The sequence below is a fragment of the Zosterops lateralis genome (assembly GCF_965231275.1).
Source record: "Zosterops lateralis genome assembly, chromosome: 1".
NCBI classification, from domain to species: domain Eukaryota; kingdom Metazoa; phylum Chordata; class Aves; order Passeriformes; family Zosteropidae; genus Zosterops; species Zosterops lateralis.
The window spans coordinates 123,812,954-123,957,132 of NC_139762.1; the positions used below are offsets into that span (position 1 = coordinate 123,812,954).

At 40.1% G+C, this 144,179-nt stretch overlaps 2 protein-coding genes across 4 annotated transcripts in view; both read right to left on the bottom strand.

Moving 5' to 3' along the window:
• Positions 1 to 28,335: 28,335 nt before the first annotated feature.
• ZNF704 (zinc finger protein 704) lies at positions 28,336 to 113,648 on the bottom strand (the record flags this gene model as incomplete). The annotated part of the gene is made up of 9 exons (XM_083861211.1): positions 28,336 to 28,762; positions 30,379 to 30,473; positions 36,104 to 36,208; positions 40,222 to 40,483; positions 42,854 to 42,954; positions 46,519 to 46,751; positions 50,083 to 50,186; positions 94,343 to 94,590; positions 113,373 to 113,648. The coding sequence occupies 9 exons, from the start codon at positions 113,646 to 113,648 to the stop codon at positions 28,651 to 28,653; spliced, it is 1,536 nt and encodes a 511-aa protein (XP_083717337.1). The 3' UTR covers positions 28,336 to 28,650.
• Positions 113,649 to 143,161: 29,513 nt separating this feature from the next.
• The window catches only part of PAG1 (phosphoprotein membrane anchor with glycosphingolipid microdomains 1), a 15,581-nt gene continuing 14,563 nt past the window's right edge, over positions 143,162 to 144,179 (bottom strand). For all 3 annotated transcript variants that reach the window (XM_083864957.1, XM_083864956.1, XM_083864955.1), the window contains one exon: positions 143,162 to 144,179. This exon is cut by the window's right edge and continues 1,014 nt beyond it. The gene's annotated coding sequence lies outside the window, so the exon portion shown is untranslated.

Sequence of the window (144,179 nt, forward strand, 5' to 3'; positions counted from 1 at the left end):
GAGACAAGGAAAATGCTGCCACATGGATACAGGCTGAGCAGTGCCACTGGCCTTTAGAGTCAGAGGACAGGCACTAAACCTATTCAGTCTAATACAGATGTAACTGTGATCAGGTAATTAGTAGGAAAAGCTACCACAAGTTTCAGCTTCATTAAGTACTTAGCTGTCCTGTGTAATGATCCTGGTCCTCTGCAGAAACTACTAGGAGGGTCTCAAGCTGGTGGAACAGCATGGAGCTGCTTGCTTGGATTCTTTACAGAGTATATAGTGATTTAGTTTAAAAATGCAGATTTCAGCAGCACCAGATATATCTGAGTACTCCTTTTATCAAAAAATGTGTGCTTCTTCCAGGTGTGAAATATAAACTACAAGGTAAAGGGAGGAGATGGATATAATTTGTGTTTTCTTCTATTACAAGTCTGTAACCTCTGGCAGTGAGTGTTATGTCAGCTGGGTACTTTCATGCCTCAGATGTTACTGCTAAGCTTTCCAGCATTTCTCTGTGAGAGACCAATTGGAAGGAGAAAGGAGATGTCAGGAACCTGTCTCCTTCAGCATGTCACTTCAGCTATTCAGCCACTAAACTTGGGGATTTAGCTGTAAAACAACAAAATGAATTCCAGCTTCCCTTCCTCTCCCTCCCCAAGCCCCCTGGGTTCTCTCTAAATAATGTCTGTGGTCACCCATTTAGGTTGTTTGCAAAATTTCCACTTACCACAGTAATTTCATAGGAATGACTGTGTTCCTTCAGTGCTTTGTGATAATAAGACCAGAAATAGGGAATGAAAAAAAAAAAAAAAAAAAAAAAAAAAAAAGAAAAAAAAGACCAGAGGAGAGTAGAGGCTTCACCTAGAACTGCCCTTTTACTAAATAGCCTGAGCAGAGTGTCAGGGAAAAGCCAGGCACTACTTCATCCTGAGCTATCACATCACTTAAGACTGAAAGCAATTACTGACATTTTTGCAGGGCTAAGACCACATTTAGGGTTGAATATGTTTGTTCAGGCAAGAAGCCTGCCTATGCAGTTAACTTCAAGACATTTAGTTAGTCTGATTCATAGGTTGTCACATCTGAAAACAGGAAAGTCCAGTTGAATTTGGAAACAGAACATGAGGACCTATGTGCACCTTAAAACTTAAAGACAAGACAGTGAATGCAAGCTCTCACTTGTAAAAGTCATGCCTTAAAATCCCTGAGGTTTTGCTCCTCACTCCTCCTTTTAGGCTTTATGAATTCCTGGGGACTTTAAATCACAGGGTTTCCCTGGATAAGTGTCTTGATGACCTGAAGCTTCATCAGAGTATCAGTATCCTTATACCCTGCAACAGCTGTCTGTAAAAGACCAGGTGGGTTGTGCAGTTGACAAACCTTTAAAATCCAGTAACAAACCCACCTGCTACATACTTAAGATAGGTCTTTTTTTAAGGTAGGGAAAATACAAATGTTAAGGAAAAGGTAATGTGGATGAAGTATTGTGTGCAATTTGGGGCACCACAATATAAATAAGATAGAAAGCTATTCCAGAGTATCCAGAGAAGAGCTGTGATGATGGTGAAGTGACTTGAGGGGTAGCCATGAGTGGATGAGGACACTTGGTCTGTTCAGCCTGGAGAAGAGGAGACTGAGGGGAGACCCTCAGACCCTATATTGCAGTATAGAGCTTCCTTGTGAGGGGAAGAGGAGGGATGGGCAGTGATCTGTTCTTTGTGGTGACCGGTGACAGGAGCTGAGGGAATGGCCTGAACTTGTGTCAGGGGAGGTTTAGGTTGGGTGTTAGAAAAAGATTCTTAACCCAGGGGGTAGTTGGGCACGGGAACAGGCTCCCCAGGGAAGTGTCACAGCACCAGTCTGACAGAGTTCAAGAAGTGTTTGGATAATGCTCTCAGGCAACATGGTGTGGACTTTTGGGGATGGTACTGTGCAGGGCCAGGAATTAGACTTGATGATCCCTGTGAGTCCCTTCCAATTCAGGGTGCTCTATGACTCTATGCATACAATAGTGAAGGAGAGCTGTTTCCAGCACAAGGATGGATGTGTGTGCAGTCAGGATGTAGTAGTCCAGATTTGCACAGAAAACGTGCTGAATTCATATACAACTTTTTCTTGGGAGTTTCAAGTGACCGGAGGTGCTTCTTGGATTTAGGTATTCAATTTGCAGTAGTACCATTGTGCTTAAAAGCAGTAATTAGAAGTACAGATTTACTGTTAAGGCACAAAGAGAAGAGCGAAGAGACTCCGAGTAATAATTCTATGACTCAAAGCGATGCCAGTGTGTGGTCCCAGCTCTCATAGCTGTGCACCGTTTCAGCAAGAATGGTGTAATGCCACATCCTTGGGAGTGTTCAAGGCCAGTTTGGATGGGATGCTGAGCAACCTGCACTAGTGGAAGGTGTCCCCACACAGCAGTGGGATTGGAATTAAAGGGACATCTTTAGGGTCCCTTCCCACCCAAACCATTCTATGATTCTTGAACCAATTCCAACCACTGTGCATTTGTAAATTTGATTTAAAGGTACTAGGCTTTCCTTATCAGCATGGGGTAGGAAAAGCCCCCTGAAATATTTGTTGATATTACTCTTTATCTTACAAGGAGAACCATCCTTGTCTTGACCCAAAGAAACTTTCAGTGCTTCAGAAATGAGTTGGCACTGCTTTTGCATTGCTTTTACGTGGGATGCTTTCCGTGCCTGGCCTTTAAGTGTCAAAAGCCTCCAGACTACAGCCACATTACTCTCTGTTCCCCTTTTTATTTCAGTCTTTTCTCAGAACCTCAGAGTACAGAAATATGGTTAAATTTCCCCAAGCAGTTCTAGTAATCAAATATGAAAACAGTAGAAAAATCTGTCTATGAAGTTAAAGAATATCTTACAGAAAATTTGAATGGATTTTTGAATAACAGTTTTAAAGCTAATCAGTAGCTAGAAATGCACTTCATCTGTAACTTCACATGAAAACCACTTCTAAAAGAAAACACCCCTGTTTCTCCTTTTTCTTAGTTCCTGGGGTACTTGCAATGGCTTGTATTTTGTGTGGTGAAATTAGTGTATTAGGGATTGAATTGAAAGAAACTAAATTATACTTGTGCTTTGTTTATCTTATTTGCTGACTTTCAGAACTGAGTCAATTCCTTCTGTCAATTTCTTTACAGAAAGAACGCTCCTTTACGTTGTAGGGCCGAGCCACTAGCCCCTTGAAACATTTTAGACAGTAGCAACCTCTCCCACCCCTCTTTTAAAAGGCCAGTGGACTGAACTTTTTAAACTCCTTTTGTGGAGTCTCATGATGTTTGAAAGGGAGTGGCAAGGACAGACAGCCTGAACATGGTAAAGGGATAAACTACAGTGCACAGTGGTGTAGCCAACATGTCTAGAACATGGCTAAGGATGGTACAGAATGACTGAAGAAAGAAAAAAACCCAAACCAAACAGAAAACTATTTTAAGACCCTTTCAGCAAAGCACTTGTGTGCCTGTTTTACAGTGTTGGGTTTTGTTGCAGTGCTTTACAGAGTTTGTCAGCCAGACCCTTAAAAAAAATTCCACCCTACTCTCTGACATTACCATCTAAGCCAAAGATTTCACTGTCTTTCTCTCCTTCACCTGAACCCCCTTGGAAAGTTCTTTCTCTCTCTCCCCTTTACTCTACACAAGGTAGAGTAAAGGCTTGTTAGCTGTCCACTGCCTTCTAGCCCTTTACCCTTCTGGGTCTTATCATATCTCTCAGATAATTTTAAGGTATTTTAGAAATTACTACATTAGAATGCCTCCAGTTTTGAAGTCTCTCTTACATTTCCTTCAACAGTACATTGGCAGATCAAAGGAGCAGAAATTGTTACCAGCTTAAAACATCTCCACTGCATCTAAGCACAGCTTTTGATGAGCACAGACTGTACTACCATTTATCTGTTCCTTCTGTGGCTGCTGTCACTACAAGCCCATTTTTCAATTTTCTACCTCATCTTGTGCCAAAAGCAGGATCCAGCTATTAAGGTATGATGAAGTTTATTTAGAAGGACTCAGAAGTTTATCTTTACAGCAGGCCAACAAGCGCCAGCCTTTCAAAAAGCAGGGCCAACAAAAGGATGCCTCCTTCTCCTCCTAAGCAAACAGAGAATTTTAAATTGTACTAAGATGTGAATTACATTAATATGAATGACATGAGTAATGAAGAGAAGTGTTCTCAGAGTAATAATTGTGATTACCTGAACAAACATGATAGGCACCTTGGACATCTAACTGTAGTCCTCTTTATCTGTACCATCACTTTCTCCCTAACACCATACATCCTCTCCCATCTAGACTTAATTCAACACTTAGAATTGTGTTTGATCAGGGACAGATCAAAGAAGTTGCCACCAGACATCTTTGACAGATTTTAAAAAGACCTAGTTTTTGATTTAAAACAGAAACTTAAAATGTCTGGTGGTGGCGTGTCCTCAGAGGTAGACATTTGCTCAGTTTAAAACACAAAATTCTCTGCTTGCTGTAACCTGCTGGGCCAGGATTCTGATACCCTCAGAAATGGTTTACATGCATGCCGATCTTCACTGTGCTGAACAAGTAACCAGAACACTTTCAGTTCTAATATTACGACACAATGTTTTTGTCTCATTTTCAGGATGAAAACTGAAAAAAATGACCCCCACCTCCCAGTGAAATATGTTGAAATATTCTTATGTGGAAAGTTTAATTTGGAAATCTTCCAATTCAGACTAGTTCATTTTGGCTTTGTTTCACATGGACACGTATACTCACAGGTGGTTTTACTGCTTTTCAGTCCTTGGGATCTATATCCACTCAACATTGTCACAATTCTCCTCGTGCTCCATTCCAGCCAGAGAATAGAATGCAGTGAGGGGAAACAACCCCACCTTCATAAGAACCACCATCCCAAAGTTTTTTCTTGTTCCAACAAGACATGTTTGAATTAAGATGATAGAGTCATTGATTAAATAGTTTATTCTTCTAGGAAAAAAAAGTCAACTTCTTCACAGTTGCATTTTCCTATAAAATTTGTTTTGGTGCAAGTTTTAAAGCAGCTGTAAAGTGTGATATATTTTACAATTATCCTCTTATTTATGGACATTAATGCAAACTAAAGACACACAGATCCAACTCCTCAGAGTTTTAGTTAGGAAAGAATATATTCAAACATTTACTGAACAGTACTACTAGGAACTGAATTAATCTCTACCATAGTCTTCCTAGATGGAAATGTCACTTCCAACTTGATTCTCCCCCAGTGTTGATAATCCTCTCCAGTCACTGAGTACTGTCTGCAGTACAAGCAAAAGAGCTCTGTTGTGAAAGAACAAAATCAGCTCGACCACAAATTGTCAGCTCAGAATAAAAACAAAGTCTCAGAAGAAGGGCTGAGGTTGAAGGACACCGTTCAGAAGTTGCAAGAAGCCAAATTAATCAAAAATAGACCAAATGGCAGGGAAATGTTGGGTGAAATTGAACCAGAAGTCCTCAATACTGTGGCTTTCACCAATAAAACCTGTATTTTCATTTTCTGTCATAAGTCATTAGAAATGTCAGTTCCTGTTCAGAGAACCTCACTGCTGACTGTACCTCAGTTGGAAGTATTGCTTTTCTAGTTTGTCTTTGTCTGTGCCTTGAGACAGCTGCACTGAATTTCCCAGTGACACCTGCAGTTAAGATCCCTACAATGAGAATTCAATAATTCTTCCCATCTGTCTGTCTGAAGAGCTGTGGTAGCCAAGTGTTTCCTCTAAAGTCCATGTGCATCCTTCTCTCCCACAGCCTTTGCACCTGTGCTCTGACACAGTGTTTGAAGTCAGCAAGTGAACAATACACACTGCAGAGCCTCCCTTCTGAACTGAGAGATTGCTGTTGTCTGCACATCCTCCCCTTCCCCCCGATGAAACCTGGAGTAAGAAGGTGGAGTCATGGACTCAAGCTCTGTCCAGCTTCCATTTGGATAATTACACTGGATTTATCTGTATCCCCTCTGCAGATTTAACTAACAGTGCACAATTCTCTTCCCACTAGAGTTTGCCATGTAGTTTTTTGGTGATTAAGATACAGTTCAGCAAGAAGATAGCGGATAGCCTTTGCATATCTGATTAAACATAAACAGCATCTGAACAGACTGAGCACAGCCTTGAGTCTTTAGTCTATGGAAAAAGAAAAGCCCTTACATCTGCTTCTGAAACCTGATTCCTGATGAAACACGCACCACACACTCTGCATCACACCTTGAGATCAGAAGAGAAAAACATCAAAACCTGAGTCAGACCTCTGCAGCTAATGGTTCTCAACGGGGCTCCTGGTGGCAGGAGGCTGCCCCGGAAGTTCTGATACCCCAGGAAATGCAAGCTTCTAGAGAGCCCTAAGAGAGCCCTTCTGGTTTGTACTGGCAACATGGTGTAGGCTGAGCAGAGAACTCCAGAGCCCACATCTCATGGGAGCAACAGCACAAAGTACCCCTAACCTATCTGCCTCTCCTCTGTGGGTGTCAAGCACATAACCACATCAGACAAGGAGTACATTTGTGCACACATTTCCTCAGTGCTCTGCAAATTTTGGCTCCAGCTCCATCATCTGTCCACATCTTCTTGTTCATGTGAACCAGCAAACTGACCATCATCTCTCACCAGCCTACTGAGATAACTGTTACCACTGTTATTTCAATAGCCATGTACATAAAACACTATTTCTGAGTTAAAGCCTAGGAAATCAGAACACCACTACCTAGCAAAAAGAAACCAACCAAATCAGAGTCAGTCAGGCTCTTTCTCTTTCTCTCTGGTCAATCATAAGAAACTTGAATCACCAAGAAAAACAACATATTCCTCTCCTAAACTAGAAGCTTTTGAAGTCTTTGAGGCTGGGACATGCAGCCCTGTGAGTCAATTCATGTCAGCTGTGCCCATCCACACTCCCCAGGAGGGCAGCTGCCCTTTGGAGGTCCTAAAGAGCCTCCCCGGTCTGCGATATATCCCCAGCACATAACGCTCTCCAACACTTGGTAGCCATTTGTTGGCTTGCTGATGCTAATGCTCTGTGAACTCTTATCAGATGTATTTATTGCCACAGTTGTTAATGTTTTGGGAAGGCACAGGCTGGCTTGAGTTCAAAGGAGAACCACAAGAACAGAAAATAAGCCCTGAAAGCGCTTATTTCAGGAGTCTGACTAATGCAACTTACTAAAGAGAAAGTTGAAAATGCAACGTGGTGAGTGGGTGTTGATACTCACAGCTGCAAAAGGTGTTTTAGTGCAGGGCTTTTCGGTACTGCAGTGTAAGATCCAGTTTCTTGCTCTCAGTGTTAGAATCTTCAACAATATGTGAAGTGAAGTATGTACGTGAGAGGGAAATATAACTAATCACTGGGGCTGGAGGGTGGGACTTGTGTGACCAATTGTAATTGATCACCAGGGACCACAGAGGTCATCAACTCACTGTTGTTAAAGATTTTAAAAGAGAGAGTGAAGGCTAAGCTGCATTACCTGAGATGTGATGGTATGTTGAGAGTAGTGCAGGTGAAGGATGTGAGGTAGCAACATCCTGAGGTCTCTTTTCTAATGCAATAATATGCAAATCATTTGTTTGCATCACTGTTTGCAGTGTAGCCTGTGAGGGTGGCAGTGGAAAGATATTCAAGGTCGTGTTGTGATCTAAGAATACAGAAGAATGAGGTGCTGCATCTTGTGTAACTACTAATGGATTTATTTGAATGCAGAGCAGTATAAGAAACAACCAGAATCCCATTTAATTCCAGAGAGACAGTGCTGCGTGTGCAAGAGCTTAAAGCTAAAAAACTTAAATGCATTTTGTCACTCCCATCTCAGCAGATATTTTGTTCAGTGCTTATTAGCACAAAACTCACATGAAGAAAAACAAAATGAAATCACTTGTTGCTCTTCTAGAATCTCAAATGACTTCTTCACAAGGAAGGGGATAGTGAGGACAACGTGGGGCACGTCCTCCAGAGGACAACTCTGGAGGACATGAACAGCAGATGCTCTTTAAAGCCACGGAGAATACAAGCTTTTTCTAGAAGATGTGTTGCTTAACAGAAGATTAATGTAGGCCAGGATGAAAATTACAATTTAAGTGCTCTCCTAGTTCCTTTCTGTGGCTCTTTTCAGTGGCTCTTTTTTACCCCTGAGCTCTTGGGGTGCTTATTTGTAGGTGCTTGTCAGGATGCAGTGAACAAGACAAAGAAGAATTTTCCCATCATATTCTGTTTCTTTTAAAATCAAGCAGTTTAATTAACAACATGCATGCTAAAAGCTTCTTAAATATTTTGTAGAGTTTGGGGTTTTTTTTGACACTCCTTATCGTATTGATAGGTATAGAATAAATACATGCAATTGACTACTTCAGACTATCCAGGCCATTCCTTTAGTGTTTCCTTTAGAGAAGAAAAATGAAGACAAGATTTTCTTGCCATCCAGGGTCACTGTGTTTCATCCACTCAAAAGGATTTACTACAATTAAAATAATATTTCTTAAAACCAGGGAGAAGGAAAGGAAAGAAAAGAAAAGGTACATAGGACTTCAAGGCTTCTTTCCTGGTGTCAGCCCAGGAAAGAGAGAGAGACTGCTGTGGTGTGTGGGAGCTGCCCTCCCTCTGCAGAGGGATGGGGCCAGGCTGGGCTGGGCAGGTCTGCTTTGCCTCCTGCTTCCCACCAGAGAAGGCAGCCCTGGCTTGTCCTTGGGAGAAGGAGCATTTTCCCTATTGACTTTCCAGCTGACTCTGCTCTTTTCTGACATTTCCGACTATTCTGCTCAGCTCCCTGTCATCTCAGGGAATGCTTCAGCCCTTCCACCAAGCCTGGTCTGCAGGGACAGGGGAAGCAGGGGTCTCGGGAGAGGCTGGTAAAAGGGAGGCAAGGGGATGAACAGAAAAAAAGGTGTGGTTTTTTTTTCAGAAGTTAAAAAAATAAAGAATCAAGGGTCTGCCAGTCACAGGTTTGTCTCTTTATTGAACTCCGCTTAGCCTTGCCATGAAGAGCATATTTAGGCATTCCTCTCTGTAGACTGTATTCTTTTATTGTATAAAATTGTAACTATAACTTGTGCAAAAATAAAATGAAGACATTAAAAGGAGCTTTCCATTTGCAACTGGGAGCTGAATCAAGCCTAACTGAGGTAAGCAGAAAGGATTGTGAAAGGACACAACTTAACTGGAGACACAATGGGGAAATTAAGTTGAAATAAATATATGTTTTTACATATATATGCAGCAGTCACACAATCAGTCATATGGCAAGAAGGCATGGATCAAAGAGGAAGAGCCTAACATGAGATTAAAGGGGGGATAATTGCAAGCAACCAGAAAGTTTTATAATAGAGGTGATAATAATAATATACAGCAGAGGAAGGAAATGGCAAGGAACAGAAATGAGAATAAAATGCAAATAAAAGAGATCCTTTGATCCTTCTGGCTTGCTCCTATATAACAGAATTATTTTATCACCCACTTATTTCATTTCCCTTCCACTTTCATCTTGCTTTCCTCTGATAGCTTTCTAGTTCCCCTGCCCTGACACCGTACCCACTCTTGCCTCTCTCCACGTCCGGTAGCAGTGCAGTGCAGGATATGTCTTTATCAAGTGCAGGTTCTAAATACGAAACATCTTCAGTGAGGGATTGTACTTCTCATTTTGCTGCTGACTCCGGGAAGCAACAGAGCTGTCAGGGGAAGGAACGCAGAAAATCAGCCCATGTAGTGAGCCAAATGGTGTCAGTTCAGCCTGAAATGCCAAAACCCCTCACCACCATTCTGGGGAAAACACGAATATTTAAAGAAAAGCGAACCCAAGAAAGAAGCAGCCTGGGAGTGGGATTTTGCAAATATTTTTTGAAATTTCTGGCTTTTACCAAAGCTACGACAGTAAAAAAAAAAATTTCCCCCCTCCTTCCTTCCCTTTTTCTGTATCCTGTTTGGTTTCATAGGTCAAGAGGTCTGTGACCAGAAGGAAGGAACCAGCCCTTTTCTAAAGAGGATGTCATTTGAGTCTCCAAACAGAAATCTCTGCACTACAGCACTGTAGAAAGCCTGGTCAGCCCTGGCTAAAAGCTCAGGCTAAACTTGGTTACGTGAGTCACCACTTCACTGACTTCATACTGCAGGCACGACAGGAAGTAATGGTAGTGATGCTGATAGACACCAGAGCACAAAAGAGGGGAAAAATAATGAGAAGCAAAAATAAAGGGCCAGTTTCTCCTCTGTGATGGCTAGAAGGTGTGTTGATTACCTGAAAAAGATTTAAAAGCATATCTGGCAGTGATTTCTGGGGGTGGCTTGCTCTCTGCTCGCTGTGAGGGGGTGAGACTTTAAAGCACAGGATCTGCAGCATAGCAGGATTTTGTGTTTGTGTTTGAGTAGCAGTTCCAGCTGTGTGGGAAGATGAAGGCATGTGCTTTGGTTTCAGAGGGTGCACTGAGAAGACCTGCTGTATACACAGTGCTTCTTCTGCCAAAAGAGCAAGAATAAATTTGTGCCCTCTTCTGAGGTAGGACTCAGAGCCCCTTTTTTACTGAACACTTTTATGGGCACTGTTAGTGAGAGCCTTGTGTCTTTGAGGGCAGGGAATGCCCTGCATCAACTGGAGAGTAGCTGAGGTGTATCCCAGGGATGGGGAAGCAGGCTTAGTGGGACAGGTATAGCTGTACCAAAATAAAAGGGTACCTAGTGCAACTGGACTTCAGAGTGGGGTAAGAATATGATAATCCTGTTCTTGTCCCAGCCCTCAGGCTTTGACAGTTCACTCCTGGCAGAGCTAGAAGTGTCTGCTTGCTATGACCTTAAATGGGCTCACCACTGAGGGATGGTGTGAAACATATTTGGGTTCCCACTTACTGACTCATTTTCTGATCCTCCGGAGCCTAATTGGAATGAGTGATTTGAATGATATGAGCATGCACTTAGAGGAGTGAATATTGAGATGTAGAGCATCTGTATCACCTTCCTGTGACAGCTGTGCTGTGCTGTGCACCCTGCTGCTGGGGAATGGAACAGCAAAGGTATCAGAAGTGAGACAAAATACTTGGCCTTCCACAGATTAATTAGTCAAATGCTCTCAACCACAAGTAGTGAGAGAGCAATGCTCTGAGTCTTGTAGACAGTGAGATAACTCAGTATTGGTGATGACACAAACAGCTCTGATCTGCAAGGATGAAGGACAAGATTCTAAGCTAAAGATGCTCATATTTTTTTCAAGGAATCTAGATCAGTCCGTCTCAAATTTAGAAACTTTTACCTGATTAACTCATCGTGTTTAAGTATTGGGTGAGATGTAGGATTTTGTGCCCTTGAGAGTTAAACACCAAAGTTTATAGGGGTGTGGGATGTGTGTCCTCTGGGACGTGCTCATTTTGTTCCCTGCGTCCCCAGCCTAGGACTGCAGGACCACCCTATCCGTATTTCTCCCGCCTCGCCGTGCTGTTGACTTCTGGCTACTATTTTTGGCGACTGCAGATTCCCTACGTACCACAGGAGGTCAGCACGGGATAAGTTTTTACTTTCACTGAGTGCGTGGAAAAAATATGTGGGGATCTCGAGACAGCGCAGTTCCCTCTGCTTCAATAAACGTGGTGAGCACCGCGTTGCTTTTGGTATCAGTTATATGTAATACAGTTTTAGGTTGTGAATATTTTTATTCTCATAAATAAAGAGAAAGCCCTTTTCTTTCCAAAGAAGGGCTAGTTTATTGTTTTCCTCCCCTTTTCTGGATGTTGCCACTATGAAAATTATTTTGTGAAGAGCATGTCTGAAATATATATATACACACCACACACATATATTAACACATATATCTTTTATTTATATATATATATATATGCTGCTTATAGTATTTAGAAGGAAAGCTAAAAAAGCCTGCAAAACTAACAGCTTAAAAGCCTGGAAAAGATGGATAAGTTTGCTTTTAGCCAATAGCCAAAGGGGAATGTTCACATATTACTGAAAAATACTGAAATGAATGTTTGGTGGATTAGTGATTTTCAGAGTCAGACAAGACACTTGGAGCTATGACTTTTGCTTGGTTAAAAACATCCTTGGTGGTTTAATCCTGTCCATGGTAGTGGTTACTCCCTTTCTCACCACCCATAACTTTTGGGTTTTTACAACCTGGAAAAAAAAAATCAATAAAGTCTTGTCTCAGAGAAAGACTTTACAATAGGTATCACAAGGCAAAGCTGAGATAGAGTAATGAGAAATTTGCTTGTCATTTGCCTTGCATTGAAATAAATGTGTTTGAAAACTCTTCTTCTTCCCCAGAAATTGTAAAAAGAAAAAAAAAAAAAAGAGCTGTGTCTGTTCAAAGTGGTATCTTCTGGAGATAAACAGGCAAAATATAATTCAGGAAGGTGAAAATTCTTTTTCCTCTCCAAAGTTAAACTTGGAACATAAATCTTAGCATAATGTTTGCTTTTTATTTTGCAAGCCAAAAAGAGAAGTGTAGTCTTCAAATAATTTTTATAACAGAAATATTTTTCTTGGCATCATAGAAATGAGTGTGTGGGAGAGGGAGAAAAAAATTGGCAGTTTAAGCAAATAAACTAGAAAATAATATGTTCGGTTAAGGGCACCAAAATAATATTATTGTTCTCTAAGTGGCATTTGCATTGCTAAAAAGTTGCAGCAGATTTCTATTAGGATCTCACATCAGAAGTAATAATATAACCTAATGATTCTGTAAGGCCACATTTGGAAGAACAGGTCTCAAGTGCAGTAGCAAGATGACGGCAGCATGCAAAGTACAAAATCCACAAGTCATTTAAACAGAAATTGTTTTCTTGCAGCTAAGACTATTTGAAGTCTAAATTTGAATCTAGTGAATTATTTTACTACAAGGAATCAGGTTAGAGGAAGTTAGTGATGCAGGTAGAGACAGAATCATTCTGGGAAGTACATGAGGTTGTGAAATATTTTTGAACCAAATGCACCTGAGCTAGTCCTGTCTTAGTGCAGAACTGGACCAAAAAGAGACAAAGCCTGTGCAGGAGTGGAGGGAAGGAAGCACAGGTTTTGAATTTTGGTCTAAAATGGAATCCCTTTAGTGTAGAAAACATGATGAGAACTGTAATTCTCAAGACAGCCCATCTGTCTTCAGAAACATCAATTACAGAGATTATTATCTCCTAAAGTGGCATTTAATTAGTGGAATTTAGTCTGAAATATCACTTAAATTCTTCCTTGGTAATTGTGTGACTTCAAATCCCTTCCTTTTTATATCTACGGGAATCAGCCATAGGATTTCCTACCCTAAAGATACAAGTCAGCCAGCTCTGAGTACCTGCGGGGCAGGAACGGGGCAGTGAAGGCGGCTGGCTTCTCCAACAGCAGCTCCAAGAACTGCTCGATCCAGCAGCGCCTGGATCCGCTGGATCAGGGAGGGACCACCTGGGCAGAGCTCTGCCGCCTTTGCCTCACAGAGCGGCTTCGTTCACGGATTTCCTTCGCTGGGGAGGTGCTGCTGGAAGGGAGGAAAATGCGAGCCGCAAGAGTGATTAAACCACTCATTACGTTTAATAGCCTTGCTATTTATATTGGACTTGGCACTGCCGCAGTAGGTAGGAACGCATTAGCCAAAGGAAAATTTAAATATGACCTAACAAAGCTGGAAGGGGAGTCAAGAATTTGGACAGAAATGGTATTACTTTATACTTTTTTTCTTTTTTTTTTTTTCTATCAGGATTTCTCCTTGCTGTGCACAGGGAGGCTGCTCCCCAGCTGCCAGGCAAGAGCAGGGGAAGTGTTGCTTGTGGAATGCATCAGGAGGAGCAGCGTGGGCCTGGAAGTGGGAAGCCACAGTCACCAGCTAAAGGCTGAACTTCAAATTCACAGGGGCAAAACTTAGAACTCAACATCCCTGTCCTGTGTGTCTTAGCTCACAGTGTGTAAACATCAGCCCTCTGATGAAAGGGAAGCAAATCAGCCCTATTTGTAACAAAGTTGATGCAAGGGTTATCACTGACTGACTCCAGCTGGTCCTTGGTTGGTGCACAGGCATTCATGGCTGTGAAAGAACTGAAGTTCACATAAACAACTAACAAAAGCCATATACAAGGGATTTATCACATGAATAATTTTACATACTCCATGGTAGTCAGATACAAGTGCATTTAATTAATGTTTTGTGGACATCATAACAGTCGGAATATTTCAGCTGAACAGTCAGTATTTGGCTGAATTCAAGCCAGTGCAATTCATGACATAACCAGAAACAGGGAGTTACAGGTCTACAATGAGGTTAGACTAGATAGCAACAGCATATTTATTGTCACATCAAAGCATTACAAAATATGAAAGCCCAATATTTCAACTATCTCTAAAATGGTATTTGTACAAAGCTGTTGTAGATACTTAAATGTAAGGATTCATCGCATCAGTAATGGACCATGACTTTATTTTTGGAAGTTATTTGAATATTCAAAACTATTTGGGCCAACAAGAAGAAATGTAAACATCTGACAGTCCTTTGAAGGTCCCTTCTGAGAAAATACATTGTGTGCCACAGGAAAAGTGCATTCTAACTGGTGTGTCTGCTATGGCCAGTTTGACTCACATTCACTTAGCACCAGGTATTTATCCATTTCTGCAGTAAAAAGTTAGAAAATCTTTGTATTAACTCAGAAAAGAGAAAACAAAGTCAAAAGTTTTTTTTCTTCTTCTTTCTTTAAAGGAACAACAAGTAAATTAAAAAAACCCACCCAACATTTAAACAGTTACCTCTTATGTACAAAGGAACCAGGAGCTAGCAAAGCGCATAGCCCCTGAACAGTCTTTATTATTTATTTCTTCAGGTTCATGTACCTGAATATATGAGTTTATTTACAGCCTGGACAGGTATCCACAGAAGTAATAATCAGAATTTTTCTATTTGGCTAGAAGTTGTATAAAAAAAGACAAAACACTGTTCAAATACTTTCCAAATATATATATATTAAAAGTATTCAGTATTTCCATCAGTGCCAGAGTTGGAAGCTCTTTCTCATTGTAAAAAGTTAACTTTGTGATAGTAAGTGACAGGAAAGGACTGACAGAGTCAGTCAGAGCTTTGATTTGAGGGACTGCAGCTGGAGCTACCCCAGGCCCACCAGGCAGTTGCAGATTGCAGGGAAATGAATCCACGTATGTCTGTTGCAGTGACAGGCCACGTCCTGGTACGGGTGACCTGCTGCTCCAGAGAGCCTCCCACTCACACTGGACAATCCTGTGGAACCCTCTGGGGCAGGTTCCCTTTGAAAACAACCACCCAAAAACCTCTGAAGTAGTGAAAATATTCTTTATGCAAATGAACAACTAGCATGGGCAGGTAGCTCAGTAAATGGAAAAATGTAATTGCCACACTAATTCTTGTAAAGAATATAAAATTAAAGGCTTGGCCCCTCAAATACAAATACATACCGCAAAAATATCTTTTAATTAACATAACCTAGACGAGTGCAAATCTCTGGACACATAAGAATATGACAGCCTTCATACTGGTATCAAATACTTAAAGAGTTTGCATATAAACAAAATCTTTCTATGTCGTTGAGTCCATGCTTGCTTTAGTTTAAAGCAAGGATATTCTTATTACTTCTAATTTTTTTGGTCTTTCTTCCTGTAGGATAAAGCATTAAGAAACACACTTCATTCATTGAGTAGACTGGGCTGATGTATATTACAGTGGCAACCCAAAATTTAAGTAAGAAATGTTGCATGCAATATCTTTTTTCTTTATTTAATTACACCAGCTACGAGAACAAGACATCCATTTTCCATTTTTCCTGCTCCCTTCCAACAGAAGGTACAGTAAACCCAAGCTCTGATCCTTCACCCCTTGCACATCCCAGCCCTGAAGTCCATCAGTGGTGAGGACAAAGGGCTGAGCATTTTGAGCACTGCATTGCCTGGGGCAGCAGGTCTCAGCCGTGAGACCACAACCCCTGAGGAGCCATCCCTGCCTCCCAGGTGCTGCAGGGCACTGTGGGGAAGTGATGGTCAGAAGGAACCCGGGCTGCTGGGATGGCTGCAAAGGCTATCCCAAGGGGGAGGATGGTGTCTGCAAGCCCAGGGGCAGTGGCCTCTCCTTGGCACAGCTGGAGTGTGGCTGCAAACTCCTCCTGAGCCCAGGTGAGAGCAGCTGCTGGCCCTGCTCGGCCACCCCAGGGTCCAGGATGAGCCAAAGTGCAAGAGGTGCTGGGGCTGGAGCAGCTCTGGCACAGGGAGCACAGATACATCTCTGTGTTTGGCCACGCTGGGTCTGGGAGCCCAAACTGGTCCCCCAGAGCATGCCAGGCCCTTGACTTGGCCACAGGTCCCCAGCCACTCTGCTCCTTGGGCTGTGCAGCTCAGCATGCCTCTGTCCTGCATCTAAGGTTTTTGGCAAGCAGAAACAAGACAGGAGACAAATATCTGCCAAAGGAGATGGGAGCACCTTCAGCTCCTGAAGTTTGGGGGTTTCCAAGCTAGAGGAAAGGTTGAAGTGATTCAAGATACAGTATGCAGCTGTGTGAAAATGCATAGTTTGTATGAATACATTCATTTACAAAGACCAAATGGAGGTCCTTTGCTATGTAGTTTAATCACCATCTGCTTTTAACAAAAATGTGAGCTGACAAAGCTACAGGATGTCAATTAAACACACAACTTGGGAGTTAATGGTAGCTGAACGGCATTTCCCAAATAGAGAATTAATGTTTCTTTTTGGGTTTTTTTGAGATAATTTTAAGTATTTTTTTCATTTGAAGTCTGTTGTTTCTCTAATCATGTATTTTAGGATTTCAAGAGATTCCTATTCAACCATGGTCATCTCAGTAATGACAGACCCTGCTTTGAGGGTTTTTAAGAAGTAAAAGCCCCATAAGACAAACAAGCAAACCAACACAAACCTGGGTTTAGCTATGGTGTGTGAACCAGATCAAAACATGGTTCTTTTAAACTGTTGAAATTCTAGTTCTAGTGCTTTTTTTTTCTGTTTTAGGTTCTTTTTGGTCTTTTTTTTTTTGCAATAGCTGAGCTAGTACTGAAAAATCCTATGAGTTTGCTCACTTTCCTTTTATTTAGTTGACACTTTGGAACCTAGCTGCTTCTTCCTGTGAGGAATGTCTGTTGTCCTGAGCATTCCTGAACATACAACAGTAATGTAACAGGCAGGATGGGCTTAAAATGAGAAAATCTTGGTCTAAATGATCTCTTTTAACACTTTTCCATTTGCACTTTTTCTGAAGAAAAATTGCTTTGTCACTTGTGACACTAAAACACAGTGGTCTGCTTCTAAATGTAACTTTAACAAACATCAGTACTCTCTGCTAATCAACATGTTCTATAAATATTTAATTCAGCAATGGATTGACTTTTCTCATGATACTTTCTTTATCTTCATCTTTGTTTCATGTACTTGATTTTTACTTAGCATTTGAATTAGATTCTTCCTTGCAACTTTTATTCAACCATATCTATGGAAATTGCACAAAAGCATTTTTGAAGCTAGAAAAAAAGTAAGAATCAGATTCACATGGAGGAGAGTAACATTATCTAAGCATATTTTGCAATCTAAAGTCAAGAAACATTTTGTGTTGCTTAGTGAACTAATCATTCATAGGGAAATGGAAAAGTAATAAAGATTATTTTCCATACAAACAAGGAATATTAGAAGTGCAAGAGGATGAGATCTGCTCATTCTAAAATGCATTGACCAGAAACAAATTATTCATTACCTGAACTACTTGAGAAAAAAACAAACCTTCTCAATTTTTATAAAATAACTCTGTACAAAGCTGCTTTAGTGTGTTGATAAAACTCGGGAGCTCGTGCTTAGCAAATCATGAATTCAGTAGTCATTCTTTAAAGTTTCAGGTGCAAGCAGATACTTCTCAGTACCTTAACTCAATGATTTTCATCAACTTTTAGGTATTAAGATGCATAGTGCTAATTTTGCAAATTTTTTTAATTTAAGAAAAACTACTGAAATGTTTGGAGTGTCCTTATACTGAGAATGATTCCCTAGGTACCTGAAGTCCACTGGAAGTACTCTTGGTTCAGTAGGCAGAATAGACTCATATGCTACAATGATTTGAACACTTTTTTTCATATGAAATATCAGCAAAATTCTCAGAGGAATTTTGGAGGGCCCAAGTATGGGTGGGCTTTGATCCAGCACTAAGTAATTTTCAGTGGCAATGAATTGCAGAGGCTTTTTGATGAGTTATGGCCAAGGTCCTCTGAATTCTCAAGCTCACCCAGCTGCTGGTGCTACAGGGCTGTGAGAATTTGACAACGGTCTCTATGGTGGCATTTTGCTGTGTGTTTTGAATGTTGTAAGAATGAGAAAAGCACCTGCTTTTTACAAGAAAGTTTTTTGTTATGTCTAAGTCACTGTCAGTGGAAGCCCCTTATCTAAATGTGCTATGCCAGCCCATTGGCTGCCCCCAGAGGGCAGAATCAAACCAGACTGTGAAGGAATAGTATCTGCAAGTCTTCTCTTCTACACTTTTCTTCAAACATACATGGAAATACAGCAACCAGTCGGGCCACAGAGCTGTTGTTTGTGCTGCCTGACAGAACACGACCTTGCACAGGGCCTGTCACTGCTCTTGTTCCTCAGCCGAACACAGACTGAGTTTTTATACACCCCAGGTTTACTATAAAGGTTTTAAGCTTAATTTGCCCCATCATTCCAAGAGCTGAGCCATGCTGTGCAGCCCTCATCTCTGTGGTGACAGGTGACATCAGTCCATGCTCCTCTTCAGCACAGGTACCACTGATGTTAAGCACAAGGCTTGCACAGACTGGCAGTGTGCTTGCCTTGCTCCAGGGACTCCTGGGGGTCCCTGGAAGGACACAACAGCTTTGCAGCACACACAAATACCTGGATCATGCTCACCTTTTGCAGCTTGATTAAAAATGGCAAAGGGATACATTTGCAGTCCAAGGCGAAACTATAGTCAGGCTATTGGGAGCAGCAGGTAACTTTTACCTATGGATGTAGAAATGAGCAGAATGTCTGGAAGCCTCCAAAAAATAACTGGGGTCTCTGGGATAAGCCAACTAAGAGCTTTTACAAGGATGGATTTTAAATGACTTCTGAGCTGTGCATGGTCCATACACACACACATGCTCAGCCTGGGAGAGGGGAGCCCAGGAATGATTCTCTCTGGGAAGGAAATGAGCATTGATGCCTCTCTCTGCCCTCTTCACTGCCATGTGCCCTGTTTTCCCCACTTTTCTACATGTGATTTGGAATAAAGAGTTTGGACAAAGTAAAAGTCAAAAAGGTCTTTATTTTTCAGCATGCTGCATAAGATTTAAAAGGATTCTGTGCTGGGGCAGAGTAGCTGTTCTTTGTTCAAAATGCTGAAACTGGCATCTACAAATTTAGATAAACTACATGCAATAGTGTGAGTGCTGTAAGCTTAACACCAAAGCCAGGGGGAAGATGAGCTCATTAATTCCCTTAGGAACAAAAGGATTGTCTTTAGGACACTAGTTCCCAAAACTAGTGGGGATGAAGTCAGGAAAAGCCAAATGGAAATACTATTGCCAGCCTGGCAGAGGGCCTGCACGTGGGGAGAGCTGCTGTTTTAAAGTGGGAAAATCCATACTTTCCTACGGCTTCTGCTGGTACCAGCAGGAGTTCAGCCCCTGCAGAGCCCAGGGGCTTCGCCGGCCACCCACTGCACAGCGCTGTGTCAGCACAGGGAGAAACGGCTCCTGGGTGCTGCAGTTAAACTTATTCCCCATTTTCTATGAGCTCCTGGCATTTTAAACTTGCCTATTAAGCAGTTTTGTACTTATTTAAACTACATTAGGCTATTTTGTTAAACCCTTATTAATTAAGCTAATGCAGGTTTGCATATAAGGAAATCTACTGTCTAGAACTTTGTCTCCTCTTCATTCACATTCCACTTTAAACCATCATATCCATTAATGTACTGAATTTGCCAAATGGTAAGAAATATCAGAAGCTATAATATTTCTCAATGTATCATTAAAAAATGTCTCTGATCCAAACAGATTATTTACTGTATTTTATGGAACTTGCATTTTTATAAAAACATCTTAGTTTCATGGTTAATTTCAAGTTAAAACTAGATTAATAAAACCTTTACTGTTTTGTGTATCAAAAATACATGGCCCAAAAAGTGAAAAAAATATATAAAGTGCAATGCAGAGCAAATTAAAGCTCAGTACTTTGACACTGAAGTGAAAGAGGAAATGCTCTGGTTCTAAAAATATTAATTCAGAAAAAAATGTTTTTAAAAAAGAACTTGAACTTACTTTATACTCTCTGAAACAAGATTTAATAGGAAACAAAGGAAGAACAATGTATGCAGGCAGGTATTTTTCTTTTGTGACTGAAGCAAGAAAAAGAGATCTGTGGATATAAATACTGCTGTCTTCTGCAAGCGGAATGTTTAAGAAATCCCCTACTCATAAAAACTAGGCAATTGAGGTTTTTAGTTTCCAACAGCTGCTTACTCTGTGCTAAATTCACCCCCTTCTATGATGGAAATATTTTTCGTACATGAGACAATATGAATAGCAAGTGACAAGAAAACATGCTTGCTTTTCCAGAGAGTTAAAAAAAACTCCACAGTGCAATTGATGCTGATGGTCCTCTTTCTTCAGTTACCTGATGACCCTTTACCTCTTGCCCAGCATTCCCATCACTATTAATTCGAAATTGTAATTAAAAGAGGCTGAAAAACTGCACTAGGCAAAGCAGCTGAGAATCTTTCCTAGTTGTCACAATGTCTGGGTAAGAAGCATACTCTGGTTCTCTGTAGCCCAGAGATCTACAGAGGTCAAGACTTCCCAGCCCCTTGCAGGGCCCGAGATTACTGTGAGTAATTCCAGACTGGTTCCAGGGAGGAACAAGGTCCAGTAAGGTTGTTTTTCATGTCCCTTAACTCCTCCAGTATCTGCTTAGCAAAATCATAGTGCAGTTAAGATGCAGTCTTAAGACTCATTGCACTTACAATTATTGATCTATTTCCTCTCTTTTCCCCTATATATTTAGTTTCATGTCAAAATCAGACTGTACAGTATCACAAAGAACTCAATTTTAAGTTTTTTTCAAAATAATATCATTCAAGCCAAATACTGGTAATTTAGGAATGTTTTCACCATCAGAATACAAAAAAAACCCCAAAACTTTGAGAAAATGCAAGAGACAAATCAAGGGAAATTTCAGACTAAACTATCTCTGTAACCAAGAGAAATAGATTTTTTAATTTCAATAATCCAGAATTTGTATGGCTTTGTAAAGGTGTTTTAGTTTACTTTTGTCATGTAAAATAATAAACTACTAGTCTATGTGATTTACAATTTTACCCTCCTCCTTTTGGTTCTCAGGAATTCCCAAATCCTGTTTCATAATGTATAATAAACAGTTATAAAATTATACCAACATTATAATCTCAGAGAGCTATTAAGATCCCAGTGCTATAAAAGTCAGTTTTCAGAGAGTGCATGTTTGCAGTGATGTACAAACACACATCACTTGTTTCCCTAATTTAGCCCTTTGTAAGTATTGCACCTGATTAATAAGGCTAGTCTATTTTCTTCTAACACTAAAAATTACACATAGGAACATAATTTGTGGCTTAAAAACATAGTATTCCTAAAGTTTTTAGGTAAACACATTTATTTCCTTGCATACTTAGAGCTCCTATGCCTCCAGTCACCTGGAGGAGTGTTGAGAGTACAGGGAACACCAATGGAACAAGAGAAATTTATTTCATGTAACCTGCTTATCATATATTTTTTTCAGTGTGCTCAAGTAAATTTCTTTGAGCTTGATGTCAAATACACACCTTTTACAAACTTAACCAATGCTTTCACATGCTGAAATGTACATCTGAACTTGTTTCTCACCTTCCCTTCTGCAATGCAAAAAATCATAATAAAAAGAATTCTGTAAATTTGTCTGGTCTTTTAAATACAAGATAAATTGCATAAGAAAAAGGCAGATTGTCCCACAAAGTGCATATTTCAGACAAAGCTATAGGAGTATCTGCTCTTGCCAAGGCCTGATTTTAGAGGAGCTCAAAAATGTGTGCCAAACTTCAGGAGCACAAGGAATCTCATCAACAAACTCCACAAGTGGAGGTAAATGCATACTGGAGTGCTCTGATGAACCTAAGCCTACATTTTATTCTTGCAATACCAGTAGTTCTATGTCTGTGCAGTTGTACTTTGTAATTTACAGACTACATGCTCCCCTTCCCTGAAAGATCTGTTGGCATCACTTTAAGAACTAATTACTACAGTTAAACACTGATACTAAAAATTCTGGTACCATGTAAATGCTATTTTCATCTGTAGTTCCTAATAGTAAAGATGCTGATTTTTATTCACTTCAGTATATGCATTTGGGAAATTGCAAAACAGAGCGCCCAGAAACATTAATGGAAAATAATTGATAGGAAATTATTATTATGGATCAAATAGGATTTTTCTGTGTAAAAATAAAGCAAAATTGAGAATTTGCAAAACTTCTGGAATTTCAAAATCCTAGACAGTCCAATTCAAAACCTTGGGTTTACTGAAGCTGATACCTTTGAAGATATGACAAAAAATATGTGATGACATTTTAATTTCATGTGGAACTAGCCCTTTGCAAAGTGCAGTACACAAGTCTCCAGGCTGTCATGCTGACATACTGCTTTTTTGCTTGCTGAAGTCATTTGGTAAGAAGTAATTCAGTTACAGCCAAAGTATGTTTTGACCAAGCAACTTTGTAGACAAGAAGCCCTAATATTTACACTAGAGCCTGAAAAGATTTACACAAATGTATAGATTTACATTATAATTAGGTTATGGTTTAAGCTAATTTTCTGTGTTATTATATAGCTTTTTTTTTTTGTATTTGGAACTTCCTAAGCTACAGTATTAAGTAAGATAATGTTCCTCAATTAGTGCTTCACTCTAATTTTAATAATTCAAGTATTGACATATTGCTCTTTTCATTTTGCCTAAAATAGAAAAAAAACTTTCTTAGACATCTTCCATTCAAACAATCTCGCATCCTGCCTTTACAGCCCTCTCACATTCCCTGAGGAAATCTGTTTCAACTATTTTTTCTTTTCCTGTTTTCCAGAGGCAGCTTTTTACAAACATTTTAGTAACTTTTGTTTATCTGGCCATTGCCATTATACAACAGATATTAATTGATGCTGGGTATCACATACTCTGTTAAGGACTCCAGAATCAAACGTGAATCTTTAAGAGGATTGGCAAATAGTAAATACCAACACTCAAAACATTTTAGAATGTTCAAGCCCATGTTTAGATTTTAATTACGTAAAGAATTCAGATTTAATGCTGAAAGAGCATTTATATTGCTAAATTTATTTCCCTCAAGGGTATATGAGAGATCTCACATTCAGATTCAAATACAGAAGGAGAAACATTCTAAGTGTTAAGATGTGTCAAAAAACAGCAGAACACCAGCTTGTTACTAAATTTATCTATTCTCTTCTATTTCATCAGATGAACAAATTCTTGCTGTGAGTATGAGCAAACACCAGAGCAACCTGTACTTTGTTCTGGCTGGTGCCATCAAAAACAGGCTGACTTCTGTTCCCAGGGTCTTTCTGCACTGCTGTTACAAATGGTCTGTATGAAGCACAAAGAACATGATGAGTCCTTTCTGTATTGAGGAATAAGCTCAAAGAGTTGCAAGTGGAAACACACCCCCCCTTAAATCCTGCATTTGGATAGAACTGAGAGCATGGTCAGTGTGAAAGCACTGTAGTCCAAGATGGAAAGAGCGGTTCAAGTGGGCACTCTCAAGTGTAGGTGTACATTGGCTGTTTTGCAATCTTGAAGATTTTCCAGCTCCATATGGATGCAAAGAAAGGCTGCTCCCATCTAGCAGATAGAGAGCACATTTAAATGCTCAGCTTGATTTCTGCTCATGACTTCCTTCTATGTATTTTCAAAAAATGCCATAAAACTCTGCTGAACTTATATTAGAATAAAATCTACAGTATGACACCTTACACCTGCCTGGTTGTCTACTAGAAAAAACTGACAAATGCAGAGTAAAGCCCAAACTCCATACTGCTCTCAGTTCCAGTGCTACCACCTCACAGGAAGATTGAATAGAATATAAATATAAGATCAAGATGAGGCTTTATGAATGTTCCTGTATCAAAACAGTTCTAAGAAAAGGTGCAGCACAACTTTCTCCAGCAGTTGTCTCTAACTTTGAACCAACAGAAGGAAGCCTCATTGGAAACCTCTAACATCTCTGCAAATGGCTAGCAAGCCTCTAATTCCATGTCCTGCTTCTGAGATCATGTTCCAACACATTTGCAGGCAGCAGAAGAGAGAAATCACTTTGCAGTGTGAGACTTACAATGATTGTCCTGGATTCTCAACAGGGTCATTTTAGCTGGTCCCAGGCCACAGCAAACAATAGTAAACCATCCCAATGTACTGGATCAGAATGAATGACTAAATGAAATTAGTGCCAAGAACACCTGGGACATTGCATGGTGCTGGAGTCTATCATGCAAATTCTACAAGAGCTTTTGCCTAAAGCTTTACCTCCTGCTGTGCTGCCTATCTAGTCACTATTGAGAAAAACTAAAGGGAGGATTAAACATAGTGACGTTGGCGATAGCCAGTTACTGCAAGGAACTTGTAGATAATTAGATAGCTAACATTCATACCAGGCTAAGGATTTGGGAAAAGTAATCCAACAGACAGGCATTCTGCTCAACTTATTCACACAAACAGGGCTGACCTGCCAACAGGTACATGTCTAGGTGATGACTGGTATTGGTTAAAAGTGTAAACTCGCGAATTGGAACAGAAGTTGTTTTACTCACTTTGCATCTTGTATATCCTGTTGTGTTTGTGCAAGGCACTAGAGAATCAGGCACATTGTTTTGTGTGGAAACTGTTTTATGACTAAGATGATCTGAGTTTTAATGTTCAATAGCAGCTGGAGCACAGTCAGTATTAAAAATCGCCATTAAAATATCCCACTTCTAAAATTATCTCGTTTTCCAGATCTTTTGAGGGATGAGGTGAATGGGGAATTGGGAAATAGCTTTGTTCTAACAAGGAAACTCCTAAAGAAAAATATTTGGGATCTGTATGGTTGATCTCCATTCTGATACTGATGCTGGCAATTTCTGTTACCAATATCAGTACTGTAACAATAAAACAGATCCTTACATTTTTACATAAAGTTCTGGCTCTTGGCATAGATGAACCCACATCCAAATCCCTGTAGCACATAGACACTGCATGATGTGCTCAAGACATTCTTTCGACTTCTCTGGGGGGACAGAGACAATGACCTACCCACCTCCCAGAGAGAAACCAAAAACTGGAACTGGCATGTAGTGATGACAACAAATGACCACAGCACTCAGGCTAGCTCTTCCTCAGGAGAACAAAGGAATCTGACTGTTTTGGACTGGTCAGTGCTGAAGTGTGAGCTATATCAGGTGTTAGGAGGACAGCGACACAGCCCAAAGCAACACAGAAGCAAGAGACGGAAAAATGGAAGCGATTACTCCAGATTATGATCAGCACTGCCAGCAGAAGGAAGGCTTAGCTGACATTTCCGTTCCTGCTGGCTGTGTGAGGATCACGAAGGGGATCTTGGCAGGCACTGAACGGCTCATGCAACATGAGTGAACTGGAGTTCAGAGCACAAAGTGACCGCAGAACGCTCCGCGTGCGGCCGGGCTGTTGCTATCGCCAGCCTTGCTTCAGACACGGGACCTCCACAAGTGCCTGCTTGTGAATCAGAATGTCACAACCATGAGATCCAAGACTGATGTAGTATAAACCCCTGATTAAAGGTTGTGTAAAAATACTGTTAATTTGGCTTAGTCCTGGCAGGATTTATCAATACCTTCTGTTCTCTGCCTTGTTAACACCAACTTTCTTTCCAGTTTTGATGGTTTGTGGCTTTAGTCCTTTATGTAATCCATATCCAATTCGTACCAGAGGGCAATCTGGTCTGGCAACAAAACCATTCTTCTGTGCAGAAATTTATAAAGAATAATCTTATTACAATAATTAGTAAAGTGCCCTCGGGAAAGGTGCTCACAATGCCATGACATTATAGAAACAAGATACAATCTGATACATTATTAAAAAAAAATCCTCCATAGCAAAAAGGAGGTGAACAACAAATATACAGGCAAATATCATTAGTCCAACAACCGCTGAATTATGGAATGCTTTATAGTCTTGGAGTGCTTTTAAAATGGGAGGTGGGGAACAAATTGGCAGGAATATCTTGGGAAAGTCCCAATTTTTTTAAGTTCTATAGAAGTAAGTACACCATCAGCAAGCCCAGTGTTTGAAGATGAAATGTCTATGAACTACTATGAGGTATTTTACTGTGGAAATTAAAAAAATACAATATGTAAAGAAAATCCATGTTTTACTAAGAGGAAAGAAGATAATACATTGTCTGTGTATATCCACTGACCATTTTAGTGTCTTTTTTTTCTACTTGTAAAGAAAACAGTCCTTCTCTTCCCTGTTAATTTCAGATTTTATATACACATATAAAACGATATTATATATATAGTTTTACATGTATATACACACATACATACAAAAATACTCATACACACTCATGTGTATATATATCTCAGGGTCTTACTGGATTTCAGAGTCTGTTTTTCTTTTTTTGTGACTTAAGAGAACACAATTGGGCAAAAAAATCAAGTAATTGCATGCATGCAAGCGTATCTTGCCACTTGTGCATGCAAATTACACAATTTGTAAATAACTGCAGAAATAGTATGCTCAAATTAGGCACCTGATTGCCCAATTAACTCGTTCACAGAAAATCAGATGTTAACCTTCAGTAGCATCTATTATGGATTCTGCTTTTCACTGTTACCCTATGGAATCCACAGTGTATATTCCAAACAACTGCATTATTATTTTGTGCTTTTACACAGACACAAGCAGCACTGCACACTAAATAAAGCTATCAAGTGAACTTTGGACCAGATTTTAGAAAGTTGTTTAGATACTTAAAAGTCCTCTTATGAGAATGAACCATCTTAAACATTAAAAAAAAAAAAAAGTAGAAAAAGATTTGGTCTCATTTCAATTGGTTCAAATGTTATAAAAAAACCCAACAACCCAGGCATTTGTGGCCCTTCATGCCTCTATTAATAGGCAAAGTTTTGCTTCTGTGTCTTTGATTTTTTAAGGTGTCTTGTTTTCTTTAACAGGCAAGTATTATTTCGCCATATACATTCACTTCCTAGTAAATCCTTCCTTTATTTTTGCATTGAAATAATCATTAATTAACAGTAATTTGATACAAGTGGACACACAACACCAGGCTGCCGCATTCCAGTGTATACTTCCTAAGGGATAGAGAAACTGAGATACCCAAATCAATCCAAGTACTGCAAATAAAGAAATTTGTTAATTTATGTATCAAAATGAGTTAAAAATGGTCTTTTGCCATAAATATGCTGCTCCTTTGCTGTTGTACTTCTTTTTCTGCGGTGACGTTGTGGAAAGAGGGTATTTTCTTTACCAATTCTTTGCATCAAATAAATCTTAGTAGCTTGAAAAAAAAAAAGCTGAATGAACCATTATCTTAACAACAATCTCTGAAAAAAGAGAAAAGGAAGCAAAAGCAGAACTGCTGGGCTGGATCGTGTCCCTGAATTAGGTATTACCTATAATCCTAGTGGCTGCATTTACCAGTTCTTCAGAGGCCTCCTGCAGCTACAGCTGTGCTGGTCCAACTGTTCACCCCCCTTCAGAAAGGGGAGAGTAATAAGAAAAGCTACTGGAACCCCCTTATATTCTTGTGGGTTTAAATCAAGCATCACCATATTTCGTCCCTCAGACTTCTCATGACAGTATCTGCTGGTGACTTGCCATTGCTGCTTTTCTTCCTCTAGAGGATCAAAATCCAATTTGGTACTTAAATTACTTTGTTCCACTCCACTGGTCTGTGCCTCTTTTAAAAATCTTCCAGGAGTGCTGCCTGTCCTTCTTGCAAAATCAGCTTTGCTTTTCTCCTATAAACAAACAAATGAAAATCCCAACTCTTCCCCACATGCCCTTTTCAAAAATATAATCATGATCATTTGTATCAGGAGAATTATTTAGCAGTCTCCAGTCTTAGTACAGCTTTTGTTGAGAAAACTGTAGCTTATATGACTCTGAAGTTTATTAGAAAGCTTTCAAAAAAGTATCTTCGTTTCAGGAAAAGAAAAATTGTTCAGTTTAGCAAATACAGACGTTCACAGCAGAAAGACTGAAATGGTTAAAAATGATCCTAGGGAGCAAGCAGCTCACAGAATTAGCAAAATAATTAACTTTTTCCTTTCTTTTACAGAAGAACACTAATAGCTGCTCTGGTTTCCACACTTACTGAGACAGATTCTGTTGTGTGGTCTTGGTTTTGCTTTTTTTGTTTTGTTTTGTTTTTTTGCTCTATTGCTCCACACAGGTTTTAATTAGTGCTTCTCCTTGGCTACAAGTGCTTCATTTTGAAATACAAAGCTCTTAAAAAAAACCCAACAACAACAAAAAAAAAACCACCCCAAAAAACCAAAACCCCCAACACCACATCACTGGAGGGGGAAATGGGAAGTGATACAGTGCAGCTGCAGCAATCTGCTTCTGCTGTTGTCCTCCCCCTCCCCAAATCCTCTGCATAATTTCAATCGTTAGTCGATGAACCTTTGGCAGGCTTTCTTCCATCGGCAGGCAGTGCACCACATATCTCTGTTCTCCATCCCATAGACCTTCCGACACTTTTTCCCCTCCCCTCTAGGCTTCCTGTCAGAGAGAAAGGGAAGCTCGTTAACGAGATGCTTTAGTAGTTTAGCTTTTCACCCTAAGACCAAGACAACAAACTCAACTGAGTGCAAGAAGCAGAGAACCCATGGCTTTTCACGGGATTTGGGCTGTTTTCATTCCAGCTGGGAGCTGATGAAGAGACAGACACGTGTATGGCCATGACTCCATCATTATCAGGAACCAGACCTTCTCCTTGCCAGGCTTCCACAGCTTCTGCAGCAGCTGCTGAGCCTGCTCCTTTGCTCCTGGGATGATCCCAGGAACATACAGCCCTGACCTTAGCCAGAAACTAAACCTGGACTTAGTAAATTATACTTTAGCCATATGAAGTGCCAAGCTGCAATGGGCAGTCTCAGCTGTTCACAATACAGGCTAGGCCATGTCAGGCTAAAGTGCTGCAGAGCTGTGGTAAAAATATTTGGAATAGCTCAGAGCAGCAGACCTTGACCATCAGCAGGTATCAGCTATGCCAAAGCAGAGAAAAGCTACCAGCTCCTAACCTTGCTGGTCCTTCCTGCAACTTGCTCTGAGCTCATTGACTGAAAAACAACAAAGTGTGTGGGAAGTTTTAACCCTTGCTCTCACTTGCAGCACCTTGGATGCACCTTCTCTGTGGTCATCAAAGCCAGCCAGCAAGATGGGCAGCACTTGCTTTTAAAGCTGTAACCAGTGTGCTGTTTTCCACCTTACAACAACTCTCAAAATATCACAAGTTTAAAAAATGATCCAAGTAACTGTTAAAATGGATTTCTTTTATTCAACACACAGCAAGACAGCACACCTGAGGAACAATGCTTCACCAAGCAATCCAACGTTCACTACTGCAATGCCATCTGTCCTGGCATTGTTAAATAAAGTAACTCTACCAACAGAACTGTTTAATACCTGTTTTATGCGTTGCATGGCACGCATGGGATTCCTCTCTTGCATACCCACACATTTTCTGATTACTGAATATTAATTAATGGGCACAATCCATGAATTGGGAAGATCCCAAGTTTGGTTTGTAGCATATGCAATGATCTGAGAGTCATGAAGAAAATGAAAAGCATGAAATCTTTTTGTCTCATTTTAGGGTATAGTCACCTTTAGGACTATGAGAAATCAAGAGTTTCTTTACTGTAAGAAATTTCCCACTACAGCCTGATGTTTTAATCTAACTTTTTGAACACTTCAAAAGTAGATTCTGGTCAAGTATCAGTTAGATATAATGGTAATAAATTCAGCTTATGTCTAGGAAGACAAGGCATAAAAAGCTTTGCCTTGATTTAATTTATTGTAAGACAAGGTTTCTTATAGTTCAGTCAAAGCCAAATACCATTCTGACTGAATGGTGATAAATACATAAGATAGTCCAGCCTTTCAGGGAAAAGTGCAAAGTCAGACAGTGCAGCTGAACTTTATCTTTGATGGTAGTGAAAAGAAAAATAGGTTCTGAATGGTTACTTTGAAGAGCTCTAGCAAGAACCTGTCTGACAAGTGCAGTCAGGGTTGGTGGTGGGCTTTTTCTGTTTCTCTGGCCACTGACAACTTATTTACTGAAAGCCCTCCAGGTTGTGAGGCTGTAGTGTCAGCGGGAGGTAATGGTCCCATACCTCAAGCCAAATGCTACTCTAGGCGGTGATGCAAGAACTGTGTGGGACTGTTTCTGCTCTCCACTCCCTGCAGGACGATTATGGGTTGGTGAGACCTGTCAATACAGACAAAAAAGCTGCTTACAAAGAACATACACATGAATGCAGTATAAATACTTTTCCCCAGAAAATGCAAATTATGTTGCATGGTGGCAAGGATAACCAGGAAAGGTGATTATATAACATACAAATGTAATTAAGCTATAAATCTATTTAGCATTAGGTACATTGCACTAGCTTCTCTTTGTTTCCCTGTATTTCCAGTCATCCTCCTAGAGCAATCCAAAATACACATCAGCATCACTGCAGGTTTCTGAAAAGACAAGAAACACATTCATTCTTATTTAAAAACTTTGAATAGCTCTTAGGAAAACCTTCTCCAACTTAAGCAAGGAAAATAACTGAGAAAATACACTCTGTCCTGTGCTGAGATCACTACCAATAATCTCCTGTGAAATAAAGGGATTTCACTTGTTGCTCCTGTCTGTCACTTGGCTCTCTTTGTGGAGAGACACCCTTGGAGAAGGTTTGTTGAAGAGCACTTAGAGTGGGGCCCCTCAAGGTTTAACAGGCAGGGAGCACAACGCAGCCCTTCTGATCAAAGTTGCTAACAAGACCTATCTCCTTACTCTTGAACAGTAAACCTTCTCAACAAGTGTCATCTTTGTGAATGCTTCCAAAGGAAGGGTGTAGTTTGGTCTTCTGGAACTTTCCAAAGAAGTCTCCTACATGAGCATGTGGCTTGGCAACATCATTTAAGTGATCACATGGCATAAAACTTGGCCTTAAATAATACCTAAATTATTTTACTATGGTCTTATTTTCCTCCTGTGTGAAGGCCACAACCACTTTATACCTTAAAGATCAGAAAAAAATTTCTGAACACTAATTTTTTTTGTTGTTTATTGAATGTAGCAAGCTTCATTTGGGCATCTAGTGCACAGTCAGCCTCCTGCTGCCAGGAACTGCAGATATGGTCATCGTTCTCTGCACTGCTATGACTTTCCCCTCCTGCCTTTTGAAGTTTTACAATATCTGAAAGAGAGGGAACTGACTGACCTCACTTGAAGAGAATTACTGTATATGCTTTGCTTTTTGATACAAAGTCTATTTTTAAGCTACTCCATAGCAGCAAAAAACTAATGCTTGTAATTGAGTGCAGACACTCTTCAACTTTTACTCTTGGCTACTAGCAAGAGAAATTTTTGATTTAACTGCATATGTGGTTACATTCTGAGCAAACTTAGACCATTACTGATATACAAAATATAGCTGAAAAACGTGGAAGAAACTTCTCTCTCTGCCAGCTTACCATATTTTGTACATCCAAAGACCACATTAGCTCCTTTTGTTCTATCCCTCCAGAATACTAAGAGCAGCTTGTTCTCTGCTACTTTTTCCCAAATTTTTATCAACCACTTTCCTTGTTTTACCTAAGAATGATTCAAACACTGAAGATAAAATGCAAAGCAATAGCACTTTTGTAGTATTGGGCATTCATCAGACACTGTACAGTTTCCCAATCATCACCAGTAACCAGAGATTTCCAGTCATTATGCTAGGGTTCAGACACATTTTAAAACCCAGAAATTTTTATATGTCTACCACTAGTAACTAACACTCAATATATTACCTGCTTGTCATTGAACAGAAGAGTACTTGGATAGCCTCCTATGTTATACCAAATTATCTTGCTTATTTCCAAATAGAGACCAGGCTGGAGCACTAATGCAGCATGCAGACTCCTCCCTTGCATTCTCCTGAGAGAGTAGACACTCTCTACTGCACAACAGTTCCACACACAGGCACATCAAGGCAGCTACAAAGCACTGAAGCTGAGCTTTAGTGTATTTTGATAGGCTTTGCAGGTGGTCTAAACAATAGCAGTCAGCTCCCCTCTGCAGGGAACACTAAGAGCAGATTAAGAGCAAGCCCTGAGAAGGCAATCCATGCCCTTGGAGGCTTTTCATGTCTGAAGCGCCATCTAATGCAGAGTAAAATAACGCTGCTTGTTTGACCCAGAGTTTCCAGTTACAACTCTTGGGGGGAAAACTGTGGTTACAGGGAAGATTTGTGATCTGTAAACATCAGATTATCAAAGATTTTATCTGTTCAACCTTTTTGGATCTTATGAGTAGGCAGATCTCCACAGTATGAGACAGTGGAGATCATACTGACATTCAGGAAGACTTTACCCTACATTAGGTAAAAGTGGAAGTACATGGTCCTTATCTTAAGTCCTCCAGTACCAAGACATATGGACTTCACCGTGGCTCATCCCATTTGCAAAATTTAATTCACTCTCCTCATGCATTCCTAGGGTGTGGCTGATTTACTCTCCTAATTCAGCCTCAGTTGGTAGACCAATCAATCTGTCCTTTTGGCTTCATGCAGAGAACAACACCTCGCAATGGCTCATAACTGTTCCAACATACAACTTTTCACCTGCAAAGTTATCTTAGAAAAATGGTATGAAAAAGTGTATTTCCCATCTGCCTTGGAATCTCACCTATGCATGATTCAGAGCACAAAGGACTTTGGAGGTTCCCCTTATTACACAACCACAGAATAACCTGAGTTGGAAGGGACCCACAAGGATCATCAAGTCCAACTCCTGGCCCTGCACAGGACACTCCTAAATTTGCGTAACTCACAGCATTGTCCAAACACTTCTTGAACTCTGCCAGGCTTGGTGCTGTGACCATTTCCCTGAGAAGCCTGTTCTGGTGTCCAACCACCCTCTGGGGAAAGAACCTTTTTCCAATATCCGAACTAAACCTCTCCTGACACAACTTCAGGCCATTCCCTTGGGTCCTGTCCCTGGTCACCATAGAGCAGAGATCAGTGTCTGCCCCCTCACTTCCCCTAATAAGGAAGTTGCAGATTGCAATGAGGTCTCTCCTCAGTTTCTTCTTCTTCTCCAAGTGACCTTGGCCACTTCTCCTCCCTTATGACTACAAGACATCTAAATAAATGCCTGTGTTTAGACCTTGTGAATACTCCTGAGCCTAGAGCAGCCACATACTGAGCCCAACTGATGAAGCAACACATATGGGTTGTTTGGAGGTGCTCCGTTACTTGCTGATAAGTACCCCCATATTCACAAAGGCCTTTCAGTGCTCCTCTGCTAAAGACTTTCTGAAAAAAAAGGACTTAATGCAGCTCATAGTGTTTGAACACCCCAGTTCCCAGGACAGAAAGCAGGAAGTTCTCAATGTCACTGAAATTCCATGTCCACAGGAATGAAAGGGGGAAACACTACAGTATGTGTCAAACAATAAACATGAAAGGAGACTATATTGAAAATGTGTAGACCTATGCACTTTTTAAAATCTGTACCTAGTATTTTCCTGCTCAGTGGTTTGTCCAGGCCAGAAAAGTATTCCAAAGCCTTTTTAGAAAACTGCTTGCTTAAATAAAAGGGTCAGGCAAAAACTAATGGTTTGGACTTACTCTCTGAGGTTCCTTTGGATGCTATAGATTTGTGTCTCATCTCAGGGACCATGTATGACACAATTGCATGAGTTTGTTATGCTGGCTCTGTCACATAGTCTGGCCTTAAACAAACCCCATCAGAGAAGGAGAAAGTCTCAATGTGGGTGATGTACCTACACTCGGTGTCAGGGTGGGAATTGTCAGACCCCTGATTTTGTAAAGCAATATCTAATTTACTTTGAAACAGTAATAAAACTTTAATTTAAAATATAGGTATTTAACATAAATTTGCATTTGCATCCTCACTTACTGCACATAATTTTTCACTGCAGACAAGCCTTTGTAATTCATAAATGACCACGCTGATGACAAAGTAGTCAAATGTGTGCAAACCTGGAAGACTCTTTTCTTCTTATTATTTTTTTCTTTGTTAAACAGCCTAATAAATATTATTGGAGCTGTAATGGCAGTTCACATGGTTCCCTGAGCAGTTTATAATTCTGCATCACTGTTTCCCCAGGCTTTTGTATTGGGATTACTTTCAAATTATACTTAAATCATTGCCATCTCCATCGAATTCTCAGAAAGTGATTTAGCATTTCTTAAATTCTATTGAGAACTCTCCACTCTACAGCCACAGATCAGCGTTGTTGCCGGAACAAGTAAACTCCACACATACGTGTCTAATCCTGTCCTCTTAAATGTCTGATTTACAATGTGACTAATTGCATTTTTAGATTCCCAACACTCCTGGCACCAGTTTCTGCTGCTCCACAAAAGGAGCCAGTTTCATAATTACTCCGTATCAACCCCATTGTTGGGAAATCAAATTCTCAGGGAACTTTCCGGATAGCACACTCTGTCAAGGCACTCTTGTTGAAATTGCTGCCAGCATGATGTCTTTCACTGTTAGTTGTTCCTTGATAGAATTTAATAAATATTCATTGGCAGAGTGGAGTGTAATTGATTCAGTCACTTTCATTTTTATCAGCTCTGCAGGATGCCACAGCCTCTGCAGAAAATCTCCAAGATTTGCCAAAGGTTGACAGTAAGAAGCTTTGGAGATTCACTTGGTGAAGAGAAGGGAGGGAAATAGTATCTCTTATCGCTTTGTCTAATATTCACTGTCAGGAGAAAAAAAAGCTATATGGTTCTTTGGATGAGCAATGCACCTTATATAACACACTTTAAAAATTCATAAATTCATAAAGTGTAATATTAAATGAGATGTTATGATATCAAAAAGGATTATGATTAGAGAACATCAATTTATCATGAAAACAGTGCTTTCCAATAAAATGAGGATACTTTTCACTAATATTTATTTATATTCATCGTAGAGAATTTCCCATTACTGATAAACAGAGATTTGCATTTACTTTCAGCAGTCCCCACACCAGACACTACAAGACGAATCCCTTGCAACTCTTCATAAAGGTTTTTCATTCACCCCATAGTACCACACCTACACTGTGGTACCTTTGGAATCACTGCAATTTTGTGTTTAAGCAACTATCAAAATTCCTGCAGTCCTGCTGATGCCTTAGGATTTTAGCATCCATTTTCACAGAATTAGGCCTTGTATACCAGCTTTTTTTAAGAAACGGTCAGTGTTGATTTTCCATCTAATACCTCCTCATTAAAAAGCTGTCAAACTGCAATATGTATTAATAACAAAATGCAATAGATACTGAACACATTTTCTGTATAAAACAACTTTTTCCAGCTTCCAGTAGGGGCTGCATACTTGTAGCCTCCTAAAATGGGACATTGCATTTTATTTTATTGTTTCTCTCAGTTGCTTTTCAAAAATGCTTCATCTTCAGAGTTCATTTAGGTAACAGCCCCACTGCCTGAATCCAACTGGCCTGCTAGAATAACCATCAAAAGGCTGATTTTCCATCTAGTTTCTTAAGAAATCTCTGAGTGGCACAAAAAAGAAGCACATAGTGCCAGGCTTTGCACCTACCAGAATATTCTTTTGTAAGCACATAGTTAAAAAGATATATACTATAGGTACTATAGATTCAATTGTCTGCTTGTAGACACTGATGCAAAAATAACCCAACTGCACTGATAAAGAGACTTACAAAGGTGTTAAAACCAGCCATGTCGGCAAACTCAGGCACATGTTTGTTTCTTTTTGGTATCTGTTATGTCACATTTACTTCCCTAATTACACACTGTGAAACAAAGCAAAAAGATCTAAAAACCCCTTTTTATCCCCTTTCATTTTTTGACGCGCACTTACTGGAATGCCGGTGAAGGTAACTGGAGGCGACTGCCAAGAGATGCTAAAGCTACTGCCATTGGGAGTGAATTTTGCTGACCCTGGAATGTTCACTGGAGGAGTGGCCTGTGGGGAAAGAAAGTATTATTCCAGCAAGAAGAACCATTCCTCTTCCAAAGCATTTCAAAGGATCTTTCATACTTTGAAATGGTAAATCAGCGAGAGATTTTCCAAGGTATAAAAAAACTCTATGGTGATAAGCATTTTACCCTTGTGAGAGGGATAATCATGGATAGGATAGATAGGAGAGGGATAAGCTAGTAAGGAAGGGACACAGTGATATATATACCACTGTTCCTAAACCTTGTTTAGAGAAAGATGATTGCTCTCAAAAGAATCCATAGAAAACCCTTAAGAGCTAGATCTTTTTAAGAAAGCGACAAAATCAAATGCCACATACAAGTAACTTTTAAAATAATGTCAGCAAGAAGCAAAAACTACTGATCACCTGTTCCATGGTGATAAACAAGGCCATACTTAAATTCATGGCAGTTGTTTTATATAGTTTTAGTGTGGATAGCAAGGCTTCTTGGATGGAAGCAATTAACAGCAACTGTTGGCCATTTCTCATTTATCAGACAAATGTTGATTGTTGACAAATTGAGTCATCTCAATTAAAACAGTTTTTCCCGTTAAAAACAAGGAGCTGTAAATCATCCTTTGGATTCAAAAAACAGCTCTTAAAATACTAAACTAAAGCAAGTATTTGAAGGACTCCTGGGCTCCTTGAACTCTTATGTTCTTCCCATTCAGGCTGTAATACCCAAGTGCTGCCCTTGGGTGCAAGTGCAATAACCTGAGCTTAGACTGTTGAGCATTTTTCATCTTGTGCCTTTCCTTTGGCTTTTTCACTGAGTTATGAGTTTGCATGAATTCTTCCCTGGCTCTTTTTGAATCCCATTTAATTTTCAGAATCATGAAATTCATAGTTGTGCAGCTACCCTGCCTAGCAGGAACATGAGCAGCCAGCATGAACAAAGGCTCACTTTGACCCTTGAATTTCAAGCTGTCACAACAAAAAAAAACCCTCCTTGGTTTAAACTTACAAAGAATTTGCTAAAATGAGTTTTCACTTCAGCCTTTCAGTTAACTGTACATGACAATAACAGAATACACTTATTTAAGCAGTGCTTGTGTCTGAGGCTGCTGAAATTGTCTCACTGCTTCAGGAAGAGAGTGCTTCCTTGAGCCACTGGGCAGAGAGGAGTGATGACCAACTACAGCCTGATATGCCCCATTAAAGACAATCTTCCAAGTAAACAAGGGCTGAAGCAATCCCTTAGAGCCTTTCCAGGAAAAGGAAGGTGAGACCACCAGATGCCTCTGTGTACAGCAGCAATGACATGCAATGCAACTGCAGCCCACAATGCTTGTGGGCTGCCAAGCTGCTGACAGCTCCAAGAGAATCCACATAGACACACAGAGAAAATATGACTGAGCTCCATAAAATATAAGAATCTCTCTGAAAGGCATCAGGAACAATTTGGCAACTTTGGAAGGTACCAGTAGTTCTTCATCATAACCCTGTTCAAATGGGAAGGAGTGAGTGGCCACAGAGCTCCAGACAAAAAGAACTGGAGAGAGCTGGATGAGCAGTGAGGCAGCACTGCCTCTGCTCAGCATCCCACAAGGATGGCAGCTCAAACCCAGCGTCAGCACAGCAACTTCCTCAGGTATTTGAATAAGACCTGGACGGGAAATCCTAGGTGCTGAAAGAGTCTGCCTGTAGTTCTATAGTTAAATTGAACAGGTACATGCAATAGTTTCGAAACATGAAGTTTAAAACTGATGCAATTTGCAGCTCCTAAAAATACCATAGTGCTCAATTCCTTCTTCTCAGTGCCTAAATATCTACCTCAGACATGATCACACTTATATAGTCCATCATCTTGTTCACATGTTTCCCAGATGTGCATCTTTGCTCATCAAACTTTTTCAGGCTAACATTTTAGTCCATCTCTTCCATAAGGTAAGCAACTATACCATTACATCCAACTGAAGAATTTCTATACCTCAACCTCAATTTGCTTAGAGACATCCATCTAATTTGCAATCAAAATATATTAATGAATAATTTGTATGTATGTATGTATGTATGTATTTATTTATTTATTTATTTGCCAACATTACCCTTATACCTGAAATAGCCCCTGCTCATCCTCTTCCTCTCTCATGCTTGTCCCTTCACTTTATTCTCAGGCAGCAATTCCACCCCCTTCTCACCCCTTGCTTTGCCTGAGGTATCAGTCCCAGGGCTGGAGAGGTTGCCCATGTCCTCTCTGTGCTCTTTCTACTTCTAGTTGGAGCCCATCACATCAAATTTGGCTGACCAGAACTCTAACTCAGGATTTCAGCTGAAGTTATATGGTGGTCTTGTAAAATGGCAATAACCTCCTCTGTATTTTAATTTCTCCTAGGTATTTCTTATCCAAGAGAGCTGACAACTACTTTTTCTCCCTTCACAGCTCTGTTGTTGTTGGCTCACAGTCATTCTGTGCTTGATTAATGAACATAGACTTCCTTCTTACATAATTTTCTAACTACCCTGGTTTATAGCAGAAAAATCTCATTACTTCCTTAGATGCAGGACTTTGCTTGTTCTGACATTAAACTGCATCCAAATCCTATTATTCTTAAGATCACCCAGTCACATAAGCCTGATCTATAACTCCCTTACTGCTGCTGTCTCCCAAGTTTGTTATCAGTGACGTTTATCTTCCTTTGCCAGGAGATCCAGACTGCCTGAGCAGGGACCCTGCCTCCTGCTTCCAATTAGGAAGCTGTGAACAGTGTGGACTGTGTCACTCCTCACTGATGGAATTCAGCATTGAATCCAGAGCAACCTGAAAAGCCCACAGGGCTCAGGCACTTGTAGTCTTGTGTCATGGAATACATCAATTCAAATCCAATTCAAGGACTTTAAACATTTGAATTAGGATTTCCTTAGGCAAGTGCTTTACGCAGAAGCTGCTTGTAAAAAAGGGTTGGGTGGGTCTCCAAACAGCAGGGCAGACTGTCATGACTGCAAATCCCAAATGAAGGGAAACTTGTCAGCAGCCTAGACTTGTTGCCTCACTCTCTGAGGCAAGGCTCAAGCTACACCAAGAAGCAAGTCTTTCTCCCTAGCTGGTTTCATCAGCCCCCAGACTGGCATGCTACTTGATACAGCTTCCACCTGTAATACCAAGTTTCCACCTATGCTTTTCAACATGCATTAAAGTCTAAAGCCTGTGAATTCTCTAGACCTCCCTCTAACCTTTTAGTAGGTGTGCTCCAGACACACCACACAAGTTTTATCTGCACAATGCTACATATCATAGTTATTGCATCTGATAAATTTAACAGAGTTCAGTTCTCCAGTGCATATGCAGGTCATGGACTACACTACTTGAAAGCCTCCATTCCTACTTTCTCTTATAGTACCCAGACCAAAACATGTCAAGTTTTAGCACAGTTTTATAATTAATGCTTTCTGTCAAAACTTAGTTGGAATGTTTTAGGACAGCAGTTTTTGCCATTTGAAAAGCATCACCTCCAAAAGTAGGAAGATACCATATTTGATTTTTCATTCTTCCTGCTCTACTTCACAACTGCAAATTGACATCTCATACTGTACAAAAAGAGGAAATTAATTGTTCCTGGGGTCCTTTGGGTACTTGACACTTCAAGCAGAGCTTGTACTTGTTCAATAAAAATAGAGTTGAAATAGAGACTCTGGGAGGGATTTGGGAAATTTTATAATGCAGGAAATCCCATGTGAGCACATCACCTTGGGTTCTCCTTATGGTCAGTGAAAATTGAACTGATGTAGCCAGTGTTGACAGATCAACTCTTCTCAACCTGAAGTATGCACCTATGTGTGGCTGGATAAATAGCACCCCAAAATCCACTAGCTGTGGCAGGCACATAAACAAAGAAACAATGAGCTCAGAAGATTACATCTCAGTTTAAATTCAAAAAATGCCTTTGATTGCTCTGAAAACCTTTCAGCCCATTAAAACCCAAACACTGTGATGTGACATTTCTTTACACATTAGTGACATTAGTGTAATCACAGGAGCTCATAGCACTGGTGTTACCTGATAAGCATGGTCTGTGTGTACGAGGTAGAGGTTGGTAGGAGCTGAGCGGCTCAGAGGTGTCATCAATTTAGTCTCGGTTTTGGCACAGGAAGTTTCAGGACGGATTGCTTCTTGGGTGGGAAAGGAAGGAGGAGATGCTAAAGATGGAGAGACTGGGGAAAGACTGCTCAAGCCATCAGCTACTGAGTCCGTGTTGAGCCTGATTTCTGTATAGTAAAAATCCTCCTCTCCGTCACTGTAATCAGACTCTCCCACACGTCTGTATCAAGAGAAAGAAGTAAGAATTGATTGAAAGCAAGAACCCCAAGGTAAATTTTAAATTCTAGAACCATGAGCAAATATATTCATATTGTCAATAAATTAATATTTGCAGTTTCAACTCTTCCTACTTTATTTGCATTCTGATTGCAGATAAGGGGAAGAGGAAAATCATCTAATCTGAAGGGAATAGAAGTAGGAATTACTTTTTTCCCCTCTCTGTGTTATTCTTGACAAATTCTTTCACCTTGGAGTAGATGTTTGACTCCTTCAGATCAAGTATCAGCTTCTCATTTGCAATGATTGTAAAGTTAACAAGAATCTCAACGCACTCTGTCTTCAAAAGTCACAGAAATGGTAATAGATACAGGCAAGATATACTCCACTCATGTTACAGCAAACAATATGCAATCTTATCAGAAGTTATTTAATTATACCAAATGCAGTTATGGCTGCCATTCACCATTCAACTTTCTGTAACATAACAGAAGAATATGCTAGAAAACAGTCCCACCATGCAACTCACTCAGACACAAAGAAAGCACTCCTATAGGCTGGCTTGCCACAGCCAGGACTTTCTGGTCCTGCTCTCCAGAAGCAGATTTATTGAAGAGGGCATGTAGGAGGCTTAATTGCCTGAAAGTTTCATCTGATGTGCATTGGAGTGTAAATGCTAACAAGTGAAGCAACCCAGTCACAGCAGTAGCTTCCAGCAGACTACACAGTATCTTGAAGTCCAAACCAGAACTTGCTGAGAGAACATAGGTCCAGCAGGTTTGAAAGGCTCTACCAGAAGTACCATCCATCAGAAGAATGCAGACAGTCACTCACCAGAACTACTCTTTCCAGAAAAGTTTTGAACTCCAGCAAATTCCAGAAAGGTTTTGCTATTTACTTCTTCCTCTCTCATACCACAAAGAGGATATCCCCATAATATAAAGCACAAATTGACATTCCTAACTGCATTTTGAGAGAGATTTTCTCTGTTTCCCACAGCCTTACTCTTAAGCCCAATGGTAATTGCTGACCTCTTCAAGACCATCCTGAGATCTGGGATCTTTCTTGTCTGGCTTTAATTTTTAAGCTGTGGGTAACACAGACCTACAGAACAGAGATATATTTTCAGGTGAAGACCATAAGCCCCCACTGTAATTATAAATGTGACAGGTACATCACTCAGTGAATTGCACAGGAGAGTTCAGTTGCAAACTAAAGCTCTGAAACAAACTTGTGTCCTAAAAGATTAATTTACTTTTGTTTCTAGTCCGAGTAACATACATGTGTGTCCTGGTTTTGTCTGGACTGGAGTTCATTTTCTTTCAACTAAATGGCATAGAAATGACTTTTGGATTTAGGATAAAAAGTGTTGATAACAAACTGATGTTTTAGTTGATGCTGAGCAGTGCTTACTCTAAATCAAGAACTTTTCAGTTTCCCACGCTCTGCCAGTGTGCAGGGGCACCACAAGCTGGGAGGAAGCATGGCCAGGACAAAGGGATGTTCCATAGCACAGGATGTCATGTTCAGTAAATACATTGGAGGGAGTTGGCTGGGAGGTGCTGATCACTACTTGGGGACAGGCTGGGCATTGGTCAACAGGTGGTAAGAAATTGTAATGTGCAACACTCATTTCTCTTCAGTTTTGTTTCTTTCTCTCTCCCCTTTCCTTACAAGTATTAGAGCCATTAGTATTACTATTATTATCAGCTATTATTATTATTATTATCAGTGTTTGATTTTGTTTAAACCATTTAACTGTTCTTGTCTCAACCCATGAGGTTTACTCTTTATTTGTTTGATTCTTCCAGGGAAGGAAGGGGATACTGAATTAACAGCTTTGTGGTACTTAGCTGCTGACTGGGTTAAACCATGATAACATGCAGCTCAGTTTCCTTTTATTTTGAGGTTTCTCATGTGGTTTGTGGTTCTGGTGGGTTTTTTTGCATTAACATTTCTTCTGGCATTAATTCAACTCAGAACTGGCACAAGCACCTGACCTGATGTGAAACAAAGCTGAAAAGTATTCATGCAAGACCCTGAACCTGTCTACCACAGAGTGTCATCCCGGATGTGATGTGCAGACAGCACATGTTGATGTAACGGCACTGAGCTGTGCAGCTGACAGGGAAGTGCAGTGTGACCTCGAGCTCCATTTGATCTTCCAGCAAAGTGGCCAGAAATCAGGAAAGAAAGTGCCCTGCTGCTGGAGTAAGTGCTCATTCACCTTCATGTACTATTCTGCAATTTCCTCACAAACATAGGGATATGAGACAGAGAAGCCAAGGACAATCCAGTTCATGTCTCCAGCCAAGGGCAATTGCTCCTCTTCTATATCAAACCCTTTAGACTCCCAAAAAGACTGCGCTCTTACCCAAGGTGAATGGTCCGTATGTGTTTCTGAATCCCTGCTGCTGTGCTCAGTACCTTCCCACAGTTCTTCCACAAGCATTTGAACATCACCTTCATGGAGTTCTGAAAATTGTGAATAAAGCAACATTAGTTGTATGGAAGTTGTATATTAGGAAAAATATCTTCCCTGAAAGGGTTGTCAAGCATTGGAACAGCCTGCCCAGGGAAATGGTTGAGCCACCAACCCTGGAGGTATTTAAAGGACTTGTAGATGTGTTGCCTGGAGACGTGGTTTAGTGCTGGACTTTGCAGTGCTGGGTTAAAAGCTGAAAATTTCTGTGACTCTGTAATTCTATGAAGGCAGAAAAAAACCCAAACTACCCAAACCAGATAAACAGTTACAAAACACTGTGAAGATTCAGAGCCTTTGACTCCAAATTTGTAATGATTTAATAATCTCGTCAAGTGTGTCACCCTACTGAATTCAAGAGAATCCAGTGAAAAGCTGCTGTTTTGTTTGTGACAAAACGTATCTCCCTCTGTTCATTGGTAATACTTTTCTATTTTTAAGCTTCAGTTCCTCCACTAAGGGAGGTAGATGATATAAAAACTTCCTATACTTCTTTCAAAAAAACTCTGATGAGCACTTCTCACTCAATTCAAGGAATGTTCTTAAATTAAGGTCTTTCCAAAGCAAGCTCTTATGAATGTCTCTGCTCATGATACTTGCAGCACAAAAAAATATTGTGCCAGAAAAACATAGCTTCTGTTATATTTGCCAGTATTTGCCATGAGCTGGCACAAATTGCTTTTGTTTCACTCAGAAGCTACTGTAGACCTTACTCAGACAAGAATGAGAAGTTATCCATCTGTGTTCAATATTTTAAAAAACCACAGGTATAATCCATTTAAATATTCTTTTTATATTCTTTAATATAACTTCATTGATCCCCACTGAATTATCGTGTATTTAGAGCACAGCCAACAAGGCTATCACTAGGCCAATCTTCAACATTTTGAAGACTCTGGAGAAAAGCAGTCTTAAAACAACACAGATGTTACAAACTCTAGAGATATTTAAAAGCTAATTTTACCCCAAAATGAAGCTGATTTTGTACAGTTTAAATAAAAAAGGAATTCTAAATAGCTTCTAATTCTCAAAAATAATTTTCTCTATTTTTACCGAACATATTATTAACATGACGAAGAACATCAAAATATTGTATCATTATTCTATAATTTTAGCTACATATAAGATTAAATTAATATATTCATATAAAACTTTATAAACTTTATTTAAAAAAGGGGGAGTGGAATAAACACATCTTTAGGGTTAAATACATTTCACTGTGCCTTGAATAAAAGCCGTCTTGATGCTTTCTTCAATTTGGATCCCTTGGAACTGCCTGCCAGTAGATAGTTTCAGCATTTGCTAGAAGGATGATGATTAGAATATAACTTAAAAAAAACCCTCGGCTGATTGGCTTTTAAAAATACAAGTTAATTGTAGCAGCATGTTCTATAGTTCCCTGCAGTCTAACATCTCCTGTTTTAAAGTATGAATGCATAGGGCTTTGAGATTGGAGGTACCTGATCGTACTGGTTGTATGAAAAACTTCTACTTTGGAATAAATTGTCTATTTTTTTTTTATTTAATAATACAACTATCAGTCAAATAGATACAGAACTCTTTCTCTTTACTCAAATTAAATATAATCTACCTAGCAATTCTGATTCATACTTTTCTTACTTCCATAATATAATACTAAATACTATAATCAGCTCGAAACACACACAACTAACCAACTATGTCAACAAGAAGAAGGCCATGTTTATAGCTGTCATCCTAAGAATTCCAATATGACATAATAAGCACCATATGTGTCTTTCTGAACAGAGAATGGTTTAACATCCATCCCCAGTTTGATGGTAAAATTAGTCTCCTAGCCCCACTGTGGTTTTGGATTTATTGTCAGTGGTAGGAGTTGGCAAATACCCATTGCACTTTTAACATAACCAAGTGAAAACTCACTCAGTAGAAATAAAGAACATGTTTACATTTCCTCCACTTCCTTTCCAAAAATTACCTATTCAGGCCTAATGTTTTATTTAAGAAAACAATGGAACATAAATGGTTTGGTGAGGAGTAACTACCTTAGAGGAAATTTTTAAGCAAACAGTAAGGTTACCAATCACTCTATTTCTAGGTTTACCCCTTCTGACTTTTGCAGCCCTGAAGAAGAAATAACGTGAACATTTTTGTTTCAGCTTCTAAAGGTGCTAACTTGTACTCAGAAGAAAGTGCCATGCTGGAGCCAGAATAAAGAGAAAAACCTGCAGGAAAGCAAGTTAATTTATAAGACCAAGTTTGGCATAGAATGTTATTGTTTATCTAAATAAAACACTTGTCATACAAAACAAAATCCCTGTGAACCAGAACAGATAGACCTGTGGTAACAGACCTGTGGTGTGTACATAAACAGAAATATTTGAAAGCAACTTAGAAAACAATAAAGATACCAGCTGAAAACCCATCTGTCTCAGCTGAGCAGTAAGAGTGGTGCTAGTAAGATGAAGGTTAACCAAGAAGTAAAAGGAGAACCAGGACACTTCTGCACTCCTACTCCTCCTGTCCCACACGCCCCCAAATGGTCTCTCTTGTTAAGTGCAACGCTCAGCTCCAACTTCTGATTTGTTATAACAAAGGTGTTCTCCAAAATACTTGTCTCCTTCTTAGCAAGATGCACAAACATTTTCACCCCTTTCCCATGAACAAGGGAAGAACCACATGGGTCAGCTTCTGGAGCAAGAGGATAAATCTGCACAGGTTTAAACAATCATTAAAACTTCTTCCTGCTGGGGATGAAGCAATTAACTGTCTCAGACTGAGCCAGAAACAAATTCACTAAGGGAATAAATTCTCTGGTTTTCCTCCTTACAAAAAGCCCTTTTACATCTTGCTATGTAAAATCTGTCCTGTTGTGTTGGGAGGGAAGGAAATTTGGACTAGTGCCATCTCTTTGTTTTCTTTTTCTTCCAGAGAAGCTTGCTGGCTAGCAACAGTGCTTTTTTGGGGTTAGTTTTGGAGCTTTTTTTTTTACGTCATATTTTATTTAGTCTGCTTTTGCATTCCAACTGAGGATAAATTTGGCTAATGCTAATACTATATCAAAAGCCATCAGGTTTGAGCTCTTTCTCTCCTTTTTTCACTCCATATGTTTGTGCAGAGAAACCTTCACAGTATTAAGGTATCTGACATGCTGTCAGACACACAGCACTTTCAGGGAACAAGGAGTATTAAGGCCATAGTCAGTTTTTGTGATGACATGTAAAGGCTGCCTGTTGCATCCTGCACACAGAGAATTTGTCAAAGTAGGACAGAAATCCCTTGAATGGCCAGAGGCAACACCTTCTGGAAATCACTCTAGTGTTTTCTGAGCAGAAGGCTCTGTAGCACCTCACCATCTGGCAGGAAATATGTGGTGCTGATGGCAGCATGTGTGTACAGGAGTTGACCACGTTGAATGAGACACAGTGACTTGGTGAAGTCCCTATGTTAAATGCATACCAAGGAAGGATTTGCAAGCAGAGGTATTTGGGTGACCTGTTCCTTTCTCACAACAACAATAAAAAAAGCCTACCAACATCCTATCTACCCGTGGGTATGGAATTTAACACAAGGCTAACCTTTCTCTTCCTAGGAATGGGTTCATCAAAGAGAAGGTTACTTGTTTCACCTTCATCAATACCATCATCTGGCTGGGAAGGTGTCCGAAAAGCTTTGAAGCTATCAGCTGACAGAGGTGGAGATGGGGTGGATGGGTTGGACTGGTCACTGGGAGCATTCCAGCTCCAGTACCCACTGCTGCTGGTACTAGAAGGCACAAATCCTCCTTCTTTCCAAGATCCATTCAGGGATTCTGTCAAGAACAACAAAAGCTATTATTACAACATTATCATTGTGATAGGGCCAAGGAACTCTTTTTCTAAGGTTTAGATGCCATGTTCATAATTAACTGTACATTCAGTAAAGGAAAGTGAAAGCATTGGATGTAGAGAGGACAACCATATCTAACCCACTGCACACAAATTACATAGTTCACACTTGATTTTTCTTTCATTTAAAACAAACAAACAATCAAGCAAACAAAAGCAGCTAAATATTTTTCTAAAAAGAAATGTTGCATATGAAAAGATAACCTGTTCTGAAGCATAAACAGCAATAAACTGTCATATATTGCATGCATGATCTAAGGAAAACATTTAAATTGATTTTTAAAGGTCCTTGCAAACCCAAACTATTCTATGATTCTAAATATATCCTCAATTTTCAGCAGGAACACATGACTCTAGTGTGGCACCAAAGCAAGTTCCAAGCCACTACATGGCCAACAGGAGATCCCCTGGGAAGGGGACATACACTCTGAGCCCCAAAACACTAAGCAGATCCACAAAAACATGATCATCTTCCCAGTACTAAAACACCAAAGAAAACCATAGTTACATTCTGTGTTCTTATAATCTCTCAATACACACACCTCTGCCTAATCTGAATCTCTACATGAGGTGGTACCTATCCCTTGGGATAAACAGGTTTACAGGGATCTGGTTACAGCAGTGGAACACAGAGACACTGAATCACCTCCACACCTACTCACTGGAGGAATTGCCTCCTCAGTGCTGCAGTTTCCCTGACATTACAAGGTAAGAAGACACTTGAACTAACAGCTTACGCTGTGCAGCACCATGGGTAGGAGGAACAGCACTGCCTGTGGTCTGGGGCACAGCCTCAGCCACACCTCACATGCAGATGTCCTCAGGGATCAAATGCTGGCACACCACTCTTGCCAGTCCCTAAAGGGCTTCCGGCAGCAGAGCAGTATGTAGGTCATCAGCCCAGCAAAGGCAAGGCCTGAGCACATCCAGGATGCAGCCACAGATGGCTCTGCCACAACCCTCAGGTTCTCACAGGGCTTGGGCAAATGCACAGGGACGGTTTAGGTGCAGCTTCTCCCTAACTCAAGCATTGGCAGCTTTTCCACTGTAGGTGCCTGAGTATTGTGCAATACCTGACTTTGGAGCTGGCAAGCAAATAACACCTTATCTGTTCATGAAACAATATTTAAGTGTGAGACAAGTCCTTTCAAGCCAGTGCCTGTCTTTAAAAGATCTGCAGAAGTCACTCCTCCATTCTTTCTCAATTTCTTACAGATAAATTTAACTAATGATATCACCAAGAAAGTGAGCTATCAAAAGCTTACCCGCAAACCAATGGATTTTTGGGTTTTTTCTCCTAATTCAGTTGGTTTTGGACAAAATCCCTAATGACTAACATCAGCTGCTCAAAAAACCAGAACATAGTGCCCCCTTTAGTAGGCAGCAGTACTGATTTACTGATTGGGACCACACAGCATAAATGGAATTGATCCTCTCCCTCCACCCCTCCCACTTCCTCTTTGGAAAAGGACATACATACACATTTCTGGTAGCTCCTAAGTTAACATATGAAAATGTCATGTTTTGTCTCATGATTACAACCTTCATGTGACTGTAATGGAAGGTGGGTTTTGTCTCTTTTAAATATTTGGTACTTCAGTCTTGCGCCACAGGAAAAAATACATCTGGTATCAACTTGTGACCTTGGCATAAAATTTCCATGACTTCAGAAAAACAAAGGAACATTCTTTCAACTACTACTTTCCGACACGGTTATGGCGATACTTTGTATTCTCAGTGTTTACAGCACCTCCTCACCTTGCTGAGAAAGAGATGTAAATCAGGAACATTTTTAAAGTAGCATGGAAAAGACTGAATGAGGTTGACAACAGGAAAAAACCAAACATTGGTTCTCATTCATACTAACAAATCTGTCAATGTAAAGTTTAATATATAAATAAATGCAACTTACTCTTATTTTGGGGCTCTTTTCACATTGCTGGAGTTGCGTGAAAGAGAACCAGACCAAATATTATTCAGCTGCAGAGAAACAAGGGCCAAACTCTGATCCAGTTTACATGGGTGATCATTCCCAGGAATTCCAGCATGGATCTGACTTTAATATTAATGCTGATGTCATTTTTTTTACTTCTAGGCAAAATTCCATTTGTTTTAACAAATGGTCCTTTAATTATACTGCTACTTATCACCCTTTTTTGGAAAAGCATGTAGAAAAAAACTAATCACTAATACTTTTGTTGCTTGTACTACTAGGATCAGAGCCTAGCCTTGCAACACCAAATAAGCTTTAAATTATCAAGTCTTTATGCTTCTATTTAAGTCTTTAGTAAGCCTTGACTAAGGTAAGATATTCAGGGAGGAGGTGCCCAAAACCAGCTTCAGAATCTTGCCTGTGACTACTGAAAACATGTGAATTACTTTTCTGGCTAGTCTTCCCAGATTTTGGGAAACAAGCAGACAAGCTAGATGAAGAAATATCAAAGAGCACTCAGACTATGCTAAGAAGTATCAAAAGCAGTTAAACAGCCACCATTTGCCTATTAGCAATTCAAAAAGGCTTGTTTGCAAGACCTTTCCAATCAACAGCTGCAGCCAATGTGCACTGCTGCTCCTGAGGAGTGTCACCCGCTCAGACTGTCTAAGGCAGCAGATAATGCTTCACCCACAGCTCCCCAGGACAGGGATGCAGCAGGGGACACACCAAATCCCTGCCTGCCACACGAAGCACAGATCCATTTTCAGGTGTGGTTTTGTCTGTGAGCTGAGCAGCTGGAGAGCAGGTGTGCTTTTACCCTTCTCCTGGCCTTTCCCAGGGGCTGCCAACATCCTGTCCTGAGGCGTGAGAGTCACCAGGGATGTCACTGCCTGAGGTTTCCCAGGTCTTCTCAGAGCAGTGACACTTCAATAAACACTTCTGGCTTTCAACACTGGAAAGCACATGAAAAAAGGCCATGGGTGCTCACGGCCAGAATTCCAACTAAAAGGATAAAACTTACATTTTCTGAAAATAAATGGAAAAACCACAGCATTGACATTTGCTATGAATTCCTTTAAGAACATAATTCAGTGGATCAGGCCTGTTCCTGTGGGAAATGGATTTGTAGAGAAAACTGGATTTGCCAGTTCTGCACCGAAGACTTTGACTAGGTTGGAGCAAAGCTCAGTATGACCCCCAATGTACCAGAAGACAGCCACTCACCATTTGTTCTCCACCATGGCCACAAGTCCTGGAAACAAGCCCCTGATAAAGGGCCCTGGCACCCCTTCCCGCAGCCCCTGGCTCCAAATGCTTACCGTTGGGTCGGACAGGAGGGCTGCGGACCAAAGGGCTGGTGGATAAACTGGTGAGTACCATGGCTGCTGTTACTTTATCCATGTCCAGTTCTTCCAAAGATTTCCTGAAACACAGTGAGTGAGAGGCAGGAAACACATCAACAAATATTTTATATTTTTTTAATGTGTTTTTTTTTTCCTTATTTTTAACACCAGTCCTAGGCCTGCACAGCACAGTAACAAAAACAAGCCGCTGCAGAGTTCTCCAAGCATTGCTCTTCTGGCAGCCTGAGCATATCAAGAGGCTTCTACAAGCAAACTAACTCAGTGTAAATAGGAAAAAAAGTGGGAAAACAGAATATATCTTTGTATAAAATTTTCAGGATTACTTTGACTCTCTATAACTTAGACTTTGTTCCTTTTTAATTTTTCAGAATTTCAGCTATTCATATTCTTAGAGCTAAGTGTGCTTGTTCTTAAGGTGGTTGTCTTGGATGAAGACACAGAGATGCAAAATTGGGTGAGATTACTATCAACATTAACAACATACATTAGTCTCTGTAGGGTAAAGGAAAACTGTGACCTGGAACTAAGGGATCTGAGTTCGTTGCTTCTGCTTAACACTATTAATGTTCCCATACTCTCTCCAAAAGACTGATCCTAAATTTTTCCTGGTTGGATTAAAAACCAAATATTTTAAGTAATTAGGAAACTAGCACAAAAACGGTGCAGGAAGGGTAGGAGGGTAAGGGAAAGAAAGTGAGAGAGGGAGAGGGGGGAGAGAGAAGATTGTTTTGCAGGTGTGATGGGTTCCTGAACCAGCATGATGGCACAGGGCCCCATTGCTCCCTCAGCCTGGTCTTGCTGGGAATCTGTGTAACTCAGAGGAAAGGACATGGAAAAGGGGTAATAAGGGAAAGGAGAGCAGCCAACTTTCCAGAGAAAGGAAGAGAAGACAATGGCGAATGCCACCAGGAACCAGGATTCAGTGATCTATTGCTCAAGGAGTCATGGGAGGGTTTTAAGCAATGAAGGAATATTTTTTTTTTGTCTGTAGAAATTATATTCTGTCTTTTTTACCCACGAGTAACTCTCTCATAATGTAAAATTTCTAAGGAGTCACGTTTAGCAGACTTTTGCTCTCCATCCTTGTGAGTTGGAAATCCTTGTGGGATTTTCACCTTGTGGGTAGAACCAAAGCAGACAATTTTTGAAAACGTTTGCTTTCAAACATATGACTAATCATCCAAAATCATCTTCTTAATTCCTAGAGATCAAATTAATTTTGTTCTTACAAAAGGACACTTCCCCCACCATATTCTGCATTCTGGTCTCTGGAGATGTCTCTGTGCCTTGCCAGGAGCTCTACTGAACAGATCAGGTTGAGTCTAATTTAAAGTCCAAGATAAGAAGTGGTCAGCTACCTGCTGTTTCCCATCAACTGCTGGTCAGTAAATCACCAAGAGGAACAGGATGTGCTGGGTGCACTCCCTTTTCTGGAATCCTATCTCACCCATCAGGTGGAAGGCTCATTAACTGAAAACTATGCTACAGTAAAGGGCTCTTGATTTTTTAGTGAGCAAACCTTGAACTTGTCCATGAAATGTTTCACAGCTGCTTTCTGGCTGATGCAAGGACCCACACAGATGCTGATGAACACTCTCCCACGCCACACAACAGCTTCACTCTCACAACTGTCTTTTGCAACACATCAGTGCCTGGAACTGAAACACTGATGATGGTTCCTGCTGGGTTCTGATTATATCTGTAGAAACCCTTCTTTCTTCCAGCCAAGGCTTTTGCAAAGAGCACAGCAGCCATATGGTCATCATCAAGCACTGGAAAGATCTCGGCTATCTGCTATAATCTGCTGAATCCTGAATCTGTCACCCATTAGCTCCTCGTGCCTGCAGAGGAGTGTTTTACTCAAATTCCTCAGGGCTCAGAAGACCCTTCCTCAGGCTTGACCTGGAGATGCTACACTTTCTCAAGGCCAACACTGCCAGATGATTTTCCAATTATCTAATATCCCAGTATGAAAATCTAGTTTCTGAGAAGGCTTCACCTGCTCTGTAGCCCACTCCTGCTGGACTACACCATCCCTGTGACTATCCAGTTGTGAATGATCCATTACTATCTGCATTTCTGCAACATATGAGGACAAAATGAGCACAAGTTCCTGGTAAGATGGAGAAACTGATCCCTAGTGCTTGCAGTCAGCCTTCCAACAAGGCTCTTCTGTGTGTGTGGCAACAGGACTAACATGTTCCCATCCAGGCCTCTGCAGAATTGCAAAATCACGCTACAGCAGTTGTTGCAAGTGTTTGACAAGTTGGTGTCAAGATGTCAGAGTCTAGACCCGGAGCTAATCCCAAAGTCTCCTCAAGTAGTTTATAACTCACTTCTTCTAGTTTTTCTGATTTTTTTTCTCCCCTCTAAAATGATAAGCATTGCTGTTCTGAAAATCTAACCCTTGCTCCAAATAATTTTACGATGTCCCAAAATTGTCAGCATTGGCATCTGTGCCTAAGGTGAAAGTTTTCACAAGCAGCCAAAGAATAGGAATAGTCATGAGAATACATGTCATTCCAGCCATGCTAAACCACACTCTTGCAATTACTGGAATCCCTTTTTCTTCCTGATCCAATTTAACAGGCTAACAGCCCAAATAAAACGAACTTTGGACTTCTTCTCTGCCCATTTCGAATGACAGTCATTTTTACTATTTACTGCTCCTCAACTGCATCCAGCAAACAAGAACACTCTGCTCATAGTTCCCAGCCACAAGAATTTTAGCAGCTACAAGTACTGGCTTATGTGACTCTGCTCCATTTTTACAGTTTGGCTCATAAATGTAAACACACATATTTCATGTATCACTCAGCCAGTACTGCAGCAGCAGCAGGCTTTGAGATACAGGCAAGACATAAAACTGAAGACAGCAACCACTTAAGCCATCTGCATTTAGTCAGCATCACATGTGAGTTGATGCATTAAGATTGTCCCAGTACCTTCCAGCTTTCTCTACTGGAAAGCTGAACCTGCACACAGCTGTTTGACACTATTTGGACTCAGAGGGGAGAATAACTTGCTTGTTACGCGTCAATTGTTCCCAAAACATTTATCCCACCATTGCTAAGGCGATTTTCTGTGGACTGAAATCATAAGCCCTGATATTACTGTTAGGAGTAATGAAATTTAAATCAGTTGTAATATCATCTACTACATCAATTGTGAAGATTTCTTCTTTTCTCTAACCTCCAATCCCAGTCTCCAAATGCATCTCCCAAGTTCTAGATGGATGTATTTGTGTCAGCACAGTCTGCATTTGAGAACCAAGCAGTTTTGGATCCTTTCTTTCCAAGTGTTTGTAAATCCAAACACATGAAATGGCCGAATTACAATGAATCAGCTGAGATATCAGCAGTACAAGTTACAGGTCCTTGGAGGCAGACCCTTTACCATGACCTCAGCTCTCTTTGTTTCATGTCTCCCTGCCTCCTCAGCAGGGAGTGTGGTTTCACTGGATCCCTGCAATACACTAATCTGGCCAGACTGGCAATTAAAAGCATCCTTTTCTTTAACAGTCAAGGCAAATCAGACTACACTTACTCTTGATTGATCCTTTCCTTGATTTTGCTCATGAATTTATTGCTTTTTGGATAATAATTTATCAATGTTAACCAACCATCACAGTTTCCCCAGTCAAAGCTCTCTACAAGGAAAGGCTGGGTTTAAGCTGCAAAAGATGAGAAAAAGAGCATCCAAGGCAAGTCCAAGGCTATGCAAGTGTTCCAAATCAATGCAACATCCAATCTCCTACTGTCCCATTTCTTCTGCCAGCTCCTGGCCACTGTTACCTTCAAACTCTCTACTAAATATTATTCCCATCTGGACACACCTATATGACAGTTCTATTTTTCCTCTATTTTTTAAGACTTGCTCTCAAATAAACCTTTAGAAATACAATTTTTTTCCTAGCTTTTATGTCTTTAGAGTACTCTTTATTACTCGCCTGGCTTAGATCAAAAAAGCCTGCAGTCCTTCCTCTTGGAAAGACTGCATTATAAATCAGTACTTTACCCAAGTATATTTAAGGGTACTGGAGAATATTCTTAGAGCAGAGAAAGTGGTAGTGGTAGCAGATGCTTTTGATAAAATTGACCCTATTGAAGAGCACAACCAAGTTTACTTGAAGCAAAGAAAAAAAAATAAATTCATTTTCTCTGCCCACAACTCCAAAGCTTTCAGTTAATTCCCTGACCAGAAACCTCTGACCCCAGTGCAGCAATGCTGAAAGCAATGAGGCAGTGGCTCACTGTGCTGAAAGGGCTCTCCTACACTCCAGAGCTGCCCCAGCACAACCAGGCAAAGTTTCCTCCCCAGGACTCCACTCCCATCAAACAACAAGAGGGACAGCAGCATCCTGCAGCTGGCAGGACCAGGCTGAACGGGGGTAGAAACTGCAGCACCAGGACAAGAGCCCCAGGGAGGGGAAAGAAAATGGTATGTGCAATTACTCCAAGTGGATGTTGGCTACAAAAGTTGATCGTCACAGAACCAACCTTCTTCTCTAGAATCATAGATCCCTGCTTTTCAGCATTGTTGAACCTGCCTTCCCTTATCCTACTTCATAAACAATAACCACCTGAAGCCCACAGACCCTAAACATTCAGATTTACAAAAAGGCTCACATTTTCTTTTGTTTTAGTAATCATGTGCTTATCTGTTTCTTACTGCTAACCTCACCAGAGGGACAGAACAATAAAAAAAATTAACTAGGATTGATAAGAAGAGAAGCAGTCAAGCACAGAAATGCTATTATTCCATGTTAACTCTCTACTGTCCACCCAAAATTCAGCTTATGACAGTGGTTCACAACACACATGGATCTTTTGTAAGAAGTATCATATAAATATGTGTGCATTAATAAGCTATAACTGGGACAAAGTAACACCATATTTAAATTGCTCTCTCCCTCCCAGGCTTACATGTGCTAAATTCTCATAAAGAGACCTCTGAAACGGGAGTCTGATCACTTGACTATAGCCACATCACACTGATGTCACACTGAGCACTGCATCAATATTGATAAACTCCTTGTTAGAAGCTTTCAACACAAAAAATATGATCTATCATATAATGAATCATTGTAATCAGTGCACTATTAATAAAGGAAGCAATTCTGAAGTAAAAAATGCTAAATTACATTTTACAGGTAAAAAAAATAATTTCATGTTCTTCAATTCATCATTAACGGCAAAAACAACATCCTAACAAGCAAGAAAATTCATGTACATGGCTGTGACTCCAAGTATCTAAAGTAACTGCAACCACTCTTCTATAATGAGTAAAGATCTATATCATGCTACAAAATATTCTTACTCCATACAATTCTTTGCCTTTACCACAATACTTGGTTACCATCTAACAAATCAAAATACTGACAGTACAGATAAATTATATTCCTTCTTGCTCTTGTGTTTGGTTGCTGATTATGGAGATTAAAAATTACTCACTTGCCAAACACAAACTCAAAAAATTATAGAGAGATTGATACAAATAGTTCAAGGTGTTCAGCATTCTTAGGTAAAAGCCATAACTTTCAAAATAATGCAATAAGCAAAGAGAAATATTGCCAAATACTATATTAATACAGCATAGTACTAGAATAATATATCTCAGAACATTGACAGTGTTACTATTTGCACATTTAAAAAGAGAACTGCTGTTTGATATTTAGAAGAGAGATACAATAATAATGCACTAATTAGAAGTTAGGGATTTCTGCCTTTGCTCATTGTGGTAAAACACAAAATTAACATTTTCCACACTAACTTTATATTTGCAGACTAATTCATATGCAGAATTAAGAGCCTTTCTTTGTTTCTGCTGTCCTTGTTATACACAAGCAAATTCTTTTTATACAGACAGTGACTATAATTAATTAAGATGAAAATACAAACAGGAACTTTTCTTCTAAAAAAGATATATACCTGAACTTCTTAAGGAAAGAAAGAAAGAAAAACGCATCAAAGACCACCTCAAAGTTCTCCACCTCCTCCTGGCCAAGCTAACAGATTTTGTGATTCAGTTATTCCAAGGGCCTTTGGAAGTCTGGCTAGTGTGGCAGAGCCTGAGAGCACTTGACAGAGTCCTCGGTAACTGAGACATTGACTTTCCATTTGGACTGTAATGGCTTAAAGACAATAAAAAGTCTCTGCACATCAGTCCTAAGAGATGGGAGACATTCACAGAGTGGTTCTCAGCATCCTGAGAACATTTTAACAGAACTGAAGAGAAAGTGGTGTGTAACACAGGCAGATTTCTCAGTCTTTTATCTGAATTTGCATCTAGCACTGCTCCACAAAGAATGGGCCTGTTTTCACAAACATATAATTCTCTATTGTCTCAATTTTCACTAAAACCACTAAAACTTGACAGAAGAGAATCCATTCATTTTTACAACCATTTTGTAGATATAAATATCCAAGAAATGGTAATATTTGGTTCCAAAGGTTGGCTGATATACTCTCCCACACACAGGGCTCTCCTTTGTCTCTCCCTCTGCTGCTCCAGCCACCTTCTCAAGCTAGATGGTTTCCCAAGCCAGGTGTGACCCCAGGAGCACCTGGAGCAGTGTTTCCCAGTCTCTTCTCCCTGTGGAGGTACAATCCAGTGATGGCACCCTGGCTGCCATGGAGATTACAACCACACCAGGCCTCTCCAGGAGTGCTGGCAGAGCTGAATCAGCAATAAAAAGGATGTCAAATTTACTGTGATTTCTGTTGTCTGATGTAAACACATCCCATGGACATGCTCTGCTCCTGCTGCCCCCTCTGCAGTCCAGTGGCAGGAATAGCTGCTTTGCCCCCTAAGGCTCTCCAGAAAAGTTTGCTTAAGTTTTGCAAAACAGATGGAAAATGTCTTTTTCATAGAAACTTTTTTATTACTGCTTTTTGAGCAACTTGTCTGACTTCCTTAAAGATAACTGAAATTTCAAATCTATCCATATGGAAACAGGACTGAACTCTTCATCTTGCTGTCTGATTTACAAAATATGGGATACAGTGTGCTGGGAATGGGGAGGGAGAAGATGAGTAGTAAAACACTGCTCTCATTATTGGCTGGTGATAAGATCTTCAGTTTCAAATGCTCTGCATAAACGGGAACAGTGAGGCAAGCCAAATTCCACACTGGGAGATAAGCTGCAGTTTACAGGAACAATTTATTCTATATATTGAAAAAATCGATCCAATGAATAATTTTTACTTTTCAAACAGTTGCAACCTATCAGGAAAACTTATCTGGTGAAGAGCCCTCGGGGCAATGACTGAAGCTGAAGTAGGAGTATGACACAGAAATTGTCTGCTTCAAAACAGAGCAATCAAATAAAGGGTAATCTCTTGAAAGATTACGAGTGCAAAGCAAAAATTAAATTAAGAAAGGAATAACAGAACCCTGCAGAGAATGGTTATCCCTTATGGTCATCCACAAATCTTGGGGATTTTGGGGGAAGATTTTCTGTTCCATTTTTTTCTACTTTAAAGGCCACTTGCTGATGCAACAAATAACCCTGTACGCAAACCAAGTCTCAATAGTGCTCTGAAGCAACAGACCAGTTATTCCAAATTTTATCAAAAGTATTCATGTTCCATCCCTTTCCTGCCTGTAACTTATGCTACTGTTCTAGTTTGTTCACAGGTACATCCCCTCTTACAAATGAGAACACTTTGACAACTTTGCCTTTGACAGGGCACTTTGTACAGAAAGAAACCTCACACTTCTGATGCTTTCCTGAGGGAAAGGGGTTGGACCACTTGCTCAGTGCAATACAAATTACCAGGCTGAAGATGAAAAAAGATGGGAAAGTAACAAAACAAAAAGTCCATAAACCTTCCTTAATTTTTGAGAATGATTAGCTGAAGATATCCTTACAGCAGATGCTACAGGAACATAGTCCTTCTCAAAGTAAGAGAAAATGTCAAAAATGCAAGGTCAAAAATGTTTTGCTTTTCCTTCTCTCTCCCTTATCTATTGCAAACAGCATGATTCCCCCACTGTATGAATGTCTAATATTCCCAAAAATATGTTTTATAATATTACTGCATATATACAGTCCCAATGCACATACATGGGTATTTTGTTTAGCACAGTTTGTCTCTAAAAAGTTGCTCTAAGTCAAGTTTAAAATAATATTAACTTTTTTTTTTTGCCACACATTAAAGTATATTTTTTAAAAAATAAAATATACATTGATGAAACACTTGAAAAAACCTGCAAGTCCTCATCTCACCAAATCAAAGAGCCACAGGCAGGTTGTTCTGTTGCTACATCTACCTACTAATGTGAACAAAATGGCAAGCACCTTGCTGAAATCAAGTCAGTCTCAAAAATGACCCAAGGGTCATTGTTTATTGTTAATATTTACATGTCATTCTTTCTGTGCTTTCCAATTTTTTGGAAATAATTATTTTTTCCAAGCAAGTAGCAAAGAGAATTGTAAATAAAAACCCGCTGACTACATTATTCAGGAGACAAATAGTACCGTGTAGCGGGTTTGATTTAGTTACCTCTGCAACTGTTCTGTTGTTTTCAAGCTGCCAGACATGGAGAGCAGAAGCTCCAAGCTCATCATTACTTTATTTGCTATGACATCACCTTCTACCAATTGCCTTTTTGATGTGAACATACCCAGGAACTTCAGCATTTCTTTACATCAAGCTCCATGTTTATCAAGGCACAGTTCAGGATACACCCCAATGCTGAGAAGTGAAGGAGCTTCGGAATGAAAATGTTTCAGTCAGCCAGAGATGTGAGTGATGTACTTTACAGCAACCCACAGTTCCTCCAAATTACACACGAGAGATACAAAGTGAAGCCCCTGAGGCAATTCCAGTGTCAAGAAACTGCCTTCGCCAATTTTATGCCATGATGACTCAAGAGACAAGCTGATGTTCTGACAACACACTGGCAATGTGTTGAAGAGCTAAAGAAGGCCTGAGTCCTTCTGTTTTAGGAAAGAGAGTGCTAGATTACAGACTGAAATAGATACCACCACATTAAAAATACATTGTGAGGTAAGCATCACCATCTTGTACACACTCTACACCATCTAAACTTGTTTCGAGTGACACACAGTTTAACGCTAGGTCTTTCAGATTTTTCAGATAGGTTGCTTTTTTGTTTAAATCTCACAGTTACAGGAGAGAGGTTTCTGTTGTTTCCTTAGCACCTGAAACTTCAACTGGACATTTGGAACTGTGAAGTATCACCACCAGATAATCTCCAGGCCTAACCAACAGTGTTTTTAACAAGAGCACCTGACTTTGAAACAATGAAGGCACAAAACCATCTCTTCACTGAACCATGTCTTATAAAGAAGAAATACATTAAATCAAACATCCTTTCTTGTCCTTTTTAAACAACTCTTCAAACTTTTCAAAGGTCCAAAACAACTTAACTTCTTCCAAAGCAGCCAAATACAACCTTGTAGATAGCTATCTCCTTGTCCCATGAGTTAAACTTTTGCTGAACAGATAAAAACTAAAGATGTATTAAAAATGATGGCTATGAAAACAGACACTACAAAACAACAAGATTTGAGTAGATGAATGGACAGTAAGGAAATGCCACTGAAGCTTCGGGGCATGAGCCAAAGGTGCCTGACACTACACATCCATGTTAAAGCATCACCAGGGTTGTCAGCTTTCTGTGGCAGAGCAAACCATCTGCACAGTTGGTGAGTGGAGAAGTCGGGGCTTTCCAAGAGCACTGTCCCCTGCATGTACACTGTACAGCATGTGCATGTGACTGTCAAAGAAATCCCAGGCAGGAATAACTGCATCAAAATTTATGTATTTATGTACAGCAGAGTAATATCAACAAGAAAATGAGAAAGTATGGACCATCTAGACTATCTGTTCTAAACAGCAGCCAGTGGTCACTGATAGCAGGTATTAGACTCCATGACCATATATATTTCTTCACCACTCAGCACTAACTACTGCACTAAAGATGCTCCTCCTTAACAACCCCACTGAAGATGAGTTTAAAATAATCTCATGTAGCAGATCCCTTCTTAGTCTGTAAACAAAATTGTTTCCGTATTTCCCAGCTCAGGATGTTCTCCTAGGGTACAATTTTCTAACTGATAGATGTTTGCAAGGAGCAGTGGTGGCAGATTAGTCATAATTTTTTTTTTATTATTTGTGTAGTATTAAGTGTCTAGCATCCCAAATAATGAGAGTTTAAAACCCCAGCACTAGACCTAGAGCTTTGCTCTTAAACTGTACCATGAGTACGAGTCCCATTGTGAAAAAGGATTTTTCACACATAGATCTGGTGATGTTGCAGCTGGGAATGATCATTCTTGTTGCAGTACCATGAACTGAAAACACTTGTCGTGGCAGGAGAAACAGTACCATGCACCACTACTTTGTATTATGCTGCACTAAGGCCATCAAGCAAAATGCCACAGTTCACTTAAACTATTTGACATTATAGTATCTATATCAGACCTTCAGATCTATCTTAAATTAAGTAAGCATTTCACCTTTTACCCCACCACCACCATTTAAAGTGGACTTACTCACTTATAAACAGTTCTAGCACTCAAAAAACAGTAGCATGAGTGATGATCCCTGACAATTATGGATACATAGTGGTTTTTACTTAAAGCTACTGGGAAGCCACTCAGTCCCTCATGAAATTTCTGAGCTCTGGTTTCTCATCTTTGATTCCCTTCTTCGAGGGAAATCTCTCTTAGAAATCTCTCTTTTAGAGAGAGATGTCAATGAAAAAACAAACAAACAAACAAAAACCCAAACCAAAAAACAACTCCCAAAAAACTCCCCAAAGCAACAAACCAAAAAGAAAAAAGTTATCATAGAATGGCCTGGGTTGGAAGGGACCCTAAAAATCATCTAGTTCTAGCACCCTTGCCACAGGCAGGGACATCTTTCAGTAAACCAGGTTGCTCAGAGCTATGTTATGTTTTTAAAACACATGTAATAATCCTGGTGAAACAAATTGGACCTGAACTTAAGAGTCTGACCCTGTAACTGAGACAACTGCAACACAACACCACCAAATAATCAAAAAATAAAGGTTGCATAGTCAAGCAGAGGGTGGAAACACACAGTCTGAGAACAGAGGAAGGCTGATGATATTCAATAACCTGCAATACACAAAACACCTTCTGAAGTGGTAGAGGATGCAGAAAAAGCTGGAAGCAGCAATTACTACATATGGTTCTATTGGGATAGTAGGAGATTTGGGCAAAACTAGTCTGCAAATTATCGCCTTCCCTGTAATTTGTTTCCAAGCAGCTTACCTATGACCTGTAATACCATCATAGGAAATAACCAAAATACATATTTACATTTAAAGTGAAATAAAGGCAGAGCTTCATAAATGATCTGGAAATGTAAAAATAAACATGGATTAAGAAGTCCTATGAAACTTATTTTTGATAAAGCATTGTAAACATACAAGATGGTCAATTTAGACTGAATAAACCTGAAGGGAGGTATCAGGAATACTCCTGATCTAAATGTTTTTCCAAGATGCTTTTTACATTAAACATTCATTGTGCTACAAAATATGTTTGCTTTATGAGTCCAGGGCTTTTTGTTGTGTTTTTGTTTTCTTTTTAATTACTTGAATGCTTTGTTTTGAAAAGAATGAAACCACTGACATAACATGTGGTAGCTGAAGAATGCATTTGGCTTAACTCTGCTGTCATCTTTAGTGTTCTTGTTTTGAATTCAACCTTTCTTTCATTACAAGAAACTACCAAAGCTGTGGCCTGCAGGTATCAAAGGGAAATTGAGAATATACCACCCAGCCTCTGGTTAGTACTAGGTCAAGCTTGTTCTGCAGTTTGTTCTGCTAGAAAGAAACACTTCCTTGGTAATGTAAATATTTTGTTAGAAGCTGTTTATAAAGCCAAAATACAACAATGCTGTACAGACTCACTTGCTGAATATGTTCGTGAAGTTTTCAAATCAGGTAGCAAAACCTGCTCACCATCTTTTTTTTCATTATTATTTTTGTCTAGGAAAACACTGCTCTCACAAATATTACAAGTGATAATTATCATGACATAAAACAGCCAGTCACTTATTGTGGGTCTGGTATTACGCTCATGTTATCCATCCTCAGACTTTCATAAAGTTACTTCTGCTGCTGAGAGAAGTACAATAGCAATCACAACAGTCACCAAAAGAAATCACACAAAAAATTATCTTCATTAACATCTTCATCACTTTGCATATTGTCCTATGCAAGCAGTATGCTGTATTAAACTACAGATGCATGTTGTCAAAATCTACCAAAGTCTTACTGAAATGTCCATGTTACAGTTGATACCACAAACCTCATTTGTGTTTCCATCTATCAAAGACAACACAGACTTAAATGACAAGAAGGCATCGTTTTCCATTATGGAATTCAATTCTCTTCTTCCTCTCAGAAAAGAAGTGGACTGTTTTCCACTATTAGTCAACAAAGTACAGCATTTTTCATCTTCTTTTTTTTTTTCCATACAATTTGCAATGGCCTAATGGTCTAGTTTCCTTGTCTTCAGATCACAAACAGAGAAGTGGCTAAGCATGTGGAATGTTCCACACTAATGAATTAGAGTATTTATAGTCAGAGGCATTGACATTTAAACATTTAGCTAAAATTATTTAAGGGATCCTCTCTGTATGCAACAACAGCACCTCTTTCCTCTGAGAATGGAGTCTCAGAGGAGCACTGTTATTAGTTTACTCTTAAAATTAGGCTTGGAAAGCTGGGAGAACAGCAAATGCAACCTCATCTCACTCTGCACGCTGTCAGCAGACTGTCCACAGTTTTAATAAATTCAAACATCCTCATCCCTCACCTTAGTCCCTGTGTGATGCTCTGCTCCAGTCTTTCTACACTCCATTGTCTTCCTGACACCAGACTTCCCCTAGTATACCTGTCTTTTCCAGCAACCATTGAAGAATTTCAGGGAGAAAAAACCCCTACGATTTAATGAAAATTCTGAGGTTAAAGGAAATAAAGACATCAACAAATAAATAAATCTTTTCATAAAACAGATGAAAAGGAGAAGCTTTAGCCTGTGAGCGCTGGCAGTCAGGTTTTGGTACCTGCTTAACATCTACTTTCATCAAGTCCTCTCTGCAGTCCTGGACAACCACAGCCTCCTCCTTGCTGCTCTCTGGGGAGAGTTAGTGTGTTAGGTACTTTGGGCAAAAGAGACACGGCCTTCGAGGAGAATGAGTTACTTCTTCATGAGACACTGAAAGCAGCATTCACCTGACAGCAGGTTTTAATACAATACAAACGTGAACACTTCCACAGGGGGATTACATTACTATCCTGTAGATACACTGTATTTTGTGCAAACTGGAGCACTGCAGCTATACACTATCTTTGCAGAACACCACGGCATTTTGAAAATTTACCATTTTCATTTAAAGAATAAGCTATCTTGAGAACATCCATCATTTCTGATTGTTTTTCCCCACAGAAAAATGAAGGTGACTGAATTTATGCTTTCTCCACTGCACATCTCAATACAGATGTGCAAACTGCAATGCAGCTCCAGGGGAACTGATAGCAGTCTCATCTTTACCATCACCCTTTGGCTTTTAAAAATAGATAAACCATGTAATTTCTCTCTCACTTCCCTTCAACAATCTTTTCTTATACACACACAGCCTCGACTCTTCCCCTATCAAGCACAACTCAGCAGGTCACTAATTTCCCTGGCTAGCTTAAAGTAATTTTTGCCTTATTTCATCTCCAGCATAAAGTCCTGATATAACTTGCCATTAAGGAAAAGATGTAGGTAGGAAAGTACTCCTGGATCCCCAGTATGATCTTCCTGACACGAGTCACTATGGAGAAGTGTCTGACAACTTGCCCAGCAAAGAGCTCCTCCCCTGGGCAATGGAACTGCTCTCTATCCTTTATGGGACAGGATTTTGCTGTTTGCACTGCAGATCTAAGCAGATGAGGAAATTTAGGCCGGCATCTTTTTTCACCGCATGTTGGGAGTAAGGAAGCCCAAGTGATACCAAGTGTATCTTAGCAGGATGTTTCGTTTTTTCAAATAAAGATGATGATACTCTTACAGCCCTAATCATTGTGACTGCAGCTTCAGTAGCAGGTTCAACTCACCCCTTGGTCTGCATTGTCACAAAGGTATTGATCTCAGACAGCACACACAGATCCCTTCCCAAAATATCTGTATGTTTCAGGAACTACTCCATACAGACAACACGATTAAAACTGCTTGACTTGAAACTTTGAGAACCATGGGTCTTGCAACTTGGCCAACTAAAACAGATTAAAACCTTATTTGTGATGAACAGTTTGGCAAAAAAAATTGGCATTTCTGTGCTTCAGGGATGACTGCTAACCATGAAGAAATACATGGTAGAGACATTGACTACAACAGCTGGACATTTTTACTCAAGTTGTGATAATGTACATGATCAAACTCGGCAAAATGGGAACAAAAAAAAAAAGCACATGTGCACGTGCACATAAAACTAAATAGTACAGTTTTATGACTCAATTTTTTTGTTGTTTTACATTTCATTTTCCACCCTCTTACGTAAGATCTTATAGTTGAATTTTTTTTTCACTGATTACATATAAAGTAAGATAAGAGAATCATGCACCTGATGTATATTTGTCCTTCACTTCAAAGGAATATCTTAAAAAGATAAGCACTAACTTAATAAAGCCAGAAAAAAAAAATCATAGTCATGTGTTTGTCTCTGTATATGATCCAGAAATGATTTCCTAACAAAAGATATTCAGCTATAAACATCAATATGCAGAGCATGATAAATCACTTTGAAGCAAGCATCTGTAATAATAGCCTCCAAAGAACATTTCACAAGCAAAAGTATTATTAAAACAATAACACATGCTTTCAGACTGATTTATCTCAGTCTCAGTTTGCAACCAGGGACTTGCTCTGAAGATTTGAAGACAAACTCAAGGGCAGATTCAGCTTGTGACAGTTCCCATAGCCTGCTCTCCTGCCTGCCCTCCCTGCTCACTGCTGTGCTGAGGGGATGCTCTGTCACAAGGGATACATCAACCAGCCGACCAGCAAGGCTATTATGCAACACGTCCATCTGTGGTTCCTCTGCTGGCATTGACTGCTCGCCTCAGGCAAGCCAAGAGTGTCAGCAGCCTTGCTTTGTAAAGGCTCTCCTTGTTCTTTATATAACTCCAACCATGACGTTTGTGTGGCTCCTCACTGCCATACCTGGCTCACAAAGGGCAGTGCATGGAGTCCTGGCAGTACAACACCAATCACATTGCCCCTGGGACTGCAGTACTGGGAAATGGGAAAATCCTGCCTTTCCAAAACAGAAACCCAGCAAAAAACCCTCAACACCCAACAGATCAGAAAATTCAACAGCTTCATCACCAAGCATTTTATTACTGACTCTTCATCCAGGCTGACATCTGATGACCAAGCATGTTTCTGGCTAAGCACAGACCCAGCCCAGGAGAAGAAAGAGAAAGCTGCCCCCTCCTGCTCCCACTGGTCTGTCAGTGGCCCAAGCATGCCACCACGGGAATGTGTAAGACTCCTACTGGTTTGAACTGGTCTGGTTCCTGTATTTCTGCCCAGATAATGGAACCGCTGCTCACTGCAGGGTAAGATTTGTCCCCAGTTCAGTGGTGTTTAGCTAAACACACTCCTAAGTAACACCTACACTTTAGACAAAGGTGAATAATTAAAAACCTTGGGTGCAAACACACAGTCAAATCAAAAAAGAAAGAAAAAACGCTTTGGCCAACTTCCATAATTCACACCTTCCTCCAGCCATACCTCATTCCCAAGCAACATACCTGAGACAAATTTAAATATCTACCTATTAATGAGAGCAAAATAGAACTGTGTTCTTGCATGTGTGTCCACACTCATGCTTCTTCTAGAATAACCAGTAATTTGGGACACACAACCCAGCACAGCATAGTAAGAACCAGTTTTTCAGAAAAGTCTTAAGGTGAAAATTTTCCCCAAAAAAGCTAAAATACCACAAAAACAAAAAGTCATTGCAATCAGTTGTTGCAATCAGACAGTGTGATCAACACAGCTTCATGAATCACTCTTAAATCAGGGAAGTGTAGAACTAAAGCTGGGTTCACATTTCAGCCTAGAGGGCATCTGAGATATTCAGGGAAGCCCAAATGTCTGCCACAATTCTGCTGTGGCATTATAGTCATTGTGAACAGCCAAGATTTCAGATCAGTTGAATGCGGTAAACAATAAAGCAATCACAGCCTTCATTTTTTAACTAATCTCCTAATTTTTTATTCCTCAAGAATAAGCAGTTTCTTTCTCAGTTGGTTAAAAATACCCCACTATAATTGAAAGAATAAAAGAAGATTCACTAGAATCAGACAATATACAACTTCAGAAGTTGCCTTCACATAAACTTTCACAAGTAAATTAAGTTTAGAGTAAAATGCAGCAAGTAAAGGCTGTATTCTCACTAAATATAACACGGAACCATACTACTTTAACTGTGGGCAGTATGTTCTCTAACACTGCAAAATGTCTGCAAAAGTAATATCTAATATTTCTGAGTTGTTATGAGTGGGTTGGGGGTTATTACAATATCAGTCAAGAAAAAACAGCATTTGCTTCAAAAACTGGTAGAAGAGAAACAACTATTAAAGAGAGAGACTTTATCTAATGATTTCTGGCAAGAATCTGCATAACGTCTGTTCCCAAAGCTAAATCACAGGGACAAAATCTGTGGGGTCAATATTTATTTTTGTTAACTTAAGCCTCACTTCAGCTTCAACTTCTACGAACAGAAATCTGTAAAAAACAAACATTTAGAGAAGCTTTTTTGCAGCCAGAATTTTAACTGTATTTTAAAATCCAACTCTGGAGTATCCATTCTCCCAACTTTTTTTCCCATGCAAGTTTTTGTCAGATGAAAATCATGCAACTTAGAAGATGACATTGCATAGCTACACGTATAGTCCAGAGGATTTCAGCACATTTACTGATTGCATTCTTCCACATTAGACTGCTGGGAGAAATCGGCAGCTGAAATCTTGTTTCAGTAGCCCACAGTCCTCCATGCTAAAGAAAAAACAGACATGATAAAAGGGGTACTCTCTTTGGCCCCCATACTTGCATTCAAGAAATATTTCATTAGGTTATATGTTGCCTTTTTCTTCTCTTAGTTAGAGTATAATTTGACAAGGGAAGTTTAATAAGGTGAACCTCAGCTTGCTAATGTGGAATAGTAATTGATTGCATAATGCTTTTAGAATTCATTTATAGTGGGAACAAGAATATAGTTACTGGTGGAAAGTGCAAATAAATACCTGCTCCACTCAGAAATCAGCTGACAACACTGGTGACCTGCCACTTGATGTAATTTCTATTAATTTTCCACTGGAGAAACTCCCAGCAGGGAACACAAAAGATTCAACAAGAAGCTCCTACAAATATTTGGCTCCTTTACCCAAGCAATCCCTTTTCCTGGGCTGTTTTTAATCTAAATGTGCTAAAATCAATGTTTTTGCACATGACTGGTCATTCCAAGCCTCATGGAAACAACCAAAACACAGGGTATCAGCAGCATACTGCATAAAATGCTTCAAGAAGTTCCCGAATGAAAATAATCAACTGGTCAACTAATGAAAACTATGTATTTTCTTCAAGTTATAAATATCAAGGATCTAATCCTGTAAAATTTAGTTTACACCAGGAATTCTACCAAAATTAATCTTTTTTCTCCTCTAAAACAGAACCTCCATCAACCCAGAAAATGCCTGTTTGGCATTTTTATAGGATTAAAATGTATCAGCATTATGACTTAAGCCCTATAAAAGGGAGTTTGATTAATTACTTCAAATGTATTTAATTATTTATTTATTTATCTATCTATTTAGATAAATTAAATGCGGAATTAAGCAACAGCTGAGTGGATAAATTGTCATGTATTTCTAAACCAGTAGAAAACGCTCCCATTAATTTAAAACACTATCTGCAAACCGAGTACTAGAAATGGCCACATGCAAATGTGCACGTCAGGTCACTCTGAAACGGTCATTTACAAAATGTGAGCTCCTGAAACAATAACTAAACAGGAGTACAAATTAAAATACATCTGCATAACAGTATTTATTTATTTATGTACACACACAAAGACACACAAGTCAGCACCAAGTTAGCAAGCTGAGGTCCCCTCAGGAAAGATGTTTGGTGCTGGGGAGAAAGCGGCACAACAGCACCGCTGCTTTCCATTAGCATGACAGATCAGGATTAGGCCCAAGCAAAAGACCACTGGGCACAATACCAGCAGATAAAGTTCAAACTTGCAGCCCTCATCTTCCAGACAAAGCTCTTACAACTGCGGGAATCTGGAAATCTCAGCTGCATCTCAGGAAATCAAAACCCAGCTCCAAATTTAAAAACTGCACCCTGTTGAATTTGTCAATAGATGAAACCAGGTGGTGGTTTCCCTCCTTCCACCCTCAAACTCATCTTCTCCCACTACACCTATAGGCAGCAATAACTTAAAAAATACAGCAAAACTCAGAAAAAAATATTCAGATGGCTTTGATAACAAATCTAGGACATCCATACCTGTGTTTAAGCTTTTAAATACAGTAAAATATTGCCTTTAGATTCCTGGGTACAAAATGGGTATAGTTGAGAGCACTGATTATTCTCACTCTCCCGCAAGCCACATGCAATAACACTTGATTTGTGGTTTCCATATGTTTAACTACTATAATTGAAGGATGCTTTTTAGTCACAGTTCCGAAAGCAATTTGTATCTTTATCAAGGCTAGGAAAGCAGCACTACTTCTCCCTCTACACCCTCCTAATGAAAGATCCACGTTTTATTCTCAGTGACTAGAACTGTGTGCTTGTTGGTGCAGCACTCAAGGCAGCTCCAGCTGCAGGATCTGCACTGAAAGTCTTATTTCTCTCAAGAAATTATTCTCTCACAGAAACCTTTTCTTATTTGGATACAAAAAGTCTTTAATGCATCAGTATGTTTTAGAATCTACTGCCATAAGCAATAAGTATGTTTTTAAAAGCAATAAGTATGTTTTACTCCTTTTGAGGATTTTAAAAACCAAAATACATGGGATACATGACACTGAGCTTCAGTTAAAGGACTGGTTAGAAATGGATGCAGAGCTGTCTGACACAGGGTGGGATTCAGGTGCTATATGCCTGCACTCCTGTTACTGTCAACAGAAACCTGGTCACAATAATTAGCAAAACACAAGACTAGACACTACCAGCAGGGTTAAGCTTGGGCTTCCCTAAATTTAGGTATCCAGCATCTCTGAGATGCTCTAGCATACTCTCTCCCTGTCCCCCACAATCATTAGCTGCTGTGTGAGTCACATTCAGAACTCCACACAGGCATCTCAAACACCTAATGGCACTAACACAGGCACTGGATGTTTGTGTCAGGCCAACTCCATCTCCCACTTCCTGTTTCCTTCAGGGCAAGATGAACTGAACTCAGAGTCAACTGGCCTCTACATTGAGGAAATATCCTGACCATAACAGCTTACACAAGACTTATATTCAATCCCCTGAAAAGAAGATTCTATTCTTAAGTAGTTTTTGCAGTATAGCAAAATAGTCCCAACTTTACTTATGGAAAGGCAAAAGAGCAAAGGAGTTTGCCCATTACTCCTGGAACCAACAGCACCCTCAAAACCATTTCACAGCAAAATTTACAGAACAATTAATTAAACTTTACTTCCACAAAATCAATGTGTGGGCTTATCTCAAAACTTCTAAATCTGGGCAGCAGGCTTATTTTTGCAGTTGTCTCTGAATGCAAAGACTAAGTTCATCCTAGAGCACAGCTGTACAAAACATGCTGTAAAATACTGGATACTAAAAAGTGTTTACTGAAGATTATGGTTTTTTTACAGAGGGACATGCTGGGTTGTTAATGCTGAAGTCATTTTGGGTTCACCTCTAAATGAGTGTATTTTGGCACTGCTCCCATTCATGGTGTGAAATTAAAAAATTCCTATTCTGAAAACATACAAGCTGGCATAGTATACAATTTGTCTGTCACAGATAAAGCCGACTATAGGGAAGCCAGCACTTAAACTGCAAGTCTATTTGCTTTTCTCCAGACTTTCCTAATGCTCCTGGAGTGGAAGGACAGAAAGCACTAGCAGGCTCCAAGCTGAAACATTTTATAGGTGTTGAAGAGCTGTTATCTGCTTCCCATGCTTCTAGAATATTTTCATGAAGTTGAAATGTATCCTGCATCACCTGTTCAAGCTAGAGTTACAAGAATTACACCAAGTCCAACTCAGTATCAGCTTTTTAAAAACCTACCTGTAGTACAGTATACAAAAAATATTATTTTTCTTCAGAGAAGAGGATAGCTAGTGCAAGATTGCCATGTAATTTTCAGAAAACAGTGATTTTCTTACTGGGCCACTTTTTGGTGAATTGACTGACAAACCAGCTTGGCCTTTAGACTGAGCTATTTCCCCAAACAAAAGATTTTTGAGTACTACTGCCCAGCAAATCATTCATCTTTTTCTTCACTTATGGGATATTGAGACTTTCCCCAGAACCCAAACGCAAATCTGAAAGGGGGACACAGTGCTTTTAGAGCAAACCCACCTGCTTACTCAAACTCAAACCCAACCTCCTTTTTTATTTCAGATTTCCTTATGTTTGCAATGGTTACTGTCCTACAGCTACCAAGACAGATGAATCCACAAGTGGCTAAAGCACCTTACATCAGGAATGAGTAATCCTATAAAGCTGTTACAGACAGCAGCAATAATTAGAGTTTAGAAGTACAGCAGTTCACCCATCCTCATCTCAGAAGGCAGGTGTTGTATTTGGGGAGAAGGTACAAGGTACCTAGAAGAAACCAAAATAATGCTGAAGATTTATCTTGCTTCTTAGAGGGGTCCTGCAGTATTTCCAGATGCTAGGCACAATTCACCCTTCGAACAGGACATCTAAACCTAGCATCTTAATCTTTAGAAATATCTGTTAAAACACATTTCTGAGGAGAATTTCACTGACTCTAGGTATACAGATGCAGTAACACCTCTAGCCTGCAGCCAGGCAGGAGGGAGAGTACAGCTGATGTAGTTCCCAGGTACTTTAACTGATTTTCAAAGAGCTGCTTTGACCCATATGCAAAATGGCATGGTTCCTGATGAACACCCAGACTGGAATGTGAGACATTTTAGGAAGCTAACTTCCTTCACAGTGGAAGCAGAATTTTTTTTTTTTTTTTTTTTTTTTTTTTTTTAATTTATGCACAGAAAAGCTGACCCTATCTTATACTAAACACCACCAAATTCCTTAAAATAGTGAAAAGCAAATCTATTTACTTCTCAGGTACTTTCTTGTGGGTTATTAAAAAAAAAAAAAAAAGTTAACTAAAAATTTAGTCTTAACATGGACTCTGGAAATAGAACATGCTTGGTTTTTTTCCAACTGCCCAAGTTTTGGATTTAAACTCCTATTAGAAATTAAAATCCAGTTATTGAGGGGAATAATACAGCATTGCCAGAGCTACATTACATCTAAACCGGAAACATACATATACACATACATTAGGTCTATATGCACACCTTCCACAAAAAGGAAGCTCAGATTGCTGCTGAAAACTAGTAGTGAAAAATTGTTAAGGAGCAGGAATGGGAGGAGAAAAAAAATACCTGCTTATCCTTTTGGGAATGGCAGACATGCCATTCTCTAAGAACATTTTGGAAGCAAAATAGAGAGTTCACTCTTTTGTTTTGCACTGATGCTTGTTTTTATTTATTAGAAGCTCTCATAGGTCTTTAAATAATTCATAACGCAGTGCCTGTTGTTCAGTTCAAGGAGGGAGCCTGGAGAATGTTAATCAAAGCAGAGATGAATTGGCACAGCTGTAAATCTGCAAGGCCCCTCCCCGATGAGCTCATCCCCTAGCACTGCAAATTAGAATGACATCATGCTTGCAAACCGCGGGTGCATTCACACTGCTCCTTGTCTCCTCCTCCCTACACAGGATTTCTCGTACTTCTTCACGCAGCTTTTTGCCCCCAAAAGATCATTACAGTGATATATGTAAAGTAGAATATCAGAAGCTGGAGGACTTGCATTAAAATCATGGAGCTGTCCTCTTATCTATCACAGGTCCAGCACAGACAAAAAAGATACATCTTTCTATTTAGAGAAGAATGAAACTGCGTATTTATCAGTCCAGCTGAAAAAAGCACTTAAAAGCATTAGAGACATATCTTTGAATAAGATCTACAAGTACTTTAAAAAGTACCACTTCTACTTGTTTTCTCATAGAGCATGCAATAAGATGACCTTTAGATCACAAAAACACTCTCAAAACTAGGTCTCAAAGAGATATATTTGTAAAAGAAATTGTTCATACAGCCATGCTGTCGGAATCTCTCATTTCTCTAACCCTGTTTCAATTAGTCATCAGATCCTTAAGGCATGGATATAAAAATATGCAACACAGATGAATAATCAGAACCTATTAGTAACGGGTAACAGATAAACTAAACAGTTAATAAAAAGCCCACAGAAATAATGCATGGAAAAGAAATGCTCCAGGAACAATTTTGATACAAACCTGCAGAAATCCAAGGTGTTCTCCTATTTGTCCATGAACAGAAGGGCCAGCTGCATTTGTTTACTTTTATGAATGTTAGCCAAGGTCCATAACAAGCTTAGTAACTTCAGAAAGTGCAGTAAGCATTAATATTAACAAGCTCATTTAGGTCTATTTCATACTCTTCAATAATTAAAGTTATTATTTACTGGAGAAGTTTATAAAATTACTGATTGCAGTAGAAAGCCCAGCTCAGCTGTCTGATTGCAGGCAGCATACCACTCAATGAAACTAAATTGGAAACACCTCTCAGTCTCATAGCATCCACTGGTCTGGTAAATAGCCCACATGAAGATCAGGTTTCTTTCTTCTCACTGAGTAAGGACATGCTAAATAAACTTCCATATGAGAATATGATGGAGAAGAAATATAATCTAGGGAAATTTTTAAACCCTATCATCATGTATTCCTCAGAAAACACATAAAAAGTATGCTTTCTGCAATTTTGAAATTTTACTTTTTTCCCCCTCTTTATGAAAGTCTTTATAACAAACAACTGAAGTCAACATACCCAAAGCTATGTAATGTAGTTTTAACATGCAGTATCACCTTTCAGTCCAGATCAAAACCAAGTTTCTGCTTCCTGTGAGAATGACAGAATGTGACTGCAGGAGGTTTACAGGTTTGCTTGTTACATTTCCAAACTCCTGGATTTTCTGTGCTTCATGCTGCCTGTTGAACTATGCTCTCTAATATCCATAGTTTGGAGAAAGAAACCAGGCACACAGTAGTGATTCTGAGTGATGTCTGAAGAGCTTTGCAGACAGCAATACAGAGGAGAATTGAAACAGGTCTCTGAAGTAAAAGAGTATAGCTTCTTAAATGCACAGGAAAAATAGAAAATGAGAAGAAATCAAACAGAGACAAGCTGCAGAAGCAGCACACTTGACAGTGATGAAGGATGCAGGGCAGCAGGATGCACCAGAAGTCATTACCACACAGCCTCAGCCAAGATAAAAGATGCACCACAACACGAGAGATCTCCCAGCCATGCAGGAATCATGGCTGCTCCCTGGGGAACACAACTGGGGTATTTTCAAAGTGATAGAAACACTAGAGAAGCACTTGAAAAAACCAGAAGGAATTGGTCAGAGGTCACTTGGAGAAGAGTTGCATAGGGGCAAAGGACCATTACAGCATGACACAACCTGCCTGGTGTGAAAGCAGAGGAGGAAAAAGGCCCAACTCTAAGGTTAGAGGACTTTTTTAGCTTAGAGAACTTCAATACTACAACTTTGCATAGCATTTTTAGTGTCAAATACAGTGATGTCATTCTGGACTAGGACCTTTTTTAGATACCAACAGAAAAACAAAACTGAAGCAGTTCTTGGCTCAATAAACGGTTAACTAATTCTCCCATTAACAAGCAGGACATCTTGTTACTCCAAACCAATACAAGTCCCAATTACATTTTCCGATATGAGATTAAGAAACCTAAAATACATACACCCAGAAAATAATAAATGCATTAACCAACCCATACTTTACCTATAGACTTTGGGGCATGTACAGAGGATATCATAAAACACTGCCTGCACAAATGCTTAGGCTCTTCTTTCAATCTCCTATTCCAAGGAATCCTGCCTAGCCTTCCTATGTAAACAGCTGCACATTCATATGCTCAAGATTTCAGAAAATAAGATCTCAGCAGAGGAAAAAAAAGCCAAAACATCCCTTCTGATCCAAATGCAGATTTTGAATCTTGTAAACAGACTCTGTATTATGAGGAATTGGAAATCTCCCATGTTAGCAGCGAAGTCTTTAGCAATTAGCCCCCAGATCCAAATTCTGTAGCTTCATTCTACCTCAGTTTGAGAAATACTTATCCTTCAATATTTACTCATAATGTCAAACAGTTTGTACCTCTCCCTTCTCCATGCTCCCCCCCTGCCCCCAGTCCCCAGCTGGATGCTGGGAGTTAACCTGGACAAAGTCTAACTAGAAACTTTAGAAAGTTTAGATGAAACAACAGATCGTTTGATCTATTACTTTCAGTTACTATTTATTTACTATCATTACTATCACTATTATTGTTATTATTATTACTATTAACTATTATTTCTAGGGCTATTACTTTGCTCCAGAAGATTGTAACAAAATGTGCCAGTAATGCCTTTGCCAGAAAAAAAAAGAAATTTTAGATTTGTAATTCAGATTAAAAAAAAATTAACCTAAGCTCATCTGTATTTTGTTTCCATCTGCACAAAACAAATATTTAATGCAACTTAGTGACTAATGGCAAAAAGTTTTAACCCTTAGTGCTTGATAGGCCTCTTCAAGCAGAAAATATATACATGAAGAGTTACAATATGGAAGAATTCTACTGACGTAGAAGACTTTTTATTTCTGTGGCTTTCAAAGATGTACAGAATGACACCCAATTGGACAGTCAAAATGATAGGTGCACTTTCATTACTTGCTATTAATCTTTTTAAAATAATCTAATTCTGTAAAAATTATTCTGAAAATCTGTGGAATATAAAACATCTTTTCTGGGGACTGTGTACAGGCAAATGCAATTTACAACAGTTTGAAGGATGGTTTATAAAAACCTTTCAGAAGTACCATAATTGCATGCAAAACTTGCTTACGTGGCTTTTTTAATAATGGGATGTGTTAATTTACATTTCTTTGATCTGCATAACACAAGCTCAGAACCAAGGACTGCTGCCAGTTTCTCACAGGCAGGGATCTAATCCATAAGATGCAAGATGGGCAGGTGCACCAACACCAGCTGCAAAAAGAGGCATGCCCAAAACCAGAAAGAGGGAAAGCTGTGGCGTAACATCAGGCAGAAGTGGCACTTTAAGGAATATCTAAAGATCTCTGGCAAGATCTGGCTGTGCAAGCCATGGAAAACATACAGCTAGGTACAAGAGAAATATACAGAGAATATGCAAGAAAAGGACTTCTGGATGAAATAACCAGAAAGACTTCAAGATGGTTATGGATGTAAACAAAACAGATGGTTAGATGTAAACAGAAGTGGACAACAAAGAAGGATAATGAGCAAAGAAAGGGCTTTGTGCCAGGTGGAAGTAAAATCATGGCTGAGAACAGAATTTTCACCCCTGTGTAGGTCCCAGTGGACTAGGAAACACATCCAGATGTGAAAATGGGAGGGAGCAGATCCCCAGGAAACAAAACATGCAATCTGTAGGACAAAGCTCTAAGAGACATGGAGGCTCCAGCAGAGGTGCTGAAATGCCATGGGCAGAGCAGAAGGACCCCCTGGCTAGTTCTAGATTTCAGAAACCATTAGAAAAGACAAAATTGCACCTTCTCACCAGACATTTCATTTTTCTGCCTTTACAGTTTCTCTTCAATTGTGCTAGTGAAGCACTATTAAATATCACTAATAAAAGAGCAAAAAGAAAATCAGCTCAGTTCTTGTGCTGGCCTGGTTAAACAGGGAAATCACCAGTTCACCAAAGCACAGCTCTCTCAATGTAAAACACAGTCAAGTTCCTGTTGGTTCTAAATATGCTTACTCTACAGTTAAATAGCACCAGCATAATTAGGAGAAAGCTTTTTCTGCTCTTCTAAGCTCTTCGTGTCCCTAACATCTGCTGTAAGAGAAGGTACATATTGGTTAAATGCAGCTTTTCCAGTTTCAATAAGATAAGGCAATACTCTGTTTGGGGGATCACCATTACTCCAAACTTAATACAGTATCTGCTGCTAGATAAATGACTGCAGGACACTCATACACTACTCCAGACCATCACATCAGTCATTTACCACGACATTTTCTTCGACTGATTTATCCCTGCTTCTTTGTGTAACGGCAGACAGTCATATTTCAAACACAATTTTGTTTTCTTTTGCTCAGAAGCTTCCATTATGTGGACTAAAAATGATGAGTTTATCTAATGAGATTAGAGTCTTTTAAGCATTTTCATGCTAGTCAATCCTTATGATGGGATGCTTAGTTTGGAGAGTCTTGCTGAACAAAAGCAAAGCACTGCAAGAGACCAGCAACGTATGGTGTAGAAGTACTGATGCTGTAACAGAGCCACTTCTACCACTGTGACTGTGACTGACATGTATTTTTCTGTAGTACTGTTTATTTCTATAGAAAGTATATATTTATATATACTTAAAAATATGCACACATGCTCTACACCCCATTTTAACTTTCCCATTTCTAGTAATTCTTCATGTAGCTCAGGTTGATAAGTGTGTAACTGCTGAGAACAGTACACATGCTTTGAACCCCCCCATCTCATTGTGGCAGAGGAATCATCCAGCTCATTCCTGTGGCTTGAACTGTGGAGAATATCAAATGCATGAACATGTATTTTCTTCCCCCAAAAATGTACACTCTGCTATTTATATTTAGGTGAGGAGCAAGGGCTGGTATCAGAGACACTAAGCTCTTCATAAAGTAAGCTACAATGAAAGAATGAATGATGCTTTTATTCTTCTTTTAAATCTCAACTGCTATGAACTACACTTTTCTATTTGAAGACCAGTATGACTACAAAATGGGCTTTAAACCAGATAAAACCATAAAAATCTCAGTTCTTCATTGCCAGACCACTGTTAAAATTCGCTATTTAACACCTTGTCTGGACTGATCAGAGAGACTGGCAATAACCTAAAATTGCTATGGTGCATCAGGACAGAGGGTCAGAATGTACTGCCAAGGCTAGCAACTCCCTTGTGTCAACTCAGACAATTCCTTAGGCCATCACTTTCAGAAAGTGGATGATTCAGTTTGATAAACTCATGTACAAGTCTCACCACAAAATGCCTGGGACAACTGCAAGTCTGAATGCTCAGCTGTTTTAAAACCACACTACATAATTTGTGTTAAACACCCAAAGATAAAAGGTTTTAAATAAATAAATTACAGCATTTTCAGAATACATGCTTTTGGCAATCATTTGAATCCAAATACAAGAAAATAAAAAGTTATTTAACATCTAAGAGAAACCAAGGACTTTTCCAAGGTCATTTTGGATAAAGGCAGGTATGGCACAGATTTTTTTAGTAAGAATTCATATGGAGTAGAAGGTATTTTGCTTTGTGTTTGGATCAGAAGTTTTTCCCTATTTTTCAATTCAACTTTGAGGCAGAATTTTGAACAATGGACTTTAGATGGGAAGTATAAATGGGGCATAAAAGTCAGAAAGAGAAGCTGCCTGTTGGGAATTAAAAGAAGGAAGAGAGAAGAGCTGGCTGTCAGGAAGTCTCCACTTCTAATCCTAGTACAGCCTCTGCCTTGCCAGGCAGTCACTTCCTCCTGCTGCATTGCTTCTTGAACATCTTTAAAGTGGTTCTGTTTAGTGCTCACAGTATAGAGCGCATTAGTGTCTGTACAGCACTGAATCATAAAAATGCTGTACAAAGAGCTATTATTTTTACTGTCAGCACAGTTGCTATCCTATACACACTGAAGCAGACCTTTTCCCCTAAAACAGTCATCTCTCTGTGTATGCCTAAAGTTCAGTTAAAAAGCAAAAAATCATCTCTCCTAAATTACACTGCACATTAATTAGCTGTGCTGCAGTACATAACTGTGTGCAGACACGGACAAGGGAAAAAAAATGGGAACTGATTTGCAGCAAATGTAGTTTGTAAAGCAGCCATTCTCAGAGCCATTAATTCCTGGAGGACACGAGTTTCAACTGCATGATGCACTTGAAAATACCTGTGTAATGGTCCTTCACTTTTAACAGTGGGTCATCTGTTCAACCATTCCTAGGTCTAACTTCAACTCAGTTCTCACAGAAGACAATAAAATTTTTCAAAGGGGGCAAGGGAAAATAGAAGTGACCCTTGAGACTCATCTAAACCAGAGACTTTTTGAATTCATGTTCACAAGGCTTTACAGATATACGTATATATTTATCTATACTATACACACATATACCCGCTTACATAAACGTATGCTTCATCAACACTGTTTTGCAATCTGGAGTTTGTCAAAACCTATCTAGTGCATCACTATTTAAACAAATAGTAATCAAGTTTCAAAGCTGCACACATGGATGGTTGCCAACTTCCCTGTTCCTTCAGAGTGTAAAACAATGCTTCTGCTTTATACCTGCTGTAAACAAACTGTGTTCAAAGCACTGAGTCCTCAACCCAAGCCTCCCTCACTCCAGCAGCACTCTGCTGTTGCAAGCCTACATACATTTTGGGGAACACAGAAGCAAGGAAGTGGGGGCAGAAAGCGCAGCTGAAGCATATTAAGCATTATAAAAAAAGAAACTGAGTTTAAATTGCAGAGCTAGCAGTGGTGATAAGACTATTGCTCTGCAAGCCAACAACATATATGCCTTCTCTAAACTAGTTATTCTGCCATTCCTTGGTGGATAAAAGTGCTTTCCTTGGCTTCCAACCATACGTGAACTACAGCAGATTGGGTCAGGTCCAAGCTGTGCCCATACAATGCATCATTGTGGAAATACAAGTGCTGATTTCAGTTTTCAGAACAGGTTACTTCTATCAGCACATTAAAATGCTATCAATCTCACCTGGATAATATTCTACTCACTAACCTCACACAGTGGTGCTCCTCTAATCCTCTCCACCATTATTTTACCTTCTGTGTTAAAACTGGAGAAAAGAGGCAGAGGAGGAAAAAAAAATAATAAAACCACAGAAAATACAGATACTTAAAAGGTATGACCAACCAAATTCCTCATAACCAACACAGAAAACACAGGCATTTTGGTTCCTGCTTGTGATGTGCTCAAGGGTTTCTGCCACTGTGTGTCTCTGCTGACTGGAGTCAGTCCCAAACCTGAACCCCAGCTTCCAAGAGGGTACTTCAGTCCCTTGCCCTTGGCAAAAGGCCAGAGCCTGAACATCTATGACACAATGTAATGGGATGATCACCCATGGGATGCTAAATTTCAACTTTATTCATGCAACCTATATTAAACAGCAACTCGATATAAGGTGTCCCTTCCATTGTGTAAAACAATGGCAGAGAAAATAAAAAAAAATAAATAAAAAGAAGGGGTTATATTGTTCTCCATGCCCACTGGGGTATAGGGAAGAGGAAATGCATGCAAAAAACAATGAAGGTTTTAGCTGTAATTGGAAAAAAATCATAGCAGAAAAAATATTTAAATCCTGGAACTGACTGCCCTTCTAAATGATGACCTGCCAACAGGTACAGACTTTGAAGAACAGATTAGACAAACAGTTACCAAAAAGGGTAAATATTGCTGATCTTCCATGATCTACATGCCCCATAGAGGATTTTTAACCTATGGTTATTCTATTCCAATGTTATAAATCATATTATGCCAGTATCTATCATATCTTCTAAACACATCTCTGAGGCAACAGTATTTAAGCTACCAGTGTAGTAAGTGAGCAATTATCTGGCATAGATGATGGTACAGGAAATATGGCAATACATCAGAAATAAAATATGCAGTCATGCATATCCTGAGCGATAGAATTTGGGCATATTTTTTAAACAGAACATGGTATGCGTTTAAGGTTTTTATAATCTGTTCAAATGTTTTCCATTAAAACAACATCAATTCTCTCTATCAAAAAGGCAAGGCTTTGCAGTAAGGATAATATATCCATTTTGCCATCAAGATAAACTCTAACATAAAGGGTTTACTCCATGTACACATACACAGGTATGTTCCAAGGAAAATCTTTATCAATTACCACCGAGATTTCTGTAAAGTCTCTTATCAATTCCATAACCTTTCTCTGCAAGTTGGCTACTGCAGATGATGGTCACACCTTGCTTTCACTGAAATCAACTCGGGAGGCTGCACAGCAGCAGAGTCTCTTTGCCTCAGCAGAGCAAGAGCAGCCCACTGTGTGTACACCATGGCACTGCTCACTCCCATCTCCAGTCCCTGTCTTATACAGGGAGCTGCCCTATGGAGTTACAATGAACAACACTTCCCAGAGCCTTAAAACGGCCTAGTTTTGTCTGCTGGGAGGAAGCAAGGTACCCTTAAGCCCATAAAACATGATTTCCATTACAGATATCCACTCACATTTGTGCAGAACTGGCAGGCTCCTGTCATTTTCTAAGGATAACTGTTGTTTTGTCTCACATACAGCATGAACAAACTCAACTCATTAGACTTAGCAATATACACTGACAAAACTGGTTTAGGAACAGAGGAAATTAGCCATGTGTTCATAATGGTTGTTCGAGGCTTTTGGCTGTCTATCTTTCCCTTGGCTTGTGGGACTTGGTTTGGGATTTTATATTTGGCATTTTTTAGGTGGGGTTTTTTTGGGTGGTGTTTTTTTGGGTTTTTTTCTTCCTTTAATTATTTATTTAGTTTGTTTGTTCTGTTTGTTTGTAGTTAGAAAGATAAGCTTCTTCAAAGTCTAGTGTTTTCCTTAGGTTGTACTGATTACAAAAATGGGAAATAATTTGTCCCTCACTGCTTACATAGAGAAAATAATGTGCATGTTGTTTGTGGCCTCACCACAGGCATTGCTCAGCAAATTTTAATTATCCTGTTGGTGGTTTAGTGTTGTGTAAAAACATATCCTAGCATGTATACACATCTGCCCGTGCTTATTAAAATCTGTTAGTTTTGGCTAGCTCACAGACATGAAGATACTTCCTACCAACAAAAGCAGATTTTGAACTTTTGTCTGTTGTTCACTGCTCTCTCCCAAATAAAAATTGGGTATAATCAAATACCAAATGTTGATAATTTCACAAAAATAGTAGCAAAAGAAATTAGGACTGGGTTAATGTATGTAGTCACCCAGATTTGCTTTTTCCCAGCTACTTCCTTCCCTCCAAGAGCTTGCACAGCTCTCAGAAGCCTTCCTTCACAATGTGGTGGGGCAGGAAAAGGCTGCTTGGATATTTTCCGGGCACACAAATATACTTACTGCATAATATGGGAACTGTGTAATTCCTTAATTAAGCATAATACAACGTATTCCATATATGGTTTACAGAATACATCACAGAAGTGTAAGAAGATTTAAGGTGTATCTTTTGCAGTCAAAGAAGAATTTTTTCTTCATGCACTAAAGGGAATGCTTTAGAAGAGTGACCGTGAAAAATGTCATGTATTTCAAAGAAGGTGAGGTTTGGAGAGTTGCTGGTGGTCTTAAGGGATTGCTAGAGAAGAGGCATACCCACAGAATGAACCTGAGCAGAACAAGTGGGAGGAGGAGAATACACAAAGGTGAGAGGCTGCAGAGCCAAGTGAGACAGATCTTACAAAGCAGGAAGGCACTCTAGGCCAGATGCTTTCTAAATTCCCATGATATGAAGGGACACATTTAGCTGAGACAAACTTTAATTTTAAAAAGTAGGTAAGAAAGGCAGCAGCACACAGAATCGCTATGCATTCGCCCCCAATACAGGAATGAATAGAAGGACCACTTGTTTTCAGTTTTGAAGTCCAACTGAAGATTTTATCTTCCATGTTTCCTGTTTCTGATACATTTGTAGCAAGCCATCCTTCTAAGACCTTCTAAGGTCATCCTTCTAAGAGAGGCAAGTAAAAATGGTCAACAGTATTTTAAAGATACTAATGACACTGAAGTACTGTGATGAAATGCAGCCTGGTTATAATGGCTGTATTTTACTGTGCATCTACACTAAAAAACTACCTAGAGGAGCCAGAGTCTCCTCAGCTGTATCCAGGCAGCCCCTCCATCTTGGGGAGATTTCACTGGTGAAATGATGGTTTAGCTGCAGCCATGACTGAGGGGTGGTGATGCTGTTGTACAACACAACGACATAAAGACTCTGACTTCAGAAGGCTGAAAATGACTCCTGTATTCTTGAGATGAGTCTCCCTTTTTATACTGTTCTACACAGACCAATTTGATTGGTGACAAGAAGACAAACTTCTCCAATCACATTGGGCAGACCAGAGGGACACCAAGAAGAAGTCCCTCCTAGGGAAAAAATGTAAATAGATTTGCAGTTACAAAAACATGTCTCTTGTTTACAGAAAATTCCCTGGGAAAGGAATTCCAGAAAACCAAAACATGTCAGGCACGAACCAGGGCTAGAGGGTGGTAGCTGCTGAGAGCTCAATCCTTGTCCCATAGAAGGAAGCCACAGACAAATGGGTAGCAGTGGTAAGTGGGACATCTACTGAGGCCTCATGGTTCCTTTCACAGCAACTATATTTTTCCCTGGCTCTCAAATTCAAATCCTCACTGCAGAAATGCTGTCTCTCATATTCCTCTGCCATACGAATGACATGCAAACTCAATTAACACTGTGAGCAGTTTGGATGTCTGCACAACAGGTTGCCAAAAAAAAAATCACAGGGCGGGAAAAACCCAACCAAAGATAACTAAGAACATTTGTTGCACAATGTAATTCGTAGCTTATATCTGTAGGACCAATACAAGACATGTTTATTATGTCTTAAATCAAGATGTGCAAGCTTGGTTTTGAACTGCTTTCATGTTAATGATTTATTATACATGCAATATGTATCTAGTTTGGTAAAACCCATATTATACATTCAATGCAGATTTTCTCTTCAAGCTTCTTACTGAGATCAGAACATAATAAAATGACAAAATTTTGCATTCCCCTGCAAATAATTTCTTCAGAGATTAGCAAGAGAGTAATGTATCTTCCTTTGTAATACCCTGAATTTCTGTCAACATCATCATAAAATATATACCACAAAATACAGTAAGTGTAACCACAAGCCTTTTTTATGTGACAAATTTTAAAGGGCTTTCAACATTGATTAGATCTTTACTACTGCTGGTATTATTTCTGTGATCTGAAAATACTCTAGATAGGTACTTGAAGTAGAAACATTACTTTAGAATGATTAAATATAAAACATTTTTCTAGATACTAGAGATGAGCACACAAGCATGCCACCAAACAAAAGCTTACCCTCAATTTTAAATATATACATATATGTGTGTGTGTATGTATAAACATACTATTTAATAGCTACTCTGCATTTACTGTGAGAACTACTCATCTGTAACCTTGGAGCCAAGGGCCCAGTGAACCCCATAAAAGCAACCACTGTTACATAAAATAAATTAAGCAACATTGAAAAGCAAGAGATAACATAAACATTCCTCATACTAATAGCCTTTCTATTAGAGAGAAAAGAACAAATCATTTAGTCCAAGTGGGCACTGACAATGGTCCATGACTTCAGCATGCAGTCTTGAGGAGTTAAGCTAGAAAAGAGCAGCCAAAATACTCTTTCTAAAGCATCAGCACAGGGTTATAAGGAAGTGACACCAAACCTTTTTTTCACAAACATTTTTCATTACAAAGAAATATCAAAACAGGCCCAGCACACCTCTTCACCATCTTTTCCATCCTTGCCCGGCCAAGTGAGGAATCTCCTCACACCATGCCATGGGTGACAGTGCAGTATTGGGCACTGTGTGTGTGTATAGGAAAGTGCCTCTATGAACACTTTATGTCACTGCCTGCCTTCAAGGGAGGAATCAATTGGACATACACAATGAAAACAAAAGACATGATCCAAATTAATATACACGGCAGGGAGCATAAGCTGGAGAACACAGGATGGGATGAAGAATGTCCTTCCCATACAAAATCAAGACTACAAAGTATTTAACAGAGGTTTTCCTGGGGAAGACATTACCTAAACACATGCTCTACATTGCATTATAAAGCTGATGATAATGTCAGTACATCTGCTACTCGTGGAAATATCACCCTCTGTTCTTCCTCAAACAAACAGCCATGACATTAAGTTTTGGGTAACAAACCAAATCAAATTAGGAGCAACAGTTACAACAACTTACAATATAAGAATAATTTACTAAAAGCATAAATTGGCTGTTGACTCAATTTACCATCTGGAATACTGCCATTACTATCAAAAAATACATGTGTCAACAGAGCAGCAGCCTCAGTGCAGTGCAGAGGACAATTGTTTCTACAGGATAACACAGCTCAGTTGTCCAGCCATTTGTGGGCTGGCCCCTGGAGAGAAGGAAGGACAACACGCGGATACCTAGAACTTAGTATAATGTATAATTAAGGAAACACTCTGCTACTATATTTTGGCAATTTTATTCTATACTTTTCTCTCAGTTCCCCAAGGAGGTTATCACATACACAGTCACTAAAAGAGAATGTTTTATCCCCAAATGAGAAAAAACAAATGTTTCTAAACACTGGTTTTATGCAGAGTGTAAACATACATTTGCTTGGGAATGTTAAATATTTTCAGCAAAATTTTCATCTAATTTCATATTACTCTTTTGATAGAAGAACAAAGAAGCAAAGTACTTTGCAATGAACCTTCTCTGCTGGGACAATTAGTAGGAGAAGTTAATATCCTAAGCACAGTTTCCCCTAATCTTCTGAAGATGCTACTACCTCTGTCCTGGTCACTGGGTACGAAGCACAGATGGGCTGAGGTCACAGTATCAGATCATCTGCAAGAATTCTTATGGCAAAATTTTAAAATAGAGACCTGTGCAAAATTGCAAAGTTGTTTATATATTAAGCTTGACTATCATACTTGAAGAACAAAAACTACTTTTTATTGTTTTTTTGAGAAAACTGTGATCAGGTTAAACTTTTGCAAGCTTCTAAAGAGCAGCTGTTCATCCAGGTATGGAGCGAGGCCTTCCACATGTAGTACAGATGTGGTGCAATACCGTGTTACTGAGTGTTGCTTCAGTAACAAGATCAGACGGGATATTTTTTGAAAGACTGACAGCTGATCAAAACTTCTAGAGGCTTCATGCAGACCTTGTGTATCTAGCATCACTTCTGCTCCACCATGTTCTCAAAATGATCTGGGATTTGAGAGGAAAGAGTTATAAACTATATTAAACTATGCAGATTAGTAAAACCACAAGAAGATGGGGTTCTGCTTCAAATAAAAACTGCCCTTTATAAAAATCTAATTTACACACCTATCCTAATCTAGATATTGATATTTTAAAGTGATTAAGTGCTCTCTTCTTTGAAAACACCCTTATTGTCAAAAAAGCTGAAGCAGCAATAGGCAAAAGAGGTATCTGATGCACATAAATAATAAAAAAATATTATAGTTATTAATAAAGGACATCTTAAAATAGTCTTTCTTCTAGACAAGCCACTTATACAGCTTACACACCACATGAATAAGGGTCATAGAGTTTCACTGTAGTGTAGTTGTCTTAGGGATACAAACAAAATATTTGGAACTCCCCATACACACATTGCAAGCACATTACTATAAATGGAGAAAAACAACACTTTCTTCTTTTTTCCAAATGTGTAAAATGAACGTTTTCATGCATATGATGCTAAATGAGTTAAAACAAAAACTTCTAAAAATATTTTACAAATAACTGTCAGTCATACGACTTCTCTCAAGAAGGGAGGCTTTGTGCTTTCGATAACTTCAGTGATACAACATTAAATACCACTGAAGAAACTAGAATATTTTAATTTTATAGCATTTAAATAAAATTATAGCTATGAACATAGCTATGATGTGTGTAATCTGTGTAACCATATATACAGTAGCCCATTCTTGCACGTTTTTCACAGATACACAAGTTACAAACCATGTACTCATTTACTGTTTTCTTTTTCTCAGCACAGATGGCATTTCAAGAGGAATTTTTTTGTGCCACAGCTAACACAAACCACAAAGAAATTACTCTTATTGAATATTGCCTGCTGTTGAAGAGTGTTTTGAAATTACACTCCATTTTTTAAGGGAGCTGAAGAGCTGAGAACAAGCCATGCATTCACATCAATGGCTAACACAGAGAGCAGCAGTGCTGACTGAATGCAGCTCTTCACGAACCAGCACCTAATGGTCACTGCAGATTGGGGACACATTTTTCCTCTGTGCCACTTTTGAGGAATTCATTGAAATTTGCTTCGTAATGAGATCACTGTCTGTTGGGAACTGCCATCACAGAGATAAAATTATGTTGTCTTTTGTACTGTCTACCAGTGGAAGAAGATTTTAAAGAAAAGTAGGTATACTTCAACAGATGAAGACAAATCTTCAAAGCAGTGCTTTGAATACAGGATTTCCTAGAGAAATGGGAAACTTATTTATACTTGTATTTATGTATACATATATATATGCCCAAGCAAAGCCTCCATCTGAAAATAATAATTACCTAAAATAATATGGACTCCAATGTCAGGCAGTAGAACAACTCAGCTTTACCACACTTAACTGTATCATCAATTTTTCACACATTTTATTTTTCACTGGGTAGCAAGTCCACAGTTAAAAAAATAGAAACTAACACTGGTCAAAAATCCAGATGGCCAAAGTCACCGGCTGGGGTTAAAGTTCCCTCTTCTCGCATTAATGCTATGGAAACCTGGGAACAATGAACTAAGAAGTGATGACCAGGTGCTACAAAGAGTCACACCAAAGAGAGAGTCGCCTTTTCCTGAGAAGTAAGATTCAGCTGTATCGTTGTTAGGTCTATCACTGTTAAATTACATTCTGCTCTTACAGAATCAATTATGGTAAACCAGGCTCAAAACCCAAAATCACACATAGTTGCTATTGTGCCCCATTGTGTGAGAATCACTATCAAATATGAAACATTACAAGTAAAGAACAGCAAGAGCACATTTCTTTATTCAGGAGATAAATATTCCTTCTGCTTTAAACCTTACTGGGAAAAAAATACCTCAAGAGAAATGTTAACTAATCCAAAATTTGTGCTTTAGCAAGAAAATTATGGCGGCAAAATCCTGCTGCATAGGCCATCCAGCATATCCAAGACAAATGATGAAAATATATTGTACTGGTCAGGTAACTGGCTCCTCTAGGAGCTGCAACTGATTGAACATGATGGTCATGAGGATGTCAGTAACACAGTCAAGTATGAAATACCTTGCAAGTGTCAAATCTGCACACAGCACAAAGGAGAGAAATGGGGGAACCGACAAAGGTCCACTGAAAAATGAAGATACATTATGCACAATTTCAGAGCAAATTTTTCTACAGCTGGGAATGCTACACCTTTCAATAAACAATCCTATCCAGCATATTGCTGTGGCTCTCTAGAAGTGGGGACTTCTGAATGGCAATGCCTGAGTCCATGCCATCAGCTAGGAAATACAAGCTTATTTATAGCAAGCTTACCCATCCCAGTGGTCAGCCCTAAAATGGGACAGCCCTACTCTGCTCCCCAGCATGTTTGAGACTTGATGCATCTCACCACTTGAACAGTGAGTTTCCAGCAGTTTGCCAGCTGTCAGGAATGCTGTCATCTGTCTCAACATCATGAGAAGATGGTTCAGCTAACATGGCAACAAATACTATGCACACCCAGGCAACTAACCTGAAGATGGCTTTCCAGATGTACAAGGTGACTTTTGGAGTTGTGGTTTGGCTCTGAGGAAACTACCTGCAAAGTTTTTATTAGCAATTTAATCTACCATTTTCAAAGAAGTTTCTGCTACACTGCTTTTGCATACTGCAGGCAAATGAAAGGCATGCAGAGCTCAAAGGATATCAATAGTCATTCTAGAATGCAAAGGAAATGTAGCACTAGAAAAACAGCATCAAGAAATACATAGATTTTTACTCCAAAATATGCTAACAGACCTGTTCTCTGATTGCTCTTTGGGTAAGACCTTTTTCCCCATCAACAGCTTGATCCTAGAAGGCACTACACCATGACAAGCAGCTTACTACCATCAATATTAAGTATAATCAAGCTCTACTGACTGATTGGGTAAAATTCAATCAGGCTGCACACATATTTAACTAAACAAGTGTAGCAAACAAAGCAACAATTTACTACTTCAATAATTCGCTGGTGCATATATTTGGAGAAGCTGCTTTTAAATGCATGGTATTGCCATGAATATCAGAATTTTTACAGAAGCTCTGAAATATGGGAATTACTTTGGGACTAGTTTTGGTTATATAAAAACAACTATTATCCAAGTTTCTAAGTAAGAATGTACAGAATGTACATTCTGTACAAAGAATGTACAGAAAATGAAACTTAAGAAACAGGAGCACTCAACTTACAGGATTGTGAAAAAAATGGGAGAAAATGTCACAACTCCATGAAAAGATATTGGGCTAACAGGGAAACTTAGAGGGCTCAGAAGCTCACAGAGCTACAGTCAGTAACTCTAAAGCACAGTCTGGTTTCTTGGCCTTTTGCTTTCGCCCAATTAGGCTGAAAATCCTCAGCAGCCAACAAACAGTTGATGCCCTCTGAAGTTGCCCCATCAATCCCCTCAGCAATAATTGTGAGAGATACAGGAAAGAAGCTCCCCAAGAAAACTGAGGACAAGTCTAAAACAGATGGAGAAAAATAATAAAAGACAATCTCTGAATAAATACCACCTCTGGATAAACAGAAAAGCACAACTTAATCATCAGGTTCTTCCCTCTACAAGCAGATTAGGAAGTCTTTCCAGTGAGGTTATCATAGTTAAGCAGATACTGCTTTTGATCTTGGAGTCAGACTCCTGGAGAGTTTTGGCTATGAAAATATGCAAATGTTTCCATTGGAATGCATGGTGCATAATCAATCATGCCCAGCAGGCCTTAGAGATCAACAACACACTCTAATCAGAAGGCTGCCCAGAGCTATGTTCCTGGAGAGACCAGGCAAGAAAATCATTTAAGGATGAAAATACAACACCATCTGTACTATTTCTTTATAATGATGGTCAGGAAACATGGCTGAAATTCATTTTGCCCCAGCTTTCTGTAGGTATTCTACAATGACCTAAAGAGACAATGTCGGAGAGAATTCCTAGAGATCTTTCATTTATTTCAATTATTTAATATATTTTCCATTAAATTATAAAATAATTAGTAGATAAATATAGGTACAGGAATAAAAATTAATTTCACAGTAATAGAGCAGTATTTTTTAATATAAAAGCATCAGAAGATAGCAAAATCCAATATATTATGGTCATGGCAAATGTCACTGCTTGACAGCAGTGAAACAGAAGAGTGAAACAGTGAAACAGCAGTGAAACAGAAGAGCACAGCAGCCAGGGTTTATTGCACAATAACTATTTTAACACTCAGGAAGTGTTTAAGCAGCTGACATTTAGCTGTGGCTTGTCCTTTAGCAGCACAAACTATGTAGAAAAAGTTAGGTAATTGGAAAATTTATCTTTTGTTCTTTCTTCAGAGACTGTAACAGAGTACAGGAGGCCTGGGGAAAAGGAGGACAATGTTATCAAGAGGATAATACAAATTTCATGGTATTTCTAGGTCATCTAGCAGAGGACTAATGAAAGAAAACCCTGTTTGTTTATTCAAATGCACCTACTCATCAGAGAGGTAGAAGTGATGCCTGCCTTAGCGCCTTTTGGAACACCTGAAAGGACCTCCTCTGACTCTAATGCATTTAAGTTCTGAAGGGTTTCCAGCTAGAATTGGTCAAAATGCTTCAGTCTTAAAATGCCTTTAACACCACCACCATTTTTAGACATTTATTCTCACATTTAATTCAAAAAAAGAAAACTTCATCCCCTGCTCTCCACCACCCACCCTTCTATCCTCATTCTTCCAAGAGGTAGAAGCCATTCCCTGTGTACCTGGCCTGCACTGGGTCCCTCCTCACATCCTCACACCCACCGTATCAGCAGCCCAGGCTCTTTCATGTCTTTTTTACTGACATGCTTTGGAACTATGTGTCCATCCATGATGGTAACTAACTGAAGAAAATACAGATGAGCAAGAAGGTGCTGTTAACTTCCACACCTCTGCCTACTGGGGACATCATCTCTGATTACGTTTGACCTCTACAGACATAACTATTTGAAATACTGGCAGACCTGGGCTTGCTTCTGCTCTCCAGACAAGGTGATTAGTCCCACAACACTCTCTTTTTACAAAATGGCCTTTTACTATTCAGATCCATGGATCTGGCTGTGTTTGATTGCTGCTGTTTGAACTGGAGATCAACCAAAAGTATATTTTTCTTTCTCCTACAGATAACATCTCAATTTTCAGAGACAACTACAGTTCAAAGCCAAACTCCTTTTTCCAAGACTGCAGTCCTTTATGCATCAAAACTGACAATAAATTCAATATTTAAATGAAAAATCAAGAATTCAAGTTTCCTCATTATAACAAATAATTCATTTGCTCAAGCTGAACAGTTTCATTTATGCTTATCTGCATTTCAGAAGAAGGAACACGATTTAGCTCAGATAAATTTTGTTCAAATTGACCAAATTAAGAAATCTGAAAAGGGAAAGAATTAATGCTGTTAACTGTCATTTCATTTCTTGCATTCCAAAAATAAAAATTATTATGAAAAAGTCATAATGTCCTCCTGTCTTAATCCAAAAGACACTTCCAGTACAGGACATAAAATTGAGAGAAGCATCTGTAGTATTTTCACAAAATGAAATAAAAATGTAAACAATGAACTTAAAAATTCTACATCCAATAAAATATTTTACTGTAATTTCCATGCACCTGACTACCAATCACACAGAACACCAGGAGTCAGTTAAGAAATTTTTGCATTTTTAAAATTTCAGAGTCTATAAGCAATAATGAAAGCCCTGAAGCTGAATAGCTCCAAGAAACATTAAGCTGGTATTTTGCTGAACTGTTAGTTATTTTAGATACAGTGCCTCAAGGATTTCCATTCTTATTCAATGAGATCCTTAAAAACAACTAAAAAGGGATGGTCTTTGTTTCATTTTGTGGTCAAACTGAAGTATATTTATCCACCTCTTAACAGCTCTTCTGCAAACACCTTTTCAGAGCTCTTTTGGATATACTCATATGCCCCTGCTAATAATGAATCTGAAACTTCATATGATAAACTTCTGTCTCAAAATCACTTAAATATTGTCATGAGTTTAGTTGGATACTGCAAAATTTAATCCTATCTTTCACTTTGGCATCTGAAGTAAAATGGATTCCACTCAGTTCCATGAAGGTTTTAAAACAAAATAAATAGCAAGCTTCACTTTCACTTATTACTAGATCCTCTTTACAAAATAAAAAAAATGGGGCTTTTTTTGTAAAGAGGGTGTATGTAGCAATAAGAAATTAAGATCATATTAAACCTCTTATTTGTCCCACATAATTGTAAAGATTATCTGATTAATTCGAGATGACCTTCCACAAATGGGTATAACAAATCTGTGAAGGAGGGTGGTTTTTCTCATCAGAAGAGAACAGCTGACCCAACAATCCTGCCAGAAGGCAAAGGAACAAGGAATTCACCTCTGGGGAACATGTAACTCTCTCAGCATAGTCCTAGACAAAAGACTGGAAGGGGCCTAGAAAGAGGCAAGAAAGTTTAAATGCATGGAGTCTTCTTGGAGAACATGACTTAGAGATCAAACTGTGCTGTTGAGGAAGAGAGACTGGGTGCTCCCCTTCATTACAACAGCAAATATTTAGGAAGGTCTCCAAGCAAACATTTAAGTGTTCTTCCCATCAGTCGTGGACAAATGGCCCAGTAATCCACCTCAGCTTCCAAGCAAAACTTGAGCTTGACTGGAAATACGTAGCAAGACTGACCAAAATGTTCATTATGCTAAATTCCAGGTTTTTTTCCTACTTCACTCTTTTATTCTGCTAATGCAAGAGATCAACCTGCATGTCTGAAAACACACAACAACATAACACAGTAATTTTTATGCTCCAAACAAAATACATGCAGATGGAAAGAAAAACTTTAGAAGATACCTTTGTAAGTGAACTTATTTCCTATCATCTTAAGTATCCTGTGTTCACCACTGATGTCACGATTAGCCTTAAGAAGGCATTAAACATGTTTATTTATCCTCTTTTCCAGCTCATTGGAGAAAAAATCTTCATCCCTCCAAGGAAGGATGATCTTGTAGCTATAGAAAATGGGAGCTCAACTACAACTGCAAGTGGATTATCTTCATAAAGTCACACAAAAATACACTTAAACCCTGTACCTTAGCAGCCTGAGTTGTTAAATGGAAATGCTAACATATGGTTTGAGCAGAAGGTTAGCCTAGGTGACTTCCTGAGGTCCCTCCTGACCTATATTTTCTTATGATCCTATTTGCTTTGAGACACACAGGATGAATGAAAAGGGCACTCAAACATTACAAGGTTGATTACTAATGAAAATCTCAAATAAGTATGCTAACATTTTCAAGGATTTAATACATAGCTTTTTATTACGTACATATGGGGGAAGATCCTGTAAAAATGGATTCAGTGCAAGTGACATCTATGACAGCCAGAGAAAAACATCAAGTCATTGTGTTGTGGATGATGTGAGAGAACCTGCTGGTTATGTTAGTTTTCAGAAAGCAAACAAACTGAAAAACTAAACAGCTATTTTGTCTACAAATTTTTTAAGTGGAATCATAAACTTGCAAGGCCTTTTACTGAATTATGTGCAAGTAAATATACCAGGCAGATTAAGCAGAAATCTTTACAGAGAAACTGATGCAAACATGAACAAGTGTCTTGGGTTGCAATGCAAGATGTAACCAAAAGTATACATTCTATTACCATCAGTTGAACCGGGTTAGGGAGAGGTTTTCTTTATCTCTTCTATGACCCATTCCTCATAACTCTTGGGGAAAGGGGGAGGGTGTCTTCTGTCAATGGGCCAGCTGTTAAAACCACGTGGGGCAGTGTCCTTTATCTCTTCCACAATCTATCCTCTCTCCAGGGATATACCTGCTGTCAGTGGGTCATTGAGGTTCACTGCATGATTGAAAAAATTACATCATCCTATTGTGAGATGATCCACCCAGGGGGAGGAGCCAAGCATTTCTACCCAGATAAAATCTGAGATTCAGAACACCAGGACAGCCTGTTTCCACTGGATTCCCAGAGGAACACTGGACCCATCTCACCACCACTGCATCTTCAGAGAGAAACTACACCCTTCTACAGGATCATCTCTGCTCCAACAGAACCACATCTGTCACTCCAGGAGAACTTGACTGGACTGCTACCAACACCCTGACCAACAGGGCGGCAGGTTGTACTCTGACTCTGTCAGTGTTTTCTTTCTTCTTTGTTTTTTTGTACTACTACATTTTATTTTTTAATTTTCCTAGTAAAGACTTGTTATTCCTATTCCCATATCTTTGCCTGAAAGCCCCTTAATTACAAAACTATAATAATTTGGAGGGAGGGGGGTTACATTCTCAATTCCAAGGGAAGTTCTGGCTTTCCCTGGCAGACACCTGTCTTTCCAAACCAAGATAACAAGAAAAAGCACTTGTCATCTTGCAACACAGAATACCCAATGACTATAACGTGTCTGCAAGTATGACAGTAAAAAAATCTGAAAAACAAATTGCTAGCAGGTAAGATGATTCTGTGTCTAATTTAGAAGATTATTTCTCAGGGTGAGGCTGAGTCAACAATCTCTCCCCCTTAAGACATATCCTCTTCTCCAAGTACCACAGCTGCAGCACATTCTAAAAGCAAAAACAATGCAAAAGCAATTAAAAGTCCTATTCTGCTGATGCTCTCATTTTCTGCTACTATTCCCTCGCAGATCTCTCAAATAGGAAGGTTGTGACTGACTTTGGACTGCCTGGGCATAAACACTAATCTTAGCAGTTCATAGTGTTGTTCACCAAACTTGTATCTAATATCCCATTAAAAATGGCAGGGAAGAAAAAGGAATAAAGCTTAGAACAAAACACAACAAAATACCCCAACTCTCCTTACCTTGCTGGAGGCACATCAATATTTGAAGAAACAACCTTGCGCTTCTGTTCCAGAAGACAAACAGAACGAGTGTTTTCCTTTTCATATTCATGAGCTCTGTTCAGTTTTTTGGTCTCTGCTGTTTTTAAATCTTCCTCCTTTGTGGTGAACAGGAGAAACTGTTGGTCTGGCAGTTTTCGACTGATGTCACTTTTTGCATCCTCCTGTTGAAATGCATGGAAGGTCATTTCACGCTTGATGTTGGCTGCCTGAAAAATTGAAAGCAATTATTAAATTTTCCTCTAATTCTCCTAAAATGGGAAACAACCCACTATTACCCACAGGCATTTGCTTCTAATTAATTGTTTGAATTAGTGAACACAATTTCTTTATCCTTCATAAATTCTGAAACTGCCATTAATTTCTCAAAAACGTTGAAGACTATCCAGGAAAAAAAGCGATTTTTTTTCCATTTGATAAAGCTATCAACCTCTTTATGTTAAATCAAAAAGGTATTTGAATTAGAATGTCAGAAACCAGATTATAAACAACATATCTTTAATGTACACACATCTGTGCTGCATAACTACACAAAAGAAATCCTAGCTGACTTCCTCCTAAAATTCCAGGGAAAAAAAGTCAGAATTTTTCCAGATTAAACATAACCAAAAAATTAAAGTGTTTCCTACAGCCACATACTGGATTCTTTTAAAGCTGTACTTGTAAATGAGGGGTTTTCCAGCAGCAGAAAAATAATTTGCTGTGATCCAACTCATCTGCCAGAAGGCAAAGGGGAGCAAGTCACTGTGAGGAGATCTCTGTGAAGAGCCCATCCAGCAATAGTGGGCATGGACACATACCCAGCAGCAATGCCAGGTTGTCTCTTTGCCTGCCAGCACTTCCCAGATCTTCAAGTCTGCTGCTTCCCATATGAAAAGACTTCCCAAGGAAATAGGTATCTTAACAAATACACTACCACTCTGGAATACAATACTGGCATTTATAAAGCAAACTATTTCAGGGTTGCAGGGAAGACCCTGAAAACTCATCAGAACCAAGCCACTCCATCTTCCCAACAAGCAAACCAAAGCACAGGACCTAGATTCTCCTGTGAAATCCATTCCCTGGCCAGCTATACTTCCCCAGCTTCACACCTATCTGTGAGGTGACCCCTCCAACCAACCCGAACAGCCAAGCAAAACATGGCCTAACGAAGTGGCAGCTTCTTCTGCCTTGAGCAGAACTACTTCTACACACATGCATTTGCTTGGAGAAATCCAGGTGCCTTCTAGAGCTGGCAAACTGCATTTTTAAATATTTGTAAATTATTGCAGTGTTTGTAAATCTTTGTAGTGAAGATATCCAACCTGTATTGTCCTCAGATAGTACCAACGCCAATAAACCGAAATTCCTATGTCAGCTCTTCCAAGTTATTCCTTCTTTTTATCATCCAAAAAAAATTAATCAATATATTTGTGTATAGATTTATGCATTAAAATATATTCCTCTCTCCACAGATCTCTGTTTGTAGATTTCAAACCTTGGCAGTTATAAAAATAGTGCAAGCAATTTTAAGTTCACAGGAAAGCCATATTTGCCAAAGTAATTTTGCTGTATTCTGTAAAGTGTATCACATCATTAACGCATAACTATTTAGGAGTGATGACTTAATTGTCTCTAGTGCTTCCACTAAGGGGCTTTTAGCAGTTGCTTCAAGAATGAAACAAGAGTTATTACTCTATGAATGTAAACAGTAAAAAGAATTAGACGCTTTACACTTCACACACAAACAGATGACACATTTCCAAGAAAATCTGCCTGGAAGACAAAATAGTCAGCATGTGATCACACAGAATTAGGAGAAAACATATAAACAACACAAATTGAATTCTGATTTAATGATTTTTTAAAAAAACTTCTTAGATTTACAATAAGCCTTTTTTTTGAGTGCCTGAGAACCTCTGAGAAACTGAAATGCTGAGTTGCCTTCAATTTTCATTAAAACTGACTTATAAGTAATGCACTGAAGTAACGAAAAAGCCTGAAAATACCCAAGTTCCAATATCCAACCCCTAGAAACTACGTAATGCCAAACAAGGGTTTATGTAAGACTTGAATTCCATCCCCTCCACTGCTGCATGGTCTTCCCTTGCATGACCACACCTCCCTTCCTCCCTGCCCAGGATTTCCACCTCATCCGGTGTGCAGGACGGTTCTGGGCAGGGCAGGAGCAGCTCCACCCGCTGTGTGTGGCAGGAGTGCTGATGTGCACAAGTACGAGGCAGCACCAGCACTCCCTCCTTACCCTCTACAACCCTTAGAGCAGAAAGTGCCGAGAGCATGGGAGAGGGACAGCCTCCCTCATTTCCTTTTCTCCAATGCCAAACTGAACTCAGTTTTCATCAGGATGGTTTTAGTTATTCTTTTAATGGACTAAGTGCATGACTTTACCAAGGGAAAAAAGGTATTTTTGTCTTCTATTTACAAAATTGTAGGATTTTACTCAGTTTCAGCAAATATATTGTGCTATACATTGCTGAGTTTTCTTTACAGACCTAAGTATTGATGACAGAAGGTTGCAGGCTCAGACTACAGCTGCAAAATAAAGCTGAAATCACAAATAGCAGAATGCTTGTACTGTGATACCAGACAATCTATTATTATATATCAACTTTATCCAAATCCAGTTCAAAGACATTTCATATGTCAAGATGCCACAATTAACAGTTGGGCTCATGCACACATATGGAAGTGAGGAAAGACAAAAATCACAGAGCAAATGCTCAGATTGCAGAAGCAGTTTAGGTTCTTCAGCCAATGCCCAGGAAAAGCAGAAGACCAAATCCAACACTTAGACTAACTCTCTTCCTCTCCTTCAGTTTTCAACAGATGCTTGGAAATACTAACTTTCTTCTAAACTTTCCCTTAGGAGTGACTGCATGTAAAGAATCTTTTCTGCTTTAGAAGCAGGTGACCATGAGAGAAAACCAAGACTTTTCCTTGGTGGTCTTTCTCCAGTAGCTTTCTCCTACTCCACATGCAGCTTTTCTATTTTAAATCAACCATGTCTATGGAAGCCATTTCCACTGCCCTGTCTGGAAGTGTATGGTGTCTTTTGCTGGAAATCCAACTACCTATACAAGCAGCCATCGATGTGAGGAGTGCTGAGGGCCACAGTCATTTGAATGATCAGGTTCCTCACTTCCTGGCAAACACATGGATTAATGACCAGGACGCCTCTGATTTCAAGTGCTTCACCAGCACTTATAGTTCAGAGACAACACAGACAATTTCCAATAAATCTTTCCAGACAGTTAACTGTTCTGTCATATTTTATCAGTAACTTTATTTTTTTTCATAGATCCTTCATATTCTTTTATCCACTTGAGTCTTGTGGTGTTCCTTCAAGTCCAGAATGTTTCAGCAAAAATTCTGTGGAAGACCTAGTCCAGCCTATCTAGGCCTGTCTCACAGACAGACAGACAGAAGGTAAGACTTCGATACCATTTTATTTCAGCTTCCTTACAATACTTCACATTTCTCCATCCTTTGCTGCTCTCAAATTCCATGATTGCATTATTCCCTAATGGCTCGGCTCTTCTTGTCATCATACCTCCAAATTTGCCATCTTATTGCCATCTCCAGTATCAACTGCTGTTAAAACTTCTGTCTTTTCCATGCACTTGATGAATTATCACTCACACAAGCCACTTGATAACAGGCGGTTATTCTATGCAATTCGCTGTGTATTTTCACCCTTAAGCCATTAGCAACCTTCGGCTTACTTCCAGCAGAGTCCTTTACAACCTGGCCTCAGGCAATCAACATCACTTGGAAGTTCAGTCACAGAAACATAAGCTATAAAACATCCGTAAATTAAAAAAAAAAACCTAGCTTTGTTTCTCTCTGTAGTTACCTCCACCTGCCTTTGTCAATTTCCCCCTCATCACTACTGGGCAAGGGAAACTTCTGAAACTCTACTCCTTGGAAACAACCATATTATCCAAGCCTTCCCCACTGGAGCTCAAGCATGGGGCAGTGCCAGAGCTGAGGTCTGATGTGGCATTACTCCTTCAGTAATCATCCTGCAAAAACTGAAAACCATTTTGTGCTTTGGTTTCTAAATAAAAACTTTATTAAGAAAACCTTTCAATTTCTGTTTCGAAGTTGTGGAGACAATGGTATATACTTAGATTGAGGGGTTTACTTTTAACTTAAGGGTTTTACTTAAAAGCTTGATTCATTATTATTAAACGACAAAAGTTTAATAACCCATGTGACAGCTAAATGATTACCACAGTTACTATTTTCAGCAGTATATTATTATTTTTTTTTTTATTGCAAAACCTACCTTAACCTTCCTATAGAAAATTTTATGTGGTGGTATTTTGTCATAACCAAATTGCTGGTCCTGAACTCCACATCAAGACCATGCATTGCAATGTAAGTCCTGTCCAAAACGAGCATGCTTGACACTGACACAAACTGAGGAATTTAAAGAAGCTTTTCACTATTCCTTACAAATGATGTGCAGGCTGCAATTTTTCAGTAGTTTAGGCCTTAACTTATGTGCAGTCAATTTTTGCCCTACCCAGAGCACATCCTGATAAGATGCTGACATTGCAGTCAAACCTCAGTCTCCTCCAATTTCAGTTAAATTTCAGCTTGCATTTTACCCTGAACAGCAAAAAAAATATTGATCAAAAAGACAACTCAGGCACTGAATTGCCTGTTCAAAGGATCAGCGAACACTAGAGTAAGTAGATCTATCACATTTATATGGAAACAAAGAGACTCAGATTTGACAGATTTTTATGTCAGCCCTTGAGTACAACCTGACTGGACTTTTATCACCTTCCCTTGCTTATGGTACACTGCTGCTTAAAAATGGGAGTTATTTATCTTCAAATAGTTCACTACCATTTAACAGGCATTAAGATATCTGTGTTTCCTATACAATGGAAAGCATTAAACTCCCATGACTATTAGTATTATTTGCCTCTTTGTGACGCAACTGTATGGAAATACATCTTCAAATGTGAAAACTGACTCCTACTCACGTTCTTCCAAATTTTCTATTTTTTTTTGGTGCAGAACCTGTGGATTCAGGTGGGCGCAGCAGGAATAAAAATGTAATTTTTAACAGGCTTTGTAACAGACTACACAGACAGATGGAAATACAACAAACTATTGAAAGAATTGCAACACCACATACCATGCCTACTTTGCTGCCAGTTTTATAGACAACTCAAGGGCTGATTTCCACAGGGCAGCTGCCCAGCACAACAGAGCACGGCCTCCCAACCCCCTGTGATTCGGTGCAGCCCCTTCCATGAAGCTACACTGATTTACACCAGATGAAGAAGATCTTACCACAGTTGTGACCACATCTGCCTGCCAAGAAACAGGCCTGCACTCACAGCCTCGGCACAGAGAGGCTGCAGCTCACCATCAGCCCCCTTAACCTTCTGGGGGGGACACTGGCTAACTTCTGTTTCTCCCCATAATGTCTGCTGGGATCTGGAAGGACTAAGACATATGAGAAAGTTGAGCATGTTCCTTCCATGCACACTTTGAATCTTAGAGGACTGTGTAAAGTAAATAATCTTCCAGCTGTGGCCTATTTTGTGCCATTATGTTTTGTTCACACAGATAACTAAGCTAATTTTACAATAAAAGCAAAGAAGTACCTCTAAAACCCAATAAAACTATTTTACAAGGGTGAGGCAAGTATCTGCAGAAAAGCTACCTGCATCCAAAGCTCCCTATAAACAAACACCAGTGGAAATACATTTTGGGAAACTAGCTCAGAGTAATCCCACTTTATCTTAATAATCCTGAAGCCATTGTCATGTTTCCATTTTTGTACAAACTTCTTTTTCTCCCTCAATCCATAAAGCTGTATTTCCTTTACTTCACTTACAGACTGCTATAACTGGACTCAATTCCAGTGTCACTTCATTCCAAAAAGAACAAGATTCCTCACAAGCCACACTAGGCTGGTTTCCAGAGTGGGAAAGGCAGGGTTGAGGTGGTGGTATGTGTGTGGGGGTGTAACATGCTAATTAAAAAACAGGTATCAAAAAGCCCCACCCCACCAGCCATCACCCAACTCACTGCTCCAATTCTGGCTATTTGCATTGTCAATAGATAAATAATTTTAAGTTAACAGTGAGTCCTAGGCCTATGCACAATATTAACACTGTGTAGCTGATAAAGAAGACACAGTTTTGGATGTGGATTTTTGATTTCCATCGGATTTACTATGTAATCAGTTGATCTAATTCCATCAAAAAACTCTTTAGATTAAACACCAATTAAAAAACCACCAGATTAGACAGATTAGCTACGAGAGGGCACCAGCCAACCTGCTCTATAACTCTGCTGCTTTTCATAAACAGTTTTTTGATTCTGGCTTTGTGACCACCTCTTTCTGTTTTCTAAAACAGATGTAATCATCCTAAGTGTTTGGGACTGCCAATAAAACTCTCAACTGGAAAGAAAACAAAAGTCCCAGGATTTTTTTTTTTTTTTTTTTTTAATTAAACAAGGCTTTAGCAACATTTTTGATCCAGTGCAGAACAAACAGGCAGCTCAGTGGGGATGTGAAAGAAGGAATCAATACATTTCAGCCTAGCATGTTAATGGGAAACAAGAATGAAATGTGTGTATGTAACATGACATACATTTAAAATGTTCAGCCAAAACAAGAGCTCAATAACTGCAAGGCCCTTTTCAGGCCAGCCTGAACAGCCAGGCAATGATGCTCGAGGGGCAGGGATAAGCCACTTTTTCTCAACAAGAAAGAAATCAGGAATAAAGTTCACAACAAAACACAACAAGCAAAAACGAGAAACACCAAACCTGCTACCAAAATTAAATGCAAGTAAAAAATATTTAAATTAAATCCCTAGAAGGACAAAGATTTTGGTTCACTCATATTGCTTCATAAAATATTTCCAGTTCAGGTTCTTGTAACAGAGGGGTTTTTTTACATAAAAAGGCTCTAATTTTTGACATTCTAAAACAGTGTCCTCACTGGAAGGAAAGAATGCATCAAATTTCCATTTTGCCAGAAATCTCTATTCATACTGAAACACAAAGAGATAAGACAGATTCTCGTAATGATGCTTGGAAATAATCTGCCCTGAATTTCAATGTATTATTACATTTTCGAGTATATTTTGCATTTAATTACTCGCTTCACCAGCAGTTGCTCATTACACATAAATCACATCAATCTAATCACTCTACGCATTTATAAATTGTTGGTCTCTAACAATATAGAAAATAATGCATTTTAAGGTCACTGTAAGTGTTCTTTACAATATATAGCACACATTAATGTACAGTAATGTACTATTCATCTTCAACCAGGCTAGAACAAAGTCCCTATCTTCATTTGACTGAATATAGAAAATCACAGAATATATTTTCTATGTATTAAAACACAATTCTAAGCATTTTAAGTTGCCTGGATTCACGATAGAGTGTTATGCAGCAAGAACTGGGGTCAGTAAGAAGTTTCTACCCTCCCATCATCCTCACATGTATATCAGCACTTACCTGGCTAAACCTAACTCATTTACAAAATCCACGTATCCCAGCACCAGTTTAAGGTGTTTCTGAATTATAGTGAATATACCCAGATGAATGACAGAAACTTTCACTCCCACATTTGAATTCCAGTACCCAGCCCAGGGACCCATTGTACCCCAAATAAAACTACCACTCCAACTTCTGACATCTGAAATACTGCACTAATTGGCACAGGAAGCATAAATGTTATTAAAACTGGACAGAAGGGTCTTACTAAGATTACAAGGGGAGACAGCAAGGAACACTAGGAATTCATGGTCCTTTCCATACACCAATGTCCATTATTGGGTCTGAACAAAAACTATTCAGAGATATTTGTGCTTTTTTCTCTCCAGCACATCAACAAATGAATGAAGATGTGGAAGTATGGTAGCTTTCTCTCCCATCCCATATGCAGGCATAGTAAGTTCCTCACAGAAAAGTACATGACGTAACTTCTAACATTATCAGACACCAATCAGTAACAGTTACCAAATTTTAATACTAATTACTGAAAGCATGCATCTTCAAAATTTGCTTGGAATGTTTCAGCCTCAAAGAAATAACTCTGTGTTCTGTGTCCTGGCTGTGCTGCACACACAGGGGTGTGACCTGCAGTCACCACTCTGCAAACTCGGCTACCTGGGCTCCAACTGGACATTGTCCCCCAGGCTCGGCATCACTGGCAGGATCTCAGCAGAGATATTTCTGCCCTGTTTTCCTTTTCTTAAATAAAACAAGTGCCTGAGAAACACAGTGCCTCTAAATATCTAAAAATATAGATGCTACCTTGGAAAGCCTTAAACAGGAGGAAAGTGGAGGGTCATAGTTGCAAAAAACAGGTTCATTTTTTATTTAGGAATTCTGTCGCTTCAATCTTTGCCAAGCATGCTCATCACTGAGTGCTTGCTACTCCACCACACTTTCAGCAGGACTTGCAGGCCAGGAATGGCTAGTCATAATTGCCTTCCCAATTACTGGTTGCACAAAAAGTGAATTTAAAATTAACTAGAACAAATTATCACATTTTTTTTTTTCTCACAAGGACCTGTGTGCCTGGCCCTGCAAGTGGGAAGGAAGGGTTCCTGCCAGGGAGCAGGTTCCCCTCGCCACTCCTGCAGTGAAAGCGTGTAAGCAATGCCCAGTGCCACCAGAGCAACCTGTGGCCACACAGAGAACAGATGAGGGCCTGGAAATGTGTGCCCTGGGCTGGCCAAGGAGAACAGAAGGAGAAAAGAGGTGGGTATGCTTAAGTCTTGCTGGTCACCTCTGGGGAAGCCTAAAAACGCCTGGAACTGGAGACAAAACCAAGCATGATAATGTGGGGTAGCAGGGAAGTTCAAATAAACTTTTCTGTTCTTATTTCTATTGCATTAATAGATGTACTTAGAAGTTGCAAGTAGTGAGCAACATCAAACCAGGTGATCCCAATGCACTGACTGAAGTTCTGAAAGCACGTCAGGGTATTTTCTATGGTGTGCCTGTGAATATCTATTTTATGTGAAATGGTGATTTTACTTGTAAGATGCAGAAAGAGTCCTTAAAAGAACCCAGTGGTAAAGTACCTACTGTCTTTGCTGCCCCTAGTTTTGATTCTGTCTGGATTAAAACGTTGTACACAACAGCTAATGTATCTTAATACAGCCTTGTGTATGGACTGTCTTACTGATATATCAATATGGCCTTTACTAGCTGAATTTCATGCGTAAATAAAATACCTTTTAACTATTTCAAGACCACTGTTGAAAATGTACAAGACATTCCCCTTGTTTCTCTCTTCATCTACGAGCTGATGGTCTGGGATCAGTAAGGATGGCAGCAGCTCAAAGAAATACTTCTATAATCTCATTCAGGATGGAGCTAGTAAGAGCTCACAAAAATCAAACTATAGGGGCAGTGGGGAACTCCCCACACTTAGTAGAAAGTTTTGGAAATGCTGCCTCATAGCTCCTCAGTAAAAAACCTTGACTAGTTCATCTGCATTTGAAAGCCCTCCTCCTCTTGACTGGATAGAGATATATAGCAGGATATTTTTAGTGAAAATAAAGCCAGGCTGGCTTTATTTTCAAGATCTCTTGCAATTAAGATACAGAGGTGTGAGATTTCTGAGGTCAAAAGTTATTGTCGTATTTTGAAAACAGCCACCTGAGACAAGACATTGCAGATCTTAGATCACTTAAAACAGTATGGAAATGCAATCCACTTCCCTTTACATCCTGGGACTTCGCTCTTTTTTGTTTGTTTAAATTATGGCATTTCAGTGAAATTAAACCAGAGTAGTTCACAGATGTATGCAACTGTTTTACTTCTGAATGAAATAGGTGCTGTGAATGAAAGGGCCAGTGCTGATCCCTCATGCTGAAAGCCTGGAGGGGATATTACAAGACAAAAATTAAGCACAAGTCCTTATCTCTTCTAACAGATCTTGAAAGTAAAAAGCATCATCCCTCAGTGATCCCTCAGCAGAGTAGAACAAGCAAGAAGCACAGCCTCCAGTAGCAGATTCTCCCAAGTCTGGGTTCAGCTCGTGACAAAAACATGTAGCAGTTTTTTTGTTAAGATTAGGAGAGGTGCCAGAAAAATGAGTTTATTTTTGTGTCTGACTATACAATAAACAGTATCACAGAGTTACAACTCATTACCCTGGAAGCAACAGAATAACATCAGTAAAAACATGCAGAGGCGAAAGGCGACCTTTTCCAGCTGCTCCAGAAAACAGCCCTCTATCAAACCACTACAGGGACGTACTAATCTCAGCGGAGAAAAGCCTTCACAAAGAACTTGAAGGGCCATCAGGCCCAAAGGTAAGTACAGTCCAACTGCCACATGGCTTCAGTCCTCTAAAGGATGAAGGCTTGCTCCATTTCTGACCATCTCTTTCCTCCGTATGCCTCTCCTAGCTGTCATTTCCCATCTTTTCCTCTGTACTATCAAGATACTTGTCTTTGATCCAGCATAAGTGAAGGACACCAGAGTCTACAGACACTGCTGCATGTGTTTTCCACTCTTTCAGTAGCCCACAAAAACACACAGTAAATTCTGGCACGAGCACAAGGCTGCCCATGAGTAACTGGAGTTGGAGGAAAGACAGAAGGACAGAGAGGGGAACACTTTACCCTTTCTGGAACTGATGGAATATAAACTCCACAAACTCCATCTGTTTCATCCAGTGGCCAGGCACAAAGTCCTCTATGCTACCCTTGCTGCTGCTCCAGCAGAAAGACCTACCAGCATGGAAAAAGAAATGCCTGCAACATCAACCACTTCTCTCCTGCTCTGAGAAAGTAAGGACAATTGTCTGAAACACTGTTAGTCACACAAGTTGAAGCAAAATATCACTGCAATCCTTAGCAACCACCAATTCACCCTTCTTAAAATGTCACTGCTTTTTCTGTATAGCTCTGTAAAAACAGATGTGAATGGCTTTCCATGGCCTCATGGATCACCACTGACCTAGACCTAAAGGCAGCAAGGACTGCATCACAGTGTTCTCTTTAAAGTATTTTAAAGTAGAAAAAATAGATTTTTGTCCTCTGGAAGTACTCACATTTCCCATCACTGCACTATAGAAAGAAAACTGTTGAGAAATCTGAGGTAAAAAGCATTTTGGATCCAAAGAGAGTTTTTTACACCTTTCAAAAGAGATATGCATATACACACAAAAGATCAGGTTGGCTCAAATGTTTATCTTGCCAGCTTTACAAAGTCCAGTTTATAGAAGGTGATTGTTCAATTTGCTCTCTATGTCAGTATGATGTAGGCATCAGCCACCTTATCTGCTGAAGCAGAAAATAAAATTTAAGTAACGATCCAATCTTGACTGCTTGTTTTAACAGCACTGCCCATCTAAAGTTCAAATAATCTTTTATCTACCATGTAAAAAAATACATTAAAGATGGTAAAACACTATATAATTTCACACATCAGTATCTGATCACTGAGGCATTTTACCTTCCCTCTGATTCTGTGTTTAGTGATCATAATAGTCTTTTACAAGTATTAGGACCACTATGAAAAGGTTTTAGGCTACTAGTAGATTCACACTTGTGTTCAATTAATTGGGCTAAAATCCTAAATCTGTTTAAACTAGCAGGACTTTTCCATCAACTTCAGCTGGGTCAGGATTTTATGGAAATTAGACTCTGTATGTTTTGCAAAAACACAGATAAAAAGATCTGTATTTTTATTCAAGGTTCAAGCAACAGAAGTTGTTCAGTTTCCTGTCTTCATTAGTTTTGTTGTCAAACAACAAATACCACCCACACATGTACTTTTTAATACAATAAGACAAATGTCACTGCAATAATCATTTGAGATTGGAAAGTTTGGCAAAGTGCCAGAGTAGTGAAAGTGATCCCATCACAGATTGTTCAGCAGCAGCAGTGCTAACATTAAATTCCTATGTGCTCTGTTCAGCAACATGCTACAGTGAAAAACATGAACACAAGTTCATGAAATTAAAGCTGATTCCCAGAGGAGCTAATGAACGTTCTTTTTATTCACCTTGTAGTTCCCGTTTTATTTTTGTAAATACACAAAAACACTTAAGAGTTTTTCTTTTAACCTATTGTCCTTCTGTAGTCTTTGGGCTGGCCTTAAGCTGCAGTATTAGTCAAGCTGCTCACTATTTTTAGAAATAAGCAATTCAATAAATCACTTGAAAGTATTATAAAGCCAATGGGGACTCATTCTGAGGGAATTAAAAAAAAAAAAAAAAAAGCATCATTGCTCAATCCACAGCAGTATTTACAGAGCAGACACCAGCAAGGACCAGCATGCTCCTGGCTGGCCAAGCAGCCAAGTTCTCCTCTTTGAGGCACCGATTTATCCCACAGTCTAGTAAGAGCTCTCTGGTGCTCTTTTAACACTGGAATTTCAAATCTAGCAGCTGGAAAAACAGAGTAGGACTTGAGGGTTCAAAGCTGATTTACAGGATTCTTAGAATTCTCTGTAACCTTGGGTCTGAAGAAAGCTTGGAAGAGCATAGGATCAACAAAGGCACAGATGGTCTGTGCATCTGCACTTGTCACAGGACACATTACAAATGTTAATTACCAGCCCATGAAAAGCACTTTCTCAATACTTAGTTTTCAGATGAAAAAAAATGTCACTTCTATCTCCAAGGAAAACCCAGGGAACTACAGGCTGGCTGGTCAGCCTCATCTTGATCCCTGGGAAGGGATCACAAGACAGGGAGGAGTGTGTGGAATGATACACCCGACAGTCATGCTGCCACACAGAGAAACCTTGACAGGTTAGAGAAATGAGCCAACAGGAACCTCAAGAAACCCAACCAGGGGAAATGTGAAGTCCTGGACCTAGGGAGGGACAATCCCAGACACTAGTTTGTGCTGGAGGCCACCCAGTTGGAAAACAGCTTTGTAGAAAAGGCCCTGGGTGGATACCACGTTGAACATGAGCCAGCAGTGAGCCCTTGTGGCAAAAAGCTGAACCATGTTCTGGGCTGCATTAGACAAAGTACTGACAGCAGGTGGAGGGAGGTGATCCTGCCCCCTCTACTAAGGCACTGGAGAGGCCACACCTGGAATGACAGGTTCAGTTCTGGGATCTCAAACACAGGTAAGCCATGGACACCCTGAAAGCCATGCAGCAAAAGGCCACCTGAATGATTTCAACATGGAGAAGAGAAGGCTTTAGACAACCCTCATTACAGCCTTCCAGTACCTCAAGGGGACTTACACAAAGGAGGGAGAGGGACTTTTTATATGAGCAGATAGTGACAGGACAAAGAGTGATATTTTTTAAATGAAAAGAGGGCATGTTTAGAGCAGCTGTTAGGAAGAAATTCTTTACTCAGAGGGTGGTGAAGCACTGGAACAGGTGCCCAGAGAAGGCCAGGTTGGGTGGAGCTCTGAGCAACCTGGTCTAGTCAATGAGTGACATCCCTGCCCATGGCAAGGGGCTTGGAACCAAATTATCTTTAAGGTGCTTTCCATTCCAAACTGTTCTATGATTCTGTGATTAAGAGACTGGATTATCTCTCCTATGAGGAGAGCTGGGAATTTTCAGCCAGGAGAAGAGAGGACTTAGGGGACTCTTCAAAATGTCTAGAAACGCCCGAATGGAGAGAACACAGAGCCAGGCTCTTGTCAGTGGTGCCCAGTGCCAGGACCAGAGGTGATGGTCACACACTGAAATACAGGAGGTTCCCTCTGAACATCACAAAACACTTCTTCATTGTGAGGGTGACCCAGTACTGGTCACTCCCTCCTTGAAGATATTCAAAACCCATCAGGATGTGGTCCTGGGCAATCAGCTCTACATGACCCTACTGGAGCAGGGGCTTTGGGCCAGGTGATCTCCCAGGGTCCCTTCCAAACTCAAACATTCTGTGACAGAGACTGAGCAGCACATCTCTGTCCACTGGTATGTACTGAATACCTGAAGGCTGTCAATGCATCACTCTCAACTGATCTCATTCTAGACCAAAAGGAATACAGCAAATAAAGGTCAGAACTGTTAGTGGCTTCACTTTAACGTAGTTACAGTTTTCTAATACAGTTCCTTTTAGAGGCAAACTGGTTTTGTCTGTGTCCATCCAAACAACGACAACAACAACAAATTGACAAAAACAACAACATGAAAAAATCCTCAGCAAATTAGTCCCATTCATTTTTTATTAGGGGAGAGTGGAGGAAAAAATAGTATCTTACTTTCTTGCCACCCTCAGCTCTACATCCAGTAATCCATAGTGTGTATAAACATTTTAAATTTTTCAAAAGGAAGAAAAAAAAAATACCAAGTCTAGCCATGAATTTTTCACACCAACTTCACTAGATAGGTTTTCACTCAAGAACAACAAGAAACTGAGCAAAGTTTGAAATTTAAAAATTAATTAACTTTATCTACTCACAAAAATATGGCTAAGCTGTGGGTGTTTATGCCCCTCTCATCTCACCCTTTAGTTGCCCCTCACAGTCCATCAGTGTCCATTTATATCTCATGTTACTCTTTGCAGAAGTGGGCAGACCAGGATCATGCTGGTTCTGAGTTTGTACAAAGCCTAGCCTAATAGGCTTCAAGTTCAGGACATGATTTCTGGTGTTCTAATAACTAGCAGTATTTACAAAAATAACATTGTCATTATTAGTCTGAAAGGGAACATTTAATTTTCCTCTTAAGTTCCTAATGTGTCTTGCAAGGTCTCTCCGCCACTAAGCAAATCTAGTGTTTGAAGCTTGTATTTTGCAAATTGCCTCTTAAAATACATTTGCACACACATATGAAAGATAAATTAAATAACACTTTGCTAATCAAGCAGGAAACCCCATTTTTTCCCCCACAATGATTATATAGTTCACTCAAACAGCAAAGCTGAAAGTTTGATTTGAAGGGCAGCAATGAATTCACACCTTTAAGAAAGAAGGAGCAAAAGAGAAGAGAGTGAATTCAACACAAAGCTGAACAACACATAACTAAAAGGCAACTGACTTCTTCCACACAAGCTCTAATGATTCCTCTGCATCCCCTATATCACAAAGATGTCTTTATCTTTAAAAAACAAAAAAAAAGGTGAAAAAATCAACCCAAAACATAACACACCTCAAAAACTGTGTCCAAAAGCATAATTTTTCATGCACTCCCACCAATGTCTGCCATCCCCACTCTGAAACCTCTGGGACAGATTTGGACACTCTCCTTATTTTATGCCCCTTGTAAATTTCACTTCACAAGGTGGGTGAAACTGAGTACAACATTAAAGTGTAAGCATGAAGTTAAAGTCTTCCTTACACTTGGGCTTTTGTATTCCTCCACCATCACTGCCCAGCTCTCTGGGCCTTTAGTTTTCAGACTCTTCATCATTTTAGGAGCTATGTATTTGCAAGATCAAATCCACTTCTGGGAAATTCATCCTTCAGAACGATGAAGAGGTGCTCATAAACAAGCCAGTATCTGGAACAGGTAGTTCCATGGGTGAGCAACAGTTGCAGCACCCACAGTCAGATGGATTAGAAATGTCCTGTGTCTCTTAGCCTGGGGACAGAAATTGGGCTGGATATAAACTGGCAGCTCAACAGATCTGAACAGAAGAAAGTACTAAACAGTAGAGAAAACATTGCAACATGCTGGCATGTTATCACAAGCCCATGTTCACTACTGACCCAAATCCACAATTATAGGTAGCACTCTAATGGTCTAGATACAAATTAGCATAACTCTGCTACTTACAGTGGAGTTGTCTTCTAAGTATCTGATAAAAGTCAACATTGGAGACTGCTGATGAACTCTACTTCAAAATTAATTTCCCTACCATCAAACTCAGCAGTTTCCACAGACTGCATTAACCCCAGCATGGTACTAACATGGCTGTTTGTGATATCTGAACTAGGCTGCATACAAAAGATGAATTAAACAGGACTGCAAATGAACCCACGCTTCAAGACAAAGTACTAGCAATTACACTATTTATACTTTTTCATCTCATTTCAAATGGCTGAAAATCCAAATGCAGCCAAAGCAAATATAGGCTGCACAAAAAGAGTTTCACATGCAAAATGAGTCTGCACAATCAGCACCTTGGTGTAATTCGTTTCCATACAGAGATTAATGAACTAGTTCTGACAAAGTAAGAAAACACAGCACTTCTCAACAAGGCTTTACAGGCTCTCCAAGACTCTCTGGCTATTCTGCCATTACCCACCAGCCACACAGAGCACAATCCTGCCTCTTCCAGCATGGTAGCATAGCAGGGGAGAAAAAGCAACAAAAACATTCTCCAGTGTCCTCCTCCAGGACAACTACACAGTTACAGCAACAAAAGACACGATTTTTGTATCTTCCCCACGATCACCAGATTCTCTTTTTTGTCATATATGATCTCTCTATTCACAACTTCAGAAACCAGAGAAATAATATTTATCTTTATGAAGTACTTCTTCCTCTCCATCCCCATGCTTAAGAGTAGGGTCAAAACCAGACTACCAAAGGCACAGCCCCACAGTGGACTTCTTTCTGGAGCAGAAAATATAACTGTAAGACCTAATAGCACTAGTACTTTGCTGATTTTGACTAATGGACCAAATTCTCAGGCACCTTGTAACAAAATTAATTCCACTGCTGACCCTATGATGCTTTCATCCATGTATCACAGGCAGTCCACAGAAGTGACTTTGTCACAAGCCCCTGAAATCTCTAGCTTTAAAATGCCATTCCACCCAAGGGCACAGACATCAAGTGTACATGTGAATACACACCAGAACACCACATGATGCTTCTTAATTGCATTATCCAGAGAGCATATACTGCAAAACCCAGATCACTTTGCTTTCAAGTCCAAATAAATTCTGAAGCTCATTAGGATTTCTCTTATTATGAAGAGTACTGGTCACTGCAACAATTTATGCCATCTCTCAGGAGAGGAAACTCCTTCAATATACTTTCCTCCCAGTCCTCAATTCAGAAGCCCAGGTCTGGGAGTCCAGTGCTGCTGACTCCATGTCATTTCTGCATTTGGGATGAATTCCAGTCGACAAATCACACCGAGATCATGCCAGTCCTATTACTCTCCCAGTGCTTTGAGGTTGGACCTCAGTATTCATTTTATGCCTCCTTCTCTCATTAACAGAAACACAAACCGCTTGGAAAACTCACCTTCCGACACACTCGGGGCCACATAGCCAGAGCTACTTTTGGGAAGCACCTTCGCAGTTCAGTTGCTTCTGGCTTATAAGCACTCAGAAACACAATGCCAAAGGCAGAGAAGTTTAATCTGTTGCTGTAAAAGTACTTGGAAGAACCCTCCCATTGAGCTTTGAGAACTCCCACACTAACGATCTCTAAAGAAATACACAGAGATCAAAGGCAATTTATTTACAATGTTAAATTTTAAGCCCTCGTAGTTTATAATACTCAAAAGTATAAACAGAGAAAGCAGAAACCGAGGAGGTAATGACAGTTAGAAACATTCTCCCAAGAGGGTAAACATGTGCACCTGGTTATCAGCGGTGACTTGACAGTTTATTAGGTACACTAAAAGTAGACTAATAGGCATTACTGCACTCATCTCACCTGTGAGGTAGGTTTGCTTTTCAAGGAAGTAAATACATGCAAGCACATTGTTTTTGTATGTACACATACTACTAAGTGGAAATACCAGCAATCTCTAACAGTCCTACTACTTGAAATCACGTCAAGGGTTGACAAAGAGGACAGTACACTCCCACACTATATGCAGATTAGACCAATGTAATCTAATTATATTTCAGTTTATTGTGCTCCACTTGATAATTTCACTCCTTTTTCCTATAAGATACACACAGGAAGTTCCCCTAAGCCTCCTCTAGCACTTAAGGCTTTCATTGCTAAGGGGAGAATGATGGGACCAGAAGCCCATCCTGGTGCTCTTCATCCTAAGGCCACCACTCAAGCATCAAGCGTCGGTTCTGTAGCAACAAAGTTGTTTCAGCCTGTCAGGCCTCAGTACCAGGGATGGTCTGACCCAGACACTGTAACCACAACTCCTGGCATTTGACAGACTCAGTGAAGAGCTACAGTCCAACAACCCGACTGTGCCAGACTGATCCTCTCAGTGAAGTAATATGGGGATAACTTGCACTTCTGCTGCTATTTTCCTTTGTGTGTTGTTTGTTTTGGATTTGTTTCCATCTTTTTCTCCCATCTGTGGATACAGGAAAGACCCCAGTGGTAATACAGCCCTCCTAGTTATCCAACCCTGAACTCTTATTAAGCAAGAATTATTACCTAGATTGAAAAAAATGAAAATCAGTTCAAATGGGTGCCCTTTAAACTTTCATACACATTTATTCTCCAAAACCAGTGCACCTTTATCACATGAACCCGCTACAGTACTATACGTAGACTTAATCCCACTATCCTGGTTATCCCAAGAGAGAAACAATTACAGAAAACGCTTCATAATAAAACCATTAAGCCTAAATCTGCGGGATCCCAGCCAGTGGGTGTGTTCATCAGGTTGTTCCAAACCGCACCGATTCCAGCGCGCTGCCCGCGCACGCTTCCATGGGATTTCAATCGGGCCTCCGCACAGAAGGGCTGCATTCCTAAACTTTGCACAGGTCTCCCCCCCAGGCCCCCCGCGCTGGCAGGAGCCCTGCCCTGCCCGGCCCGGCCCGCAGGCACAGCCGGCTCTGCGAACGGCTCTGCGCGCCCGGCCGGCTCGGACATCCTTCCCAGCCCCGCGCTTCGCCCCGCCAAGTCTCCCTGCGCTCCCAGTGCTCAAACTCCTTCAGACCCGGTGCTTCCCCACGCCCCCCGCCCGCTTGGCCGGGGACTCGCTGAGGGCCGAGGGCCCGCCCGCCTTCCGAGTCCCCGCAGCCTCCCGGCGCCAGCCCCAGCCCGCCCCCGGCCCCGCCGCCAGCCCCAGGCCCTGCCCGGGACACCGGCCGGCCCTGCCTTGCCCGGGACACCGGCCGGCCCTCAGCGAGTCCCCGGCCCCGCTCCCCGCCCGGCCCCGCGCCCTCCCGGGACGCACCTTGAGGCTCCCCCGGAGGGGGCCCTTGGCGTGTCCGGCCAGCGCCGGGGGGGCGCTCCCCAGGCCGCCCTCCTCCTCCTCCTCTTCCTCCTCCACCTCGACCACCACATCCTCGTCTTCGTCCTCCTCCTCCAGCGCCGCAGCGGAGCCTTCCCGCCGGGGCGGCCTCCAGGCGCTCTCGGGCTTGGGGGGCCGGCCCGCGTCCACCTGCGGCGCGGCCGCGCTCAGCCGCCGGCTGCCCATGCTGGAGCGCTTGGCCAGGCGCCGCGCCTGCATGGTGCCTCCGCCCGCCTCCCGCCGCGCTCAGCCCCGGCCCCGCCGAGGCGCCCGAGGGGCGGCGGCCCCGCTCACCGCGGGGCGGCGGTGGGTGTGTGCGGCGGGCGCGCCGCGGCCATGGGGGCCCGCGACCGCGGCCAGGCGGGCCCGGAGCCGGCGCGGCCGCCCCGCCGCTCGCCCACCTGCTCCCGGCGCCCTCCTCCTCCTCCGGCGGCGGCTCCCCCGGCCCGGCCCGGCTGTGGGGCGCAGCGCGGTCCCCTCCCGCTCGCCCTTCCCCGCCGCCGCCGCCGCCGGTCCCCGCCGCCAAAACCCGGACTGGATTCCCGCCGGCCGCGGCTCCGCCAGGCGCGGGGCGCTGGGGCCGCGGGCGGGTTCCGCTGCCCGGGCCCGGCAGGGCCGCCCCCGCCCGGGCTGGGCTGGGCTGTGCCCACACGGCAGCAGGGCCGGGAGCGCCCGCAGGGACATTGCCGTGCTGCGGCATGTCCAGAGAGGGGTCTGGAGCACAAGCCCCGTGAGGAGCGGCTGAGGCAGCTGGAGTTGTTTAGCCCCGGAGAAAGGGAGGCTCAGAGGGGACCTTGGTGTTCTCTGCAGGTCCCTGCAGCCAGGTAGAGGGTGGCTTTTTCTCTCAGTGACAGGACGAGAGGATAAAGTCTTAAGCTACGCCAGGGGATGTTTGGGTTGGACACCAGGAGGAATCTCTTCACAGAAAGGGTATTTAGAGATGGGAGTGAGCGGCCCAGGAGAGGTGGCCGAGGGAGTCACCGTCCCTGGAGGGCTTAAGGAACACCTGGAGATGGCACTTGGTTCTCCAGTTTGGTTGGCACGGTGGTTATTCAGTCGGATTCGATGATCTCAGAGGTCTTTTCCAACCTAATTGATTCTGTGACAACCTCCACCTCCAGGACAGGCTGCCAGGTTTCCCAGGCCTCAGTAAAATAAAATTATTTCACTTCTCCCCCTAAAAAAAGATAAATGGAGAAAAATTTGAACTTTTGGAGGAAAAAAATAAACCCCAAAATGAAGAAATTGTTTGGGGTTTTTTTTCAAGATCAATGATTGAAGCAGTGGTATCTACACCCTGTTGAGAAGAAAATTATCTGGAACAGTTAGGAAAATGATTTCTGGTTTAAATTCTGTGCTTTAAGCTTTAAAATACCTTTCTGAAAAGCTTTTTTTTTTTTTTAATAAAATAGTTTCTAAACAGTTTGACGTTACTGTGGCCAGCATTTACATTTGCTACAGGCTTCAAGGCCATTCATTAATGCCTCCTGAGATTGAATTATACTTAAGATTGTCACATGCTTTTCCCAAACTCTTCCTCTATAAGTCTTAAGTCTGCATTTACATGTTATTTTTGAGCCATAAGTATATTCTTTTCCATCTACAAGTGAATTACAGTCATTCCCTTCTCAGCGTTCAGTGCTTTTCTCCTTGCACATTCTGTTCTAGAGACCTGCCAACAGGCCAAATGTACACATATTGTCAGCATGGGGCCCTAGGTTAATTCATCCCTTTCAAAAAGTAATGGTATTTTTTATTCTGGAATATAGCATACAGCATTTTTAGGCAAGAAATTAGACATAAAACAGTGCCCATTTTTAAAGAATTACTGAAATTACTTTTCATGTCAAACTATGTAAGTTGTTTGAATTCTCTCAATCCAACCCACAAAACAGTTGTTTTCATTCATTATTTCAAGGTTTCCAGAATTCTGTGGTCAAGATCTGCAAAAAAATTGTTGGCAAATTGTGGCATATCAGGGCTTTCAGCAGTATTTCCCCCACCCCTCCAAAAGTGTCTTTTCCAGATGTTTTGCCAGTGCTTTGACCAGCTGCACTGCAATATCGGCTCAGCCCATCTCAGCAGAACAACAGCCAAAACTCCTGCTGCATGCTGCCACAAGATGTTCTTTTTTCCTGCCACTACATGTGTACTTAGCTGCTTGACACCTGGCTGAGCAGATCAGTCATAGGTTTTTGAAGATGATTTTGCATAAAGGAGAAATCTGGGGGGGAAAAAATACTTTTTGGTTTTATTCATATGTTGAATGTTCAGATTTAGAGTTTATATTTGATATAACTGAGTTATGCTTAGTTTTTACCTTAAACATTAATTTCAACATGAATTTCAATGATAGTCATGGTTCCTTATACCTTAAAAGCATGTCAATAGAATCATTCCAAAACCTCCTAGTCTTCAGATTATTTTAAATGTTTTATATATTTTGAATACTACCTGAATCTAATTGTGATCTCTAGTGGCCTGTGTTGACAGTTATCTGAATCATAATTGTGTTATAAGGGTCCCATTCTTATCTGCCATATAATGGGATATATACTGAGAGACTTCCTTAACTTTTTCAAAGTCCTGGATGTTTTAATTGCAGGAGGACAAGAAACAAATTTAGAAACTCTATTCAGGGAGTGTGTTATCACTGAACTGGATTATATGTGCTAGCATGAAGACCACAAATAACAGAATGGAAACCAAAGGATCTCTTGCAGAAAACAGTGGTGATAAAGGACAGCTGGGCTTGTACAGACGCATCTATTAACTTCCATGACAGCTCACACTTCAGCCTCTCTTTGAACTCCCTATTCAGCCTTTTTGCCAGTTTTGTTCTGGGACCTGCTGTAAGGTACAGCCAACTTGACACCTCTTGCCCCGAGGTTTGGTGGGTGAACATAAAAGCAGAGATTGTTAACCGGTTATCAGGCTTTTAGCTGCCAGTTCAACAATTGTTTCAAGAATTTCTTGTCTGGGTTCTCTGTTTTGGGAGCATGGTGGCAGCAGGCAGAGAGGCTCAGGCAGGTTCTCAGAAACACACAAAACATCCCGGGCCTGCCTGCCTGCAGGAGGATGCTCCATCCCCCGAATTTGCTGCCTCTTCTCCACAGGACTCCACCAGTTCATGGCCCATCAGTTCTCAAAGCAGAGCAGGACAGCATCTGAGCCCCATGAGAGTTCGTCAGGGTGACAGAGGAAAAGTGTAACCAAATTCTGGTGCCAAGAGGGAGTGGTGCCAAGACAGTTTTGGGGTCCAGAGGGAATGACAATCCAGAGTTCTCTAGGCTGATGGCAGGGCAGTCCCAGGAAGGGGTTTAGAGAAGACTGACTTTCCATTAGTAATCTGAGCTGCTAATGTTTTTTCTCCCGTTGGGTTATCAAATGCAATGAGAAGCCAGTGTTGACAACTCTACAACAGATTGGTTAAAGATTTCTAGCACTTCTCAGGCGAGCCAGATTGGAGCTGTAGTAGGAATAACTTCTCTTACAATATTTGATACAAACAAAAGATAGAAATGACTGTTTGCTCCATTTCTTCCAGTCTGTCTGACTTGCAGTATGAGTGGAGTCGAAGCTGAACCCTCGCTGTCCTTCCAGTGCTTCCCAGGGGAGCTTAATTATGGAGGAAGTCAGGCAGTCCTAGATACAGTCTTCTTCTGTATCTTTACATTCACAAACAGTTAAGAGTCAAACACAGGTCATAATCCACTATCACACATCAACATTTTTTGCCCGAGACTCAGTCTTAGCACTCTTGGGTGATCTGCTGAACAATTCTGGCCCATAGCCATGGCCTGACATCAAGTAAATTCTTGTGATATATGGGGTAGTATGGTATCACTTAGATCAACAGAGATATCTCGTGATTGTACCACAGCATAATATGCCTCTAACATAAGTACAGGCTCTGGCTGGAATAGGAGCTGTTTACATGTCAATGATTTCCAAGCATATTAAAAGTTAATGTGCACATCCACACTCCCTTGGTGTACACAGCTCTCCAACACAGCAGAAATGTTTCAGATGCTTCTTTGCCTCTAACCTTAACAATCAGCTCATACTTCCAAAAATGAAATTTCTCTCTCTCCAAAGATATATGAGACATTTTAAATGCTAACTACACAGAATCATATATATCTCCCTCTAGAAATTCTTCTAGAGCAATCTGTGAAGGTGAATTACACTGACAGCTTTTCAGTTCATCTTGAATAATTATTGTCTAACCACTGGGCAGCCCTGTGCGCTAGTCACAGAAAAAAAATCTGGCTTTCCCTAGCACTGCCTTAACTACTCTGTGCTGATTAACATCAGGTGGAGTTGTCTTATGATACATATGTTTCCCAAACATTTCATTTAGTCCATCATTTAGTCAAGTATTCCTCAAATTCTTAATATAATTATTTACCAATCTGTTTGACATTTTGTTCTATTCAGCAGCTGCTACTGTGATCATGACTGCAGGCAAAGCTTGCCTGACATCACATCAAGGGAACAAGTTCCTTTTACTTCAAAAAGCAGAGATTTTCCCATAATGCTGAAGGAGGCACTACTCTATAATCTCCCTGCTCGCTGGTCCCAGAACTGCTTCCACCGGGGACCATCACTCAGCAATGCAGCTTCCAGCAGGGACCAGCACTGGCCACAGCTCACAAACACTAGTACAGGTATGCTTTAATTTGCCTCACAGGAGTAGGTGACTGCATCAACAGCAAGCATTTTATTGGACCACCCTGAATCCTGCCTCAGCTAGCTCTCCTTTTTATTTTTTACTCTCTTTTTTCACCCCTCTTTTTTAATATGCCTTCAAGGAAAGAATACATTTTTTGTTATTTTCTTTAATATCTGAATATTTTTCCCCTTGTCCATGAATGCCAGCTTTTATCACTAGAGGCAAGATCCCTCCCTGCTCCTGCCTCCTCCCAGACTGATGCTATGCTTCAGTTCTCGCCTTTAAAAAAATCTAGCAGCAATACAAAACAAAGAAACCCTCAATTTACTGCACATTTGATCACATTTTTTCAAATATAACCTAATCAACTAGTCATTCACTTTTCACTTTTTGGTGTGCAACAAATGTATTTGTTTGAGCTTTGGTATTCAAACAGCATGTGCACTAACTGTGTGTGTGTGTTCCACTTCCCTCATAATCCCAGGCATTTGAGCCCCTGCCAGCTTCTTTATTCGGGGACCTGCCTTCTCCACACTCCCTTTGTAAACTTTGCATTTGTTTTGCTTTCTAGTGAACATTGAAGTTCTCACTCCAGCTGGGAGGACAGCCAGGCACCTTCAAGAACAAGGGAATGATTGACAATATTAGGCAGAAAATTGTCTACCAGATGCTGCTCAAAAGGAGAGGTGGCAACCTTCCGACCCCCTTCTCGGTACGTGAAATCATCGCGTCTGTGACACGCCTCTGCCCCGCTTGTCAGCTGAGTGGGGAGCGCAGGGTCACTGCTGCGTCTGGCTGCTGTGCGCTAAAACGCCACCCTGCAGACAAGGCTGCGCCTCTTCTGCGTGGAGGAGGTCCCAGTGCCAGCCCTGCTTTGGAATGAAGTGGAAAAATTCACCAGATATTACACCAGATAGTACTTTTCAGTTACCACTCTGAAATACTGACCGGGTCTGAATAACCTTACTGGTGCATAAAAGAAAGGAAGTCCAGACAGTCCGTCCTTGGACTATGAGAGAATAAACACCAAGCAGTCCTGCACGGCTTTTCAAAAACCCCTCCCCAGAGGTCTTCCTGTTGCCATTAGTGCTTTAACACGATTTACATGTTTATGTCTCTTAAAAGGTTTTGTTCTCCTCCTGAAAAAAGAGGTCAGCTCACTGGAGTTTCATGCTAGTGCTAATACAATGACTTTTTACAAATTAACTAGCCTGAGAAAAACAAAGGGATGAACTTGAAAAAAGTACGACTAACATTTTCCTACTTAATTAGCTGACTCCACATGAAAATAAAGAAACCAGAGAGAGAAAACACTTTTTCTGAACAAGAGCAATGCAGGACAAAAAACTGCGAAGAGTCTGCTCTGAGGGCAGACACACAGAACACACAGGTCTCTGAAATGCAAATATTCGTGCACAAAATAAAAGTAACCATCTATACATAGTTGGGGTTTCCTTACACACACACACAGAGAAAATGCTGTTTGAGGGAGTTTCTCTGTTGTTTGTGCTCATTCATGTGAGGTAACAGCAATGTGTGTGAATAACAATCCCTGAAATGACACCAGAATTAAAGGAAGGATATAGGAAATGAAGGATGATAATTGAAATGCTAATTTAAGCAAATGTATTCATTAGTTGTCTTAATTCAGGTGGAACTTCCCCTGCAAATTAAATTAAATATATACTAAGAAAACTGCAAGATTGGCATGTCAACTTCCTCTTTCTCACTGAAGTGTCAAAGAACTCAGATTGATTCTGAAAGTCAAAGCTGAATTTGCAGAGGTAGCAATTACAAAGAAAAATAACTAGCTTTTCCTTTCAAAATAAACAAATTAGATCAGGCACTCAGAAAAACATAAATACTACAGGACCCACAGAACTTCTTTCAGACTCACTTTTTACAAGGAAACTCCTTTGTAAATCTTGTTGGAAGCCAAAAAAAAAAAAAAAAAAAAAAAAAAAAAAAAAAAAAAAAAAAAGACTACATAGCTGCCAGTCAACAGCAGCAATAACAATATTTACACCAATAAATTAGGCAATGGGTACGATTTTATTTCGATCATCTTGCTACCTATTGTAAGATAGTATAGTTTTATTTCCATAAATTCTTTATCTTGGAGATGAATACTTTCCTTTGAAAAAAGGCACTCCACCTTGTTTTGCTTGCACACCGCATATTGACAAGACTGCAGGTAAACACCACTAACCAAAATTCAAGGGAAACACCAGATAACCTGAGGATCACCCACACCTCAAGGATTCCTTCATCAATCAGCTGCAAGCCACTTCACTACCTGGAGAGGCAGGAGGCATCTTCTGTGCTGCACATGTTCCTGTTTTCTAGTGAGTGCAGTGGCTCATAAAAGCTAATTTTTTTGGTGCTGGTGGATTTTTTCGTTTGGTTGGGTTTGGTTGTTTTGGTGTAAAAACATGGAAGTTACTGTGGAGGCTCTCCTTCCAGTCAACTCCTTGGGAGTGTTCAGAAAAACGCATAGTTGGGATCACTCATTCTTCCCTAAAAGGCTGAATGAGACCACACCAGACTGTTCGCTCCGCTTTACTCGTCCGATCTCCTCCGGGATCACGCTGTCCCCTTCTCCATGTCGGAACGCGGCTGCCTCTTCCCGCCTCTCCCACCCCGCTCTCCTCCATGAAGGAAACTCCCGATAAACAAACACGGCACCCGCTCTGGGAGCTGGGCGGACACAACGGAACTGGACTGCCACGGACGGGGGCTGTCCCCCAGGGCTCGCTGCCAGGCCGCAGGTGCCGGCCCGCTGTCTGCGGGGCCCCGCTCCATGCTCCCGCCCGCGATCCTGTCCGGCTTTTCCCTGGGATTCCCGCGGCTCGCACTCAGCACGGCGGGCCCGGCGGGGGCGCGGGCAGCGCGGCGGAGGGAGGCGCCGGGCCGGCCCCGGCCTGAGGGCTGGAAGGGGCGGCCCCAGGGCCGGGCCCCCGGGAGGGGAGGAGGGAAAGCGGGCCGGGTGCCGGCAGCGGTGGTTTTTGCGTATTTCCTTGGCGGGGGCGGTGTCGGGATGTGCTCCCGGCCCCGAGGAGCCCCCGCCTGGGCCCTGCCCCTCTCGGCGGCCCCGCTCTGCAATGAGCGAGGCCACAGCGCGTTATAAATAAACGCCCCAAAGCTCCCGCTGCTCACCCGCCCGAGGGTTGTGTAAGACTTTGGGCTTCCTTAAAAAAAAATAATCCAAATAAAGCCGTTGTAATCTTCCTCTGTGAGGGAGAAAAAAAAAAAAAAGTTTAGAAACTTTTATACAAGAGCTCAGAAGCCGGGAAATGTGTGAGATGGCCCAAACTGGGATCTGACACACCTCATGGTTGTTGAGGTAAAATTGATAACCAGGGACGCTCTGAGGTGAAGGCGGCCGGGATAACCTGTACTGGAGGAGTTGCCTTTACAGCAGCTTTACAGGCACAACACAAGTGTGAGCGTGTACTGCTAAACATGCCGCGGGATTTGTGTACAATACACATAACGTGAAATGCAGTCAAGGTCGCAGCTGATGGCTGGGGCAAGTTCAATTCAACTGCTGCAACCCCCTTGGGAAACAGGAAAAGGTCTTAAGTTCCATGTACTAAATCTCACTCATTTCTCTTCCAGGAGATTAAGGCTTTGGTTTTGTTTTCAGAGGGAAGATGTAAAAAAAGCCCCTGAATTTTAAAGTGATGGTATTTTAAGCTTTTTTTTTTTTTTTTTTTTTTTTTTTTTTTTTTTTTTTTTTAATTATCTTTTCAACTGTAATGTTTTGGCTTGATTTTCTAAGTCTTTTAAATTAATTATTTGGTTTCTAAATGGTTGGGCTTTGTTTAGAAACACTTCAGCTCTTCTGCTCTGCTGCCTTCCTTCGGTAGAGGTGTGTTGTATTTTAATCTATGGTTTATGTAAGCAAAAAGAAAACCTTGCGGGTACTAACATGTTACTAAATACAAAGGGCTCTAATGTTTATAGAACAAATTCATTTGTGTATAATTTGTTTTGCTTTTGAATGAACTGTCAAGTCAGGCTTTATTGTGGGAGGAATGGAACAGCAGGAAGGAGCAGTGCAGAGGGAGAAGCCAGGACGAGTCTTCCCAGAGGCTTTTTGTCCTATTGGTATGGAAGATATTTGGCCAAAAGGTGCTAACACGATGCACAAGTTTGGTGTAGATGGCAAGATAAAGAGTTTCACTTGAGCTAGAGCTAATGAACCATCTATTGCCTTGTCTGAATTAGTAATTTGGAACATGTTGCTTGGATAAACACAAAAGTGGAAAATGAAGGCAGAGTGAAAAAGCTCAGGGAAGCACAACAAGAAAAACAAAAAGGAACAGGAATGGCAGAGGATGGTTCTAGTCACAGAGGAAGGACAACAAAAGAGTGGAAGGGCAGGGGGATCAAGTAGTAGAAATGAGAGGCTAGTTCCAAGGCAGTGAATAATATCAGAGACATGTATGAAGCCAAGAATTTTGTTTCTAATACTTATTTCCTCACAGTTTCTCCTTGAACACAACTCTTCTTCATGGACAGCTTACTGGGACAGAGCAGAAGAGGACTAGACACCCTTCTAAGAGAGGCTTGGAATAATTACATATGACACAAGTAAGTGTACTGAAGATACCTGATACAGCTATTGTTAAAAGTTTGGATAGTTTTTCCTTAGTGTGTCTATTTCGTGGTCACATTCCTCTCTGTGCTGCTCAGTTCAGCTGTCAGCACAACCCAAACTTAGGAGACTTGGGACCTAGATTACCATTTTGCTCAAGTTCTTTTAGAATAACAGCACTGATTTTAGAGGAGAATTAACCTCTTCTGCCACAGAGCATTAGGTGAACATCCTGCTATATGAATTACTGAGTGTTTTAATTTTAATAACTAAAATGTAGCATAGTTCTTTCAAAAAGGAGATTATTTAACTGAGACCACCTAACCTTGCTAGTTATCTACAAGTAGATTACAGAGAATGATACTCCTTTGCACATGCATTTTGCAAATGTTCTCCTCGGTTGTACCCTTTATTTTGCAAATTGCAGACATTGAGATGAAAGGTCTATAATTTCCTAGCTTGCCTTTCTCTTGGAACACTGGTGCTGCACTGGCACGCATCCACTTTGCTGTGACTTCATTTGAATACAGCAAATTCTTTATTATGATGAACAAAGGGTTGCTCTCTGGTCTGCTTTGAATCTCAGTCTGCTCATGGAGATTAGTGGGTTTTGAGCAATGCCAAGACACTAAATATCTCCGCTTCACTGATCTCAAAGACATTTGTGACAATGGATTTAGTAGTCATTTTCATGCATGTTCTTGCCTTTAAATGGATAATACCTTAGTAGTTCTGCTTCCCATTGCTATTAGAGTCTCCATTTCATTCAAAAGGGTATAAATTCAAAACTTCTCTTTACTCACATGTTGTTGCTTTGAGATACATAAACACATTTGTTTGGGGTTTTAATCCTTGAATACAACTCTCCTTCACATCTTTGCTTTTATTCGCAATTTGGGGTTTATTGTCATTCATATTACTAAGAAATACCTTGTGGCTAAACAATGTCTTATACTGATGTTTACCACGTTGCTTCTGTCAATGCATTGAACAAAACCTTGTATAATAAAGCAGGATCCTGAAATGACAAATTTCAAATTTTTCTCAAATACGGCTGGTCAGCGTTTTTCTCTTTCCTGAAAATTTCTTAAGACAAGGAGTATTACTTTATCTTGATATACAAGACAGAAAGTGATAAGCCCTTAAAAAACACTGGGTTAAATTTTCCAGAAGTGGACAGATTCCAAAAGCCCCGTGTTGCTGCCAGAGCAAGCAGTAGACTTCTCTTTTAGTTGTTCCAGGAAAACAGCAATTAATCTCCAAAGCTGGGTTTGGTTTCAGAAAATGGATGAGCACAATGAATTCCTTCTTAAACGGAAGAAATTTACTAAGCCTACTTCCTTAAAAGAGTAAAAGCAAAAGTGTTCAGAGCTCAGTTTACAGAAAATTCAGATCAACCAACGCAGACATAAAATAGGTAAGAGAAGTATTAAGAAAGGCTGAAAAAACCCAAATAGACCTTGGTGGTAGTTTCTCTACAATGAAGTTGCTCCTAGTTCAGGATTTGGCTGTTGTACTCCCAACCCATGCACACCGAAGGATATAATTTATTCATAATATTTCAGAAATTTTTTCTGTGTGAATCTTTGAAGATGTGTCCTACTTGGTATCTTTACCTGCATTCCAAAGGCCTGTATTGTCCTCTGAAGTCCAGATTCACACTGATGAATCCAGGGGATCAGCCAGGGCCTTTGCTTCTGTACATAATACACTCTTGACATTGGCAACACAAAACCAAAGTGGGTGGCATAAGAACCTTTCAAGAAAGCTGTGTCAGAGCTGTGCTACACTCACAGCAATAAGAAAGCTGTGTCAGAGCTGTGCTACACTCACAGCAATAAGCCACAAAGACTGTGTTTAGGGGGAACAGCCTGCCTGAAAGAATTGCTGTCACTTCTCTTGCTCCAAGTGCAGGATCAGCCTGAGCTGTGAGCCAGGGATCACTTCCACCTGCTATTCATGATGTTGGTCAGGAAAGATACTTGGCCTCAGGCTATTAAATCTAGGGCAAGGTTTCACTAAAGGTGGTGTCTGAACTGCCACCCGGCAATGTGAGGTCTCCCTGCATCATTACTTTCCCAGGGATGTAGTAAATCTTGCCTGGTGGGATTTGTATCATTATAAAGTGTTAAAAAACTGACTCTTGTTTTTGTACTCAAATAGACGTTTTGCTGCAGTGTGACCCTGGTCTTTTCTTCTCAGGTAGCCAGCTCCAGCTCTTCTTACCAGACCCAGGGCTTCCACATACCTGTTTTCAGCTGTGCTCCACAGGGATCCCATGACCTTTACAGATTTATGTAGCTTCTAGCACAAATGTAGTTAAAACATTTTCCGGCTGTCAGCATTTCTATTCCAGGTAAAATCTCTAATCCCTGAATTCTAATAATGTTTCAGCCACCTTAATTCTGGTGTTTTGACCTGGCCTGAAGATGCAAACAATGAAAAGAGATATTACTGTTCTGCTGAGTTTCTTCCCTCAAAGCATAATTATAAGCCACAAGTTTTGCACATAGACATGTACCAACAGGTGCTAGGCCTGTAGAAATTCTCCCATTGATCAAACTTGAATTCCATGCACAGTTACAGTCAGGGAAGCAGCTTCCAATGGATGCACAGAACATTTGCTTGATAATGAAGAATTTTAAAACCTGTCCATGAAACTCTGTAGTACTAGATGAAGCCAGAAGAATTGTTACTGTATCTGCCCAAAGTTCCCACTGCTGAGAAGAGCAAGATGCTTGAATAAAAGGTAAGATTTTCCAGTTTGCCTCTCAGCAATTATGAGGAACAGGAGATAATGAGAAAAAAACTACTGGCATTAATTTCAGACCAAGTGGAAAAAAACCCAAAACCCAACCAGTGCATGGTTCATCATAGGGCTAATACTCTATAATGATTGATGATTCTGTAATCAGAGCCCACATAGAGAGAAACAGGCTGTAAATTAAATGGTGTATTTCACAAATGGCTTGGAATTGTAATGCGATGATCCAGAATTTGCAGAGAAAGACTTTATGGCCCTTTTTAACAAGCTGCAGTACTTCTAACAGAAATAATTAGGGTTCTGACAATGTATTTGTTTGAATGAAGGATTGAGTTTGACAATACAAAATAGCCTGTAATCTGCATGTCACATGCAGCTTTCTACTGACACAGAGCCTCATGGTCTAGTGCACTAGCATTCACAGCAAATTAGTCTCAGTTTTACTGTATTCCTTAACCACACCAAGTGGTACCTAGAGAAATAAAGTTGTTTTACCAGGACACTGCAAACTGAATAGCTCTTACAACTGAAAAATAATAGAATGATTCAGGGATAGACTTAAAAGAAGTCTTAAAGTATATCTCACTATGGTTTGAACTTTCTTTTTTTGAGTTAGTAGTAAGGAAAAAGGACGAGGAGAAGGAATCCATTTCTCTTTCGCTTTTGAAATCCCCAGTTTGGCAGGCCACTGGCTTCCTCAAGCAATTCCTTCCTGGAAAGCTTCCTCCTCTCCAAAAGCAAAACACTCCTCTTAGCTCTCCATAGAAAAGTACATATTGAAAGTAAATTACAGCATTCATTTGAGGAGACAAGTAGAATTCTGGTTAGGAATCTGGACTAACATGAGAAAACATGCACCGAAAAGTCCATGTCAATTTGAGCTAAACAAAACAACTTTTCTTTTGGTCAAACTCATCTATATCCAGCACATGGGCAGATCAGCCATGCAGCACACACAGTGCCTCTGACACCTCTAGGAACCACAGGATCTGTTGCAGCCTTTCAGAAAATTTGAGTTATCCATAAAGCTTTGGATGTATCTTGCCTGTGTTGCACATAGCATATGTACGTTCTATTTCAGAAATCCCACTGGTAGCAGCCCTGATTCTTTATAATGTTAAGTGTCACAGGGCAGCTGACCTCTTTCTTAATGCAGATTTTATATATATATATGCTCTATAACTGCTACTTCTCAGGCATCCTGAACACAGTTTTTAAGGAGCTCATCAGAAACCTTGACAGCGTTATTAACCATCTCTTAAGCAGCTGATAAATAAAAAGGGATCTTACCTTCTGTGATTCCTTATGTGATCATACACAAAACATAATTTATGAGTTATTGAGCCCTTTTGGGGGCCAGCCTAATTGTTTCAGATTCAGAGGAAGGTAATTCTAGCAATGACTACTTTTGAGCATTCAGAAACTGCTCACAGAGAAGTCTGAGTCTCTGCTCAGGTTGGGGCAGTCTTTATCAGTGGCATTCATACTAGAGAGAAATTTATAAGCTTGTTAATACCTTCTTTTCTCTTTCTGTTTTACTAATGATTTGTAACAAATTTCTTAGCTCATAAATATGGGACAGAGTTCTTGTCCATTTGTGATGGTGCATTTGAGTCAGATTTTTCGCTGATGCTGGGGAGGTGTGTGTTAGCATGTGGAGGAGATGAGACACCCATTCACAAGAGCTGTGTTTCTTGGCTAACTTTTACACCAGTCTGGTTATGACAAGAAATGAAAATGTGTCTGCACAGTAGCTATCAGCAGGGGTTTCAGTGTCTGTCCCCAGGCTTGCAGGAATGAGCATGTGACAACTGTGAAAAGGGGCACAGCACAGGGTGACATAAGCTCCTGTCTATTGGCCTCTGATTTTCATCATGAAGCTAGTAGGGAGAATTTGCAATATAACTGTGTGATTCAGTGCTTTAAGTATTTTTTTCGACATTATTTTCTGCACAGTTTTGAGTCTCGCTTGCATTATGCATATAAACTTGCCTGCACATGCCAGATTATCTGATGGGTGTGTGATGGATTACATGGCTGGAGGGATGCTGTGCTGTAGCCATGTACCAAGCTATCTTTGAGGGTGAGAGTACTGACAATATAGAGCACTCCCCATTGCTTCCCTTTCTGCTTATTTCTCTCCACAGTACCAACATCACAGTATGATGTTGTATTGCTTAACCCATTCCCATAAAAGTTCAATAAGAGTCAAAAAACCCATTGGTTTTGTCCTGTGACTATGTGGCCCTCCCAGGTGTGCATCAAGTATGGGAGATAGACCTTTTGTGGAGAACATGAAGATGTAATGATACAAAGTGCTCCTATCCCCTCTTAGCTCCCAGATGTGGCCAGCCACACGTGGTTGCCCCAGAAAAACAGTTTACAGCTACTGCACCAAAGAAAATCTCCTACCAGTGCTAAAATCAGTGGTTTCAGGCATGTTGGTAGCAACAACAGCTGTGACTGCAAGTGAGCTCAGCAGACCCAAAATGAAATCTGGGCAGCCACCAAAGCCTACCCTAAAGGCATGGAAATTAGAGAAATATTTTCTGTTCCAAATTTGCACGAGTGAAACAATCCTTTACAATTTAATCCAAGGAGATATCTACTGTGCTTTTAACTTGTCATGAGTGTTTAATGGCTCTCTTGACAGTTTTAGGGCTAGAGACAAATTTGAGGGGTGTTGAGTCAACACTTTTCACACATATTCCGTGTTTTTACAGTGCAGCTTGTTTTGTGCATTGCCTACAAAATTATGCTTCATAAAAGAAAAGCCTGGCAACATGAGGGAAATTGTTGTAAACAACCAGAGTGAACGCTCCAGTCTGTGTACAATAGACATGCTAGAACTCAAAATAGCACCAGAGGAAAAAAAAAACAACCTCCCTTAACAAACAGTAAGAACATTGTTTGTTTTTAAGAAACACTGAGCTTTGTTTTCAGTTTCTAGATTAAGCCCAATTGCCAAAAATGCCTTTGTTACTGCCTAAACTAAACTCAAGCTAGGAAGCATAGTCAATAATTATTTCAATTAAGAACGTACCATCAAAAATCTAAGGGTGGGAATGCAAGAAGTGAACAGTTGGTCAAAATCAAGAGCCTCTTCCTCTCCCTATCATTTGCCTCTTTTTTCCCTCTCAGGTATAGAAATTGCAGCTTTAATGAACAGCAATAGAAACTGAGTTTCTGAGCTAAGTTCAAAATGGAGAGCTCTTGGCAGCAGTCTCCCTCCCCGTCTCTTTGAGAACCTTAACACATGCCAAGTTTTTCCTCTTAATGCTTGCCAGGGCTATTGAATGCTGAAGTCACCATTTTGAACTTAAAACCTCCTGGAACTCTGAGACATCTGTATGAAGGGTGCTTGCTGCTCTGCACATCTGCCAGAACCCAAGACTGAAATTCAGCTTTGCAATCTTAGAAATGAAAATTATTCCAACTGCATTCTGTCTCCCATCGTTTCCCTTCCCCTTCTGGCTCTTCCACCCCATCAGGCACAAACAATAGAGTTTCTTGCATCCTGCAGTACCCACCTTCTTCCCATTAGGAACAGAACACTTGGCAGTGTCTTCCTGGATGCCCATGCTGGTCCAAAATTGTCTCTGGGACACATGCCTTCTTTTGTGGTCACTGGAGTGAGGGGTACATCCCTTGCAGAACAAATACTACTCAATAAAACGAGCAGGAATAGAAGTTGTTCACTAGTGCCTGTTCCTACAAGTGGATGCATGTTGTATAAACAGTAAATATGCTAAAGCTGTCCAAGCCCATGGATTCTGGTGATTGCCTCTCTTCACATCCTTTTGCCACTGAATCTGTTCATCAGAGACAGAAATGAGTTAGGGAATTAGGCAACTTGATTGTAGCCCTGGTTCCATGCCTGAGATGTTTTGGTTTTCTGAAATTCTTTTCCCAGGGAATTTTCTGTAAACAGGAGAGATGTTTTTGTAACTGTACTATGTTATTCATTCCTTTTCCTAGGAGGGACTTCTTGATGTCCCTCTGGTCTGACCAGTGTGAGTGAAAGAGGTTTGCCTTTGTGTCACCAATCAAACTGGTCTGTGTAAAATAGTGTATAAGAGAAACACATTCCAAAAATAAGAGTAATTTTCAGCCTTCTGACGCTCAGAGTCTGTGTTGTTGTGGTGTAAAACAGCATCACTTGATGGCAATTTTTTTTTTTTTTTATTTCTGCCCCAGCAGGGAGTACAATTTGTAAATTAAACAGCCCTGAGAAAAGCTATGAGGGGGCCCCAAAACCTACATACAAGGAAGAAGAGCATTTGAAGTTCTGGACCCTGGGGAGACCATTGATACATTCAGAGCTAATCATGCCAAGGGCTTGCAGCTTTCTAGGAAAAAGAGAACACTTCTTCTGTATGGTGAGAAAAGGCAAACATGCAACAGCACTTACTTGATAGGCCCTTGGTGTCAAATCCACAAGCTGGGTGTAGTAACATGGCAGATGTTGGCAAAGTCTATCTAATGAAAATTCCTGTAATTGTTTTGCCTACCTTCAACTACATCTGTATCTGTGAAGAATAAGTAGCAAGAACCCCTTGTGATGTGATTCTCATTCTTTTCCTTTGTTGCAAATGTACTTTACAGAGGAACAAATGAATTAGCTTAATCATGAATCAACTACACTTCAAATGGCACTGTGTGGCTGTCAGTGCTGCTTTCTTCTTCCTGCAGTATGAAAATTGCACCTGCATCACTGGACACAAATCCCTCAAGATACAGTTTCTGTTGCTATTTCTGAAATACCAGAAGGAATTCTGGACTTCAGCATTATCCATGAGAGATGTCCTGGCCTGACCAGATATTAATCTCAAATGAGTTCAAACACTTCTCTAAATCAGTTCTCAATGCAGCCTAAAGTGTTACCCAGCACTTTACATTTCCCACCATACTATAATGGAGATGACACGTGTTTTAAAGTGTTGGATTTATGCAGATTTGCCAAGAAGGCAGTGGTGCACAAATAGAGATGTGTTTAACTGAAAGGACATGTGCTCCCCATACGGATGCGGTCATGGTTGCTTAGTCTCTGAATGAGTTCATATTGCTCTTCTCCAGAAGAGAACATGTGCTAAGGATTTCTTCGGGCTAATTTTTTCATGCTACAAATAGTTGTCATCATCTCACCCAACACACAGGTTTCAAGACACTGTCAGCTGTCAGAACATACTAGAATGGTTTGTGTCCGTGAAAGATGACTGCCAGGAAGTACCTGCCTATCCTACACTGGGTGAGCAGACCCTTAATACCATCCTCTGTGTTCCTCAGTGACTACCTCAAGCGGTTTGTTCTCAGTACAGTGCCTGTTGGAGACTCCTCTGAAGGCACCCGCCTCCATTAGTGGTGCAAGAGACCCATACACTCTTATTTTGTGTAACCATCCAGGGCTATAATAGCCTCATGACTATCCTCCATACATGTTAAAGTGTTTTGGAGTTTTTTTTTAAAGGAAACAAAGTTGTTCAGCTTGGATCCAAAAAGGTATAATTCATATTTTGAAGGGGTCTTTTTAGATTAACCTAAAATTACTTAATTTATTAAGAATAAATTACAGCCACACCAGGCACCAAGATAGTAATTTTGTCATATATGTGGCTGAAAAGGTGCAGGTTAACCCATAGGCCATGTTCTCTTTGTGAAGGGGTTCCTTTTGCTGTAGCACCTCATGGTGGTGTTGCCTCCAGCTCACACATTTCCAGTGGGAGAGTTCTCTCTTCCAAACTCTCTTGTTCTGTGAACCACACAACTGACCACAAACAGCCTGAAATGTTTCTGTCTTGAGTTTCTGGCCAATTTTCTCTATAGGGCATTGCTCAGACAGTTCTAAGTGGAAAGGTGTATGAGAGCTTTGACAAGGAAGTTACATGATCTCAAACGTGATACTCTTGTCTTCTCCTCTCCCCTTGCACCCATGCATACACACAGCTAAACAAATACACCCACCTATTTGTCTCCCTTACATGGGGTAATTACCATGGGTAATTGCGGCCAAACCACAGTGCTGATGCAGAGACACAATTTCTGTCTGCATGGGCTTGCTTGGTTCTGTGCAGGCTCATCAGCTGAGACTTGGAGCTGGACCTGCCAGGACCAAGGCTGGAGCTGTGCTGAGGCAGCTTAGGGGATGTTACCCCATATGCCAGAGCCTATATTCTGTTATCCTGTATATTCTGTTACTTTTATATCTGGTAACAGAATACAGAGTATATCTGTATATTTTGGTATAACAGAATACAGAATATATCTCTATTCTGGTAACATGGGCTACAGAAGCAGGATGTGCCTGGGCTAGAAGGCTTGCCAGACACCACGTGTATTAGAGAACACTGGAGATGAACCCAGGAAGACCTAGTGGGAACTTGGGAGTCATGGAAAAAAGTAATCTCACTGTTTAAAGTATCATAAAAAACCTATTACAATGAACAACAGAAAGTTGGGACTTTACTCCCAACTCATCTCTTTGCATTCATCTGCCCAATGAGTATTTTACCTGCAAATTATAAAGGACAGGATCCTTGTCATCTTATCTTTCCACTTATCAATCTTTATAGTGTCAACTGCAGACATGTCACAGACAAGTAGCAATCAACATCTTTCAATCATGTACCAAACCTTCAAGTGTTACCTAAGCTGCAAAATCTGGAGGGAAAGAAACCTCAGATTTACAAATACCTTCACATACTTCATACAGGTTTGTGTTATTTTTTATGCTTACAACTACTGAGGCAGTTTCCATGGGCAAAAAAAACACCCACACCTGATCAAGCAATTAAAATTATTGTAAATAAGGTGACAATACAACCTTTCCACAAAAATCTTCTTATTTGGTGAATGAGGTGGCCGGATGGGATCTGCTTGAAAGAGTCCAAAGGGATAAGGCTTTGGAGGGATCCAAGAAAGCTGATTCATATTCAGGCATCACCTCCTCCAAGGTCAACAGAGGTCCATCTTAAGGAGCAGAAAGTCAGGCAAAAATACCAGGAGACCTGCATGGATGAACAAGAAGCTTCTGGCAAAATTAAAAGACAAAAATGAAGTATGTAGAAGGTGAAAGCAGGAACAGGAGACCTGTGAAGGATATAGAGACACTGTTCAAGCAGTCAAGACACAGGAAAGACAAAGACCAACCAGAATTAAATCTGAGGAGGGTATCGAAGGCAACAAGAAGGCTTTCTGTAATTATATGTCACAAAAGGAGACTAGGGAAAATGTGAGACTGCTGCTGCTGAAGGTGGCAGGGGCCCTGGTGACACAGGACATAGAAAAGGCTGAGGTACTGAATACCTTCTTCACCTCAGTCTCTCCTAGGAAAACCGGCCTTCAGCAATCCAAGGACCTGCAGACAGAGGAAACATTTGAAATGGGGAACACGGATGTGATGTGCAAGAGGATCAGGTTACAGAATACTAACTGGACATGGACCCCAGTGGGATGCACCCAAACATGCTGAGGGAGCTGGCTCATGTCATTGCATTTTAATTATCTTTGGCAATCATGATGACTTGGAGAGGTGCATGAAAACTGGAGAAAAGCAAATGTCACTCCTATCTTCCAGAATAACCTGAAGGAGTACTCAAGGAATGTATGTGTTTGAAAGACAAGCTACAGACAACTCTCTTCTCCAGTCTATGACAGCCTTAGCCCTCTAACCTAGAAACAGCACAGTGCTGGTTCTGCTGCTGGGTTGCAAGATTCATTGCTTCCTTTAGAACCTATCCAGACTTCATTTTGCCCTGCTCCCTCTTTTCCTTTGCACTTTGCTGCTGAAAATAAGCTGCAGGTGAGAAATTAGAAAGACCTCTGAATGCTAGTTTGAGTGCCAACCTTCAGGCATCTGCTGGACAAGGCTTGGCTCTCTGCTAGTTGACATGAAACGTAAGTGCAGCCTCAGAAAGTTCATGTTTGTTTGTTTGTTTTTACAGGCTCCCATAATATTTCAGAAAAAATATGGAAAATAAAAATCAATGACTTTTAGGATAATCTGACTTTTGTAGCTCAGCCAACCCCTTAACAGAATTTTGTGGCATAAAGGAAAACCAGAATGTTAGCCTTAGAATTTTGTCCTTGCCAGATTTTAAGGAATAACTACATAAATGTGGAGCAGGTATATGGTTTTCAAAATAGGTGACACAAACCTTTTGTATAATAGAAATAGTCCATCAGTTCAAATTAGAGATTGCTACCAGATCTTATTTTTATTTCATCTTGTGGCAAACTGAATTCCTTAATAGTAATGATCCTTGTTATTATTATCTTACATTATCCTAATAATCCTTAATTACATTAACTGATAATGGGATTTACATGTAATTTCAGTCACATCTGTAAATATGCAGATCTTGACTACTTTGGTCAATAAGCTCTTTAGCAGGAGCTGTTTCAGAAGAATCTATTGTAGCTCTAATATGCTTTCTAGCACCACGACACACACAGGATCCCTGTTTTCTGCCTGAACTTACAGTTCTCTGTTCTTGCCTATCAGTCCTTCCACAAAGGCTGCACTGAAATTCCAGTCGTGTGAGTTACACGAAAGGTCAATCTCATTTATGTAATAGCCAGCTGAGAAGAAGTAGTGCTAAAGTATCTTGCCAGCTTCAGTGCTAGGAAGATCATGTCACTGCAGTTTTGGGCTTTTGAAACAAATCTGTCAGACACATTTTCTACGAAGCAATGTCAAGCCACTCTTTAGCTCCAATGCTTTCTAGTTCAACATATTGCTATGCTCCATGAACACAGGATGAACTGTGAGTCTTTGAGTGAGTATGTACCCAATTAGAAGTAAATTGTCAGCCACACTTCACAGGGACTAATTCCATTTTAAACACCAGGTGTCACTGCAGTATACTCCTTATTCCACACCGAGCTCCCATTAGGTTAAAGCTTTACTTTTAAGTGATGTCAAAGCTCACGGAGAACAAAGATGCTTGTACTTTCTGTTCCCAAGTGTGTGCATGCAGCTATACGATTAGCCAGAATCTGGGCGAATTGTTCAATATTTCAACCAGCCACATTTATAGTTCTGTGTGGTTGGCCTCAAACCTGAAGCTAACCATAGTAATTGAGCTATTTCATGGCTGATAGCAACTGTTCACAATGAAGAATAATTAAAAAAAGAAATCTGTGAAACAGCTATCTTGATAATAATGCTGCATCCATTTTTTTTTTCAGAAGAACAGCCCATGATGGATAATAGTCAGCAGTTACTTAATAAGAAAAATTAAATCAAATTGCATATTTTGCAGCTTCTTGGTTCATGAACAAATGTTCAGTAAAAAGGAATCTTCTTTTACACTTATCAGATCCTGAATGGTTTTGTACATGAAATATTCCTTATTTTTACAAATTCTCTATTTGACCTATAACCTTGTACTTTTTGAGTATTAAAATATACTTACCCAGATTAAACATTAAAAAAACATCACTTTGACAGTGAACAGATACTACTTGTCTGTCTCTGTCTAATTTCTTCAGCCTCCCAGCTTGGTGTAACTAATCCCTGTCTGCACTGTGAATTTTCCAGGAACCTGTTCACTAGTAACTACTTTATACTAAGTGGGAAAGGCTGCTCTTTTCTTATCTGTAATTAAAGATAATGAGGAGGAAGGTGCAAGTCATGGAGAGTGCAAGCCCCAAAAGGTTAGGTACTATTTTAGCCTCATGCTCTAGTGTACAAAGGAGCCTTGATCCAGTAACATGCTTAAAAGATGACATTTCTTTGTGTTAGACTTACATGCAGAATCTGTGTTACATATTCAGCACTGGTCCTAAGTCACCTGCCTCTGAAGTGCTTCAGGATGCTCTTAAAAGTATTTCTACACAAATGAGTCTTGCTACTGACAGAGCAGTGCAGCAAATGGATGGGGAACATTACCTAGAGAGCATCTATAACAAAGGAAAAGGAATCAAATGCCATGGCAATTTCAGAGGATAATCCATAGGGCTGGTAATGGCAACTTTAAAAATGCTGAGGGCTGCACAGCTTTGAAAGGCTCAAACCCAGTATTCTTACCTGTATTAAAGAGCATTCATGGCAGTCCCTGCTTTAGTCAGAGACAACTTAAAATTGGTGCTGTTGTGTGCTTGCTTGAATCTTGACAGGAATGTGGCTTTGGGAGGAGTAAGGTGCTATATATCACAAAGAAGTCTTAGTCGTTCTTGTCAGATAATTAAATCAGCACAATATTCCCAGAACAAACAGAATTCTATAAAATAATGCAAGTTTTAAGACCTGCAGGATGAAGCAATTGCAAGGACTAATAATATATTTGTTGAGAAAACAACAAAAAGAGGCACAGGTAAAAACCAACCAACCACTAAAACAAAAGACAGTTCATTTATTGTGGTTTATTCTGTCTGGCTATTAAATTTAAATGTAGATTTTAATCCAATGAATTTTGCCAGGATTTTTGAATTAAATTCATTGCAATATAACATGTTTCCCATTTGACATCATTTACAAGGATTTCCAATAAATTCAAGAGTTACTTGCAAATATAATAACCAGAGAAAATGGCAGAGCCTCTTTTAAATACTTTCAGAGAATACAGTATCATATGATTTTTTTCTGCATATAAACAAGTAAATATTAGGATACTACTGTACATAAATAAAACCTTCCTTTTTTATTATTGACCTATGTTCGTACTTTTAGATACTGCTTCATATGTTCATGTAGCATTTTCCCCCAGAAATATTTACATAAAACTTGTCTACATTTACAGTAAATAACCATAATTGCCTACTGTGCTTTCAGCAGCCAAAAGCTAAATTTGCTATAGAAATATCTTGATGAATATTCTTGGGACAAAGGTATGACTAAATGACATCAACTTGTGTGTACTATTACAAAATATTGAGAGGAACTTAATGGCATTTGTTAATTTACAAAATGCAATTTCGTGTTGGATCTGAACTGCTCTAACAGTAGGATAAGCCCTGCAATTACAGTTGAACTACAATTTATGGAACATATATTCTGCAAAATTACAGTATTTCAGTGTTTGCAGTGGTGTTGATAAAAGTATTTCGATTTCAAACAGGTAGCAACCCAAATAACCCTTCATGTAGCAAACAAGCCTTAGCTAATGCCATCTCAGAAATCTGCATGCATTGACTCCAGGTGTATATGGCAGAGTCATTGAATCACTGAGCTGTTCTCACTGCCTGTAAAGCTGAACTTCGCAGTATATTCAACTACATTACTACTCTAAGATACCCAGCACAGTTCTAAGCCTCTCTTTTCACAAGCTCATACTGTTCTGAGGATGTTTTGCAGTTCCGTGTCAGTGATCAGAGACACAAATAGTTGTCAAGAAAACACTTTTTGTTACTGGAACACTATGTAAGAGAACTTTGCTCAGAGATATTCTAGTAACACATATTTTTTCCATTATAAAACAATGGATAAAATAAACACAAGTGTCTGTATTTACAAATTCTTATCCACTATGTTCTTAGTATGCAGTGTTCCATATGTAAAGCAATTTTATGCTGAAGCTCATATAGCACCCAATTTTAAGTGACTCTTACTGAGGCATGAATTTAATATTTAGCTATTAGACATAATTACCCAAATAAATGACTATTTTTGTTGTTCTTATGGAAGTCATATCAACTCACTAATATAAAAGAAAGAAAATACATTTCACTGAAAATGAAAATAAAAGTACCTATCAGTAAACCAAACTTCTAAACTCTTAGGGCCCAATCCTGCAGCCTTGGCTCATGCAAAGAATTCTATTTAAATAAAGTAATCCAGTTAGAATTGGGTTTTTTGTTTGTTTGGGTTTTGGTTTTGTTTTTTGCTCAAAACCCTATGTGATGCAAGTCCAGATCTACACATGGTACTTACTTTAGTGCATATATATTTGTCCATGTTGGGTTTCTAATAAAAGAAAAACATGTCATTAGAATTTATTCAGTTCAGTTCTGTTGATATGGAGGCTTGATAAAAGATAGTCCAACTGCATCATGGTTGGGTGGTGATGACTTGCTCCCGCCCCTGTTTATAGGGAATACTGAAAAGAATAAATAATGTTATCCATCTCTTGGGAGACTCTCAGCAACTCGTCCCTTTACTGTAACCTCTTCTACTTTAAAAATCTTTTGAAACAGGTTGTGAGATGGGGGAAGTGCAAATTAAACTTAGCTATTGTTACTTTACCTCCTTCTTCCTAGCTGCTGCAGTGGGCTGTACCTGTTTTACCCTGACAATGAATGCTCTTTTGTGGATCTGAAGGTGGGCTCTTAGCACACTTTCATCTAGAAAGACTGGTCAGACTGGGGAGAAGCAGCTCACATCCCCTTCCTTAAGTTAAAGGCGTTGGGACTGTGAAGCAAAGGGCTGTTTCTAAGTAGTCCTCACCACAGAGATGAGATGAGATGAGATGAGATGAGATGAGATGAGATGAGATGAGATGAGATGAGATGAGATGAGATGAGATGAGATGAGCCCTGCTGTAAATCATGAAGGTGGTACATGCGAAAACACAGGAACCACCAGAGTGGCTCATTTCAAAGACCTGTCTGCTGGTAGGATGTTCTGAGGAGACTTGGTTATGTGACCTTTCTCAGTCTCAGATACAAAAAGCAAATTCCAGTATCCTCAGACAGGTGAGAAAGCAGGTTCTTGTGCTCTTAGATGTCTCTTTAATAACATGTTTCAACACTGTGACAGTTCACATCTTATATGTGTCTTTGAATGTCATGTGAGTGCTTGCAGGCTACAGGGTTTCTTGCCTTGAAAGAAAGACCTCCACAGATGTCCTCCAGAGAGGATGGGATTACCTCAAAACATCTGACTCAAGTCTAGGCTTCTTAATCTCACAGGCACATTGAAAAGGTCCCATTCAGAAGTGTTAATGTGATGGAGTTTCTGTGCCCTCTGTACAACTGTCATATTTCACTGAAGACAAAAGAGACACTCAGATGGTGACAGCTGAACATTGTGGGGAAGAGCGGTTCCATAAATAAGAGGGTAGTCCAAATCCCACCTATGCTGAAAGTTAAAATATGAGTTAAAATTGTTCTCTTTTTAGACATTAAGAATTGAAAACATCAGCACTGCCTCTTTTTTTTTTTTTTTTTTTTTTTTTTTTGTAATAAGATTTGTAAGGTTTAAGCCCCCCTCCCCAGTATAACAAGATTAAAAGGACAAGAGTTGGTTATATTGTTCTGTAGTGAACAGCAGGCATTCTGAAATCTCAAATGAAGCGTTTTGAAATCAAGTGATACTTACATACCTTATAAATAATCTAAGCCGATTGTTGCATTATCATAAACTATAAGAAATAACATAGGTGCTTTCTAAATGAAAAAAAATGCATTTTGTATTTTCTGTACAAACGCATGCTAGTTAAAATTAGCCAATGAATTTGCAGAGACAAAACCCTTGTCAGAATGTGCTATTATAACAATAAACAAACACCACAAATGAAAGCAAATATTTAGGAATGTGCATGGCAAGAGAGCATCACATACAGTAGTTCAAGTGGCTATGCAATAACACTGAGCATCTTTACCTTTACAGAAACATCCATATTTTTAGGCACTTTGCTATCATACTTGTAGTGACTGTCCCTTCAGGCCAGTTTAAAACTGAAGGCCTCCAGAAACAAAACCTTGCAGCTTGTAAAAACAGAACTGTAAGATTTATATTACCCATAGACTGGGCACAGGCCAATGGGTATGTAATGCAAAGATAATCTGTGCATTTCTATGGAAATTGGGATGCCAGAGCTAAAATATATCTACATTGTGTAGATGTTCTTGCTGACCTTTGGATTATATGTAAATTAAGTTTAATCAATTAATCAATGGGAACCTTGTATTACAAATAAGTTGTCGTCTTTCTGCTGTTCAGGAGAAAAGAACAGTGCCTACTGTATGTGATATCCTAATGCACTCCTGGAAAATCACCCATATGCAATTAATTTGTTTAATATATTTTGTAAGCCTGGGATATTTTATGCTGACCAACAAAAGGGGTTCTCTCTCTCCTTGAAGAAAGGGAAGCCTGTATTTTTAGCTCTGTGATATTCCATTAGCAGCATTTATCTTTAACATAGTCCTGAATACATGTTGCTTGCCAGCAAGGGATATATATTATGTATATGTTTTCTTTTCTGAGACTGAGATCTGCTCTGGCAATGACTTCAGCCACCACCATCCCAGAAGAGATGCTACAAATCAATTTCAGCACCAAGGTATGAAATCATATTAACAGTAATTATGTTTCCTGCTCCCAGGAGGAGACCTGCCTTTGAAAGTCTTCAGCACACCACCCAAGGAGCATCTGTCAGGGTAAGCATCTTTCTGCATTCTTCTGTTTTGCAGCAGACTATCACACCAAATTACTTGTGAGGCACATAAAAGCCTTATTCAGGCATACTCCAACCTCAAAAAATAAAACTCATCTGAAATAACTGGTTATTTGCTTAAGAGCAAAAGTCCCTCACTGGAGTGTGGTCCACATTAAAGTGTTTGTTGCAGAAACAGATTTCTTACAGTCACATGGCAAATGTATATGCAGAATTGGAGACAGAAAAGAAGTCCTTGAGCTGGGCTATGATGTTTCCAGTCCCACAGTGCACAGAGGAGAGTCATGTCTCTAGCTGCTTCCCAGCCAAGTCACCTGGCCCGAATGGCTGCTTTTGAACACCTGTGTCCCAGCCTAGGCAGGCCTGTCACACGTGGTGACTCCACTCTGCTGCGGTGAGATGAGCAAGAGACAGGGCAGCCCTGTCAGCTTTTGTACTCAGGAGTAGCACAGTTAACAACACTAAGTTCTGGGAAGCAGACAATACCAGACAGAGCACTCTGTGTCACAGCTTTACACATCAGCTTTCAGAAAGCACATGCAAACCAATTATCCAGCATCTTATAAAAGCACCATTGAAAAGTTGAACAGAGAGCACCGTGTATACGGAATTGTGTTCAAAACCGCGGACAGGAGCTGTTCAGGGAGCCATGGAGAAGCATGCAGCCCAGAAGCATCCCTGCAGGATGGATTCCTTGAAGGCACGATAGATGAGGGCTTGGAGAACAAGGCAGCTGGTCATTAGCCAGTTGAAACTATGAGGATGACCCAACTCTGGGTTACTCATGAGTACAAATCCCCACACCTGCTTATCCCTCACTCCATGGATCCTGCTACATGTAAGCAAGCCTGCAATTTATATTAATAGAAAGACTGAAGCAACAAATTGTTCACAGTTGACGTGAACACCACCTCCCTGAATGCTCACTATTGTAAAACCCAGGTTCTTCAAAAGAAGACTGCTAATTCTTATTGCAAAGCTCAGTCATCATAGCTACATTACTGGGCTTTTTAGTGGATGTTTGTGAGTGACTATTGCTATTGTAGGGCTAACTGAGGTCCAGTACATATGTCTCTATAAAGCATTTCCAACTTGGGACAAGTAAACGTTGGGGTTGTCCCTTTGTACTTTTGAGTTAAACACATACAGTATGGAAAAGAGTATGGAAGTACTAGCTACTTTGTAAAAAAGGCACTATAACTGATCTAACTGTGGTAATTAGGTACATGCCTGTGCTACAGGTATTTGCAAAGAATATATTTCTCTCTGTGACTGAGAAAGTTATTCTACACCCACAGTAGAAAAGGATGACTGGTTTCCATACTGGATTAACACTGGTTTAGGTATGCAGTAAGAACAACTCTCATGGGAGACACAGATTAATGGAAAAGATGTCTGAACTGCATTTTTCATTTTCTACCAGTTCCCAGAGGGAAATCAGAAAGATCTCTTCACTAGTGCAGTTATATACACATTACAGCTTCTCTTGGCCTTACTGACAATTTGATGTGAGATCTTATTGTACAGTTGTGCCAAAAAAGGAGGCAAAGAAATAGACTGTGAAGCTTCCTCAGAAAACATCACCAGGTAACAAATACTTCATTTTGGATGTTGACATTCTACTTAGGGATATGATGAAAGAATTAAAAAGAGCAGTAAAGAGACAAGTAGGAGACACTCCCTTTTCTTTACAGTCAGATTAATCTCTTTGGGGATTACTGCTGGAAAAATCTTTCTATCAAATATATTAATGAAAAGGAAGCATTGGCAACAGCCATAAAGGAACAGGTGTTACTTCTGGGAAGAGGGAACTAAATCAGAACCTTGATTCTTTGTCAAGTAATGTAAATACTCACCATCCTCGGACTGAATTCTAAAACATTTTCCTTTAGCATTAGATTACATAATGGAGATTGCAGGGGAGTTATGGACTCCCCTGTACATCCTTGGTCAGGGGGGTAATTCTTTTTTGCAGCTCTTAAGTGTCCAGTGTGTGTGGGTCTCAAGGCTGAGGGCAGGTACACATCCCAAAATCAGCAATCCGAAATGTGAACTGCTTCTCCATGAGACTGAGGTCTGATGGACCATTAAACAGTTGTGACCAGCCTAAAAGTAGTTTAAACAGGAAGGAATGTGCCACTGCCACAGGACTGCAGACATGGTACCAGCTCCCAGTGCAAGTCTGTATGAGACAAGTTAAAAAGAGAAACCAAAGAAAGAAGAAAGGGGGAGGAAAAATTTTCTTTCACTGTGAAAAGGGAAGTCTAAGAGCTCTCATGAGCTGTTGTCAAAACAGAGAAAAAAAAAGGATGGAAGGATTGTGTCCTGTCCTACAAAGCAACATTTCTGACCTGGACAGTCCTCCACCCACTATCCTTCAACCTGCTGATCTCAATGGGGGTATTTCTAGAGTGATGTTTGCTTTTCTTCTTTTGCACCTTAAAATTTTACAATCAAGAATTCAGTGCTATTCGCTTGCTATCATTGACATTATCTCAAGATATCTTTGAATTGGTCTTGAAATTGAATCTAGTGAACCTGGCAAACCTTGTGTTCCTACTGTTTCTCCAAAAGCAGTCATCCATGTAAAGGGTTAACTACATCTTGAGATGTATTTGGGAATTTCAGGAGTTGAGGTATGCCTGCCACTAAGCTGCAGGAGTCAGACTGAGGACTACATATATAAACTGGTACCCCTGAGCAAGGAACAGACAGCAAACACATAGTTAAAGACTAAAGAAATTCTCTAGACTTAGCATAACAAATCTTCTGAAACATGGTGCATATTATCTTTGGCCTTAAACAGTGGGAAGTAGAAGGAAAGAATGTTCAAAGGTGAACTTCATGAATTCACATTCAAGGAAACAGAAACAAAAATTTTCATAAAGGGAAAACCCCCAGAAACCAAAGCCACAGTCATCCTTAAAATGTACTGAAGTGGAAACAAAGGGTTTGCTGCAGCTGTCAAAGCATGGCAGCATGGTTAAGACCAGGATGGATGTAGAGTGGAGTGGAGACTGCTTCTCCTCCAAGGAAAGTTTCATAGATCAAGCGTGCTGCCCTGTCACACAAGGCCAGGATCCACGAAGTTTGAACCACCCCGTGGGCAGAGGTTGACTGCACAATTGCACTGCTCCTCAGAGCTGTACTACTTACAGGCAAAGCCTGTAAATCAGCACACTTCTTTCAGTTATGAAGCTATTTCTAATAAATGTGTATACCCAGATCTGTTTGCTCTTCATAGTACCAAGTCATGTTGAGCGCTGACCAAGGATCTGAGAAGGACTCAACCTTCAAAACCCAGTACCAACTGAACTGAACGTAAACCTGTTTTGTTTACTACAGAATAAGCCAACCTCAGTTTATGTACTGTTTATTTTGAATGAAAAATAAACTGCTCTTCAAGCACATGCCAGATATTACGTATGTGAATGTTGCCAAGCTTGGACTACAACTTATACTTGTGTCCAAATTACAAGTGTCTGCTTATATACATAGGGATATGTGCACATGCATGTCACACAATGCTAGTTCTTTACTGTTGGACTGTTCTTGTACCATTGTACTATTTATTGTATTATTCTTGAAGAAAAAAAGTACCAATCCCGTACCTGCTTATTTCATCCAAACACTGTACTTTGTTTTTCACAGTAACAGAATAACTCAGCATTTTAGGAAAGCCAGTGGCTTTCAAGCTGCTTGTCAGAGGCCCAAGGTGGTTATGGTTGCCCTCCTGCTCCTTCTAATAGAAGAACAAGGAGGACCAGTGGCTATGCCTGACTAAATCCCATTGTCTCTTTTGCCTCTTTTTTGCCCTTTGGCAGTGTTCTTTTACATAGACTCCATGATTTTAGCTTAAAAACAGCAAGGCATGTTCCATAGCCCTGCTCAAGGAGACAGAAAACGCCAACAAAACAACCCCAAAGCCATTTTCATTTATCTACTTTTGAAATAGGAAAAAAATTTAAAAACAAAACCAAATAAAGCCCAAATAAGGAATGGGATTCCTCCTGTTACAAACCCCAGTAAGTTAATTTACAAAAACTTTGAAGATGAAAAATATGTTGTAAAAAATAAAAATATTATCCACTCAACACAGTACATAATTTTCCTATATAAGAAACTAGACAAACGTATTAAAATATTTAAGTCTTTAAAAGGGGCAAAATTCTGCAAAAAAAATTACCCAACACTACTAAGATTAGACTACACATTATGCCAGTGCATTCATTTGCACAACTTTTTCCAACATGACAATGGTCTGGGGTGTGTATGTGTAGGTGTTTATGTCCATTTGAGGGAAACAGTGCAAGAATGCTAAGGGTGACCATTGCCATTTTAAAGGGATGTTTCACAAATAATCAAACAAAACCCC